The 144,179-nt window shown below is 50.1% G+C and overlaps 1 long non-coding RNA gene across 1 annotated transcript; it reads right to left on the reverse strand.

Annotated features, from left to right (window-relative positions):
* Positions 1–5,928: 5,928 nt before the first annotated feature.
* Positions 5,929–10,344, reverse strand: LOC139358967 (uncharacterized). The gene is made up of 3 exons (XR_011614466.1): positions 10,068–10,344; positions 7,689–7,776; positions 5,929–6,062 (listed from the first exon to the last, which is right to left on the reverse strand). It is a non-coding gene; the product is annotated as an uncharacterized lncRNA (long non-coding RNA).
* Between the last annotated feature and the right edge of the window lie 133,835 nt (positions 10,345–144,179).

Genomic DNA, 144,179 nt, shown 5'->3' on the forward strand with positions numbered 1-144,179 from the left:
CTGGCTGCAAGGAGATGTGCACACACTCAGCATCTGCCCTGCAGCCTGCAGCAACCACAGACTGGAACCCACACAGTGCATGCTGCTACCCTGTGTATCTCCATCAGACCTCACTTCAGAAACTTCAAGTCAAAAATGAAACTATTGAGCACCTCCTGTCTGCCAGAGTTGGGACCTGGAATATCATGGGTCAGAGTCACAGGATCCCTACACCCTCAGAGCACATGGCCCAGCAGGAAGGCCTCCAGGGCTGTTGGGGCTGTGGGGCACAGCGGGGTGCCTAATCCTGCTGCCGGGGATGTCAGGGAGGAGACTGGAAAGCTCTTGAAACTTGGAAAAACATTTGCTGTTTTCATCTATAGAATATCTGCCCCTGGTATCAGAAGAGCCATTACTATTTGTTCTAGGGGCAAGTAAATGTGTCATTTTTCTGTTTCTTGATTTTTTTTTTATTTTCTAAAATATTTTAGCTTTATTACATGAATTAACTCCACTTTAGCTTCTTCTACACCCACGTTCACTTTATTACCATCTTGGGAACACTCAAAAGTGATAATGGACGCTGGGGCATTGAGACCAGTATCTGGGAAGTAAAATTAAAATGTAAGCATCTGATTCTGGGAAGTAAACGGAGATGATAATTCCATACTCTGTTAATTACCAAGTATTTGACCTTGAGCAAATGATCTTATGCTTACAGGCTGAAGTCTAGGAAAGAGCTTCCAAGCAGAGGTGGCTGGATACCAGGATTCAATGAAACCATTGAATATCCATATCCAACCATTGAATATCCATATCCAGCCATTGAATATCCATATCCAACCATTGAATATCCATATCCAGCCATTGAACATATCCAGCAGTTGCATATCCATATCCAGCAGTTGAATATCCATATCTAACTGTTGAATATCCATATCCAGTTGTTGAATATCCATATCCAGCCATTGAATATCCATATCCAGCCATTGAATATCCATATCCAACCACCAATTATGTATGTTCTGGGAACATCCACAGCAGCAGTGATAGTTGTTGAATTCTTGCCAGGCGTCATTCGTGAGAATTTCATGTTGACTTTGCAATAAGGCTGTGGGGTGGGTACTAATGTCTCCTTTATGCAGATGAGATCATTGACTCATACATTAATTAAGCAACTGGACCAAAATCAGGAGGCAGATTTGAGACCCAGCCCCACCCAGTTCTGTCTGACCCTACAATCTGGGCTTCCTCACACCACAAGATATTCCAATGCAAGGAGCAAGATGACTAGCCTATAAGGGTTTCGCCTAAATGGCTAAGTCACTGTGTGTGTTTGCTAGGACTGTCATAAGAAAACACCAGAGACTGGGTGACTTAGCAACAGGACTTTATTGTCTCACAGTTCTGGAGGCTGGACATCCAAGGTCAGGGTACTAGCAGGGTTAGTTTCCCAAGGCCTCTCTCCTTGCCTTGTAGATGGCTGCCCTGTCACTGTGTCTTCACCAGCTATTTTTCTGTACACATTCACCCCCCAGTGTCTCTCCCCATTTAAATAAAGATCCCAGTCATATTAGCTAGGGTTCTACCTTTATAGCCTCATTTTAACTTAATTACTCCTTTAAAAACCTTATCTCCAAATAGAGCCACATTCTGCTGTAGTGGGAATGGGGATTTCAACATATGACTTTTGAGGACCACCATTCAGCCCCTAATAGTCACCACCTTAGTGGGTAGAATGTTGGCCTCCAAAAAGACATGTCCATAAAATTATATCTGGAAACTGTGAATGTGACCTTGTTTGAAAAAGGGGTCTTTGAAGATGTAATAAGGTTAAGGATCTCAAGATGAGATCATCCTGGATTAGTCACGTGGGCCCTAAATCCAATGACAAGTGTCTTTATGAGACACAAAAAGGAGAAAAACAGAAAGGAGAGGAGAAGACTCGGAAAGAAGATGACTATGTGAAGATGGAGGCCAAGGCTGGGGAGATGCGGCTGTGAGCCAAGGACTGCAGGAGCTACCAGGAGCTGGAAGAGGCAGGAAGGACCCTTCCCTGGAGCCTCCGGAGGGAGCATGGCCAGGCCGATACCTTGACTTCACACTTCTGGCCTCCCAGACTGAGAGATAATAGATGTCTGTTATTCATAGCCACTCCATTTTTTGGCCGTTTATCACAGAAGCCACAAAACATGAAAAAGCCACCTTACCATGACTCACAAATGTCACATTCTGCAAGGAATCAGACTTGGGATGAGAGGCAGCACCCATTTAAGAAAGCTGATGTTGGAAAGCATGCCCATCTCAAGGAAGGCACAGCCCCTCCATGGGTCTAATGCTGTCTTGAGCATGACCCTCTTTTTAAACAGACCCAGCCCCCGCCTTGACCTTCACCTTCCAGCAAACGAAGGCAGGTGTTCTCTGGACACGTCTCTGAGAGTCAACCCCCATCTCCTTACCCGCAGATATCCATGCATCTGAGCTCTCACTTCCCTTGCAGGTAATTTTTCTGTCCCTTCCTTGATGGGGTTCATCTCTTGTTTTCCTAGAGATAAAATAGCTTGAGTTTCCTCTTCAGGATTTTGTATTCAGCTATTAAATAATTTTGCAGAAACCTTCTGCCACGCTGCCATGGAGTGACCAAGGTTGGGTTTAATACGATGGAACACTGTCTTTGAGCAGAGAGATTGGATTTGGCATCATTGCTGTGTCTGCCAGAGATTTTGAAAACAGATTTCTCTTTGGATCAAAGACCAAGTAGATGGTGGGTCATAAGAATTAAGTAGAAATGAGTGGCCAGTCCCCACGTAGAACTCTTCAAAGGGAAACTGCATCTAGTTCACCTGAGGCTAAAGGCACTTAGCTGGTGGGCTGCTAAAACCTGAGAACGGGGCTGCCTCTGGTACTAACAAAGTTTATACATTTAAATTGCTGTAAACCAAAGCCAGGTAAATACTGTGGAAACAACCTCTATTTTAGTGACCTTCACTGTAAATCCTTTTGCAAAGCAGATAATGACCTCTCTAATACAGTAGCCCCCATTTGTCTGCAGAAAACAAATTCCAAGACCCCCAGTAGATGCCTGAGACCACAGATGGTAAGGAACCCTATAGACACTATATTTTTTTTCTTGTATATACACACCTATGATATAGTTTAATTTATCTTATTGTACTGTTCTCGCCTATTTTGGGGCCGAAGTTAAGCACGGGTAACTGAAACTGCAGAAAGTGAAACCACAGATAAAAAGGGAGCAGAGGCCGGGCACAGTGGCTCACATCCATAATTCCAGCACTTCGGGAAGCCAAGGCGGGTGGATCACCTGAGGTCAGGAGTTCGATACCAGCGTGACCAACATGGCAAAATCCTGTCTCTACTAAAAATACAAAAATTAGCCAGGTGTGGTGGCACACGCCTGTAATCCCAGCTACTCAGGAGGCTGAGACAGGAGAATCGCTTGAACCCAGGAGGCAGAGGATGCAGTGAACTGAGATGGAGCCACTGCACTCCAGCCTGGTCAACAGAGCAAGACTCCATCTCAGAAAAAAAAAAAAAAAAAAGGGAGCAATATATCTCTACTTGCAAGATTAGGCTTTCATACTTGGGCTTGGATTTAAATGTGGAAGAAGGCTCTGAATGAGGTCTGCAGGGCAGGCAGTGTATGCTGAGGAACTGCCATCCTTCGCTGCGCTGCTCATTTGCGCTGCTCAGAATAACTGGGTATTCTCCCAGTAATACCGCCAGGAGAATCCTCAGTCAAAATCACAGCCTTTTTCTCCTCTCACCTTTACATTACAGAAAGTCTCTGCTTTCTCCATGTTCAACCCAGTTGCAGCTGAGCATCCATTTGGATTGAAAGTCAGCCTGGGTAATTATCCTCTAAACAGAATCTCGGGGTCACCTGGGGCCTGCCCACCCTCCCCTCTTCTTCCCAGGAAGGCTGCTCACCCTGGAAGATGGCCTCCCCGACACCACCTTCTGGCTTCGTTCCAGTGACTTCGGGCCCCACAGATGAAGCCCCTCCAGATCCTGGTTGCTTGGACTCTTCCGCCCCTCTCCTCCTCCACAATTGCCTTCGCTCCATCCAACCACAGGTGTACTTCTCCAGGTGCAAACATCAATTACAGCCGGACCTCCCCAGCACAACCTCCTGTCTCTCCAGCTTAGTCCCCAGCTGAGCCCTGCACCACCTCAGTTCTCACACCTGTCTCACCAATGCACACCTGGACTGAGGGGCCACCTGCCCACCTGCTCCTCACTAACTGGTCCCTTTCTGGCTTGAAATCCACCAAACTTCCTCCCAGTTGCTAGAAGCAAGTCACTGAGATGCAGGGGACCCTCAACTGATCAACCCTTTCTCCCTCTGTCCAACACACCTGGCCAAAGCCCAGTTCCAAGGGAGCCTGCCCTGGCTTATTGCTGCAAAACCCAAACTCGTTGCTCTCTCCTGTGCACACTTGCTCACTTCTAGAATATTCTTTCACCCCTTTTCCCTTTAGCTAATCTTCGTGTTCAAATTTTGGCTTAAGTATCACATTCTCAAAAACACCTTCAGTGATCACCCCCACACAAGTATGCATACACTAATGCATGCATACACACATACACACACACATGCATGTACATGTCCACTCATAGGCACACACATGCACGTATTCACATATATGTTATATATACAGACACACAGTCACACATACATGTGCATACAGGCATGCACACATATCTGGGGAAACCAGCCCTCCATGTCACACCTTCAGGGTGCTATTGTCTGTTTACTGTGGGGTTACCTGATTTCTTGCCCATGAACCTATAAAGTCCCTGGGAGAGCCTCCTTCTGCCCTGTCCCAGCTCTAGGCAGTGTGTGCTCAGCTCGTGTTCGGGAGGTGCACAAGCGGACCCCTGTGTGACAGCACTATCTTGGAAGTAGATGTTCCAGCCCCAGTCAAGCCATCAGATGATAACAGCCCCAGTAAACACATGAGTGCAACTCCCTGAGAGATTCCAGGTGAGAACTGCTCAGCCAAGCTCTTCCAGAATTTCTGGCTAGCAGAAGCCATGGAAAAGCAAATAATTATTGTTAGTTTAAGCTGACAGTTGTTGGTTGACTTGTTATATTTGATAACTGGAAGAGCATCTGTGGTTTCTCAACAAAGAAGGTACCTTAGAAGGAGCAAGTGGAAAATGGGAAGGAAACATCTGGAGAGGGAATAAGCATTATCCCAACATCCTCTGTGTTTTAGTTCCTCTGAATCTTGTGGGACTACCATTCAGGCTATTGAGAGCCAAAAGTGACCATCAAGACATTCTTACCACCACTGTCCTAAGTGCACTCCTCTAATCCGAACTTATGTCTTTTGATAGCCCCCTAAAGCTGCTGGTAGACAGTCTGGATTTTGTCTCCCGAAAGCCCTGCAATGTCTCAGAAGAGTATTGAATTAAATCCATGCAAAACCCACCCAAAGCTGAAAATGCAACTCATAGATGATTTCCCATCTGTAGTGGGCAGCTTCTGAGATGGCTCTCAGGAATCCATGGAATTCATTCTCCCACCTTTATGAGTTGGGCTGAAGCTATTAGCTGGATTCTACCCAGTAAAATACGCCAAAAGTGATAGGATATCACTTATGATATTAGGCTGCAAAAGGACTGCAGCTTCCATCTTGGGACTGTCTGTTGCTCTCATCTGCTTGCTCTGAGCTGCTGTGATCTGAGCCACTCTATGGAGAGGCCCATGTGGCAAGAAATGAGGGAGATTTAGCAAACAATTGATGAAGAATTGAGGTTCACAGTTCAGCTGCCCATGAAGAGCTCAATCCTGCCAGCAGCTACCTGTGAGTCTGACAGCACATTGTTTCCCATTCAAGCTTTCGGATGAAACAGCAGCCACAATAGGAGGCTTAGTTGCGACTTCATCAGGGATCACAAGCTGGAGGATTTAGCCAAGTGCACAGGAATTTCTGACTCACAGAGACTGAGATAACAAGGGCTTATTGTTTAAGCTGCTAAAGTGTGAGACAACGTGTTATTAGGCTTCGGAGAGCTAATATCTTCTTTATGTCATCCAATACAGCCCATCAGTGGTTCTGCAATGAAATGAAAGGTAATATGAAAATATTTTAAGAGTAAAATGGGAAACAGGGAATCGTAGTAATGCCCCATAATAAAAGGCCAAAAACATAGCAAGGCACTAACTACATAGGAATATTAACCCTCCACTATTACCAGCATCCTAGGGGGAGAATTAAATCCTGAAGATTAAATCTCCTTGCAAGTAAAAGTTCAAAGACATTAGCGCCCAAAGGGATCCGAGTCCCTTTGCTCATGTTAATAAACGATCAAAAATTCATCATCTCCAATGCCTTTTTCTGTTCATTCTTAACCAGATTGCTCCTTGAGGCCAGGTCAGAAGTGGGCTCTGTCCACCACTGGCTCAGTCCTGAGGCCACTTCTCATGCAGAAGTGGCACTGGCTCAGTACAGTGACTCCAAAGCTTAATGTTAAAGACTCCTGGGTGTTATGGGGCAGAGAGTAGAACACGACCCTGGCCTAAAACTCCTTGGGCTTGGAAAACAAGCCAAGCTCTGCTCCTTGAAGCAATGATCCCAGGCACAATGACCTTTCCAGAGCCCAAGACTTAGTGTTTCCAAAGTCTCTGGACTTGGAAGATCTGAGAAAAGGAAAACTTTTGGGCTTTGGGTAAACTCCTCTGGGCTTGGCTTTCAGGCTCTTTCAGTCAGTCAATGCCTGTGGCTCACGTGATGACCTGAGGTCACACACTTAGAGGAAGAAATCCCTGAGCAAGACGTCCATTCTGAGCACACCGTCTCTAACGCAAGGACACACGCCAGCCTGCAAAGCTCCTAAGCACCGCATCCTCTCTGCGCAGTCGGGCACTGAGCAGAATCTTTGCCACAGCATAGCAGCCATTCCCCCCCATCTCTCTGGCTATTTCCATCACCCCTTGCTGTGGACTTTCTAAGGCCAAAGGACCTGCCTTCCAAGGGCGCCTCGTCCTCACTCTATATTAAGCGAACTGGAGAACACGCTCTGGGCTTGGGGGAGTAGCCTGTGGATCTCCTCGAATCCAGGATAAGAATCTGCATGACCCCTGGCTCTGTGTGAAAAATGGAGCCTGGAGGGTCTGGCCCAGCGCCGTCCACCAGGCCTGCACCAAAATCACACCTGGATTCTCTGCGGGTTCTCACACACACCCCAAACCCAGCTGCTCGGCCCCTGAAAGGGACAAATGCCGTTGTTCTGCCTACTCGGGCTGAATAATCCTGAAAAAGTTCTTTCTCTACAATTAGATCCTTGCCCCACCTGCCTACCCAGGCTTCTGAAGCCCACCAGCACACGGCTGGGACCCCCCTCTGGCCCCATGAGCACCTGAGCCATGGCCACTACCTGTGAGGCTCTCCCTCCCCCACAGCCGGGCCCAGGGCTCTCTGCCAGGACCCTGTCTTCCTAAAAGTGAAACCTTGCATTCTATAGGCAGATGCCCACCTATGAGCCAGGCCAGCTCGGCCACTGTGACCTGATAAGGTAAAAACCCGAATGCTCAGGTCCTGGCCAACCAGGCATCACAAGACCCCTCCCTCCTGCCTTCCCCGTGCCAGAAGCCGTAGTAGTCAATGCTGTGTTATTTTTCTAGACATAATTTCCTAGGAATTAAATTCCAGGGCACTGGATTTTGGGGTGTCTGGGCTCACATCTGCAGATTTTCAGGTCTCCTGTCCCTTCGAAATGTAGCACATGGCCTGGCGGATGGAGAAGACACGTCCTCTGCTGCTGGTGCATCTGAGGGATGGGAAGAGAGGAGATGGCTGAGGGCAAGGGGGCACCTTCCTCACCTGGAGTCCGGATGGAGTGGACCAGCCTGGCCAGCAGCAGACGCTCTGCAGCAGGACACACAGGCAGAGCCGTCCCCCAGAGGAGCAGTGCCAGGCAAGCCCTGAGCTCAGCTCACCCGAGGAGGAGGGAAGCAGCGGAACTGCCAGGCGCCCTCCTCCGGAGTCCCCAGTTTCCCTGCACCTGCCTGCCCTGCAGGGAGACGCCATGGAGGGCGGGGCCCAGCTGCCCCACACTAAGGGGAACTGGAGTGGGAGGCGGCGTTCCCAGATCACAGCAAGGCGGGAAGGAAGATGCAAACCCCACTATGTGACCATCCAGGGACTCGCTACCGCTAATGACGTGTGTGCCTGAGCCTCTGAAATCTAACTTCCCTCCTCTCTTACACACACCACACACCATACATACCACACACTTCACACCACACATACACACCACACACACCACACACAAGCCACACACCACAAACACCACATGCACACATCACACATCACACACACAAACACAGACACCACACACCACACACACAACACATACAAACACACACACCACACACCACATGCATACACCACACACACCACATACACACCACACACAACCGCACACCACACACAACACACATATCACGCATCACACACACCACACACCACATATATACCACACACAACCACACACCACACACAGACACACACCATGCACCACATACACACCACACACGCACCATACACCACACACACAATATGCACCCCCCCACACACAATCACCACACACATCATACACCCCCACAAACACCATACACATACACACACCACACATGCCACACACACCATACACTATTCACCACACACCACACAAGATACCACATACACCACACACACACCACACATACCACATACATGCAAACACACACCACACACAAGCCACACACCACACACCACAAACACCACACATACACATCACACACCACACACAAACACACACACACCACACACACAACACATACAAACACACAAACCATACACACCACCCACCACACACAACACACATCACACACACCAAACACACCACATATATACCACACACAACCACACACAAACACACACTGCACACCACATACACACCACATACCACACACACACACCATACACCACACACACAGACCATACACCACACACACACCATGCACCACACACACACACACCATACACCACACACACGGACCATACACACACACACAACATGCACCATACACACACCACACATCATACACTCCCCACACACACACCATACACACACACACACCATACACACACACACTACACATGCCACACACACCATCCATCCACACACACTATTCACCACACACCACACATGCACACCAGACACACAGACACACACACCACACATCACATATACACCACACACACAAACACACCACACACAATACACCCCCCCACATACCACGCAGACACACACACATACACACCACCACCACACATGTGACATACACACACCACTCACTCCACCATACACACACACACACCACCACCTACAACCACTTTTATTGAGGTTAAAGAGTCCAGCATTTCCCACGGAGGAAGCACATCCTTTCCCCTCCACAGTCACACATTCTGCACGCGTGTTCCATGCTGCCATGTGGACGTCTGAGTGGAGGGACAGAGGCTCTTCCCGGCGGCGCTGCCACTCCAGCAGGAGAGGCTGACCCTGACCCTGAAACCCTCCCAGGCGCCTGGTACAAGCAGAGGCTGGGGTTGTCCTCATTGCTGTACCAAGGGTGCCAGGGAGGGAGGGTGGGCCGGCCTGTGCAACCTCGGAGCCAGGGACAGAGTCTGGTCCTTCCCTGTGACTCCTGTCTCCTTAACCATAGCCCAGTGTCCACCCACAGAGGGCCGAACAGCCACAGGGCCTCCAGGCCTGGCCGGAGCTTGGCGAACTCTACTACATCTGGAGAAGGGGCTGCGGCTTGCGGTGGCCTGGACTTAGCCCCTACCGGGCCGGGCGCCATGGACCCTGTCTGCCCCCCAACGCTGCCCTGAACCCACCACCTCCCACCTCCAATGACTCCTCCCCACACAGCTCACCCCGATCCGCCTCCCTGCAGCCTTGCTCTGCTTCCCCTTTTAGCCTCTCCCCCACCTCCAGCCATCCTTGCCACGCCCAGCCTCCCATGGGTGACAGGTGACGTGCGTGATGGATGGGAAGCAGTGCACACGCCACACCTTAGCTCTGCAGAGGATCCGGCTCCATCGCTTCCAGCGCCTCCACCTGCTCCTGCTGAAATCGCGGCTCCGGGCCTTTCCCATCTCTGTAGGGTAGACAAACCTGGGGCTGCTCTGCAAGGGCCCAGGAGCTCCGGCACAGAGCCTCGGGTGTGCTGCAAGGACAACAGCGTGAGAGGCTGCAGCAGACGGGACAGGTAGCACTGGGCACCTCCTTCCTGACACCACAGCTCCCTGGTCAAGGTTTGGCAGGGCGCTGATTCCCCCGTGCACTCCTGGATGCTCACACCCCTCTGGGAGGAGAGTGGAGGCTCCCAGGCCTCCCGGGTGGCCCTTCATGGGAGGGGCAGCAGGAAGCGTTCGTTGCATCAGAATCTCCAAGGGACCAGGGCTTGATGTTCCCAGAGGCAGGCACAGTGGAGGCTGAACAGAAGCCGGGTCTCGGCCTGGAAGAGACCGAGACAGCCAGGGGTGTCAGGAGATAAGAGTACAGTGGCGGTGGCAGCGCCCAGGGTCCAGGGGCAGGCACGGAAACGGGGTGCCACCACGAGCCGGCTCCTCCTCAACCCCGGGTCTCTCCCAGGATGCTGTCCCTCCCCATCTCCCATGTCTTTTCCATGGCTGGACCAAGCCCTTCACCCTTTCACGTTCACTTGGGGCCACCTCTCCCAGGGACCCTGGCCCGTCAGATGGTCCCATCTTTGCTGGGTGCCCGGGGATCGTGCTATCTCTGCACCGGTACCCGTGAACCCTTGGCTTGTCTGTCCCTCCCTCTGACACACGACCCCCAGGGGCCGGGACAGCAGACAGTCAGAGCTTGTTCTGTGCCTGTGGGTGGAATAAATCAACCCAGGTGTGGGTGACGCGTTCCTGGTGCCGCCTTAGGAGGCCGCGACTGGCTCCTCACAGGAAGGCACAGGCACAGGAGAAGCCAGTACAGGCCCCACCTCCCGGGGGCACGGGCTCCTTTCTCCCACCTGTGGGCTGACGCCGCCCGCCCGGCCTGTGGTCTCATCCGTGGCCTCCTGGGGAAATGGCAGCCCCTCTTAGAGCGGCAAAGGGATTAAATGTGTCTCCATCGGTCAGAGAAGGCAACTGAGTCTCAGGGGAGACCTCCTTCAAGGTTATCCACGATGTGGCCGAGTGGGTAAAAACTGCGCCCACCTACCCAGCGCTCTGCCCTCGCCTCCCGGGCCGGCACCAGCCCTTGCCAGTCCAGCTCTGAGCAGGCCCAGGGCTGAGCCGGGCTGGGATGGAATCCAAGGTCCCATCCTGCATGTGTCTCCTCGGCAGGGGGGGCTGTGTCCCCGGGACCCCGACCTCAGGCTCTGTTCTCTCCCTAGAAGTCACCTTCACCAAAGATGTCCCCAAAAGGTCATGGTTGCCCTTGGTAACTGATCACGCATGTGTCACCCATTCGTGTATTTAACCCTTTGCTGGAGGTTGCCAGATTTTCAGTGGTTGTGCCTTCTGGGGCCACAGTTCCTGACTGTTTGCTCATCATGGAGATGGAAGGCCGCTGAGCCCTCCCCGCAGGATGCAGGGATGTGGAGGCCCCCACCCTCGCCACCCTGTGCCTCTGTCAGCTGAAGGAAAGAGGAGACACAGTGTGGCTTTCTGTCCCTCGAGGGGAACAACCGAGGCTGCCTCCCAGGGTGGGGTGCTGGGCTGTGAGGGTCTCCCGGCTGCGCTGGTGTCCTTTTGGAGGGTCGTTCAGGGAGACTGAACATGTGGTTGGGAGTCCTAGCTCCAGGTCTCAGCTCCGCAGTGGAGCGCGGGCCTAGAGCAGGCCTTCCCTTTCTCCCCTGCAGCTGGAGGTTCCTGTAGGATCAGGGCGGCTGCCCACTCCTTCTCACCCTTGTGAGTCCCCTGCCCCTGCGCTGAGCTGCAGTGCCCAGGCAAAGGGCCTGCAGGTGTGTGGCTCCGAGGCAGGGACTGTGCAAGTGTCAGGACAGGCGCGTCCCTCCAGAAGCCTGCAGGCTGAGAGGAACCACATGGGCACTTAGCAGGAGGCTAACAGATGCCTGCGCCCCCAGATCTGGGCCCTCCATGCAGGAGGCCCCAGAACAGAATCAACCCCTCCACTCCCAGCTTCTGACACCTTGACATGTGTCTCCCTGGCAGGGTGCACACCTCAGCTGGGCCCTGTGGCAGGTGAACCCCTGGAGAGAAAGAAATGGGACTCATTCAACACAGACCCAGCCTTAGACCCAGGAAGCCTGTAGCGGTTGGGGAGGTACAAAAGCAGCCCCATAGGTCCCTGTGTCCCCACTGTGGGGTGGAGACGCGGCCAGTGGTGACTGGTTCCAAGGCTGGCCTGAAGGTCAACTGGGTAAGGCCTGATCCATACTTCCAAGTACCTGCTGGGGCAGCCAGAGCAAATTCCGTGGACCAGCTGGCTTCAGGAGCGGAAGTCACCATCTCATTGTCCTGGAGGCCAGAGGCTCAAGAGCCAGGTGCCTGCTGGGGCGGCTCCTCCTGGGCCTCTCTCCTTGGCCTGCAGACGCCACCTTCTCCCTGTCCTCACAGGCCCTTCTTCTTGGGTATCTGTGTCCTCTTCTTCTCTCCTTACAAGGACCTTTCCATATGGGATCAGGGCCCCTGTAATGGCCTCATGGAACCTTAATCATCTGTTTGAAGATTCTGTCTCCAATGACAGTCCCATGCTGAGGTCCTGAGGGTTAGGGCTTCAACATGTGAATGTGGAGGGCACAACTCACCTGTGACAGGTGGGAAGGGCAGCCTCCGAGGACTGAGGACATCTAAGAGGAAATGCCCAGGACAGCTGTCCTGTCCTCACTAGAGCTGAGAACAGCAGGTGAGGGGCTACAGGGCCCACCAGGGGTCTCCTGTGTGCATCCCCCCCAGGGAGGGCCGATGGTGAGGCAGCTCTTTACCGGTCCCCGGGCACATCCACCGTGGGGCAAGGTCAATCCCTGAATGGATTTCTTTTCTACAAGCCAACTCTTCACAAAGCTGGATTAAAAATTAGATCACCCGCCTAAGCCCAGAGCATTCAAAAACACCTCTCTGACCTGCTTGACTGTGGATGGGCAGGAAGGTGGCACCGTGGATGGGCAGGAAGGTGGCACCGTGGATGGGCAGGAAGGTAGCACCGTGGATGGGCAGGAAGGTAGCACCGTGGATGGGCAGGAAGGTAGCACCGTGGATGGGCAGGAAGGTGGCACCGTGGATGGGCAGGAAGGTGGCACCGTGGATGGGCAGGAAGGTGGCACCGTGGATGGGCAGGAAGGTGGCACCGTGGATGGGCAGGAAGGTGGCACCGTGGATGGGCAGGAAGGTGGCACTGTGGATGGGCAGGAAGGTGGCACTGTGGATGGGCAGGAAGGCGGCATTTTTGGATTTGGTTTTGTTTGTTCCTATTGACTCTGAGTTGTTGGTTGGGTGGGGGTGGGATGAGGGCTCAGGACCAGGAATGGCTTGGAGGAAAATCGGTTCCTTCCGTGGGGGCAGGGGGCTCCATGGGCCAAGGCTGTGGAGGCAGGGAGACCATTCACAGCAGGGCCCAGGGCAGCAGGCTCCAGCCTCTCAGAGTCTCAAAGTCTGTCAGTGGAACAGGATATCAGCTGGGTGGAAGGAGGGCCTGGATATCATCAGCTCTGGATAAAGATTCCTCCTCCTTCTCACTTTTCCCCAGCAGGAAAAGTGCTCGCTCTACCCACATGGTGACCCATCCCCAGGGCCTCTCTGCATGGCTGATAGGGGCTTCCACGGTCTCCACGGTCTCTCCGCGTGGCTGACGGGCTTCCACACAGCGTGGTCTCCACGGTCTCTCTGCGTGGCTGACGGGCTTCCACACAGCGTGGCAGTTCTGAGCCCGGCTTCTTCCACAGAAGCTGTTTCTCCAGGGTGAGTCCCAAGGGACACCCTGGAAAAGGCAATGCCAGGACCTTGAAGCCCCAGGGTGACACGTCTACCTCATCCTATTGGTAAAACAAGACTGAGGCTAGCAGGGTCCACAGGGAGCGGGGAAATTGGCTTCACCCCTCCCAAGGGAAACACCGGTGCCTCGGGCTCGGGGTGGGTGGGAGGAATCGATGGTGGTCCTCTTACAGGCGGTCCCTCCACGAGCTGCTTCCACCTTCTGTGTGGTCAGTGCGTATTAATTAGCATTAAATGTCACGGCAACTGAGCATGAAGTTACCTTTATCTCTCTTATGACAGAGGAGGAAATGGAGCTCACAGAAGCTTGGCATCCAGCCCAAGACCACTCACCTGTTAATAACCTCCCCATGACAGGAGCCCTCACCAGTCCGACCCCAAACTCCAGCTCGAGATCACTCACCTGTCAATAACCTGTCAATAACCTTGCCACGACAGGAGCCCTCACCAGTCCGACCCCAAAACTCCAGCCCGAGACCTCCCACCTGTCAATAACCTCGCCATGACAGGAGCCCTCACCAGTCCGACCCCAAACCCAAGCGTCTGTACAATCATATTTCCATTGAGGATACAGCAGTTGATCTGTTTTGAAGATTTTGACCCCTGGCATGGATTTCTGAGATAGGGTCTGAGAATCAGGTTGGAAGTCTCTGAATGAGCCTGCCATTTTGTAAAATGATGGGAAATTTCCAGTAGACATTCCTTCTGTGTATGTTGAGCTTGTGGATGGAACTGGGTGGCAGGCTGTGGTTGTAAGGACATGTGACCAGATTGGCTGAGGGTAGGAGGGTACAGTATTGATTGCAATTGTGAACATGTAGAATTTTCTGGGCGAAAGCGACTTGGAAGATGGTCTAATCCAACATCATCATCTTACAAGTGAGGAATGTGAAGTCTGAGTTTCCCAAACCCATCTGAAATGAGAACACACACAGACACACACACAGACACACACAGAGACATGCACGCACACGCACACACACACAGACCACGGACACACAAGATGCACACAGACATACACACATGCACACACACAGATACACAGATGCAATATAGACAGACACACACAGACACAGACACACACACAGACATGCACAGACACACACAGATACACATAGACATGTAAAAACACAAAGACATACATGCTCACACAGACATGACATACACACAGACACATACAGATGCACACAGACACAGACATGCAAAAACGCACAAACACACACAGACATAGACAGACACATGCACACACACAGACACATGGACACAGACACGAAAACACACAGACTCACAAAGACACACATGGACAGACATACATAGAGACATACAGACACACATTGACATACACAGACACACATATACACAGACACACACACAAAAAAGACACACCCACATACACAGATACACATGGACAGACACACACATGCATATAAAGACATAGACACACATGCACACATTATCCAGACACACATAGCCACATAGACACACAGACACACACATGCATACATGCAGACTCACAAGAGACACACACACATAGCCACACAGACACACACATGCATACGTGCAGACACACAGACACACATAGCCGCATAGACACACAGACACACACATACAGACAGACAGACACACACACAGGCACACATAGCCACATAGACACACAGACACACACATGCATACATACAGACACACACAGATACAAACACATACATACATAGCCCCTAGACATACACACATAGCCACACAGACGCACACATGCATACATGCAGACACACACACAAACACACATAGCTCCTAGACATACACACACAGCCACACAGACACACAGACGCACACATGCATACCTGCAGACACACACAGACACACACAGACACACACAGACACATACACACAGACACACACAGACACACACAGACACATACACACAGACACACACACAGACACACATAACCCCTAGACACGCACTCATATACACATATGCATACATACATACAGACAGACACACACACACACAGCTCTTGGGGCTGCTGTGTGTTGCCTCCTTCATTTCTGCAGGTCACACTGGACCTACCTGAGGGACCTCTGGGTCCCTGTCACCGGCCCTGCCACCACCCTTCCCTCAAGCCCACCCCAGGTCCCGTCCTCGATTCACCCAACTTCAGCCTCCAGCCTCCTCAGATAGTCACCGGAAGTGGCAGAGCCGCCCAAACGCCGTGTTTTGGAGCCCTCTGTTCTCTGAGCACTTTTCTCCCCCATGGAAGAAGCAGACAGAGCTGCTCTCGCTTATTTTTTGGTGCTGAGATAATGAAATGCAGGGGCCCACAGCACTGGACAAAGCGGAGGAGGATGTCCCGGCCCTGCTCAGAGCAGCCTTTCCTTCTCACGTGTGAGCCTGGGCAAATCCATCCGGGTTCCTGTGTACACATGTGCACATGCAGACACACACATAGACACACACGACACACACAGACACACACCAACACTCAGACACATACACAGATACACACACTGACACACAGGCACACACACAGACACATATGCACACACTGACACACAGGCACACAGACACACACACAGACACACACACTGACACACAGTCTCAGGGATGCTGAGCCAGGTGCTGGGTTTGCTCACAGACTTCCTTCCACCATGGCTTCTGACACACGGAGGTGGCCATGAGGATGGGGGAGGCTGTGGGGACAGAAGCACAGCCAGCCTGGCCCAGGCAGCCCAGACCTCACAGGGCTCTGGTGCTTTATTCCCAGGTGGGCGGCTCCAGCCCCTCCACCCTCTCGGGTCGGCAGGCTCTGTCCCACTGGGCACTGCCTTGACCTCCCTGGCACCCAGGCAGCCCCTAGGCAGGCCTGGCTAGGCACTGGTATGGGGCTTAGTTGTACCAGGAGGTGGGAAGAAGGGTCCTGCCCCCATCACTCTGCATGTGGGCTCTGTCCTCTGCAAAAAAACCCTCGGGTCTGCAATGGTGTCGGCGTCTGTCAGAGAAAGCAGAACCTGCCTCCTCCCAGACTCCAGTGGCCAGTGGCTGAGCTGGGCCATCAGGGGAGGGATGGTGAGGGTTCAAATGCCAGAGCACAGCTGGCCACGGCATCCCATCCACTCACAACGTCTCCGCAGCCCCTGATGATGGCCGTGCTGGGGGTGCAGCCCCCAGAAGCACTGGAAGCTCACGTAGACTGCTCCCCCAAGCACGGGGGTTGGGGAGGCCGCCCCGCTGAGCAGGGCCTGGCCTCTGCACCAGTGCAGCCCCACCTCCCTCCCAGCCCCAGTCCAGGCCGCTGGGGTGCAGAGAAGGGGAGCTGCAACTGGAGGTGAGAAGGGGGCACGTGAGACGCAGGCTCAGAAGGAAGCCTCCTAGGAGCCTCTCCATTCTCTTCACAAGTGGAGCCTCGGGGCAGCTCTATGTTTCTGCTGCAATTATCTCAGGAGATGATGGCTGTGGGCTGTGTTTGTGGGTGTGTGCATTTGTGCACCTGTGTGTGCGTGAAGAGGGAGAGAGACGGAGGGGAGGGAGATGGAGATCTGGAGAGAAGGGATGGGAGAGAGAGATTAGAAGGGGAAGGAGGAGGAGAGAGGGAGGAAAGCAGAGAGGGACAGGGAGAGGCGGGAGGGAGAGGGCCATTACAGAAAGAGGGAGAGGGAGGGAGAAGAGAGGGAGAGAGGAGGTGTGAGAAACAGCAGGAGAGAGAGGGATTCCAAGAAGAAGGAGGAACCTCCCTGCAGCTTTCTCCCACTGTCTCTCAGAGACATCCCTGGGGCCGCCTCTGCAGAGGGGGTTGCTGCGAGCTGCTGGAGGGAGTGAGGGTGATGGAGAGGTTGGACAGGAGGGGCTGAGAATCAGAATGTTCCAGAACAAGAGGCCCAGAAATGTACCTAGAATAGGGCCCAGAGCTCGGTGGGCCCTCTGTGAGGATCCGTTGACCATCAGTGGGCGAATGAATGAAGGCTGGAGGCTGGATGAGTGAATGAGTTTGGTAGGAGAGCGGGGATGATGCTAGCTATAGAAACCTTGGTGAAAATTCACTCCTGGCAACGGGGTGCGGACATAGTGTTGACCACTCCTAGTGCCCGTGGGTATCAGTGGACAAGTGCGTTTGCAGGGCCAGGTCCCTGCATTCTCTGTGGGGCTCTTACCAGGAGTGGGTGGCAGGCTAGCAAAGAAAGTGTCCCCCAGTGCCCCAAAATGAGGGCTCCACCTGCACTCCAGCAACCCAAACCCGGGGAAAACACCACCAGGATCCCTCAACAGCAAGGGAGGCTCAGTTAGACAGGCCCAAGCCTCCAGGAAGCTGGGCCCTGCCCCTGAGCCGGGGGTCTTCAGGCCCCTGCTGGAGCCACTTCCTCTTAGGAAAACTACAAGCCTGTCCCCAGTAAATTCTAAAGCATGGTTGTTCCCGTGGCGTTACTCTCCCACTTCTCTACCTCTAAACTGTACAATTCCTAATTCTATTCAAAACAGCGGACATTTCTCTGTTTTCTAGGGCACCAGGATGTGATGCGAGTGTTGAGGGCAGACGTGGGATCCGGGAGGCCCAGCTGGGAACCCACGCTGTGCAATGAGCTGCCCTGAGTCCTTGGACAAGGTGGAAAATTACTCCAGCCTCAGTTTTTCGTAAAGACAGATCAGTTACACCCCTCCACGGGTTCTTTGTGATGTCAGTGACACGATGGGAGGTGCACCTGCCTCTAACGGCGCCCACCATTAAGTCAGATCTCAGTAACCATCTTCGTGGCAGGGGCTATCACACTGGACCCTCGCAGTAGCCAACGAGAGACACCATTGAGGGACTCATTTTCCCACTTGGTGAAATACATTTTTGCTGCGTGGAAGCAGGAGGAGGGCCTTCCTCGGATAGGTGGAGGGGTCCTAGGTCCTATGAGATGGAAACCTCAGGACTCAGGAGAGGTTCACCTTTGGAGTGAGTCCCCCTAAGGGTGAGGTTGCCCCCAGGGAGCACCGTGGGAAGAGTCAGGGACCCCTGGTGCTCCTGGATGCTGGGCTTCACCTGGAGGCTTGGAGGTGAGCCCCATGGGGTATCCTGATCGTTGGCCAGCCTCATGATAGCTGCCTTCTTCTCATGACATGTGGTGTCCTCACAGCCAGCCTTGGGATCTGCATTGAGTTCAGCAAGCGGAGGTGACTTCCCCAGGGCCACACAGCCATGGAGGGCTGCGGCTCGGACGCTGACTTCTGCAGCTCCCCCTCACGTCCATGAGGTTTCTGCTCCAAAATGCCATTGCTAACAAAAAATGTCCCAAACACAACCCATTTACTGACCACAGGTCACTCCTCCTTCATTATTAAAGAGCATTGAAGGAGTTCCTGAAGAAGATGTCCTGTTGGCTGGACCCTGTCGTGCTGGCTATATGTAAACTGGCTGAACTACCTAGTTCTTAAAATGTCACACGTGAGTCCTTCCTTCCAAGGTCAGAGGCTCCCATCCTTCAGGGGTTCCGGGCTCGTGGTGGACTCAGCAGGATCACAAACACTAGCATGGCCAGACCAGTCTGGGGAAGCTGCAAGGGCCTGGGGGTTTGCAGTCTTGCACATCACAGTATCAGACTTGGGGAGCCTGGTGATTTGAGCCTGTTTGAGAAATGTGACTTGTCCCCAGGAGCAGTGGGAGCCCCTTCCCTCCCAGATGAAGGGGGAGCGGCGGGCACATGGATGACCCTGCCCCAAATCGCTCCCCCAGCCTTCCCAAATGAAGCCCCAGCCACTGTGGCTGCTGCTTCGAGAATGAACAGGAGTCTGGGGAGAAGCAGAAGGGGTGCAGGTGAGGCAGGAGCTGATTGAGGATCCCTTCTGCAGGGCAGGACATGGGGCCTGGGTCCCAGCCGTCTGGACGGGGCAGTGGAGGCAGGTGGAGCCGAGGGCTTGGAAGCCTGGGATATGCAGACTCAGCCGCTCGGCACCTGGTCTTTGCCCCTTCCCTCCCTGACGCCTTCAGAAACCGCCCATGACTTTCTCTTTTCCAGACACCAAATTGTACATTTTGTTTTGCAGGCTCCTGTCAGCTGCTCGGCTTCCTCCCCTCAGGGCAGTGCTATTTAACACTCTCTCTTCTAATCTCGCCTTCCTGCCTCCTCCGTCTGCAGCCTCCCCTGCACTGCGCACCCGCTCGCTCTCCCCTTCCCCCAAGAGAACACATTCTGGCAGAGAGAAGTTCAAATGAGAAGTTAAAACGCTTTGAGGCAGCAGGCAAAGTGTCAGCAGAGCCAGTGGAAACCACAGCCTTGGGAGCAATACGTGGACCCTGCTTAGGGACAAAGCAGGACAGACAGAAGGAGCAGGATGGACAGGAGGAGCAGGTCAGACAGGGGGAGCAGGACAGACAGAAGGAGCAGGATGGACAGGAGGAGCAGGTCAGACAGGGGGAGCAGGACAGACAGAAGGAGCAGGACAGACAAGGGAAGCAAGACAGAGAGGAGGAGCAGGGCAGACAGACAGGAGGAGCAACCTTCTGGGACCCAAACAAACAGTCATGCCCAAATAACCCCAGGGCTTCTGACAGGGACAGCGGAATGCACAGGACAGCTTCCTCTCCAGGCAGACCCATGTCCACGAACCCTGCAATCCCAGGCCAGAAGACAATCTTGAAACATGCTGTGACCCATTCTTCCCTGGCGGAATCCCTCACGGAACGGACTGAAGTGAGCCCGGCAGGAAAGCGAAGCCAAGGTTGCCTTGCTTTGCAGCCATGAGATCTCAGCCCCCTCTCGTCCAGTCTCTTTGTCTGAAATGTGCAGGCAGCTGAGGCACCCCCGGAGGGTTCAGTGAGGATGAGGAGGGAAGGAGGCGGCCGTGGGACTCTGGGCACGCATCTGGCACAGAGCAGAGCCGTCTGAAATGCCAGCTGTCCCTCTTCTTGCTGGCGCCGTCCTCTTCTTCCGACTGTCATCGCTGCTCATCCCTTCCACAGTGGTTCTACCTGATGGTTCACCTGTGGCAGCCGTGCCACGTTAGGACCTGGGTTGGTTTCCATCTTCCTGAAGCTCACGGCCCACTTGGGGAGTTGAGATCACAGACAATAATTTGTTCAGCTTCCCTGTGGCCGCCTTCTTGGGGCTTGACTTTAGATTCCAGGAATCTCTCTCAGAACAAGCCCTGGCCTGCCTAACCCACTTGCTGTCCACCTGTCCCTAAGCAACACCTCCATCCTGCCACCCAAGATACAGCATTGTCCTCCAGCGTAACGATGTCACCCCCTCACTGAGTGCCCTGATGGAATGTAAAATATGCCACCCATCCTGCATACGGAAGGGGAGGTGCCCTCTTCATGGCATCCCCATGTGGGCTGTTTTCTCCTGTCCACCCAAGACGGAGTGCCCCAAAGGGGCTGGGGCCAAATCTGGGTCATGGCTACATCCAAGCACAGTGGGACCGACCCTCTGGTGTGCCCCATGACCCCCTTCAAGGAAGGACGTGTCGCCAGCTCCCCTGTGTGCTGCCCACACACGGCCTTCAGCAGCCACCGTTTGGGTCCCACCAGGCAGTCACTGGGCCTGCACCCAGCGCAGCTCCCCCTTGTCTCCCTTCTACCCATTGGGTCACGTGGACACTGCACAGGCATCCCAGATGCTGACCTCCACCTCACAGCCAGCTTTTTGGGGAACTCGACCTGCAACAAGGAATGAGTGAATGAATGAGTGAATGAATGATGCTGGCAGGGTAAGGATTATCACGTTTTTTTTTTCTTGAGATGGAGTTTTGCTCTTGTTGCCCAGGCTGGAGTGCCACATGGATGACCTTGTGGTCCTGGCTCACTGCAATCTCCACCTCCTGGGTTCAAGCAATTCTTCTGCCTCAGCCCCACAAGTAGCTGGGATTACAGGCATATACCACCACGCCCAGCTGATTTTGTCTTTTTAGTAGAGATGGGGTTTCTCCATATTGGTCAGGCTGGTCTCGAACTCCCGACCTCAGTTGATCCCGCCTCTGCCTCCCAAAGTGCTGGGATTACAGACGTGAGCCACCGCGCTCGGCCGATTATCACTTTTTTTAGTGAGGAAAATGAGTCTCAGAAAGGATAACTAATTTGGTCAAGACATCACCTTAATGATTACAGGAAGCAATGAGAAGCTGTCCTCCTAATTGCAGGCTGATACCGAAGGACACAGTGAAAAATTGACTGAGATGGGAACGGCTGGAGGACGGTGCTGGGGAAGCCGCTGCGGGCTGCCCGCTGGCCCCTGCAGTGCAGCCGAAAGCCAGGTCTTCCCCACTGGTTTTTCATGGATTTGGCCAGACCCACCGAGGAGTTGGGGTCGATTGCGTTTTTTAATCCCTCGCGCACAGCCTGAGAGCTGCCTCTATAAAGCCCGAGTAGGAATCGGTATTTTCTCCCCAGAAATAAGTCTTTTCTTTCCTGGAGCCATTTTACCAAAACCGTCAGGGTTGACAACAAGCTGGATGTGTTCATGAGCATTCCTGAGTCTCAGGCTTCTTCCCAACGGTGACAGCCCCTCCCACAAGTGCCGAAATCTTGCCTTGGGAGTTTTTTTGCCTCGGTGTTTGTGGCCAGCCCTCACCCCCACTGCCTGGCTTCCTCTTCCTGTAATTGAATGCACAGTTCATTAAGATCTTTGGTGGTGGCGGAAATGTTACAGGGGAAGAAAAAGCTGTTGACAATTTTATTTTTAAAAATAGCTAAGAATAGGGTAAACCTTGTAAAAATAGCAAAGCCTGCAAACAGAACTGTGCTCAAGGCCAAGTTCTCCTCCCGAAAATCGGAGCGTGGCATTTAATAAGAACAGGGAGCGAGGCTCAGGCTCAGCTTCCCATGCACAGGCGTGGAGGGCTCAGGAACAAGATCAAAAAAACAGCACGTGAGGCCGGGTGTGGTGGCTCACCCCTGTAATCCCAGCACTTTGGGAGGCCGAGGCAGGTGGATCACCTGAGGTGGAGAATTCGAGACTACCCTGGCCAACATGGTGAAACCCCATCTCTACTAAAAATACAAAAATTAGCCAGGTGTGGTGGCACACACCTATAATGCCAGCTATTTGGGAGGCTGAGATGGGAGAATTGCTTGAGCCTGGGAGGTGGAGGCTGCAGTGAGCCGAGATCACACCACTGCACTCCATCCTGGGCGACAGAGGAAGACTCTGTCGAGAAAAAAAAAAAGCACGTGAGACCTGCGTAGCTACTGGCTGTGAATGTTTGTGCAATGTCCAGGGCACCCTTCCCCTCTCACCACAGAACACAGAAAGACTTATGGGATGTATTTGGATTAGATCCACACGTCACTTGATGAAATACAGGAAATCTCTTAGGTCATGTTGCATGTCATCCCAGAACTTAGAAGAACAAAGGTAGTATGCAAAAGTGCCTATGACTTTGAAACTGTTGCATTAAAAAATTTTTTCGGCCAGTCGTGGTGGTTCACGCCTGTAATCCCAGCACTTTGGGAGGCTGAGGCGGGCAGATCACCTGAGGTCAGGAGTTCGAGACCAGCCTGACCAATATGATGAAACTCTGTCTCTACTAAAAATACAAAAATTAGCCAGGCGTGGTGGTGTGCACCTGTAATCTCAGCTACTGGGGAGGCTGAGACGGGAGAATTGCTTGAACCCCGGAGGCAGAGGTTGCAGTGAGCTGAGATCGTGCCACTGCACTCCAGCCTGGGCAACAAGAATGAAACTCTGTCTCAAAAAAAAAATTTCTTCTTTTGATATAGAGATTGGATCTCACTATGTTACCCAGGCTGGTCTCAAACTCCTGATCTTCCTGCTTCAGTCTCCTAAATTCCCATGTTTAGTTTGAAGGAACTTGGGTATTTCTGTGAAAAAGAAGACTTTGGGAACTTTGGGAAGTCTGTTGTCCTTCTCGTCACCCTCTGAGCCCTGACCACCAGAAGGAATGGAAACTTGAGGGCCAAAGATCTTTTTTCTTTTCTTTTTTTTCTTTCTTTTTTTTTTTAGATGGAGTCTCACTCTGTCGCCAGGCTGGAGTGCAGTGGTGTGATCTTGGCTCACTGCAACCTCTGCCTTCTGGGTTCAAGTGATTCTCCTGCCTCAGCCTCCCAAGTAGCTGGGATTACAGGCACCCGCCACCACACGCGGCTAATTTTTGTATTTTTAGTAGAGTCGGGGTTTTATCATGTTAGCCAGGATGGCCTCAATTTCCTGACCTCATGATCTGCCTGCCTCGGCCTCCCAAAGTGCTGGGATTACAGGCATAAGCCACCATGCCCAGCCGAGGGCTGAAGGTTCCCTGAGACAAGAGAGATCGACAGACAGAGAGCAGAGGCCTGGCACCAGAAGTCTCCAGGGCCAACCTGGGGGGTCTGTAGAAAACCTGCTGAGGCAAGGGATCACACTGACCCCGGGGATCCCAGGACCACTCTTGCTGGGAGCCCCTGTGTCTCCTTGTGTCCTGGGCATCCTGGAATTCAGGAGTTTCACATGGCTGGGGGCTCCACGACTAAGGAACTGAGGACTGAGTGTGTCAGTCCAATCACCCCGTGACCCTGCAAAGCAGCCAGCAGCCCCCAAGGCTGCTCACTGCAGCCTTCACCTCCCAGGTTCAAGCAATTCTCCCGTCTCAGCCTCCCGAATAGGTGGCAGTAGGAAGTTATGAACAAGCTGTGTGTTTCTTGGAGAATCAGAAAGGCTGGACAAGGTTGTGCCACATTTGCAGAAGGTGAGGTTGAAGGGTGTCTCAGCTGTGTGCTCACATCCTGAAATCTTAGATAAATTGTTCTCAAAGATCTGCCAAAGGGAGGTTCCCATGGTGCCTGACTTCCCCTGGCTGGCCACAAACACTGCCCAGAATGCAGGTGGCATTTATGAAGGATCCGTTCAGCTCTGCTGGCCCCGTGAGCCCCCCAGGTCCCCAAGGCAGGATGCGCCCTCTGTGTCTTTAGCGAACACAGTCTCCAGGAGACAGACTGAGTGCAAAACAACTACAGGAAAGTGCAAATGCTCCGGGTGCTGTGGGTGAGCACACCTGTAGCATTCTTTCCCTAAGCACCTAATGAGCCCCTACTGTATACCAGGGTCTGTGCCGGGTTCTGAGGTCCAGAGAGAAACCTGCAGGGATGAGGAGGAGAAGGGGTGCATGGTCAGCTGATGGCAATGCAGTGGATGCAGGGCTGCACCCCAGCAGGCCCGTGTTCTGTGAAGTCATGGGGAGATGCTGGCTGGGAGGCTCTGCACGGAGGAGCAGACACTCCTGTGATCGCAGGGCTCACATCTGAGCAGAACTTGAAGCCCCATGTTACAAATCAGTGCAGCAAGTCCCAGAGACAGGAGACAGCTTTGCTCCAGGCCCTGCCGGCATCCCTAGCATCCAGCCCTGATGGATCCTTTACGGCAGACGATGAATTAGAAGCGGAGCACAGACTCTGGAACCAGCCCAGCTCTGAGACGTTTCTCTGCAATGGCAGAAGTAATTGATCAGATGTGGGTCTTCCAGATCATGCTTCTGATGAAGAAGAATAAAAACCAAGGCATTAATTAAACCAGATTCCAGGAAGCAACAAGCATCTTCACACTTCTCGCTCTCTGTCCTTCCAAGGCTGGGCCCCGGCTGTCCCTCCTGTCAACCTCTCCTCCCTAAGCTTTTCTGCAGGACTGGCCTGAGCATTCTCTGCTCAGAACCACAGTCCGGGCTTCTGTGCAGTAGGCCCCGTGGGGCCCCAGCATCTCCCCTTGTGGCTCCTTCACACCCCTGGGCCTGCTGGGCTGAGTCCCTGCAACCAGCACCTGTGTCTTGCTGTGGGGAGGGTGCCTTCAGACCACAGAGTCCATTTCTCACATCTTGCAGGCCAGAAGTGCCAGGAACAAGCCAACCCTGCCCCCCAGAGCCAGGGGCTGACGGGGAAAGGGGGCGTGAAGACCCTGGCTCCTGGCCTTGGTAGAGACAATTTCAGGCCTGCGTCTTACTCCATTTTTCAGAGTTCCCTGAGTCTAGCAGTTTTCTGTGGAGGCTGAACTGACATCCCCCTCCTCCTTGCCAGCTGCCCCTTCCCTGCCAAGCTCCCCCACGCCCTCTCTGCCATATGCCACTCGGAGCTCCCGGGCCTTAGCCCTGTCACTCAGGGCCTGCTCCTGGAAAACTGCCCACATGAGACTCGAGACCCAAAGTTCTTTTCAGGGCATGGCTGTGTCTTCCTGTTTCCCTGCAGGTATGTGGCGTGCAAACACAGGCTCCTTCGGATCCATCACGGCGAGATGCTCAGGACCACGCCTCCCTGCCCACAGCAGGTTTTCTCCACGCCTGGCTAGAGCTTGGCACTCCAGAAAGCACCTGCATTCAGGCTGTTTCTTGTGTTAATTGCGGGACCCTGGGCAAGAGGCTTAACTCCTGAAGGCCAAGCCCTTCGTCTTTCTGATGGGAAGAGCCCCACCAGCCTGCCTGGGGGTTGTCAGGACGGAGTGACATGATATGTGTGAAGCTTGCCGGCCATGAAAGAGTCACCATAAATAACACTTATTACCTTCCTCGATTCATTCTTGTCCTGGTCTACGGGGAATTAGGTTTCCTCAAAGCAATTAATATAGCCCTGCGTGAATGCAACATTCTCCGTTGTAAAGCTCCTGCGTTACTCACTGTTAATAATTTCAGCTGAACCTTGAACAACACGGATTTGAACTGTGTGGGCCCATGTATACCTGGACTTTTATTCCACCTCGGCCTGAGTCAGTAAGACCACACCCTCCTCCTCCTCCTCCTCCTCCTCCTCCTCAGCCCGCTCAACACGAAGACGATGAGGATGGAGGCCTTTACAATGATGCACTTCCACTTAACGAAGAGTAAACACATTTTCTCTTTCTTAGGATTTTCTTAATAGCATGTTCTCTCCTCTAGCTTACCTTGTTGTGAAAATACAGCATATAACACACACCACATCCTAAATACGTGTTCATCGGCTATGTTATCGGTAAGGCTTCCAGGCAACAGTGGGTTATGAGTAGTCAAGTTTTTGAGGAGTCAGAAGTTAACACGGACTTTTGCTGGCACGCACGAGGGTTGGCCCCCGTAACCCTGTGTTGCTCAAGGGTCAGCTGTTTGTGTGAACACTGGTGAAGCATCATCGTGTACAGACTGTTTCAGACACGGCACAAATCCAAGGCTTTGAAGTAGCCACTCAGTTATCCTCGTTTTATAAATGAATAGACCGAGGCTGGTACAGCCATTACGGGGAACACTAGAGCACTTTCTCAGAAAATTAAACGTGGAAGTACCCAGGACCCAGGAATCCCTTTTCTGGGTATATATTCGAAGGAAAAGAAACCAGCACCTTACAGAAACACCTCAGCGCCCAGGTTCATTGCAGCAACGAGAGACGGAGACAATCGAAACACCGTCTGCGGACGGCTGCGTAAAGAAAACGTGCTATAGACACGGAGGGAAGGGTTCTCAGCCTTTGAAAAGGAGGCACCGACATTTGCAATAACATGGGTGAACCTGGAGCACAACGTGTTAAATGAAGTAAGCCACACACACTCTCACATACTTACACTCTCACACTCAAACACACAGTCACACACTCACACACGCTTACACACACTCTCTCACACACACTCACATATTTACACTCTCACACTCACACAAACACACAGTCACACACACACGCTTACACACACACACACACTCAGATAGCCACACAGTCACACACACGCTCACAGACTTTCACACACACAGACTCACACTCACACAGTCACATGCACACATACACTCACACTCCTATACACACTCACACACAGGCTTTCACACTCACATTCACACACTCACATACACACACATCTCACATGCACAAACACACCTACACTCACATGCTCAAACACATACACACCCACACTCCCTCACACTCACACATTCACACACACACATGCTCACAGACTTTCACACACAGAGACTCACACACACTCACAGTCACACACACATACACTCACACTCCTATACACACTCACACACAGGCTTTCACACTCACATTCACACACTCACATACACACACATCTCACATGCACATACACTCACATGCTCACACAAACACACACCCACACTCCCTCACACACACTCTCACACACACACTCAGTCACACAGTCACACACACACTCACAGAGGCTTCCACACACACAGACTCACACACAGACTCACACACACACTCACAGTCACACACACATACACTCTATACACACGTTCTCACACACATTCACAATCACACTCACACACAGGCTTTCACATACACTCACATTCACACACACACATACACATACAAACACATAGTCACATACAGAAACACACACTCACATGCTCACACAAACATACACACCCACACTCCCTTACACACACACACTCTCATAGTCATACACACACAGCCTTTCACATACACTCACACACACTCACACTCATACACACAGTCACATATACTCACGCATATTCACACACACACATAGACTCACATGCTCACAAAACACACACTCCCACACACACCCTCACACTCACACAGACTTTCACATACACTCATACACACACTTTTGCACTCACACACTGATATGGTTTGGCTTTGTGTCCCCACGCAAATCTCATCTTTAATTGCAATCCCCACGTGCCAAGAGGGGGCCCTGGTGGGAGGTGATTGGATCATGGAGGCAGACGTCCCCCTTGGCACTGTGTGACAATAGCAAGTGAGTTCTCACGAGATCTGATGGTTTGTAAGTGTAGCATTTCCCCTGTGCGCTCTCTCTCCTGCTGCCTTGTGAAGAAGATCTTTGCTTTCCCGTTGCCTTCCGCCATGATTGTAAGTTTCCTGAGGCCTCCCCAGCCATGCAGAACTGTGAGTCAATTAAACCTCCTTTCTTTATCAATTACCCAGTCTCAGGTAGTGTCTTTACAGCAGTATAGTATACACAGTGTAGTGACAGCAAACTAATACAGACACACACACACACACACGCATGTGTACTCAAACACTGCATACTGTCTCTTATAGAAAGACTCTTTCTTTAAAGTTGAATCCCTAAAAGTAGGGAAAGAACATAATTCATTGCAGGCAGGATGGGGGTATTGGGAAGCGTGGGTCAAAGGTAACAAGGTTGCCCTGATTTGGGACAAGGAGATCTGGAGCCCTAATGTACAGCATGAAGACTGTGGTTAATAATATTGCATTGCATACTGGACATTTTCTAAGACAGAAGACTTTAGATGCTTTTACTACAAACAAGAGGAGCAGTGTACAATGACAGATATACTAAACTGTGACCTGTAATAATCACTCCACTCTCTACATATCCTAACAGTATATTGGGTACCTTAAATCTATGGAACCAACACATGAGGTGGCTGAGGCACAGAGGCTGGATAACTTGCCCCAGGTCACACAGCTAAATGGCAAGCCCAGGACTTGTGCTCAGACATTTTGCCTCTAGGGGCCCAGCTTTCAGTCCCCCTCCTACACCCTCTCAGAGCCTGAGGGACCTGACCACCTGTTTAATAAAGACATGAGAAACTAATAACCAGGATGAATAACTTAATCGCAGGCTGAGTTAATTCCTCTATTTGTTAAGAACACATCTCAAGCAGAATATTTTTAGGCAGTCTGGCATTACAACGTGCTAACACTGAAAATGTATTAAACTCAGCCCTACTTACCGAAAATATCCCCTGTGTCCATATTGCCTCTTTCACTTACGGGAGGGAGCTGTCAGGAACAACAGGACTCGGAGTGGTTCTTAGCAGCGGGAGCTGAGCAGGGAGACACTCCTTGGTTGAGTCTCCAGGTAAGGGGTCAGGGGTCATCTTGGCCAGCTTGTGCCTGTCATAGGTTGATGCAATTTTCTGAGCTCTGGCTTTGAGAAATAATCCTAATCCTTTAAGTACCTAGGAGGGCACTCAGGTTTTAAAAAAAAATAGGATCAACAGAGACAGAAGAAAGGATGAAAGAAAATAACAGATTCCCAATTTTTTTTTTTTTTTTGGAACAAAATGAGAAAGTGGCACATGGAAAAACTTGCAAAAGAATCGAAACTAACTTTGCTTGGTCTGTTCCATTTGCTTTCTGTACTGAAAATACAAATTTCAGTAATAATAATAATAATAAATAACAAACTTAGAGTTCAAGGTCCAGGAAGAGAGAAGAGTTCAAGGAAGGAAGGAACTGAACACCTGTCCAACACCCACATCTGCCCTTGCTTAGCACCTGCTGCGTGCCCCACTGTGTCTGCTGTCACTCTGACCTTCCCCTTCATCGTGTCTCTAGGAGGTGAGAGAGAGCTGGTACTGCACTTCACAGAGAAGGAACGTGCAAGTCAGGGAGACGGAATAACTCCCCGAGGTCACACCTCCCAGTCCACGCCATGCTGGAATCCAGTCACATGCAATTCTAAGTCGGGGTCTCTCCTACTCCAGGCCACCTTCTGGGATTCATTCAATAGGACTGAGGACCAGGGAGATAATACCCAGGCTTCTGAGGGGGTCAGGCTCAGCCAGGCAGAGGACACTGTGAGGCTAGCACTCTATCAGCACAGGTCCAGGTCCTAGGTAGCTTTGAAGCATCTCCAGGGAATATGGAACCCTGAGGGAAGTGGGCAGAGGAGGGGCTGATCAGGTTTGTGTATGAGGGTGACTCTGTCCACAGTGGGGGTGTGGGGGATCAGCAAGTAAGAGGGAGGAACTCCAGGCTACAGACCAAGTTAGAACACGGGAGCGTTGTGTGCTGGAGAGAGACTGGGGCAGGCCCCTCCTAGAGGTGGGGTCACAAAGGCCATGCCACCTCTGGACTCCACCCAGGAGAGCCCCCGTGTCTGCCCTGAGGGAGGCGAGGGTCTTCCCTAGGATGAGGGGTCTCTGGACCCTTTGACTTCCTCTCTTTTCAAGCACAGCACGATCATGATTGAAGAGCTTCTCCTGATCTACTGCCAACAGGGAGGAAAGGCTCCTCCTTCATCGTGGAGACAGGGCTCTGGGAGCAGGCCAGCCAGGGAACGTCTCTGTAACTGGCTGTGTCTGCCAGGGGCTCTGGGGAGCAGGCTGGCCAAGGAACACGGCTGTTAATGTGCGTGCCTGTCTGTCAAGCTCAGCTGGCAACCTGCTGGGCCAGGGAGCCCTCTCCATGAGATGAATGCAGAGATGGCGTCTGGACCTTGGGGGAGCTCTGAGGTCACCTATGCACTCTTTGCTTGACACACAAAAGGAACTGAGGCATCAAACGCCGCTCTTGGTTCTCCTGGAAGCCAAACTCCTCCACAAGCATGAATGCAGGACTGCACAGTGGTGCAGGGTCACCCCTTCCCTGGCTGATGGCCAATGGGTCACCATGTGAGGGGCGAGGCCACCCAGCCCCACCAGCCCACCAGCTGACCTCAGACGAAGGAGCAGGTCCAGTCAACTCCAGCCAAGCAGGGCCCTGAGCAGCCCAACAGCCAGCCGACCCGTGGTATTGAAACAGCAGGAAACACTTGTGGGTTTAAAGCACTGACACCAACAGCAGGTGCAGTCAATCAATCAACAGCCATTCATTTGCACCAGTGATGCCCTGAGCACGAGGCCACACCTGGGACTGCAGAGAATGCCAGGACATGGAACAGAAGCCCCTGCCCACCTGCCATGCACGGCCACCACCATCTCCCTGTCACCAGGTAATCCACGCCACTTCCTTCCTCGGGACCTTGGCAGTGGCTGTGCCCGCTCCCTGGGATGCCCGTACCTGCATCCTTTGTCTGAATAACTCCTGTTTATCCTCTAGTCTCAGCCTAAAGGTCTCCTCCTCCTCCCCAGCCACTGTGACTCCAGCTGGCTCGAGGTTCTCACCCTGTGCCATCCTTCCTTGCATGGTACCACCCATGTCCAGCTTTGAACATCCAACCTAAGGCTCTGCGCTTATGGTTTCTCAGGGCTGGGCAGCCCTGGCTGCTGGCTGAGGCACCTCGGTTCTCCATGTGCCTCCCGTCCCCAGAGGCTAGAGGCATTTCCTGCCATGGTGTTCTGAGGTCTGGAGCCACAGAGAGCCACGGCAAGGCGTCTCCAGGCCCAGCCTCGGGACTCACACCATCACTTCTCCCACACTCTGTGGTCGGAGGTCACAGGCAGCCCAGAGTCGGGTAAGAAGTGGACCCTTTGTGTTGAGGGTAGTGACAAAGAAGCTGTGGCCGTGTTCATTTTTCCTAGCATTGATCCTGGCTGTAAGGCATTCCATTTTGCAGCTTTTTTGCGTGTTGTTTGCGTCCAACACTGACGTTCCAGCACCGGAAAGGCGGGACTCTGATCCTGTTCATCCCATTCCCCCAGCAGTGCCTGGCACAGAATGGACTTTAGATGGGTGATTGTCAGATGAATGAATGAATGAATGAATGGCTAGAAGACAAGGTCCAGCCCTGCGCTTGAGGAGCTGCTGCCTCCCCAGCAGGATTCTGCTCCGTACCACGCCACCTGAGCCCTGCCTGGATGCATGCCTGTGCCCACAAAACCTGCAGCATTGCACTTGCTCCCAAGGGGCACCCCAGCCCCTTCTCAGGGAGCAGCTGTCAGCGCAGTCCCCTGGCAGATTTGCCTCCAAGAGCCACGGTCCTGCTGAGCTTGGGTACCTGTTCATGTCCCAAATGGACACCCTTGACGGTCTGGAGAGTGGGTGCAGGCTGGTGTGATGGGGAAAGAACAAGGAAGTCAGAATGTGGTAAACCCAGGTGGTAATTCATTGGACAGAGAGAGAGAAAAAAAGAACAAGAAGCAGGAAGAAGAGGAAGAGGAGTAAAGAATGGGAGATAGAGGAAGAAAGGAAGGGAGGGAGGGGAGGAAGCCTGAGTGCTCAGGGTTTGGTGGGTGAGGAGCTGAGGGAAAGCCTAGCACAAGAGGGCACGAGCACAGCCAGACCACCCTCCTCTTCCAATCGTGGCCACAGGAAGGGCTGGGGGCCAGCCGGGCCAGCTCTCTAAGTGACACATGTCACAAGCTGAGGCTTCTCCAGGCAGGGGGGCCTCCTGGAGCCACAGTATCCAGACACCAGGGGCCTCTGGACAGAAATGTGTCACTGGGACGTTTCTGTGCTGTGACTCAACCATCCCTGTCCTGGAATCTCAATTCAAGTCACTCCAATGAGTGCGCAAACGGAACTCTGGGTCCTGCAGGGTTAAGTACATTATTCACAGTCACAGAACTCAGGAATCCACATTGCTGCCTGGCAAGGAGATGGTTATGCCAACGTTCCATATTCCATAAACCCTGGGGCCGTGAACCACTGCTATTTCAGAGCATGTGGAAAATTCTCCCGTGAGATAAATGCAGTTAACTGCATTTCTGTTTTTTTTAATTTGTATGGGCTTACATTGGAATATTTTGCAAAGCAATGCACAGCAGTACATGTACGAGTCTGTCTATGTAGCTTTATACGTACAGCTATTTTGGGGTCAATGCCGCTTTGAGAAGACCAGCCTATCTGTGGGTCTAATGAGCCTGTGAAATCCACACAGGGCCCTGATGCAGGACATGAGGGTTCACTTCCCCCAGGGCAGGCCCTGTCAGAGCTCTGGCCCCTGTCCCATCATATGTGTCAGCTCTTCCACACTTACTGGTGTTCTCCTTTCTGCATTTGTTGAATATTAGTCAATGTTTATTCAATTTATGCTACATTTTTCATTCCCAAGGGCTCTATCGACAATGGGAAGAAGGTCTAAAGAAAACATACTTCTTCAGTATCTCATGAGCTTGATGCTCATCAATGACCTGGTCAGGACTGGGTTAGGCTGAGGGAGGCAGGAGAGCAGGTAGGGAGTGTGCTGTGCATACAGGGGCTTGTCACTCTTGCATATGAGGAAGAGTGTAGGGAAGGTCCACAGAGCAAGGGACCTAGGTTCATATCTCACTGTTGCACCATGAATGACCTCCATTTTCAAGTGGGCTCCAGGGTCCAAAATAGTTGCATGTGCTCCAGCCATCACATTTGTGCTCCCACCAGCCAGGAGACCAAGGGGAGATCAGGTACACTTCCCTGTGAGAAGTTGCATGCACAACCTCATGCATTTCTTTAGCCAAAACATTGCCAGACAGATCATATCTAGCTGTAAAAAAAGGTTGAGAAAATATTTAATTTGGGCAGCTTTGTGCCCAGTTAAAACTCGGGGATACAGGTGTTGGAGGCAGTCAGCAGTCTCTTTCACAATCATAATATGCAACGAGGCCACAAATCCAGTCAACTTTGAAGGCACTAAGTTAAGTATGTGGTTCTTTTGTGAATATATTATTTAAGATAGATTTTATTTCTTACAGCAATTGTAGGTTCACAGAAAAATTGAGCAGAAGGTTAGACAGTTCCCTTACCCTCCTCTAGCCCTCTCCCTGACAAACCCAGCTTTCCTGTTATTGCCACCTTGCAATATGGTGCATTTGTTGTTATTGATGAACTATGATTGATCCATTATTATTAACCAAAGTCCATAGTTCACCTGAGGGTTCACTCTTTCTGCTGTGTGTTCTACGGGTTTTGCCAAATGCATAATGATGTGGATCTGCCATTACCGTACTGTACAGAAGAGTTCCACTGCCCTAAAACCCCCGTGCAGCCATATTCATCCCTCCCTCCCTCGTGCCAAACCCCTGGCAACCACTGGTCTTTCCCCCTCTCCATCATTCTGCCTTTTCCATAAAGTCCTTTGAATGTAATAATACGGTCTGTAACCTTTTCCGATTGACTTCTTTCACTTAGTGATATGCATTTAAGGTTCCTCCTGGCTGTTTCATGACCTCACAGCTCCTTTCTTTTTAGTGCTGGGTAATATTCCATTGTGGAGGTGTCCCAGTTTACTCATCCATTCACCTACTGAGGGGCATCCCGGTTGCTTCCGCATTTCCGCGATTGTGCACAAAGCTGCGATCGACACGCATGTGCAGGATTTTGTGTGGACAGAAGTTTTCAACTCATTTGGGTAAACACCAAGGAGCGTAATTGCTGAACCATATGGTAAGTGTATGTTTAGTTTTATAAGAAATCACCAAACTGTCTTCCAAAGCAGCTCTACCATTTTGGGTTCCCTCCAGCAACGCATGGGAGTTTCTGGTGTCCTGAACCCTCGCCAGCATTTCGTGGAGTCAGTGTTCCGGGTTTTGGCCATTCTGATAGGTGTACAGGGTGTCTCGTGTTTTAGTTTACAACTCCCTGGAGCTGTATACTTACCTGTGTCTGTCTTCTTTTATGAAGCATCCATTCAAGTATTTTGCCTGCTTTTTTAAAAATGTTACGTTAAGTTCCGGGATACATGCGCAGAACGTGCAGGTTTGTTACATAGGTACACATGTGCCATGGAGGTTTGCTACACCTTTCAACCCCTCGCCTAGGTTTTAAGCCCTGTATGCATTAGGTATTTGTCCTAATGCTCTCTCTCCCCTTTCTCCCTACCCCCCGACAGGCCCCGGTGTGTGATGTTCCCCTCCCTGTGTCCGTGTGTTCTCAATGTTCAAGTCCCATTTATGAATGAGAACATGTGGTGTTTGGTTTTCTGTTCCTGTGGTAGTTTGCTGAGAATGATGGTTTCCAGCTTCATCCACTTTTTCACTGGGTTGCTTTCCGTAGTTGAGTTGTAAGGGTTCTTTGTATATTTGGGATACAAGTCCTTTATCAGACATGTGTTTTGCAAACATTTCTCCCAGTCAGTGGCCTGTCTTTTTGTTCTCTTAACAGTGTCTTTCACAGAGCAGCAATTTTTAATTTTAATGAAGCCCAACTTACCTTTTTATCCCCCGCTTCATGAACCGTGCTTTCGGCATTGTGTCTAAAACCTCCTTGCTGAATCCAAGGTCACCTACGTTTTCTCCCACGTTATCTTCTAAAAGTTTTACCATTTTGCATGTTACATCTAGGTCTATGATCCATTTGGCGTTAATTTTTGTGAAAGGTGTAAGGTCAGTGTCTACATTTATATATTTTTTTGCATGTGGATGCCCTTGTGAATATTTTTGCAATCATTAAATGTTAATTACAAGGACGACAGAGGCTGGAAAATATCAGGATGTAATGTTAAGCAGAAGGCAGTAGGCAGAGCGCCATCTCTGCCACAGTTTCAGGTGAAGGGGTTTCGTCTGGGTCGGTAAAAGGAGCAACGGAGTGGAAGGAGAGAAGGGAGGCGGCTCCATGGGGGGCGGAGCATGAGGGTCTGCAGTCACCTGCAGAGCCCGGGACCCACACTTGCACCATGGGAGGGGCTGAGGGAGCCGCACCCAGGCAGCAGCTGGACTGAGGAGATGCCGGCTAAGTAGCTGATGGATGAGGAAGGCCTGGGATCCCACAGATGCCTCTGCTCAGGGGAGGGTATTAGGCCGTTCTTATGCTGCTATAAAGAAATACCTGAGGCTGGGTCATTGACGAAGAAAAGAGCTTTAATTTGGCTCACAGTGCTGCAAGCTGTGGCATGGCACCGACATCTGCTCAGGTCCTGGTGAGGCCTCAGGGAGCCTCCAGTCACGACAGAAGGTGACGAGGGAGCAGGGCATCTTCTGCCCCCAGAATGGGAGCAAGACAGAGCGGGAGGAGGTGCCGCGCTCTTCAACCGCCAGATCTCTTGTGAACTCAGAGTGAGAGCTCACTCATCGCCAAGGGGATGGTCAAACCATGGAGGGGGAATCCGGGCCGGTGATCCAGTCACCTCCCACCAGGCCCCGCCTCCAACACAGGAGTCACATTTCAGCCTGAGACTTAGAGGGACAAACATCCAACTTATGTCAGGGAAAGCACTCCTCGTGTGGGCAGAACCAGCAGAACCAAAGAAACAGCTGAAAACGAAGGTACTTACAGGAGGCTGGGCCAGGGGACACAGACTCTCTCCCTAACCGAGCTCTAGCCAGGCTGCGCTGAGCCTGCTGTTTACCGGGGCTCACCCTGGGCTCCTGCCTTTGTGCTTGCAGAGTTCAAAGTCAGCAAGAACCCTAAGTCAGTTTAGCCAGAAGCCCCCAGTTTCAATGTCTGAGCACCCTCAATGCCTGACCGAATTCCTCATCCCCCACCTTCCCCTGGGTGATGTCGGTCACCCTGGCCTGCCTCTAGCCAGAATCCTGCCAGGTCAGCTTAGCCAGCGTGACCCACCCTCTTAGCCATCTTCCATCCACCAATCCCACCTGGATCCTTGCCTCTGAATCCCCACATTTCCTTGTGTTTGAAATGGAGCCCAATCTTTCTCCCCTGTTGCAAAACTTCACTGGAGGGGTCCCCATGAGTAGAGTCTGCTTTACGGTCTGGAACAAGCATCAGAAGGATTTTATTCTTAACATGGGAAGTGGATCAGAGGGCAGAAACCCCATGGCTCTTCTCCTCAGCCGGCAGCCCACAGTCCCGCTCTCAGTTCCAGAGGCACAGGCTCCCTGCATGGGAGCAGCAGGGGCTCCAGAGTGGGCAGGGGACCCTTGGGCAGGAGGTGCACGGAGGGCATGGGTTGGCCACCCAGGGTCTGGCAATGGCCACCTGCTCCCTGCACACGATGCTGGGAGCTGCCGCACAGCCTCACAGGGCATCCTCATGCTCATCACCCTATAAACGATGCCATGAGGATCTGAACCGGGGCCGGAACTGACATCTCTGGACCTCCAAGCTCAGGTGTATCTCAAATTGTACAAAGCCAGGATGGCTGAGGCCCTGGAACCCTAAGGCCCAACACTATTTATCCAGCCCAAGCTGTGGCCCCAAACTCCTACTTGAAAACCCTGGCCCTGCTGAATGTGGGTCAGACCATGTTGGGCAGTAGGACTTTGTTTCTGAGGACCCAGCTGTCCAGAGTGGCCCAGACCCAAAGCCAAAAGGATGCCTCTCCCACCTCACTCTTGGGCCCTGCCTCCTCCCCAACTCTGAAGTGTGTCGCCAGCTGAGGTCCCACATTTCTGGACAGTCCTTTGATCCCCTTTTCCTTCCACCACGAAGCAGCCTTTGTCCCGGGGTCCCAGGACAAAGCTTCGCAGCAGCCTGGATGGTGTTCTGACTGCAATCCTTCCCCAAGGGAGCTCCTAGTCAAGGGGCCTCCTGCATGAAACCCCCAAAGCCAGTAAGAAATGGAAGCTTCCTGAACATTGCTAACCTCCTGAGTATCCAGCATCCATGAAACCCAAACGAACTTGTTAAAAATAAAAAGGTGGTGATGATCATTTGCCATGGGTTTAATCCAATTTGAGGATTTACTTAAAATAAAACCTTGCGGAATGAAAACAGAAGTCAGTAGCATGCCTCCAGGGCTAGTGGGGGAGCACATTTGCCCAGCACCTGAGTCCTTGCCAGGTGCCAGACCCCGTTCCTGACAGCTGTGCTGGGCATGCACACACAGTCCACGGAGGGCAGAGACCCGGGCTGCCCTTATCGCATATGAGATGCTATGTGGGACTGGAAATGCCCCCCGCGCTCCTGTGCGGAATGCTTGCCCTGGGTTACATGAAACTACTAAGAGGGTCTTGATCTGGGTGTCATTAGAGGAACCCGGCCCACCTTGTCTGGAACACAGAGGGGATGCATGGTTTTGGGGAAAATCCAGAGGTGGCAACTGCATGCTCTCAGCAGAGAGCATGAGTCACCATGAGAAGGGGCCAGGGAACTTGGCTCCCAGACACACACCAAGGGCTTTAATGTGGACAGCGGCAAGGTGCTGTCCCTGACCCTCCACCCGTCGCCCACTCAACCTGGCTTCCAGGGCTGCACTGGCCCTGAGTCGTCACCAAGGCCCACCTCCCGCCTGGTCCGGGACTCCCTTGGAGATGAGGGCAGACAAGTGGATGGCACCCACTGCTCCAAGGCTCCGGGGCCTCGTGAAGCAGCCGTTCCTTTTGAATGGCTCCAGCAGCTGCAGTGTTCCTCCCTGTATTCCTCAGAACCTGTTGTCCTGAAGCTCCGTCTGTTACCACTGTGTCTGTTCCCTTCAGTCAGTCACACAGAACAAATCTATTCCCTTGTCCTCGGAAAAGGGGTCAGGTCCTTGGATGTTTGAAAATAGCTTCCGTGTCCTCTCCGACCCCTCCCCCGCCACTGCCGCAACCTAAGGAGAGGAGCCGCCACTTACAAGGCACCTACTGTTTGTCGAGGGTTTTATTTAGGTCAGGACGCGGTTATTCCCATTTAGAGATGAAGAAACTGGGGTTCGGCGAGGTTAACTGCTTGCCCGGGGTCACACAGGGAACAGGAGACGCTGGATGTAAACTCAGCCCCGTCTGGCTCTGAAGGCTGCTTTCTCCCCGGCCCTGCAGAGCGCCAGCCTCTCTTCTGTAAGCTGAATGCCCCCAGCCCACACCCCAGAGAGAAAAGGCCTCCAATGCCTCCCCTGCCATCAGCCCTTCTCTGCAAAAGAGCACCCTGAATGCCCACTCCAGCCACAGAGGTGCCCCTCCCACCCTCCGGCAGATGAGCTCCTCTCTCCTTCCTTTTCTGTATCGATTGGATGTGTATTCAGGTCAGGCAGCAGAATGCGTGGCCAGCAGTGTCCTGAAGAGACAAAGCTATCTGGGACCCCAGGGTAGGCCGTTGGGACTGGGCAGTGACTCACGACTGCCATTAAGAAACCAAGCTCTTTTTGTCTCTGTCCTACCATCTACAGCAGGTGTGCCTCTTGCCTTGAGTTTGCAAGATGGCTGATCCTCTTCCAGGCATGACATCCTTCAGGAAGAAGGGGAATGACACAGGCTTCCTCTGAAGGCTGCTCTGTCTTCTGACTCCACAAGGGAAGCACTGCCCAGCACATCTCCTCCTGCGTCTCAGCCAGAACTAGGCCATGTGCCCTCCAAAGACCAATCTCTCTCCAGGAACAATGAAACGCATGTAGCTGTCTTTGATCCACATTCCTCCTCCCCTGGTGGGGGTGGGCCATGTCCCACCTGGATCCCACATCCCTAACTGCAACTGAAAGACGAGAACTCCATCAGCTGGGGGCGAGGGTAGGGTGTTGTGTGCAATAGGCTGACTACTAAGGAGGTCATGGAGGGTGGCAGCTTCACCCTCCAAAGTTTAATCACCCTGAAGTGCAAATACCTGAAAATATTTTTTGGAAGTATTTTATTCTAAGAGGGATCAGAAATTTTAGCAAGAAAGATTAATGATACAATATTGGAATTCCAGGCACTATCTGCCAGTAGGTCACAGTGATAGATAAGGAGGCAGGTGGGGAGAGGTTAACAAAAGGGAGTCCAACAAATACGGAGGGATGCACGGATGAATGGAGGGAAGGGAGGATGCGTGGTGATGGGTGGATGAGTGTGTAGAGGGGAGGATGGTGGATGGATGCATGGATGGGTGGATGGATGCATGGATTGATGGATGATGGATGGATAGATGGCTGGATGGATGAATGGAGGAATGGATGGATGAATGGAAGGATGGATGGATGATGAATGAATGGATACATGGATAATGAATGATGGATGGATGGACAGATGATGGATGGATGGATGGATGATGAATGAACGAATAGATAGATGATGGATGATGGATAGATGATGGATGGATGAATGGGTGAATGGATGATAGATGGATGAATGATAATGGATGGAGGAATGATGGATATATGATGATGGATGGATGGATGGATTATGAATGAATGGATAGATGGATAATGAATGATGGATGGATAGATATAATGGATGGATGGATGGATGGATAATGAATGGATAGATAGATGATGGATGATGGATAGATGATGGATGGATGAATGGGTGAGTGGATGATAGATGGATGAATGATAATGGATGGAGGAATTATGGATGTATGATGATGGATGGATGGATGGATGATGAATAAATGGATAGATGGATAATGAATGATGGATGGATAGATGATGGATGGATGGATGAATGGACAAATGGATGGATGACAAATGAATAGATAGATGGATGATGGATGATGGATGGATGAATGAGTGAATGGATGATAGATGGACGAATGATAATGAATGGAGGAGTGACAGATGTATCATGATGGATGGATGGATGGATGATGAATGAATGGATAGATGGATAATGAATGATGGATGGATGGATGGATGAATGATGAATGAATGGATAAGTGGATGATGGATGAATGAGTGAATGGATGATAGATGGACGAATGATAATGGATGGAGGAATGATGGATGATTGATGATGGATGGATGGATGGATGATGAATGAATGAATGGATAGATGGATGATGGATGGATGAATGGGTGAGTGGATGACAGATGGACGAAAGATAATGAATGGAGGAGTGACAGATGTATCATGATGGATGGATGGATGGATGATGAATGAATGGATAAGTGGATGATGGATGAATGAGTGAATGGATGATAGATGGACGAATGATAGTGGATGGAGGAATGATGGATGATTGATGATGGATGGATGGATGGATGATGAATGAATGGATAGATGGATGATGGATGGATGAATGGGTGAGTGGATGATAGATGGATGAATGGTAACAGATGGAGAAGTGACGGGTGTATGATAGTGGAGGTATGTAGGAATGGATGACTGTATGCAGGAAGGCAAACTGTTTCAGCAGACTCATTTGGAAGATGCTTTATGGTTTTTGAAGTCCTACAAAATTGGCCTTGATAACCACCCAACCAGAGTGCTTGCTGTCTTTTAAACTCTCCTGGGCCTATCTGAACTGTAAGCGAGGCACAGCTCCAAGAGGGGAACAAAAGCTGGTAAGCACTGATCTCCACTGTCATGCGGAACCAGGTGGGTGGACAGCAGTGCTCTCTGGAGTGGCCTTTTCTTCCCGCTGCACTTGCCTTTGACTGGACAGATGAGGTGTTTTCACTTATAACAGGGTTTAGTCAACACCCTCATGCCATCCTTCTTGGCAAGCACCTGACAATATGGCTCAAAGAGAACCCCTAGAGAAGCAGGTCACGTCTGAAGGATGGCACCATGTGTGTTCTGGGAAAAAGCCACACCTGCCTGGGGGTGGGGGGCCCCAGCCTGAAGATAACCTCTTTGGGCACCCTGTGCTCCCCAGGGCAGGAGTGTCTCCACCCTAGCTTAGCATCCTTTGCTTGCATCAAAGAATCTGGCATGGATGTGGGGGATCTCCGCTCACCACAGCTGCAGGCATTTGGAAAGGTCAAGGAACAGAACGATGAGGAATGGTGAGCACAGGTGGGCTTCAAGGCCAGCACAAAGAGGTTCCAAGTTTCTTGCAGCTCTCATGCAGAGGGAACAGGCCCATTTCCTTAAAATGGGGCCAATGTGCCCATCACAAACCCCACAAAGCCAGGAGCTGTGTGAGGAGGGTGGCAGCTGGGCTGAGCCAGGCCCACCTGCCCCAGGTCGGGGGATTCAATGGGGTCAGCACAGGGGGCTCCCAGCTCTCTGTGCGCTCACAGGGAAATGAGAGCCCAGAACTCTGCTCGTTAGGAATAGGTCTATTTATGGGCCATTTGTGCTGCTGCGGCTTTCCTCTCTAATTCTCCCTCAGATCTGAGCAACGTTTCTTTGGAAAATTCCAGTGCAGCTCAGCTGTACTGAGAACAGGGGAAGGATCAGAGGCACACGTTGTAACGGTACCTGGTACTCAGAGCGCTGTGTTCTGGGGAGAGGAGGTGGGAAAGGGGGCTTCCCTTGAACAAAGTGAAACCTGATCTCCCCGGGGAAGGCAGGAGTGGGCTCTTCATTAGCCCCTTTTTCTGGGGCTCTTTAAGCTTAAACTTCATAGAGCTCAGTGGACAGTTTGCAAATGTGGCTTTGTGTTTAGCACGGGAGGCTGCATCCTAGAGGCTGATAGGAGCCACCCTAGGCCACCTCTGGTCAGAGTGCAGCCAGGTCCCCACCTTGTGTCACCTGAACAGGCTTCCTAGCCTCTGTGAGCCGCTGTCCCTGTTTGTGAAAGGAACATGCAGAGGCCGACTCTGCAGAGAGCTGGAGGGGACCAGATACCACACGGAAGGCCAGCGCCACGTGGGCGCCCACTGATGGGTGACCAGGATGTTGTCCTAATGCAAAGTAAGGAACCAGAGGCTTTGAGATGTGACACACTTTGCCCTGACTCATGTATGCACACTTGCATGCACACACACCACACACACACCTGCAACTGCTCACACACAGAGCTGGTTAGTGACAGAGCTGGAACTCACCGTCTTCTCCACCCTACCACCCCATCCCAGATTGAAGTTGTCATGAACACTCAGGATGGAAAATCCCAGAATATCAACAAAATAAGAAGAGTATAGCCTCCAACTCCAGTTCCAAGGGCAGAGCAGAAGGGAAGGCTCTGGAATCCCTGTAGGTCCAAGAAGGGGATTTGCCTCCCCAGTGCAGGGTCAGTGAGATGAGCAGGGCCACCCGTGTCCCAGCCGAGGGAAGTATGAGAGAGCGCTGAGTGAAAACAGACCATTCCATCACAGGACTGGATGTGAGAAAATTCAACATTTCTGATAAAAGACAGACCAAAACATCTCAGCTCAGGATGAAGTGAGAGAAGCTACTTGTTGACGCCTTGTGTAATAATGAACCTGGCCAGTCTCTGTCCACCACACCTCTCGCCCATTCCTGCCAGGTAACCTCTACATTCTTAACATTTCTTAATGGATAGAAGTGTCTCTGTTACTCATAGTGGGTCCTTGGACAACAGCTGAGTCCATGCCAACAACTTACGGGGACCCTAGAAAAGCTGTGCCCAGGAGATGACCCCGATGGGGCTGGTCCTACCAGGAAGAGCACTCATGCAATAGCACAGGTGTGGGTGGGGGGGGCGGGGATTGCTCTGAGCCGTGGGATATCAGCTGGTCTCTCACCTCCAGGAAGGCGATGGGGCTGGAGGTTGAGTTCCACTTCCGGGCTGTGGATTCAGTCAGTCACGCCTGTGCAATGGAACCCCAATGAAAACTCTGGACACCGAAGATCTGGAGATCATCTCTGGTGGGCAGTTCCCTGTGGGTGGTCGCACACCCATGTGCTGGGAGGGAAACAAGCCCCTGGGGCTGATGGAAGCCTCCCAGGCCTTGTTGTAGATAGCTCTCTCTGTAGCAGGCTATTATTTGTATCCTTTGGCTCTAATAAAAGTCATTGTAAATATAGTCATTGTAAAACTTTCCTGAGTTTTGTGAATTGTTTTAGTGATTTATTGAAACTGAAGAAGTTCCTGGGGACCCTTGACTTTGTAGCCGGCTGGTCAGAAGTGACAGTGGCCTGGTGACCCTGAATTTGCAGCTGGGGTCTCCTTGAGGAGGACAGTCCCCTTACCCCGTGGAGTATGGCTGACTCAAGGTAGTTTGTGTTCAAAGTCATTGCACAAATAAACAACACAAAACAATGTTGGAATGTTAAGATTAAAGTATCACCCAAGAGCTATTGGACAAAAGCAAACTAAAAACAGACTTGACAACTTTAATTTCTAACACTGTGTATCTCAATATAAATGGAATTAAATGGAATAAAATGCCAGTGTATGTTGTTAATATCTTAATTCTACAAAGAAGATAAAGTATAATCCTGCATGGGCTGACCAAGGTAACATGAAAATACAAGTCCACAATGCCTGGAAATATCTGAAGAAAATGAAAGAAACAAAATAGATGCTTAATCAATGATTTTTGGGTTTCCTGGGTAACCCACAATCTTATGGGTATAGAAATAAGAGCAGTGACAAAACTTAAAATAATTGAAAAGATTCAATTACTAAATAAAATAATACTGGAAAGAAACTCTTTATCATTTCCAATAATTCAAAGAAATCTGTCTTCATCTATGCTACACAAATCTCAACAAATTTTCAAAAGCAAAACTGCACAGGACACATTCTCTCACTGAAACCTGGATTTATAATAGGAGCAAACAGATATACACACACATATACACACAGTCTGTGTATCAAGGGATGGGGTACAGGGGCTGCACTGAACCTACAGGGACCAATTCTTTGTCTCTCCATGAGGAAAAAAAAGAAGAAAGAAAGAGAAGGAGGGAGGAAAAGACAAAAGAAGGAAGTCGGGCAGGAAGGAAGGAAGGAAGGAAGGAAGGAAGGAAGGAAGGAAGGAAGGAAGGAAGGAAGGAAGGAAGGGAGGGAGGGAGGAAGGGAAGGAGGGAGGAAAGGAAGGAAAGAAGGGAGGGAGGGAGAGAAAGGAAGGGAGGAACAGAGGGAGGGAGAGAGAGGAAGGGAAGAAGGAAGGAAGGAAGGAAGGAAGGAAGGAAGGAAGGAAGGAAGGAAGGAAGGAAGAAAGGAAGGAAGGAAGGAGGGAAGGAAGGAGGGAAGGAAGGAAGGGAGGGAGGGAGGAAAGGAGGGAGGGAGGGAAGGAAGGAAAGAAAGGGAAGGACGGAGGGAGTGAGAGAGAGAGGAAGGAAGGGAGGGAGGGAGGAAGGAAGGAAGGAAAGGAGGGAGGGAAGGAAGGAAAGAAGGGAAAGAGGGAGGGAAAGGAAGGGAGGGACAGAGGGAGTGAGAGAGAGAGGAAGGAAGGAAGGAAGGCAGGGAGGGAGGGAGGGAGGGAGGAAGGAAGGAAGAAAGGAAGGAAGGAAGGAAGGAAGGAAGGAAGGAAGGAAGGAAGGAAGGAAGGAAGGAAGGAAGGAAGTGAGTCCTTCTATACCTGGCATTAGCACAAACATGAATCAAGGGTTACTCAGGGGCTAGTGACTGCCCTGCCCACTCCCATCTGGACCTCACTGCTGGCCGCTCCTCCTCCACACCCCTGCCCCATCCACCCCAGAGCACTTGCTGCTCCCTGTATGCCTGTGTGCTCCCTTCACCTCTGGGCATGGCCAGCACCTTCTGCGGGGCACGCCCTGACCATGTGTCTCTGCAGAATCCTATGTCACTCAGAAGGCACATGAGACTCCGCCTCCCTGGGGCCCTTCCTCCAGCCCCCAGTGTTGAGCAGCGACCCCTGGTCGCCCATTGCTGTCCTGGCACCCGGACTGATGCCTTTTCTGCATCTCCCTGGGCTGCACTAGCACTAGCACTCCTTGCATGCACCCCTGTCCTGCCTACAGATAGAAAGATCCCCAGGGCAGGAGCCAGCCTTCATCATACCATCAACCCACCAGGAACAAGGCCCCTGTGCATGGGGCGCTTGCAGACAGTATTTTAAATACTTTCATATTCACACACATAAGCCCATTAATTAGAAACATAAAACATAAAGGAATCAAAATGTCAATCAAGGATCTGTTTCTTAGGACATTAAAAAGTACGCCAGGCATTAAAAAGTACATTAAAAAGTACGTACATAAAAAGAGCGTACATTAAAAAGTACGCTCACACCTATAACCCCAACACTTTGGGAGGCCGAGGCAGGTGGATCACCTGAGGTCAGGTGTTCGAGGCCAGCCTGGCCAACGTGGTAAAACTCCGTCTTTACCGAAAGTACAAAAATTATTTAGGCATGGTGGCACACACCTATAATCCCAGATACTCAGGAGGCTGAGGCAGGAGGATTGCTTGAACGCAGGAGGTGGAGGTTACAGTGAGCCAAGATCACATCACTGCATTCCAGCCTGGGAGACAAGAGTGAGGCCCTGTCTCAAAAAAAAAACAAAAAACAAAAAACAGTAACTACACAAAGCAAACAAAACCCAAACCCCTGTCCTGCCTAAGATAAAAAGAAAAAAAGCACAAGTAAAACCAGAGTCAGGTCTAAGAAGGCGGGGATGACAACCGACACAAACATTTTGAAATATGAGAGAGAGATTGTGGACAGTGCAATGCCAATCAACCTGAAATGTCCGTGAACCTGAGATTCACCTGTGGCCGTAGGGTTGCCAACATGGACTCTAGACGAAGAAAACCGGCAGAGTCCGGCAATCATTGAAGATGTTGAGTCGCCGAAGGAGATGCTTCCAAAAAGCCCTTTGATCAGATGGCTTTAGGATTCTTGCAAACATAAAAGGGGTGGCACAGCCCGAGAATTCCTGTGGGTTACAAACTTCTCTAGAACGTAGCGGGGCAAGAGTCAGCTAGTCATCATATTTTTTAATCCCTGCACAACCTTGGCCAAGGAGCCCAGCAGGGAGAGTAAGAAGAAGGCCGGGCCCAGTGGCTCACGCCTGTAATCCCAGCACTTTGGGAGGCCCAGGCAGGTGGATGATGAGGTCGGATCGAGACCATCATGGCCAACACGGTGAAACCCCATCTCTACTAAACATACAAAAAATTAGCCGGGCGTGGTGGCGGCGCCTGTGGTCCCAGCTACTTGGGAGGCTGAGGCAGGAGAATGGCGGGAACCCGGGAGGCGGAGCTTGCAGTGAGCCGAGATCCGGCCGCTGCACTCCAGCCTGGGCGACAGAGCGAAAAAAAAAAAAAGAATTAAAGGCCTAACACTCATCAACAATGCACCACACACAGGTGAGCGTTTAGCCAGGCCTCAGACGAGGAAGTCAGCAATGGCAGGAGTCAGGCGGGGCACCTTCCTCCCTCACAGGACTGGAGTCAGGACAGAGGTTCCCTGAGCACTGGGATATGTCCATCCTGGCATGTGGCATCAGTTAGGGTTTTTCTCTTTAATTTTTTTTTTTTTTTAATCAAAAGGCCATTTCCTCCGCCATTTCCGATGTAGCCTGCGTACACCCTCAGTCAGCCGGACTTGCCCCACCCCAGATGTGTTGGGAGCTTCTCAGACAGCACTTCCTGCAGCTGCCCTTGGCTCCAGGTGGGACGTCTGGTAGGATCTACAGAATCTGGGAACGTGGGCTCGGGATAGAACTGGGGAAACTGGTGGAGGTCTCTTGCTCTATCATCCCTTCTCCTGGAGTCATATGATGTTAGATTTTGGAAAGGGGTAGATTTGAGTTTCACTTTAGACTTTCAACATTACAAAAGGAGAAAAAAATGTTCCCAACCCCCCCCCCCCCACAAAGAAAGGAGAGAGAGAAAGAAAGAAAATGTCAAATTTGCACATGTGCTGCATTCTAAATTATCCAAGCACTTGCTCTCATTAGTATTCCAAGCTAGGCAAGACCAGAAAGTCAAAATCTCCATTTAAATGAAGATTTCCCCAGTCCCCGGCTGGGGCTTCCGTCTGCACCAGGGGGTTCCTGGTGCCTCCAGGGACTTAGAATTCAAGGCCCCAGGTGACCCTGGCTGGGCCCGTCTCCCTCTGCCTCTTGGGAAGACAGGGGTGGAAGCCTCAGGGTGGGCTTGCTCTCTTTCGCGAGCTTAGATGCTCCGGTGACAGGGGCACCAGATTGTTCTGGCCACGTGGCTGAGATCATGCCTGCGCGTTGGTAACTGTGGAATTGATTTTGAACGCAGAGAATCTGGCATTCATTGTGGATTAGTTGATTGATTGCCATTCGTGCTCAGAAAAGGTTCTCTCTTTCTAAGGACTCCGGGGCCTGTGTGTTTACTCTCCCTCTCTATAGGAACCCGGACTACGGGGAGTCCCTGAGACACACCCATCCTCCCCAGAGCTGTTGCCCTGGAGCTTCTGCAGACTTTGCTGATTTTACGTTGTATTTAAGGCCATGGTGGGTGGTGCTGGGGTTTGGTCTACAGCGGCTCACAGACTGCCCAGGCATAGAGGCCGATGCAGAAGTGTGGTCAGAAGCAGCCCAAAGGAATAACTGGTTTGGTAAACATTTGAGCCCAAAGGAATAACTGGTTTGGTAAACATTTGAGCCACCCCATCTGGCCCCGGGAGGCTCGAGCTCCAGCCCCGCCCATGGAGCCACCACCTCTGCACAGCGTGGAATCCCTCCAGGAGCCACTCAAGACCTCCTCCCGGAAGAGCCTCCATATCCAGACAACGTTCTCCCCTTGCAGGGAACTCGGCAGGGAGGTGCCTGTGGGGTACCAGCTAAACGAAGGTCATCTGTTTCTGTTGTCATCTTCCTCCCCTCCGTGAGTGACAGATAAATGACAAGAGTGGCAATGACAATAGCTGCCCCCCACTGCAGGCTTCCCGTGCGGAGGCCCTGCCTGTGTGATCTCCAGTCTTTCTAGCTTCTCAGCACGTGGGCTTCAGGACCCCCATTTTCCAAGCAGAAAAGCAAAACAGCCCTGGCCTTCAGCGCAGCTGAATGAGGAACTTGTCCAAGGTCACGCAATCCAGCCCAGAAGGTGTCAGGGATCAGACCACAAATCCCTGGAATTTCTGTTGCCTCCCACAACTTCCAAAGCCAGTCTTAGATATTTTCTGGAACAGGGAAAACGGTAATAAATCTCTGCAGTGTAGCCTTTCGCACTCATGTGGGTCTTGCCCCGGCTGAGCTGCGGTTTGCTGACTGATGGCCCCACGTGGGGGGACCATGCCCTGTGCTGAGCGTCTGCCCGTCACTTCATCCTCAGGCAGGGATGAGAAAGAAAACTGCTGCCTTAGGGATGCGGAAACTGACTTGCAGCAAGATTCAGTATCTTCTCCAGATGTCACACCCAATCCTTCCTGAGCCAGCCTCCAGTCTGCCCAAGGTCTTGGCCTCTACCTGGGCTCCCAGGAGCTGTGTGTCTACACTAGAACCACGCAAGCTATATGGGGTGTCAGGTCTTAGAGCCTGAGCAGGAGCCTGGGGTTCCATCTCCTCCACGGGACGTCTCCCCTTTTAGCTACACTGAGCAATATCAGATACAGGAAGATATTAGATGTTGGGTGTACTTTTTTCTTTTCTTTTGTTAATTGGCAAGGCTCACACATCTTTCTACTACCCGACTTACCTTTCCTATATCTCTCCCCAAACTCTGTCTCATTTTACCTGCACCAGCCCTTGTCCTTTTGCCCAGGGCCCACCTCACATGTCATCACCTCTCACTCACTCATTCATCTGCTCATTCATTCCTTCAGCCAGCATGTGTGGACCACCGCCGAGCACCAGGCTGTAAGCTCCTGATGAAGGACACTGAGATCAAACTGAACATCAACTGCAGGGCTGCAGCGGCCCAGGCTTGAAGGCGTCCCTGCCTGGGCATGCACAATGCACTTGGGATCTAAACTCAGCTTTCTTTGGAAAAGCTGGGAGCAAAGACAGCAAGTTCACAATATTCTGACTGGCTGCTGCCTCTTTTTCCATCAGCCACTGTTATTTCCCCTGCAGGACCCTGGGCCTCAAGCCCACCTGGCCACACAAGGACCCCCGCTTCTCTTTCCGGAGAGACTGAGGGTGGGCCCAGACCAAAGCTTTTCTATGCATTATTGGAGGAGCTTTAGGCATCATCGTAAATGCTTGCTGGCCACTACGCCCACATCCGTGAACACATCACTGCTAATCATTTGTTTCCACAAGATAAGAGAGTCAATCTTTAAGTTTCTTTCCAAGGCTGGAAGCAGGGCTATTTGTGATATAAATAGGAAGTTCTGTGCCTGCAGCAGGACCAAGTTTGAACTGCTCTGATAGGAAACAAACATTCATTTGGTTAAATATGTTTTCCAGGCCCCTGGCACCTCCACCTGAAGAAATGGCTTAAGAGACAAGACGCTCTTTAGCTCATCTAGAAATTCTCCAAAATATGGCCATTTACTAACAAATGTAGGATTTGGGGTGCTACAGGGCCTACAAGGGAGGGTCTCACCTAAGATGCCAGCCTTATATTTCACTGATGCAACCCTTGGCTCATTATATTTGGAGGGCTTTCGATGCATGAGAGGCCCCCCACCTGGCCCCTCTGTTTTGCACCCATCCAGGCTGCTGTTGGCCATCCCGAAGTCCCAGAACGCGGGATCAGCCTCCCGGGTCCCAGGAGCTAAGTGGTGTTGAAGAGCCGCTCTCTAAAGCACTCACTGGAAATAGGAACTGGAAATGACTTGGGGTCCCTTGTGAGGGCCTCCGCATTCCAGCATTTAGCATAAAGACAGTGGCAGCAGCACAGCACACTGCACTGAGGATGTCGTGGGGCAGCTTGGCTCTCTTGCCACTTACCTGGAAAGGCCTCCTGTCCACTGTGGCTTTGGCCCTCTATGTACCTCTTAGATTCTATAGGAAGACCTCCACTGGCCTTCCAGCCCTGGAGGGCTCTGACTGCATGGAATACCAAATGGAGACAAATCTGGGAGGAAGGAAAATAAGGCTGGAATCCCACAGACTCAGAGAAGAAGGGGCCCAAGTCCCCGGGAAGTACCACGGATCCAGGACACTCTGTAAACCCGGTGTTCACCACTCCTGGCCTGCGTGTCCCATGGGCTCTGTGGCGTGATGGGAGAGGCACAGCCCACCCTTGGAGATGGAAACATTTCTCCTGCTGACGAGGAGTCTGAGAACCGGGCCGCATCTGTAATTGTAAGGGAAGGGACCTCACCACGAACTGCTGCCCCCAGGAAGAACAGAAGTGTCAGATTCTGGATAGGCATATTGTTTTTTATTTCTACACATTAATTTTAATTGTTTTGAAATAATACACTTCAGTGCCAAATGCTTTAAAAGTACTTATCAGAACTGATGTAACTGTGAATTTGGCATTGTGTGCGTCCGACCCACTGAACAAAAGCGTCTCTCTATTTAAACATGGTTGGCATCCAGAAAGGAAGGTGTAAGAGGAGCCCTCACTCTCTCAAAGGCAGTGCCCCCTACTGAGGTGCTCTTGAGGGGCTTCCAAGGAGAGGGGAAGGGGCTTCCAGGCCTGGATGTCCCAAGCAGTAGAAGACAGCAAGAAGGAGGGCGGACTTTGGGAATGGAAAATGGGGTTCTTCTGATGCAGTCCTGTCTGCTGTAGGGCATCTCAGCTTCTGGAAGAATCCAGTGCCAAGGCCGTAGGGGGAGTTTTGGGTTCAGAGAGGGGCCAAGCAGCCTTTGAGGGGCCACAGACTCAGGACACCACAAGCCACATTGCAGTATGTTTTATTTATGTATTTATTTATTTACTTATTTATTTATGAGCTGAGGGATGGTGTCTTGGGTGTAACTCCTGAGGCCGGGACAGCAGGGGGATGCACCTGCTCACCAATTGCTCTCTCTCAGACAGCTCCTTCTGGGAACCCAGCCGCGGGACTGGGAAGAGCTCAGGCCACAGGAAGGGGACCCGGAAGTGCTCTGGTCTGCAGTCACAGCTGGCTCTGGACTTCTTGGCCCCCAGCATCCCCTCCACCCGTCACATCCTCCCAGCAGAGGTCCCGACATCAGGAAGCAGAGGCCATGATGACCTGCCGACCTGCAGAATCCAGATGCTAATAACAGACAGCAGTGCCTGTTTCACCCCAGCATATTCGCATTGGCTTGTCACATCGAGGTAGGTAACAGGCACGCCACCCACAGATCTTCCAGGTCTCCTCTCCTGCCTCCCTTCTTCTCTGCCTTGCTCCTGGGGCTCTGGCGGGAGTCAGGAGCAGGTCAGTTACATGACGCTGAGGAGGCTCCCTCCACGCTCCCCAGCATCCAGCGTTCCTGCTGGGGCCTCCCGGGTGCGCATTTGTGATCCCCCACCTGATCTCCTTCTTCCAGCCTTCCTCCTTCCAATCCCCTTCCCCACTTCAATGATCAAAGTGATATCACTGCTATCACCGTCACTTTTCTAACACTTCACAATGAAAGAAGTACTTTCAAATGTAATAATTCATTAAATAAAGCAAACTTTAGGATAGAGATTCTTGTTCAATTTTTATAGAAACACCATGGCTCAAAAAGGCAACAAGACTTGATGGAAGTCACTTAGTATTCAAAAGATATATCACAAATCTGGCCCCTGGCTCTGGGCTATTTTCTCCACACCATTGCCCAGTGCTCACTGTGTTTATTCCAGATGCTTTACCATGGCACTCAGGCACCCACAAAGCCTACCACAGAGTCGGGCCCAAATAAACCTGCATCTCTGTTTCTCTTATAGATCAGGTTCCTTCTGGGAATCAGCAAGGCCACAAACAGAAAGAGAACATGAGAACCAGGGCTGTGTTTTGCCTATGGGAAAAGCATACCATATATTCTTCTTATTTCCTCTTTTGCTTTGGTGACCAGGGAGCTCAGCACAGCCCCCAATACAGCTCCATTTTAATAACCATGCAGGACTCCAGGCTTTGCTGCCTGACCTTCACTTTCCCTGTACTTTGATTGTTTATTCTCTCGATATTATATTTCCCTATCCCAGCATCGTATTTATGTGGCACATACCTTATGGATTTTTGCTTATTCTGTCTACTGATAAATTCCCAGAGCCTAGGACTATGCCAGATGCAGAGTAGGTAGCTAGTGAATGAATGCATGAATGAACACGGGAATTGTTCTTCTTGGTATTGTAAGCACCTATAAAAGCCACATCAAAATAGCTAATTTATTAAATGCATTGCTACATAGTGGAATTTAGTCATTTCAAAATGGGAAAACCTGACTCTGAATGAAGCTATTTTGGCTTCCACTTGGCCAGAATCAGGAATGTAGTTGCGTCCAGGCCCAGTGGGACCTCCTTCCTGGCCTTTTGCCCCAAACCTGGCAGCAGCAGGTCTCATGCTTAGAGCGGCCACTGGTCCCTCCCTCCAGCGCTAGCCTTGGTTTTAGCTCCTGGAAAGGGCTAGAGGGGTTGGGGGAGAGTGAAAGAAAACAAAACTGCCTTGAGGCCCTGTCCAAATAAATTTTAAAATCTGAAGTTCTGATATGCCTGAAAAGGGAAAACAACGCGATCGTTTGCAAAAGTTAGGAAGGTCTACTTTAAAACACGGGATATCATTACTAGGATTAATAATATAACTCAGAATAACATCACTATCCTGAAGAAGTAACTGTCTTATACACCAAGAAGGACTAGCCGCACAAATCTCCATGCATAACAGCAACAAAACAAATCAAATATGTAGTCAACAACTAACAAGAAATATTCAGGACAGATACCGAAGAAGAGACGTGAAGAAAGATTTGAATAAATGGAAAGAAATATCGTGTTCCCAGAGGGGAGAGCTCAACTTTTTAAAGATGTCAAACCTTACTACATGAATTGATAAAAAATTAGAATTCCAATGAAAATCTCAGTAGAACTTTACAAAATGGATCTTTGATTTGAAATATTTTTCTTGAAAAATAAAATGATAGATAACCAAGAAACGTTGTCTCATCAAATAGTTTTACATTAATAAAATAGTACGCTACTTAGAGAGAGAGATTGAAAGAGATCGATGGAATCATAGACCACATAGTCTAGAAACAGGCCCAAGAATCATCTGGAATAATTTGACATGATAAAAATGGTATTTTGTTATCAGTTGGTGACAAATGGATTATTCTCTAAACTGTATTGAGACCACTAAAGAAGTATTTATAAAATGATGTTAGTTACCGATCTCTATAGCAAAATAAATTCCAGATAGATTTAAAATGTACAGTTTATACAAAACATAAAATATTGGAAGCTCAAAAAGTTATCATTTTAAATGACCTCAGGATGGAAAAGCAGTTTACTAGGCAAAGACCAAAGGCAGAAGTCACAAGGAGAAAATACGGATGAATTTGACGATTCATGTTTTATTAAAATATGTTCCTCAAACTCAGAAGGAAAAATGATAAAGCCACTCCATCTGGAGAAAAATGGGTAAAAAATGCCAATAAGCCAATATCAAAATAAAAATATAAGCATGCAAAAATGTTCATCCTCGTTAGCACTCAAAGAAATGCAAATTACAAAGCCCTGGGAGCCTCTTGTCAGCAAGGGGGAGGAGGGAGCCTCGCACGCGCGATTCCCGGGCTGCAGCACGGCTGGACCAGAGGCTGTGATGTTCTGGCCCCAGGAGGGGCTCATGGGTGTTTGTGGGAGCTAAGAACATAAAGTACACTGATTTCTTTATTACGGCTACAAGATATTTAAGAATGTTAGCACAGGTCTTTGAATACCTTTTGTTCCTAAGAGAAGTTACTATTTATTCCTAATTACATGGAGAGGGAAGTCTTTGAAAAGGAACCTCTACTTTACTTTTCACATGGGCATCCTTGCATTATGATGCTGTCTGATTGTATGTTATAGAATTATATGTATCAGATATTAAGGGAAAATTAAATATAATGTTTACTGGCAGGAAAGACAATCATGAAAGTTCCTACAGCTTGACGCACAGATAAGGACTGTGCTGGCATTGCCAGCCTGAGCGGCCCCTGTCTCCCCTGGGGAGGGCAGGTGCACCATGTGGCCATGGGCAAGCCGCTCAGGACATGGGGTGGCAGTGCTCTCAGGCTTTGCTGACGGCCATCCCTGGACACATTGGTCACGCCGAACTTCCCCATGTGGGAATCAGGCTAAGGGCAGCTGCCCCCACTCAGTGACACCTTCGCAAGCACACAGCACCACCAAGGACACGTTTTGTCAAAACAAAATGGGAACTTGGATCTGATGAGTGTTTTGGAGCCACCTTCCAGCTCACAGAAAATATCCAGGATAGAGGAACACATTAAATGACACTCAAAAAAAGCTAATAGACAAGTGCAGCATGTGGAAAACCCTACAGGAAAAATGTCCAAGTTTCATCAATAAGACAGTGTCTAAAACAAAGGGGAGGCCCTGGTGTCGGGGTGAGTGGGGCGTGTTGGACCTCAGTGAGGACAGTGGGGAGGCCATGGGGGGTCCTCCCGGGACCAGCTGCCTCAGTATGCCTATTGCCCTCAGTTATCAGCTGACGCAGCCTGTGGGGAACCTGTCTTCGGTGTGAATGCAGGGATGAACTTCAGAGCAGGAACATGGCCCTTGACCATGCGGCCCCCAGTAGCCGGGGACCGAAGGACACTGGCTCACAGGCTCCACAGAATGTGGCTGACAGTCCTTGAATCTGGTGATGGGAAATACAGGTTAAGTATCCTTTTTCTGAAATGCTTGGGACCAGAAGGGTTTCAGAGTTCTATTTTTTCTTTTTCTTTCTTTCTTTCTTTATTTTTTTTTTTTGGATTTTGGAATATTTGCATATGCATAACGAGATATCTTTGGGATGGGATCCAGGTCTAAACACAAAACTCACTTATGTTTCATATACACCTTACTCACATAGCCTGAAGTTAATTTCATGTAATATTTTTAACAATTTTGTGCATGAAACCAAGTTTTGACTGCCTTTGACTGCAACCCATCACACGAGGTGAAATTCCACTTGTGGCGTCATGCCGGCACTCAAAACATTTTGAATTCTGGAGCATTTTGGAGTTTGGATGTTCAGACGAGAGAAATCCACCCCGTACCAGAGCAGTTTGCTCTGCTTTTCTGAATGTTTGAAAGCTTTCAGAGCAACCTGTTAATGTGCGTGTGCTCTGCTTCAGGAATTCCGCCTCCTTATGCACAGGAGGAAATCAGACCCTTGAAAAAGGTGGAAATACACCCTTCACCCCAGAATTGGCCAAAGAACAAACTCTAGAGCCTGCCGTCCTGGGTTTGCACCCTGGCTCTGCTCCTGACGAGGCGTGTGACCTTGGGCAAGAGGCGTGTGACCTTGGGCAAGTTACTTCACCATCTTGAGCTTCAGTTCCCCCATCTGCTAAGTGGGGGTGATTGCTCATGTTACAGATAATGAAAAGTCAATCAGGGGCCGGCACGATGGCTCACACCTGTAATCCCAGCACTTTGAGAGTCAATGAGCATCAGGTGCTCAGCACAGGCGCTGGCCCTCAGGAAGGGCTAGGAATGGGCAGAGGTGCAGCTGGGCAGATCCTGCTGTCTCCCACTGGAGCACCAGGCATTCACTTGTGAAGGTAACACAGGAGGCGCCACTGCCCTGGGACGATGTTCCAGGGATATTACAAAGTTTAAGGAGACGTCTCCTAACAGAACCACTTTTCTTTAAAATCTGGGCAGGCAGGAGGCCGGGTGCAGTGTCTCATGCCTGTTGTCCCAGCACTTTGGAAGGCCAAGGTGGGCAGATTGCTTGAGTCCTGAAGTTCAAGACCAGCCTGGGCGACATAGCAAGACTTCATCTCTACAAAAATAAGAAATAACAAATATGGTATTGCATACCTGAGACTGGTTAATTTATAGAGGAAAGAGATTTAACGGACTCCAAGTTCTACATGGCGGGGGAGGCTGCCAATCATTCAAGGTGAGATTTGGGTGGGGACACAGAACCAAAACCGTGTCAGGTATGCACCATTATCTCTCTGATGGGGCGAGGGTTTTCTTTCTGTGTCCCTGCATTTCCTCACTTGTCTACCATTAGCGTCTTTTTCTCCTGCATCTAAGAAGGATCTAGGTGCCCATGAGGGTTGAGGTCTGAAGCCCTTCAATGGCCAACAGACCAGAGATCCTGCAGGTGCAGCCACGAAGAGCCTGGGCAGCGACCCTCAGTGCTGGAGGAAGCATGCAGATAAATGGCTCCCGCTGGCCTGAGTCCAGGGTGCCAACAGTAATGCTGGCGTCTTGCCCAGGGCTGGCGACCCTCCATACCCCCACCATGGGGCACCATCGTCAAGAGCACACTATCGAGGCACTTACTGCTGCTGGGGCCTCACTCGGTCCGCACCAGTCCTGAGAACACGGTCAGCGGAGGCCCCTGCGTCCTCTTCCATACGTGAGCAAAGAGGTTTCAGAGACCAGCAGTGGGGACTTCAGAGTAAGTGGCAGAGTGGAAAGATGGGCAGAGCCAACCTGCCCCCTCCCCGCAAACTGGGCAGTCCCAGAGCCCCAGAGCTGGAGCAGGAACTTGGGGCCAGTCAGGGGCTGCGTAACAGGAAGGGGCCCAGGCACGCCCTGGGGGCAGAGATCTCATGCAGGTGAACCCCTAGGGCGAACCAGATGGCCCAGCAGGGTTTGAACTCATGGGACACACCAGAAACCCACAGGACAGTGGTAGAGCCAAGGGGTGGCCATGAAGCTGTGCTGAGGGGGTGCTTTTCAGCTGGTTTTTGGAGCAGGAGGTACCAGACAGAGGGTGGGTGGGAGCAAAGCTAGAGTGGCATAGTAGGACCTGGCTTGGTGAACTTGATCAGAAAGGCTAGAGATCTGCTTCTGACCCTGTGGTCCTGTCCACATGGCAGACTAAAAGGGGAAGGGGAGCCCTGTCCTGTAAGCCGCTGGCTGGCCCGGAAGCTTCCAGGCCCTGGGAAGGCCTTGACAGGCCCACCCCCTCCCAGTGGATGAGAGGAGGAGACATGAGACAGCAGCCAGGGTATGCGAGGATACCCACACGCCATGGGAAAGGGGGACCCAGAGTGTGGGAGGCACAGGGCAGGCCCTGGAGTCTGCCTAGGCACCACCAGGAGAAACTGAGCCCCCAGCTCTGGGTCGGGCCTGGGCAGGGGCTGGAGCCACTCTTCCCTTTGCAGCCTCTGCTCTGCAGAAGCAGGTGTGGGCTGACTCCTGGGGGCCTTGTGCTGCCAGTGGGGAGGTCCTCAGGGACACGCGCCTTGGTGTGCGGGGAAACAGAACGGGACTGTCTCTGTGACATCTCAGGTGCATTGCCACGTTGGGATAATGCCCACCTGGGAGGAAAGCTGGAGGCAGCCCTGCCCCCGGGCTTACAGGCCTGCAGGAGCTGGCAGGGGAGGTCCCAGATGCCCAGGGGTATGGGAGCCTCACCTGCTCTCTGCAGGGCACAGGCTCAGATATGAAGAGAGTCGGAGTGCACACACATGTGCATGGGCTCAAGCTTGAAGGAACAGGCAAAGTAAAGGGAGTTCACTGGAAGCTTAAAAAAGAATGAATCAAGGAAATCAAGTCTCATTTCTAATCCCCGCACAACTAATAATCAGGGAAATATCACATTTCTGTTGTTGTAGAAACAGTCATTTAACAAAATATTTCATGAGTATGAAAATCACTTGCTGTGCGTCTCAGGAATCTAATCACTGTGATTAGGCCTAATGAGCATGAGTCACCTGCGCAGAAATAAATGGGTGGCCGATTTCCGGTGAGAAGTGCCTTTGGAACCAAGTCCCTACCTCAGGCTTAGTGCCCCCGTGTTCCTCGTGCAATGCAGATGGACGGACAGGTGAAATGCAGATGGACGGACAGGTGAAATGCAGATGGAGAAATGCAACTCTTTTCAAAAATGGCGTGGCCAAGAATGGAAGCAGGCTGTCTCTGACAGGCCTTGGTGACGCAAGTCTCACTGTGTAGGGGCCAGAGTTCCCTGAAGACTCTTTCGGTTTCACAAGAAAGCCTCAGAAAAGCAGCCTGATCAGGCCATCACATGTCAAAGAGAAACAATAGCTACAGATGGCAGCAACTGCCTGAGACAATCGACCCAGCAGACAACAGACCCAGGGTACAACAGACCCAGGGTACAACCAACCCAGGAGACAATCGACCCAGGGTACCACAGACCCAGGATGCAATAGACTTGGGGTAGAACAGACCCAGGACACAAGAGACCCAGGAGACAACCAACCCAGGAGAGAAATGACCCAGGGTACCACAGACCCAGGAGACAACAGACCCGAGGTACAGACCCAGTGTACGATAGAACCAGGACGCAATAGACCCAAGGTACAACAGACCCAGGAGACAACTGACCCAGGATACAACACACCCAGGGTACAACCAACCCAGGAGACAATCGACCCAGGGTACCAGAGACCCAGGAGACAACAGACTTGGGGTACAGACCCAGTGTACAGCAGAACCAGGACGTGATAGACCCAAGGTACAACAGACCCAGGAGACAACTGACCCAGGGTACAACACACCCAGGGTACAACCAACCCAGGAGACAAACGATCCAGGGTACCACAGACCCAGGAGACAACAGACCCGAGGTACAGACCCAGTGTACAGCAGAACCAGGATGCAATAGACCCAAGGTACAACAGACCCAGGAGACGACCAACCCAGGATGCAATTGATCCAGGTGCCCTTAGATTTTCCAGGACCCAAAAATACAACCATGTAACATCAAACTGTTCTCCAGCCTCAGAGAAACAAGGCAGCAACCACAAGTCCAAAAATAGACCAAAGAGCTAAAGCCATTGAATGTCAGGAATAAGAGCTTCGGGGTCCGTTTTGGGTTCAAATCCTGAAGAACGTTGCGAGGTGGACAAACAAGTTATTCATAATGTTGCCTGATCTTCAACATGTGAAAGATGGAGTGAGTCGCAGCCACTGCACCAGCCTCTGATATGAGTTATTATCAGTAAAGCCACCATCGAGCCCCTGTGTGGAACGGACAAACCCCACCAGCATTCCAGGACTCTGGTTTGGAATGGTGCTGAGGCAGATGGGATGGGAAAGACGTGAAGAGCAGGGGAGCAATTTCAGCCACCTGTAGGCGCTCCACATCCCTCAACTTGCCCGTAAGGGACCGCAGGAATGATTCGTAGCTGCTGGCGCTGGCAGCCCTTGCAGTCCAACAATGGAGAAGCTGGCACGCTTGGCTGGAAAGTCAGTGGACGCCCTTCTCAGTGCCTCTTGAATGTGTTTGAAATAGGGAAGAAATAAATAGCTGTCATGTTAGATCCACTCCCATCACAGTGGAAACGATCCATTTCTTACCAGAGAAACCTAATTAGGGGGCTGATAGGCTGCACATTCTGGGCGGGTGAACATTTGCTGTAATTCTTTCCAGGAGAAGGGACAGATGCCAGTGCAGCTTTTATTAAGAGACGAAAATACCAGCATCTTCAAGGAGTCGAGACCCCTCCTGCCTGTGCAGGTGTAGTCACCAAACCCAACCCAGGTCCTATTTATGTCACCTGGGAATGTTGTGTGGCTTTCCTTGTAGGCTCAGGACTCAGGAGCAGACGTGAGCACTCACTATACAACAGTGGAAGTAGCCATCAGCCCCTCACCTTCGGGACACCATTTGATCATTGATCATTTCCTTTATTTACGAATGTTTTTGTTAATTGAAAGACTATGACTGAGCATCTACCAGGGCTCATCTCAGGATCTGAGGAATACTTAACCCTAAACTGAGCACTGCTCGGGACCTGCCTAACAAATCTTAAAAGCAAAGACCAAAAGGAATCAATAGTTTCCAACTAACTTAATTGAACCTCAAGCAAATTTAAGAATATTTATAGAAACACAAATATATCCAGAACCTTAGAAGACTAATTTCAAGCTGGATGTAGTGGCTCATGCCTGTAATCCAGGCTACATACAGTCTATGTATAACACACTTTATGACATTCTGGAAAAGGCAAAGCTATGGAGGCAGTGAGAATACTTTTTAACTGCCGAGGTTAGTGGGGATGGAGGGATGAATAGGTGGAGCACTGGGGATTTGAGGGGCAATGAAAATACTCTATATGATACTATAATGGTGGGTGCATATCCCTGTGTATTTGTCAAAACCCATATAACCGCACTACATAAAGAGTGAAACCTGAACTATGGGTTCTAGGTAATCATGATGTATCAATGTAGCTTCATCAGTGGTAACACAGTGGAATGGATGTACCATTCCAGTGGAGGATGTTGACATTGGGGGAGGCTGTGCATGTGTGGGGGCAGGGGATATATGGCAAATCTGTTCTTTCATCTTGATTTTGCTGTGAACCTAAAACCGCTCTGAAAAAGTAAAGTCTTTTTTTAAAAGTCAACCTAGAATTCTATAGTCAACAAAAGAATCTTTCAAAAATAAAAGCAAAGTACTTTTACCAGCACTCGAAAGCTGAAAGCACTCATTACAAGCAGACCTGCAGTGGAAAAGTGTTCAAGGAATTCCTTTAAGAACAAGGAAAATGCTGCGAGATGTAAAAAATAAATCTACACAAAGAAGAACAAGCAGAAATGGTAACTGCATAAGTAAGTATTTTTAAATTCATTCTTATTGTTTAGCTGTGTTTAAAGATAATTACTTAAACAAAAGCATATAACACAGGGGTCATAGCATGTGTAAGCAAAATGTATGACAACCATAGCATAAAGGCAGGTAGTAGAGAAATTCAAGTATACTGTTATAAGGTTTTATACTATACATGATATAGCATATCATTTGAAAATAGACTGTGGCAAGTTATTGATATGTACTATAAACCCTGAAGCAACCACTAACATAGCAATAAAAGAGTTATATATAATAAGTCAACAAAGGAGATAGTCACCAATATCCACAAATTATCTTTAAAAGGTAGGAGAAAATTAAAAATGGAAAAAGAAAAAAATGCCAAAATTAAAAACAGCAAAAGCATAGACTTGATCTAATAATATAATCACAATAAATGTAAATGGTCTAAACACTCTCATTAAAAAATACAGATTGCCAGATCTACATAAAAATGACTCAAATATACGTGGATGGCAAGGAACATACTGTAAATATGGAGACAAAAAAATAAAGCAAAAGAAAGAAAACAAGCTATGCCATTTACTTTAATCAGCTTTGGCTGCCACAGCAAAATATTCTAGACTGAGTGGCTCAAACAACAGAGATGTGTTTTCTGACAGTTCTGGAAGTTAGAAGTCCCAGATTAAGGTCCCGGACAATTTGATTCCTAGTTAGGGTTCTCTTGCAAATTATCTCTTTCTTCTGAATCCTCACATGGCCTTTCCTCTGCATATGTGTGGAGAGAGAGCATTCTGATATCTCTTACTCTTTACAAGGATACCAGCCTTATCAGATTAAGACTCCCACCCTTATTACCTCACTTAACCTTCATTACATCCTTGTAGATCTTATTTCCAAATGCAGTCACATTGTGGGTTAGAGCTTCAACCTATAAATTTGAGGGTGGAAAAAGATATAATTAAGGCCATAAAACTACCTAACATTGGACATAAGAAAGCTATAGTGGCTATATTAATACTACACAATGTACATTTTAAAGCAAAGAAAACTACAGGAATAAATAAGGCCATGCCATGAAGATAAAGCAGTCAATCAAGAGAACATAGCAATTCTAACATTTATGCACCTACCAAGGAGGTGAAAGATCTCTACAAGGAGAACTACAGAACTGTTGAAGGAAGTCAGAGTCAGATTTCCACAAATCTAAGGAAAAACATTCCATGCTTACAAATTGGAAGAATCAATATTATTTAAATGGCCATACTGCCCAAAGCAATTTACAGGGTCAATGCTATTATTTTCAAACTATTAACATCATTTTTTCACAGGATTATTTAAAAAATGCTAAAATTTGTATGGAACCAAAAAAGAGCCTGAATAGCCAAAGCAATCCTAAACAAAAAGAACAAAGTTTGAAGCATCACACTACCTGACTTCAAACTATACTATAAGGATACAGCAACCCAAACAGCATGGCATTGGTACAAAAACAGACACATAGACCAACTGAAAAAAAATGTAGAACTCAGAAATTAAGCCACACACGTATAATCATCTGATCTTTAACAAAGCTGACAAAAACAAGGAGAAGGGAAAGAAATCCCTGTTCGATAAATGGTGCTGGGATAACTGGTTGGCCATATACAGAAGAATGAAAGTGAGCCCCTACCTTTCACCATATGCAAATATTAACTCAAAATGGATTAAGATTTAAATATAAGAGCTTCAAACTATAGAAAATCCTAGAAAACTTAGAAAATAACTTTCTTGACATCAGCCTTAGCAAAGAATTTTTGCCTAACTCCCCAAAAGCAATTGCAACAAAAACAAAAATTAAGAAGTGGGACCTAATTAAATGAAAGGGCTTCTGCACAGCAAAGAAACTATTAACAGAGTAAATGGACAACCTACAGAATGGAAAAAATTGTTTGCAAACTGTGCATCCAACAAAAGTCTAATATACAGAATCTATAAGGAACTTAAACAAGTCAATACACAAAAAACACATAACCCTGTTAAAAATGGGCAAAGGACTTGAACAGGCACTTCTTAAAAGAAGATACACAAGCAGCCAACAAACATGAAAAAAATGTTTATCATAACAAATCATCAGAGAAATGCAAATCAAAATTATAATGAGATACCATCTCTCACCAGTCAGAATGGCTATTATTAAAAAGTCAAATAATAACAGATACTAATGAAGCTGCAGAGAAAAGGGAACTCTTATACATTGTTGGTGGGAAAGTAAATTAGTTCAGCCACTGTAGAAAGCAGTTTGGAGATACCTCAAAGAAATCTCAAAGTACTTAAAACAGAGCTACCATTCAACCCAGCAATCTCATTACTGTGTATGTACCCAAAAGAAAATAAAATCATTTTACCAAAAAGATGCATGTAGTCATAGGTTCATTACAGCACTATTCACAATAGCAAAGACTTGAAATCAACCTAGATGCTCATCAACAGTGGATTGGATAAAGAAAATGTGGTACATATACACCATGGAATACTACACAGTCATAAAAAAGAACAAAATCATGTCTTTGTAGTAACATGGATGAAGCTGGAGGCTGTAATCTTAAGAGAATTAAGATTCTCTTAGGGAGAATCTTAAGAGAATTAAGATTCTCTTAGGGAGAATCTTAAGAGAATTAAGATTCTCTTAGGGAGAATCTTAAGAGAATTAAGATTCTCTTAGGGAGAATCTTAAGGAACAGGAACAGAAAACCATAGCTGGGTGTGGTGGGCTCATGCCTGTAATCCCAGCACTTTGGGAAGCTGAGGTGGGTGGATCACCTGAGGTCAGGAGTTCGAGACCAGCCTGACCAACATGGTGAAACCTTGTCTCTACTAAAAATACCGAAATTAGCTGGGCATGGTGGTGCACACCTGTAATCCCAGCTACTTGGGAGGCTGAGGCAGGAGAATCACTTGAACCTGTAAGGCAGAGTTTGCAGTGAGCCAAGATTGCACCATTGCACACCACCCTGGGTGACAGAACCAGACTCTGTCTCAAAAAAAAAAAGGAAAGAAAGAAGAAAACCAAACACTGCTTGTCCTCACTTATACTCACTTATAAGTAGGAGCTAAACACTGAGTACACATGGACATAAGTGGGCAAAATAGACATCACAGACTACTAGTGGGGAAGGGAGGGAGGGGGACATGGGTTGAAAACCACCTATTGGGCTCTATGCTTACCACCTGGGTGAATGGATCTGTACCCCCAAACCTCACTACAATATACCCATGTAACAAACCTGAACGTGTACCTCCGTATCTAGAATATCTAAAGTTGAAATTATACAAAATAGATATATAATAAAATAAGCAAATTGGAAAGCGAAAGAAGAAAGATCAAAAATACAAGAAGCAAAGGCTCAAAAAACCAAAAGGAAAAATAGAAAAACAGACAGTTACAGTTGGAGATTTCAATACCATTCTCTCCATAACTGACAGAACAAATAGACAAAAAATCAGTAAGGATGTAGACGTGAACACCACCACGAGAGCAACTTGACCTGGTGGATGCTTGCAGTACCTTCTATCCAACAACAACAGAACACACGTTTCTCTCACAAGCGTTTATAAGGATAGACCATATTCTGGGCCATAAAATAGGTCTTGATAAATTGAAAAGCATTCAACTCATACAAAGTTTGTCCTGTCACCATAATAAAACTAAATTAGAAATCTACAGCCAAAAGATATCTGGAAAATTCAAACATTTGGAAACTGAGTAACACATTCCTAAATAGCCTTTAGGTCAAGAAGGAATCAAAGTGGGGAATAAGAAAGTATTTTGAATTGAATAAAAATGAAAACCCAACATACAAACATCTGTTGGGTGCCTTTAAAGCAGTCCTTGGAAAGGCATATAAAATACTAAATGCCTATATTAGAGAAGAAGAAAGGTTTGACATGAACGACCTTAGCTTCCACCTTAAGAAACTGGGAGGAGACGGGCATGGTGACTCACACCTGTAATCCTAGCACTTTGGGAGGCCGAGGTGGGTGGACCCCTTGAAGTCAAGAGTTCAAGACCAGCCTGTCCAATATGGTGAAACCCCATCTTTACTAAAAATAAAAATAAAAATAAATTAGCCCAGCAGGGGTGGTGCACGCCTGTAATCCCAGCTAGTCAGGAGGCTGAAGCAGAAGAATGGCTTGAACCCAGGAGGCAGAGGTTGCAGTGAGCCAAGATCATGTCACTGCACTCCAGCCTGGGTGACAGAGCGAGACCTGTCTCAAAAAAAAAAAAAAAAAAAAAGCAAGGAGGGGGGAAATTAAACCCAACATACGCAGAAGGAAGTAAATAACGAGTATCACAGCCTACATCATAGAAATAGGACACAGGAAAAGTATAACAATTAGTGACACTAAAAGATAGTCTTTGAGAAGATGAATAACATCAGTAGACCTCTAGGGAGATTGATCAGGAAAAACATAGCAGCGATGCCATCAAGGAAGAAAGGCGACATCACTAGAGACTCTACAGGAAGACGCATTATCCTGGGTGGCACACCGTGCTAATCCCACGCATCTACGCAGTAAAGGACAAACTGACTCCCTTGCCCAGAGGAACACGGTGTCCCAGTGGAAGCTGTGGCAGAGAGTCACAGTGCTCCTACCTGGGTCCTCTTCCTGGGCACAGAGGAAAACCAGTCTTCCTTGTAGTCAGACGTGGGTCATACACTGAGTTCTGGTCCAGGGAATGCAGATAGAAGGGATGTAAAGCACCTCAAGCCCTGATCCTTATAAGCATCCTGCACAATTCCACAGTGCCCTCTTCCCTGCCTTACCGTTAGAAACACGGGATGGAAGGAAGTGTTATGGACTGAATGTTTGTGCCTCACAAAAGTCCTGGGTTGAAACTCTAACTCCCAATGTGTCTGTATTTGAAGACGGGGCATCTGAGAAGTAACTAAGGCTCCATGAGGTCGTAAGGCTAGGGCCCCGATCTTATGGATCCTTGTAAGGAGACACCACAGGGAGCCAGTGCCCATGTCCCCTCTCTCCTCACCATGGAAGGAGGCAGAGAGAAGGCGGCATCTGCCAACCAGGAAGAGGACCCTCCCCAGGAGTTGGACTGACCAGCACCCGGATCCTGAACTTTCCAGCGCTCAGAACGGTGAGAAAATGCATTTCTGTTCTTTAAGCCACCCTGCCTATGGTATCTTGCTATGACAGCCGGGTCTGACCACTGTGGAAAGTGTTAACGATGATTCAGAGAGGAGTGCCTGTGGGGGCACCCAACTGGAAATGGACTTTAACCTGCATCAGACAGAACTGCACTGGCCTGTGGAATGAGGAGAAATCAGCCTGTTTCGGTCAAGCTCCAGAGATGTGGGGATTGTTGTTTTGGCAGCGAGAGGCATTTCCATGACTGATGGAGAAATTGGTACTTACCTTGGGTGTTTCCGTTAAATAAAGGGGGAGGCGAGATCAGTTTCAAGGTCAGGCCGCTGTCTGGGAGGAACGTGATGTACGAGTCCATTTTCACACTGCTGGTAAAGACATACCTGCGACTGGGTAATTTATAAAGAGAAAGAGGTTTAATGGACCCACAGTTCCATGTGACTGGGGAGGCCTCACAATTATGGCAGAAGGTGAGAGGCACGTCTTCCATGGGGGCAGGTGAGAGAGAATGAGAGCTAAGGGAAAGGGGAAACCCCTGATAAAATCATCAGATCTCGTAAGACGTACTACCACGAGAACAGCATGGGCAAACAGCCCCCATGATTCAATGATCTCCCATCAGGTCCCTCCACAACACATAGGAATCATGCCAGCTACAATTCAAGATGAGATTTGGGTGGGGACACAGCCAAACCCTATATCTGATTATCAGAAACTAAAAATATGTTAACGTGAACCAAGCAGAGGACACACATCTTGGAACTTTCACCTTCTCTCCACGTTCAGTCAGTTCACGTGCCCACCGAGTCCGTATTTCCAGAGAAGGAGGTCAGAAAATCATGTGAATGGTGAATGCTGACAATTTGGCAGTATGTGGCAAGAGGCTGCAAGACAGAGGCGACCTCAGGAAAGCAATCAATGAGAAGAGAGAGATCCCTGAAGTTCTGGGATTCGCAGAGTTTGAAAGCTGGACTGCCCACATCTAGAGGTAGAATTTTCAAAACCTGAGCTACAAATATCAAGCGAAAGTCGTTTTTTCTCTACAGTGTAATTAAGTCAGTCAGGGAGAGGTGAGAGTAAGTGGCATCCAGAAACAAGTATACGAGTGAGATAAAATGACTCAGGCTGAAGATAAGATGAAGGTCGAGGCTTTCTCCCTTGTCGTCCCAAATACACCGTGAGCTTCACCACAGAGTGGAGATGGATGGAGTCTGGAAGACCCGGGAGCTGCCTGGAGGAGACCCAAGGAGTCTCCATGCTCACAGCAGGCGAATCTCCTTATTCCTCAGGAGAGAAAGAAACTGTTACTGTGCTAAGCTGCTGGGGTTTGGGAATTGTTTGTTAAAGCAACCAGCAAGTGTTACTCTAGAGAAGATGGAAGCAGAGGAGGGTGAGAGGCAGAAATGGGGGCCAGGAGTAGGCGCAGGATCCATGCAACAGCGCAGGGGATCAGGCTTGGGTGGCTGAAAAAGACTCCCTGGTGAAGAGGAGATGAGGTATAAAGGAACGTCCAGGGACCACGTGCTGCATATCAGGAACCGTGTCCCTGGCAACAGTGGATCAACACGCTGCAGGCAAGGACCTGGGGGTGGACACGGAGCCGGCTGTGATGGGTTCTAAGTGCAGGCTTGCTGGTTGGGACTGAGTAATATAATACAGCTCATTGCCTTTCCATTGTACCAAGATAGAAATGATGAGCTGGGTCCACCTTCTGTCGTCACTCGAGCAGGTATAATCTGAAACAATACATAGAATTTTTAATATCATAGATTTTATTTTAGAATACATTTTTGGAAACATCGAAAAGATAGCACAGAATGTTTCTGTACTCCCTGCAGCCGAAAGCCCCTACTGTGAGCCAGATGAGTCCTGAGGGCTCTGGGCAGCTGAGAAGGTGGACAGTGCGGTGCTGTTTACAAGAGAGCTAGAGAACAATTGCAGAGATTACCCACGTTTAGAGTCAGGAGGAGAGGAGGGGAGGGACCAAGGAGACAAGCAGAGAGGGACTCTTAAAGCAGAGCCCACAATCAGAGGTCAGAAAGCTGGAAACACTCGGGCATAAGAAATAAAGAGCCAAGGATGAATTTTAGTAGCATTCAGGTTTGTAAATGTGGGCAGGAGGAACTAGCATCAGAGGAGGAAGCAGGTACAGACACCTGTTGGGCCAGGTTAAGGGGGTGACCAGGAAAAGAGGGGAGAAGGGACATTCCGAGGGCGGTTTTCGACCTAGAATTCATTCATCTTCTCGTTCATTCATTCACTTGGTGTTTATGGGAAGCGCGGCTGTTTCACACACATTCCGGGGTCACCATGTTTCTTTCACTCAACAAATATGGGGGGCTTTGCATGTCAGAATGAAGAATCTTTGATCTTCGTTTAATTGATAATGGGTCAAATTAAGGTTTCCAGGTAAAGGAGTGATAGAGCAAAATAAATCGCCCGGAAAGCAAGCTCCTGGCAACAAGGAACAATCACACAGCCGCCGTTCCTATGGTGTCTGCGCATCACGCCTGGCCTCGCCGTTAGGGAGGGTTTAATAAGGGCTCGATGGATCCGTGGATTATCCAAGTCTTGGCATGAAAGGGTAGATGCAGGTTGGGAGTGTGGGAAGCGTGGACCAGATAAGAGGAGCCCCTCAGGATGCTGTGAGGTAACCCAGGAGTGCAGAAGATCGGCCTGGAGCAGGTGCCATGAGGATGCAGGAGAGGGGACCGCAGCCCAGGCTGCTTCTGTGCAGGACTCTCGGATGTTTCAAGGATGTGCTCCCCAGAGACACTGAGGGGTGGAGGAGGGATGACAGGAAGAGGAGGAAGCCAAAAAAGGGTGCAATTTGAGGAGAAATTTCACAGAATGCAGGTTCAGCCCAAGCCTTCGAGGGATTTCTGGACCACGCCTCAGAGATGTCCTGACTCAGCTGAGGAGCTGGGAGTTCCTACCCCACCCCAGCTAAGCACACCCGGGAGAGGGGCAGGATGCCAACTCCCAGACATCTCCAGCCCTTTGCCTGGGCAGCCGATGCAGTGCCAGGGGCCAGGGCAGTTCCCCAGAGAAGGGCTGAGGGTCCACCACAGCGACGGGGAGGAAAGAGCACCCGTGTTGGAGCAGAAAGGGGCTGGACGGGATCCAGGCAGAACCTGATAGTGTCGGCAACAATACGCATGCGCCGGACTGATGGGCCGCGAAGGAGAGGCGTGGAAGGCAGAGCCAGGCTCTGGAGCCTGGAGGCTGGGAAATGATATTAATGAGCAGCGGAAGATGTGGCTGGAGAAAGAGGACATTCAGGGCAAGATAACAAGTCCGACTTGGGAGAAAACCACCCACCTCTGTCCTATAAATTAGGCATAAACGAGGTATTTATGGAATGCCTACTGGCTCCTGGCACCCAGAAAAGTGATTTTTTTTTTTTTTTTGAGACGGAGTCTCACTCTGTTGCTCAAGCTAGAGTGCAGTGGCACGATCTCGGTTCACTGCAACCGCCACCTCCCAGGTTCAAGTGATTCTCCTGCCTCAGCCTCCCAAGTAGCTGGAATTACAGGTGCATGCCACAATGCCTGGCTAATTTATTTATTTCTTTTTATTTTATTTTTGTATTGTTACTAGAGACATGCTTTGGCCATGTTGGCCACGCTGGTCTCGAACTCCTGATCTCAGGTGATCTGCCTGCCTTGGCCTCCCAAAGTGCTGGGATTACAGGCGTGACCCACCGTGCCTGGCCCGGAAAAGCGATTTCTATCACAACCCCATTTACTGTTCATGTCAATCCTGTTAGGGGAGGATGAAAAAATGGGACTTGAGTTTACATATTTTACCTAAGTTCAGAAAAGGCAGCAAACAATGAGGCTGAGATTCTAACCCAGGCCCAAGTAATTCCAAAGCAGGAGCTCTTAAACACGATGCAGTGTGAGTATTTATAGATTTTAAAATCAGTCAGCCCATCTGGCTTCCCCTTTCTGGGCCCATGGTCTTCTGCGGCTTCCTCTCTGGGTGCTCACTTCTTCCTGGCATGGAAGGAGGCTTGGTCTTGACGTGGGGATTGGGCATGATGGACTCCTTTTTGTCGAAAAGCCCAGTGCTGCACTTGCTCCGGCACCAGACACCGGCCACCCTTTGGCTAGTTTACGAACTGTTTTACTGTGATCAATTCCATGGCCAAGTGTCCAAAGCCAGAAAGGTTTTTGTATCATAGTTTTGAAATATAAAATCAAAGAATGGCTGGAACATAATCATCAGAGTCCATGGCTAGCCCGCTCTCTCTTTCTCAGAGTAAGGGTTTCCGCTGGGCTCTGTCCTGGGGCAATGGGAAGCTCATCACGGGGCCTCTTGCTCCTATAGCATCCTGATTTTGTGTTGCTTTTATTCTGATTTTTTATTTTCCCCAAAAAAGTGAGTATCCCCTCTTCAGATAGAATTTCAATAGAGGGATACAGAGGAGGTATTGGAGGAAGCTGGGCAATTCTCTTCTCTGTGATCTACCTCCCTGTTTAGCACAAATAATTTTAGCTTGCTGTGAAAACTTGGTCTTCTAACTCAATAAAGAACCTGTTTTCCATATTTAAAGTATTTTTATTTTCAGGCTTCAGGAAAAAAAGCTTTCTCTTGGCTATTTGGTATTTTTCCCACATTTCTGCTTCCACAGGGGCCAGCGTCAGCCGAAGCCGGCCTCAGCGTGGCAGCATCCCACAGAGGTGTGCACAGTCACACCTGATGCTTTCATGCCCACTGCAGTGTCAGAACACATACTCCTCATCCCAGAGTACTGCCGGGCCACCAGATTCCCCATGCCCCAGCCGGCCAGGCTCTCCTAACCTCCTCCAGGCTGCCTTAGTGGAGTCCACTCCTGGCTATGGGCCTGGCATCTGACTCCTGGTGCCAGGCTCTGTGCCCCTGGGGCTCTTTGATTGCAGGCAACAGGGTGTGGCTATGTAGCATCGGCAGGAGGCACCCCAGACAGCTCGGACAGGAGGGCTGTCCGGAGAGCCAGGTGTGGAGAGAGGCAGGGGCCAGGCAGCTCAGGAGTCCGGGAAGCAGAAAGTGCCTGATGAGAAGCCTCAGCAGCCCCCACACAGGGAGAAAAAAGTGACAGCCACCACTTTGCATCGTCACACTTCTACACCCAGGATGAAAAGGCCTGAGGCAGTGGCTGCATTTGGAGAGGGCGAAGCATGATGATACATGCTCCAGAGAAGACAGGGGAAAGAGGAACCGATGTTACCAGGAGGAGAGGGGTCACACACTGTGTGACTGAAGAGCCACCGCTGTCACCACAGAGCCAGGCTAGGTCCATCTGCCGTGGCTGTGCCCATGTGTGAGCCCATGCCCAGTGGTGGATTCAATCCTGCTGCCCAAGTATATCAGCTCTTCTCTCTCTGCTTGCCTTTCCCAGCCCCTGTGCACACACACTCACACACACACGTGCGCACACACATGCATACACACGCAGTGCGTGCACACATGCACACACATGCACACACGTGCACACACATGCACACACATATGCACACACACGTGCATGCATACATGCATACACACGCAGTTCGCGCACACACGTGCACACACACACACAGTCCTTGTCCCCCCACACATAGTTTTCTCCAACTGCAATTACTGCGTGTATGCAATTTTACACCATAAACATTTTATGTGGTTATGTACTTTGCTTCCTAATTACGATTTTGAATGCCTCATAATATTCCTTCAAATGATGAACCGTACTTCACTAGATCAGCTCTCTGCAGAGAAGTATTTGGTCCAGGTTTTCACCGTGTGGAGAACTCTGCGTTGAAAACGCCGCTTTCTAAGGCCTTGTCCTTCACAGATGAGCTCCTTGGGGCCAATTCCTCCGGCCGGGATTACTTGGTGGATGGTAGAGCCATGTTTATGCTCTTTGATGATACTCGTAAATATTAAATCCAATAGCCATGGTGTGCCAGGGACTTTTCCAGCACTGGTTCTTCCCAGGGAATGTCAGCTCCTCAGGGCAGGGCTGGGTGTTCTGCTCCTGGCTGTGTCCCCAACCCCTAGAACAGAACGACTCTTAGGGGGCACCGGAAAGGTTTGTTGAATGAATACCGTAATGAATAGCAGCCTGCCGTTTCCAGCTGAGGACTCAGGCTCAGAAAGGCCTGAGGGGTCGTCTGACATCACGTGACTGTAAGTGCTGCAGCCAAGCCTGGCCCCCAAACATCTGTCTTCCCTCTGGGTGCACGTCGCCCTGCTTTCTGAAGACATGGGGGGTTAGGTCAGCTCACAGCCTCCCGTACAGCCTGACTGTAAGGAGCCTCCTCTATACTCCCGACACCTGTGATGAATGCCCATGCCCAGGCAGACCAGTACTTGGGGGACATTTGGGGAAGGAGGGAGGCCCAGGCAAACGTGTGGGGACCTGAGCTCATCCATCACCGGGAAAGTCAAGGGCACGAGGAAGCCCCAGTTCCCACTGGCTGGGTCCTGCGGGCTGCAGCTCCATCCCAAGGGACCTGGAACAGGGAGAAACAGTTCAGGGTGCATTCCAGAAGGATCCACAGGGCTCAGCATACAGTACTGGGAGTGGGGAGCAGCCAGGTGTATGGACACCTCCCCTTCTCCACCGTACTCTGGCTGCTGGACGTACAGAATCCGGAAGATGCAGCCCCTGGGATGTAGTTACACCAGCCTTCCCTGGCCAGACCCCTGGCTTCCAACCTGCCCCGGTCACGGCCGTGTTCACCCTTACAGGAGACAGCAGCCAACCCCAGAGCCCTTGGTAAGCCCCAGTCGTGGCCATTTTCACCCTTACAGGAGACAGCGGCCAACCCCAGAGACCTGGGTAAAGCAAAACAAGCCAATGAAACAGACATCTGAGTTTTCAGGACATCCATGTGTCATCAGCGTGTTCTCCCCCAACTCTCAAAGGAAGTGCCGACCACAGCTAATGAGGCCAATGACTGTAATCGGAAGGTGGAGTCATGCACAAACAGAGAGGAGCAGAGGCCACCACTGCAGGGCCCGAGGGGCAGCTCCCAGGCCCAGGCAGAGCTGGCAGGGAACGAGGCCCCAGCACCATCACAGTATTCAGGGGAGATTGTGCAATGGAACTTGGACTCTGACCGAGAACGGGGCAGGGAATCCACATCTCGTCCTGGGGGGCACCATTTTCAGCTGGGATTTGGGGCAGAGGCCACTTTGCCTCCTGAGCCTGAGGGGAAAGGAGCCTCCAGGGCTACTCCTGTCCCAGATGAGAAAGCAGCAGGGAGGGGAAGGGCCCCATGCACTGGTGTGGGTGGGAGCCCAGGGCAGGTGGCAAGTCTCCTCCTTCCTTTCAGCAAATTTGCCCAGCAGCAAGTAAGACATCCACCACCAGGGTGGGAGTGGGGCTCCAAGAGCCGGAAGAACCGGCCTGAAGTCACACCATAGGAAAAGGCCCTGGTCTCAGATGGAGCTTCTGCTCCTGAGGTCCCCTGCCCGCCGGGTGACACTTGCTGCAACCCGGGAAGCGTATCTTCCATGACTCTGTGCTGAGCACGGCCACGGTGCAGGGCCTGGGTTGGGCCTGTCTGCCACACCTGCTAACACCTCAGCCCTGCGCTGGAGCCAAGGTCCTCAGGGAGGGAGGGGAAGCCCAAGACACCCCAAGCGTGTCGCTCCATACTCAGGTCTCAGAGGCCCTCACTTTCTCAGAGACAGGAACTGGGACCCGGAGAAGTCCCAGTGCCACTCTGAGTGATGTGGCCGTGCAGAACTGGGGGGAGAGCCCCACCAGCCATTTCCTGGGCTCCTGTCCGCACCCGTCAGAGCACAGCCCCTGTTGGGATAGGAATCTCTGGGGAAAAAGCGTGAGGCCTTGGACAAATGCTCCAGAAGGCACCCCCAAAATTGTGCGAAGCCGAGCCATATCCCCGATCCTGCTGTCACGGGCAACGCCTCCCTCCTTCCTTAAATTGGCCACCTCCCCGGCAGCTGTACAACTTCTTTGTTCTCCAGTGGGAGAGCACAAGTGCATGCTCAGACATGCACGCGTGTACAGGAACACACACCTGCACCCTCGCAGCACACACACATGCACACTCATACGCACACACATGTGCACATACACTCACACGTGCACACCCACATATGCACCCACAGCTCTGCTCCTGAGCCTCCTGCCTTTCCATGTCACCAGCTCACCTTCCCCTCGGACTGAGTTCCATCACACCCACCACTCCTTGCATGCATGGAAGTCTGAGCTCCAACCCAGAGCCTCCTACTTTCTGCCTCCTTCTTTCTGCATTAGTGGTAGGTCTTGAACAGCCATGTGAAAGCCCACTGCAGAGGCACAACCTAGTGGTCCCTTGACTTTCTTGCCTGCAGTGACCTCCTCTGCTCTACCCTTGACTGCCATGCTCAAGGTCACAGCTTAGCTTTGCCATCCATCCCCTCAGCTCCACCCCATCAATCTCCCCTATAAAAAGTGCCCCACATTGCCAATGGCCTTGCTCACTGGTTGCCAGGAAAATTCCTCGTGGGTTTCCTGGAGAGCCATGGAGCAGATGGTTAACATAGGAAACCCTCTAGCTTCCCCTGGCTGCTCTCACCCTCTCAGTAGCTGAGACTCATGCTCTGAAGGTTAGTTCCATTCTGGACTCCCCCTAACCGCCTTCACTCCTCTGTCTTTCTTCAAGACAAAGACCCATCCTTGGGTTTTCCAGTCATCCTATTGGAGCCAGGAAGCCTGACTGAGAACATCACACAAGCACACAATCAGTTCTCATCCTGGCAACGTGTCCACCGCCCTGGGCCACACCCCCACCCCATCCACTCTGGCCTCTTCTGAACCTCCCGCCCACTCCTCAGCCTTGGAGTTCAGCACCTCAGCTCACCCATACGCCCAGCAGGGGCCTCGCCTCTCCTTCACAAAACAAAGAGAAGCTTCCAGACATGGCTGCTTCTGCGTGCTGGTGTTCCAGACACCGGGCTGCTATTCATACCTGCACAATTTGTTCCTCAGAGCTGTTATTCCATCTCCTAGATGCATGCCTGAATCTGACTTCCTTCAAAGCATCTTTTCAGCCATGTGCGGTGGCTCACGCCTGTAATCCCAGCACTTTGGGAGGCCAAGGTCGGTGGATCACGAGGTCAGGGGATCGAGACCATCCTGGCTAACATGGTGAAAACCCATCTCTACTAAAAATACAAAAAGATTAGCCGGATGTGGTGGTACGCACCTGTAGCCCAGCTATTCGGGAGGCTGAGACAGGAGAATCGCTTGAACCCAGGAGGCGGAGGTTGCAGTGAGCCTAGATCGTGCCACTGCACTCCAGCCTGGGCGATAAAGCAAAACTCTGTCTCAAAACAAAAACAACAACAAAAAAAAACTTTTCTTCACGTTGTATTTTGGAAATGTTCATGTGTGTACAAAAGGAGAGAGAATAGTAACATGAGCCCTCACTAACCACCACCCAGATTTGTTTTGTTTTGTTTTGTTTTGTTTTGTTTTTTGTCTCAGTCTCCCAAGTAGCTGGGATTACAGGCACCTGTCACCACGCCTGGCTAATTTTTGTATTTTTAATAGACGGGGTTTCTCCATATTGGTCAGGCTGGTCTCAAACTTCTGACCTCACGTGATCCGCCTGCCTCAGCCTCCCAAAGTGCTGCGATTACAGGCATGAGCCATCACGCCTGGCCACCATCACCCATATTTAACGGTTTTAAACACATGATCGATATTGTTTCAGCTACAGCCACACTCACTAATACTCCAAAATGGATTATTTAAAAATAAATCCTAGACACAAAGTGATTTTATCCAGAAGTACTTTGGTGTGTATACCTCTAGAAAAGAAGGACTTTTTTTAGCCCAGCATCTGTGCCATCTGTCCCGAACACCTTGATCATTTCTGAAAATCATCTACAGTCCTCTCCATATTTGATAGTTCTACCCTCTCTCACACTCGTTATTTTACAGACAGTTGGTTCACCAAACCCAAACGAGGTCCACACATTTGGTTTCTATGCCTCTTAAGTTCTTTCCATCTGCAGAGGACATCTTCTGTGTGTGTGTATGTTTTTGTTTGTTTCTTAGTTTTTGTTGAAGAAAGTTCATTTGTCCTATAGACATTCCCACACACTCAAGATTCTGCCAAATTTTATCGCTGTGGTGTTTCTAACATGTTCCTCTGTCCCTGTATTTTCTTTTTTTGTGTGTTTTGTTTTGAGATGGAGTCTCACTCTGTTGCCCAGGCTGAAGTGCAGTAGCACGATCTCAGCTCACAACAACCTCTGCCTCACAGGTTCAAGTGATTCTCCTTCCTCAGCCTCGCTAGTAGCTAGGATTACAGGCATGAGCCACTACACCCAGCTTTTAGTAGAGACAGGGTTTCACCTTGTTGGTCAGGCTGGTCTCGAACTCCTGACCTCAGGTGATCCACCCACCTCAGTCTCCCAAAGTCCTGGGATTACAGGTGTGAGCCACCTCACTTATGTTTTCTTTAAATTAGTAGTTGGATCATGCTCGGACTCTGATTTAAATTTTGGCAAGAAGGCCTCACCAAAGAACCGTTCGTGTCCTTTTGACTGCGTCCCATTCATCAGGAAGGGTATCAGAAATTAACGAGCCGTTGGCCTGATGTGCCCAGCACACAGTTCCCTCAGCCTCTCACTGGGTCATTTTAGCAGCTGTTGTTGAAAATTGTGTAGATGTGTCATTTCATTAAAGAGAGTGGGTATGTGTGAGAGAGACAGAGAGAGGAGGGAGGAAGAGACTGGCTGGGCTCTGTCTTCCCAGCAGGGTCATGGTCTCATTTTTTGGGATGTCATCCTCCTTTGCCCACAGTGTCCAGAGCCCAATAGTGGCTCCATGAACATGCCCTGAAGAAGGAACAAAGGCATCCGATAAAGGCTCAAGGAAAACCAAACACACAATGAACCCTCTCTAGGTCACAAATAGTCACTTAAAATGCCATCTGCAGTGTTTGGCCGTTTATTTACAAGCATTCAAATTCTGCCCCTTTGACAACATCCACAGGAAGCACATTTCATCTTTGTCCAGTGAGGAGAAACAGCGGTGAATATCCTCAAGAATCCAGTGTGAGGAGTCAAAACTGGGGGCAGGGAAGGGTGGCATTCACTGCTTCTGTGTCCTGAGAAAGCACAATTCCACCATTCAAGAGGGGCTTGGGCCTGCGGCCTCTGTGGGCACCTCTTTGAAACCTCATGTGGAGATACCGTTGAGAGACCCTAGCAGGAATTGATATCGGAAATAATTTGCATGGAATTCCCTTGGGATCAGAAAATAACCTCCAAGCCGGGCGTGGTGGCTCACGCCTGTAATCCCAGCACTTTGGGAGGCTGAGGTGGGTGGATCACTTGAGGTCAGGAGTTTGAGACCAGCCTGGCCAACATGGTGAAACCCCATCTCTACTAAAAATACAAATTAGCTGGGCGTGGTGGTGCATGCCTGTAATTCCAGCTACTCAGGAGGCTGAGGCAGGAGAATCACTTGAACCCGGGAGGTGGAGGTTGCGGTGAGGCAAGATTGCACCACTGCACTCCAGCCTGGGTGACAGAGTGAGAGCCAGTATTTTTTTTTATTCTTTTTTTTTTTTGAGATAGGTTCTTGCTCTGTCGCCCAGGCTGGAAGGAAGTGGCACCATCTAGTCTCACTGCAAGCTCTGCCTCCAGAGTTCATGCCATTCTCCTGCCTCAGCCTCCCGAGTAGCTGGGACTACAGGCACCCGTCACCATGCCCAGCTAATTTTTTGTATTTTTAGTAGAGATGGGGTTTCACTGTGTTAGCCAGGATGGTCTCGATCTCCTGACCTCGTAATCCGCCTGCCTCAGCCTCCCAAAGTGCTGGGATTACAGGCGGGAGCCACTGCGCCCAACCAAGACCCAGTATTTTAAAAGAAGGGAAGGGAAGGGAAGAAGGGAAGGGAAGGGAAGGGAAGGGAAGGGAAGGGAAGGGAAGGGAAGGGAAGGGAAGGGAAGGGAAGGGAAGGGAAGGGAAGGGAAGGGAAGGGAGGGGAGGGGAGGGGAGGGGAGGGGAGGGGAGAGGAGGGGAGGGGAGGCTCCAGATTCACTGCCCCCTGGGCTTGGTGGTAGAAAGCGGTCGAGGCCCCATGCCTGGATGGCCTGAGGAAACTCAGCCCAAGTCCTTGGGTTGGGGAACACTTTTCCCTGTGCCCCATCACTGTGGAGTTCAGACTCCAATTCCACTCACCAGCTCTGCCCGTGCGACCTCTGTGGCATCTAATTTAACATTTTTAGAAATCCTTAAGACTATTTCTCCTTCTAATAAATGTGTCTCCTAGCTTGAAATATATACAGTCCAGGGTTATTGGTTTTTTTTTTTTTTTTAGCATCTCACAATTAGCAATTCTTAATGAAATTAGTTTCTTAAATTATGTCAGCAACGCCAATTCTGATACAAAGTGCAAATGTTACTTTGGTTCACATTCATTGGCCTTACCCCCTCCAAATATAAACAAATCAATAAATAAACCCACAGAATTCAATTTTTTCTGGCAAGTTTATCTCACTATAACATCCCATTGAAATGATGGGGAAATGGAACAGTTTATCCCAATGAGGTGAATATTATGGTAGGACAGAAATTGACTTTAGAGAGATCCGTAGAGGACGAAATAGATCTCCAAGTCTCAGCGTCCTCAGGCCTCAGTGTCTGTGCTCGACCGCGTTTCCATTCTTGTCATTTCCAGGACAAGCCGGGCACATGCTCTGGGGAAGCTGGTTACCCTAATGACTATTGCCATTTCAGCTCCGGAAACCTGCTCGCTTCGCCCTCCAGGGGAAAGTCGTGTTCTACAAAAACCAAGCCACCGGCTCCAGCAAGGGAAAATGGAGAAGGAGGAGCACCTCCCGCACGTCCGCCTGTGTTTCTATCACACTCCGCATACCCTCGAGACAAGGAGGGTGTCTGAACGCCGACCTGGGCTTGGTCCTCTGGGAGGGCCACGTTCACAGACTGTGTTCCAGAGCCGGTGCACCGAGGGCAGAGACACGGGGTAGGGCCCTGGGGTGGGTCTGCAGCCCACGCAGCCTGACATGGGCATAAACCAGTCTTTGGAGGGGGTCCTCCCTCTGTCCTGCCCTGGCACTGACCCTATGCAGCAGCCTTCCGCTGTGAGCTGTGACCAAGGCCACTCGTTGTCCAGGCCTGGGCACTGATGTCCGGAAGGCAGCCTTCTGCTGTGAGCCGTGACCATGGCCACTCGCGGTCCAGACCTGGGCACTGATGTCTGGAACATCTGAGGACAGGGAGCTTCTTTTCCTCACTGACCCCACGTGGGCCATGTGCTCAGCCCTGAACACACTGGAGGGGCCGAGGGGCACGTGCACCCCTGGACAGGTGTCATCATCGGCTCCGGCTGCCACAACTAAGTATCACAGACTGGGTGGCTTAAGTAGCAGAACTTTAATTTTCCACTGTTCTGGAGGCCAGAAGTCTGAGATCAACATGTGGCCAGAATTTGTTCCTCCTAAGGCCTCTCTCTTAGGTCTGCAGACACCATCTTCTCCCTGTGTCCTCCTTGCCACCCTTCTGTGTGTGCCTGCGTCCTCATCTCCTCTTCTGTTGAGGACACCAGTGGGATTGGATCAGGGCCCACTCGTATGACCTCATTTTCCTTAATCACCTCTTTAAAGACCCTCTCTCCAAACATTCGCATCCTGGGATACTGGAGGTTAGGGCTTCCACACAGGATTGCAGGGGACAGGATACAGACTGTGACACCAGGCAGCCAACGTGTGTCCCTGGAGGGCCTGGGTGGGGGGGAATCTGCACCCAGATGCACACCCCATGGAGCAGGGGCACTTCCGCACCAGAAACTTGGCACAGGTCCAGTGGCTGGGGCTGGTGTCCTGGGTGGTAAGGGCATTTACCAAGACAGTCCCAAGTAAAGAAACGCAGATCGATTCGAGGAAAAGTGTGTTGCAAGGGTACAATGGACAGTGCAGCAGAGAAGGGGGCATCTGCAAAGAGGCAGGGGCTGTGGGGTTTGACAGAGTCGTGCTGGAGGGGCTACCTACGGAGGAAGGTCCTTGTGGCAGTGAGTTGTTTGCAGTTAATGTGCCTCAGAACAATCACTGCCCCCCCAGCTGGAGGCCCCTCCTCATTGTTGCTGACTTACCAGGACTCCACAAAATATTCGAGTGTTTTTACCAGAATAAGGGTGACTGGACTGCAGGCAGGAGAGATGACAAGGAGGACCTGGGCTTGCTATGTCTAGGTTCCCAGAACTGAGAGAAGCAGACAGAGGACAACACAGACCCCTGCGTGAAGGGAGGTGGAGGGTGCTCCTCCCCCAGCCAGGCAGAGAGCCAATGGCCCCAAAACCACATGTAGCTCCACGGGTCCCCATCAGCCACAAACAGGCAACTCCAGATGGGATCAGATCGGGACTGAGCCGGTGCCTCTTGGGAAAGCGGAGCGTCAGGAAGGACTGAGCCCAGCCTTCACCAAAATGGTGTCCTGATAGCCCTGTGGAAATAGAGCATCCGTGCATGAGACGTGAGCTTTGGGGTAGCAAGGCCCAGGTGGGTTCCCTGCTCACCACGTAACAGCTCTGTGAGTGCGGGAAGGGGCTCACCTCCCAGGCTTGGAAAGTTGTGCTGCTTGTTATGAGTATTATATATTGTAGCTAAATTTCCAGTTCCAGCAATAGGGCAAAATAAATAAACTAAAACAATTCTTCTTATAACATAATTCACCTAGAAAAGCAAGATAAAGCATAATAAACACATGCTTTTAATTGAATGGCTCAGCTCAAAAAGGAAAAAGGCAATGAAGGGAAAGATGCAGGAGTGAGACGAAGGGAGAGGAGAGGGTGGGAAAGGTGAGTGCGTCCTCTCGGCGTGGGCACCCTTAGCTACTGTGCAGGGCACTGGGGCCTCTGGTGAACCCAGGAGGGCTCTGCCTTCATGTTGGCCAGCAGAGGAGCCCCTGTGAGATATGAGTGCTGAAGTAACAGAGAGACAGATCTCCCTGACCCAGGCCCTCCAGGGACACACATTGCCTGCCTGGTGTCACAAGCTGTGTCCTACCCTACCCCTGCAATCCCACGTCGAATCCCTAACCAACTTTCCTGGCTCACTTCACCATTTCAGAAAGTTGAATTTCTATCCTGAACCACTTCCCCCATGACACTGCGGACACTCCTGAGCCTGGGCTGGACATGCTCGTGTGCTATGACGGGAGCAAAAACTGATGCAACAGACTGAAGAGCAGTTTAGGAGCCTCAGAAAAAGATGCTGAGGCCCCGGGAAGCAGTTTCTTGGAAACAACCTAAACCCCCAGCAACAGGTGTTTGCAGAATGCGTGTTATATTTGCATGAAGTAATACCATCAATGTTTAAAATGAATTAACTACATCTACATGAGTATCTATGTACAAGCATAAAACCCAACACGTGTTGAGCAAAAATGGGCAAATTGCAAAAGGGAAGATGACATAATTCCATTTACGGTAAACCGTAAAACAATGAAAATCAATACTACATATTGTTTATTATATACACATACATTATAGAAATATAAAGTGTGAATATGTAACACAGAAGTGAATTTTAAGAGGGAGGAAAAGGAGTTATATCCGATAAACAAAAAAAGATGGTGTTTAACTAAATTGTAATTTATTTTTTATTTTTAAAAATGCTTTGAAAGAAATAGGAAAGTGTCCCTAGCAGACCTGGATGCCTGTTGTTATATTATCTTCCCACACTTGGAATATGCTACTAAACATTAACATCACACGAGCCATTCACAGCATAATCACAAATGCCAAGTGCCTGGCCCAGAAAAAGCACTGGACAAGAGTTACTTCTCATCTCTGTCATTTGATGAGCTAATCAATCACCAACTCAGCCAAATATCATGTTGCAATTTCCTCTGCTTTTAATTTTGCTCTTGTCATGAAGGAATTTCACATTGTTAATCTTATTTATCAATTTTAAGAGGTGTGAAAGGATCCCTGTCATTTGACCCCAAACAAGGAATTTTGAGATGGCATCCTAAGAAATCATTCAACGGAAGAGAAAAATTATACTCACAGCGATGTTCACTGTTGCGTTGTGTGTAATAGAAAATAATTTCTCAGGGGAACACAGCTCTGTTGTTACATTTTATAATTTTATTTAAAAAACAAGCAGTAAGGAAATTAGTAGGTGAACAAGAACAGTAAAATATCCAACTCTGAAAAATCTGCATCCAGGTGACCAGGTCAGGCCAAAAGCCTGGGAATGGAAACTGGCGAAAAGGATTTGCCACAGGGTAGACTTATGAGTGTGCAATTAACGTTCCTTTTTCAAAATTGTCATACAATACTTTTTGCCTATATAATAATTTTAAAATGACGTAACAAAAGGTTTTTATCAGTTAAAAATTGTTGCTGTTAAAATATGCCAACCCTTTACAAAACTATTTTAATACACTTTTTTTAAAATTTCCAATTTACAAACATGTTGCAAAGATCATTACAGAGCATTTCCATATACCCCACACATAGTTTCCTCTGTTATTAATCTTATAGTCACATGATGTAGTTGTCACAAGAATTAATGCAATAATTACTAACCAGTTATGAGCCAATATTGTCATTCAATGACCCAATCGTGATACAATATTTTTTTTGTTGTTGTTTGTTTGTTTTGTTTTGTTTGTTTTGTTTTGTTTTGAGACTGTGTCTCATTCTGTTGCCCGGGCTGGAGTGCAGTGGTATGATCTTGGCTCACTGCAACCTCTGCCCACTGAGTTCAAGTGATTCTCCTGCCTCAGCCTCCTGCGTAGCTGGGATTACAGGTGTATGCCACCTAACCTGGCTAATTTTTTGTATTTTTAGTAGAGATGAGGTTTCACCATGTTGGCCAGGCTGGTATCGAATTCCTGACCTCAGGTGATCCACCCACCTCGGCCTCCCAAAGTACTGGGATTACAGGTGAGCCACCTCTCCCAGCCGATACCATATGATTAACTAAAGTTCCTACTATATTCAGATTTCCTTATTATTTTTTTTTTTTACCTAATGCTCATTTTCTATTCCAGGACACCATCCGTAGTACCTCATTACATGTACTCATCATATCTCCTTGAGCACATCTTGTCTCTGACAGTTTCTCAGATTTTCTTTCTTTTTTGACAAACTTGACAGTTGGGAGACGTACTGATCAGGTGTTTCGTAGAATGTCTTCCACTGGGGTTTGTCTGATGTTTTTCTCGTGGTTTGACGGGGGTGATGGGTTTGGAGAGGAGGACCACAGAAGTGACATTCTTCTTGTTACCTCAGATCCGGCACATTGACATCAGTAGGCGCTATCATCATTGGTGAGGAGCTGGAAGATCATCTGGCTGGAAGAGTGTCTGTCAGGTGTCTCCACTATACAACTATTCCTTTTCCCTCCTGTCCACAGCGGACTCTTTGGCAGGAAGTCCCTATGGGAAGCCCACACTTGGGTTGAGGCGCTTTCTCTACATCTTTTTGAGAGTGGAGTTTCTACGTAAATTATGTGGAGTCATTCTGCATGAGAGATTGGTCTCTTTCACCTTACTTGTCTATTAGTTTGCCTGTGTATGTATTTGTTTAATCATGTATTTCTGCCTGTATAGACTCATGGATATTTGTTTTACACTTGGACGTCATAGAACACTCCTTTGTTTCTTTTGTTGTTCTTGTTACTCTGACTTTGGCCATTGGGAGCTCTTTCAGTTGGTTCTTGTTTCTCTTTAACATAGTCCCATCCTTGTTGGTTTGCTATGAGCGCTTCCTTACTTTATGGCACTACAAACTGCTCCTGGCTTATCTTGTATATTTCCTGCCCCAGCCTTGGAGTCAGACATTTCTCCTGGTTCTGTTTATTAGAGAAAGGCATGAGAAACCAAATTTCAGGAATCGGGTGCAGTCATTGCTGTGAGGGTACCATTGCTTCAAGGCCTTCTCATCTGAGGAGCAAAGGGATGTGCATGTGTGTTCTGACCCGAGTATGTGCATGAGTCCATAAATATTCTCTGTGTAACCATCTGTGTCTATACCGAGCTAAATGTGGATTCTTACTGATGCCACCAACTCTCATCCATTGCCATGTGGATCACTAGAGCCTCTTCTCCCTGCTTCTCTGTACACCCCCACTCCAACATTGTAAACCTTAGCACCCATTTTCTGCCACTGTTTACTTGGTTTCTCAGTTTTCGTGCACCTGTAGAGTGGTATTAGAATTGCTAACCCATACCCTTGTGGGAAGTAACTTTATCGGTCAGAGTGCAGCACTTATGTACAGTGTCTTTTACCCTTAGTCTACAGACTCCATCCATTTCCAAAGTTACTTACGTAGCTCCTTCTCTATCCATTCCCGAAGTCACTTACGTAGCTCCGTCTCTATCCATTTCCAGTTGCTTAAGACAGCTCCTTCTTTCAGTAAGCTGCTTTCGCACACTGGTAATACAGTTGAATTCTTGTTGCTGTGTTCATTCCATCCTCACACCCCTTCACACTTAAAGTTATTTTTAAAAACAGGCTGGGCACAGTGGCTCATGCCTGTAATTCCAGCACTTTGGGAGGCCAAGGTGGGTGGATAATCGGAGGTCAGGAGTTTGAGACCAGCCTGGCCGACATGGTGAAACCCCATCTCTACTAAAATACAAAAATTAGCCTTGCGTGGTGGTGCATGCCTATGATCCCAGCTACTTGGGAGGCTGAGACATGAGAATCACTTGCACCAGGAGGTGGAGCTTGCAGTGAGCCAAGATTGCACTACTGCACTGCAGTCTGGGTGACAGAGTGAGATTCTCTCTCTCTCTCTCAAAAAAAAAAATAATAATAATAATAATAATTTTTATTCATTAATATTCATTTCTTGTTCTGTGAAGACATGTAGGTTTTGATAAAAGCATGGTGTCATGTATTTGCTATTGCAATATCATGCAGAACAGTTCACCATCCTAAAGATGTACAATACTTCACCTCTTCAGTACTTCCTCCACAGAACCTCTGACAACTCCTGATCTCTTCACCATCTGTCTAGTTGTGTCTTTTCCATTAGTCATATAATTGAAATCACGTAGTCTGTTACCACTTCAGACTGACTTCTTCAACTGAGCAATATGCATTTAAGTTTCTTTCGTGTGTTTTTTGTGGCTTGATGGCTCATTTATTTTTATTGCTGAATACTATCTCATTGTACAATGTAACAGGATTTGTTATCTATTCACCTACCAAAGGATATCTTGGTCGCTCTCAGCTTTTGACAATTATGGAGAAAGTTGCTATAAACATTAATGTGAAGTTTTTTGTTTTTTGTTTTTTTGCATGTGAACATATGTCTTGAAATCAGTTAGGTAATATCTAAGAGGATGATTGCTAGATTGTATGTTAAGACCATATTTAACTTTGTAAGAAGTAGCCAACTTGTCTTTTAAAATGACTGGATCATTTTGCATTCCTTCCAACAAAACCTGAATGTTTCTCTTTCTCCACATCCTCACTAATATTTGGTATTATCAGTGTTTCGGATTTTAGCCATTCTATTAGGTGTGTGTGGCATCTTACTATTGCTTTAATCTTTAATTATTTAATAAAAAATGTTGGTGAGCATCTTTTTATATGATTATTTGCCATCTGTATATGTTCTTTAATGACATAGCTATTCAGGACTTTTGCCCATTTTTTAAATTGGAAACTTAGTTGGCATTTTACAATTTGTATTTTCTCATTGTTGAGTTTTACAAGTTACTTGTATAATTTAGATACAATCTATTTATCAGATATATGATTTGCAAATGTTTTCTTCTATTTAGTAATTTCTCTTTTCATTCTTTTACAGAGCAAAAGTATTTAATTTTAATGATCCAACTTAACAATTTTTTTTTCATAAACGATGCTTTTGGTGTTTTATCTAAAAATGTATCACCAAAGTTAAGGTCAAATATATTTTCACCTATGTTTTCTTCTAAAAATTTTATAATTTGCATTTTACATTTTTGTTTATTATCCATTTGAGTCAAATTTTGTGTAAGATTTGAAATTTGTACCTGGGTTCTTTTTTTCCCCATTAAATTGCCTTCAATGCCTTTGTCAAAAATCAGTTGACTGTATTTATATGGGTCTATGCATGGACTCTATATTCTGTCCACTGATCTATATTTTTCAAATCTGCTTTATTTCTGTAGCTTTATAATAATTCTTGAAATTGGGTAATGTGATTCTGCCAACTTTTTTTTTTTCTTCAATATGATTTCGACTATTTTATGTTCAAGTGTTTAATTTCTCAATGCTTTTTTGGTATGTTGATATGATCATATGGTTTTATTTTATCTGTCTGTTAATATTAAAAGTTCCATTAAGCATTCCCTTTAAAAACTGGCAGAAGACAAGGGTGCCCTCTCTCACCACTCCTATTCAACACAGTATTGAAAGTCCTGGCCAGGGCACACAGGCAAGAGAAATAAAGCATATTCAAATAGAAAGAGAGGAAGTCAAACTGTCTCTGTTTGCAGATGACGTGATCCTATGTCTAGAAAACCTCGTACTCTCAGCCCAAAAGCTTCTTAAGCTGATAAACAACTTCAGCAAAGCCTCAGGATACAAATTCAATGTTCAAAAACCACCAGCACTCCTATACACCACAACAGTCAAGCCAAGAACATACTCCCATTCATAATTGCCACAAAAGAATAAAATACCCAAAAATACAGCTAACTAAGGAAATGAAAGACCTCTACAAGAACTACAAACCACTGCTCAATTAAATCACAGATGACACAAACAAATGGAAAATCATTCCAAGCTCATGGATTGGAAGAATCACTATCATTAAAATGGCCATACTGCCTAAAGCAATTTATAGATTCAATGCTATTCCTATTAAACTACCACTGATATTCTTCACAGAACTAGAAAAAATTATTTTAAAATTCATGTAGAACTAAGAAAGAGGCTGAATAGCCAAGGCAATCCTAAGCAAAAAGAACAAAACTGGAGGCATCAGACTACCCAACTTCAAACTATACTACAAGCCTACTATAACTAAAACAGCATGGTACTGGTACAAAAACAGACACATAGACCAATGGAAAAGAATAGAGAACCCAGAAATAATACCACACACCTACAACTATCTGATCTTCAACAAACCTGACAAAAACAAGCAATGGGGAAAGGATTTCCTATTCAACAAATGCTGCTGGGGTAACTGGTGAGCCATATGCAGAAGATTAAAAATGGACCCCTTCCTTACACCATATAAAAATTAACCCATGATGGATTAAAGACTAAAATGTAAAACCCCAAACTATAAAAGCCTTGGAAGACAACCTAGGCAATACCATTTAGAACATAGGCATGGACAAAGATTTCATGGTGAAGACACCAATAACAATCACAACAAAAGCAAAAATTGACAAATGGAATCTAATTAAATAACAGAGCTTCTGCACAGCAAAATAAACCACCATTAAACAGACAGCCTACAGAATGGGATAAAAATGTTGCAAACTGTGCATCTGAGAAAATTCTACTATCCAACATCTATAAGGAACCTAAACAAATTTACAAGAAGAAAAAGACAAAGTACCCCATTAAAAAGTGAACAAAGAACATGAACAGACACTACTCAAAAAAAGACATATTAATATATGCAGCCAATAATCACATGAAAAAAAGCTCAAATCACCTATCGTTAGAGAAATGCAAATCAAAACCACAATGAGATAGCATCTCACACCAGTCATAATGGCTGTTAATAAAAAGTCATAAAACAACATACACTGGTGAGGTTGTGGAGAAAAAGGAACGCTTTTACAGTGGTCATGGGAATTTAAATTAGTTCACCCATTGTGAAAGACAGTGTGGCAATTCCTCAGAGTCCTAAAGATGGAAATACCATTCAACCCAACAATCTCATGACTGGATATATACCCAAAGGAATATAAATCATTCTATTATAAAGACACATGCACGAATATATTCATTGCAGCACTATTCACAATAGCAAACACATGCAATCAACCTAAATGCCCATCAATGATAGATGGGTTAAATAAAATGTGATATATATTCACCATGGAATACTATGCAGCCGTAAAAAAGAATGAGATCATTTTATTTGCAGGGACATGGATGCAACTGGAGGTCATTATTCTTAGCAAACTAATGCAGGAACGGAAAATCAAATACCACGTGTTCTTACTTATAAGTGAGAGCTCAATGATGAGAACTCATGGACACAAAGAGGGGAACAACAGACACTGGGGACTATAGGAGGATGGAGGTTGGGAGGAGAGAAAGGATCAGGAAAAATAACTGATGGATATTAGGCTTAGTACCTGGGTGATAAAATAATCTGTACAACAAACCCCCATGACACAAGTTTACCTACGTAACAAACCTGCACATGTAGCCCTGAACTTAAAATAAAAGTTAAAATAAATAAATAAATAAGAATTCCCTGGTTTGATTTATGAGTGTTAACTAGTCTTGCGTTCCTGAAACAAATACTACTTGGTCATGAGGCTTTATGTTTTCTTATATATTACTGGATTTGGTTCGCTAATGTTAAAATATTTAGATACATGTTCATGACAAATATCGGTCTGTATTTTTCTGGAAAGAAAGCTCAGGTGAGCACATCTGAGCTGTGTCTCTCTGATGTCTCCAGCTCTCCAGATTTTGCCCTGTGACCTCCATTTTCTGATGAGTCGTGAAAAGTTGTTGATTTTAGATTGTTCAGGTTTTCTCGTAAGGAGGAATGACAAGTCTTGTAGGCTAAGGACTCACTTGTCACCCCAACATGTAAAAGCAGGGAGGAAGGAAATTATTCCAAGTGGACAGGGTCACAGTCAGGAACATCTCGTTTGTGCTGTGAGATGCTAGAAATGGATACAAAGGACCTGTTACAGAGCGAGGGGTTTTGCAAAGGGGAAGGCAAGTCAAGTGGGTGCTTCGGTCTTTCTTCATTTCACAAATGTCTTAGGCACCTTCCACACTGGCATCGTGCTGGTGGCTCAGCAGTGCTTCTCAGAAGCCTAATTAGTCTGCGGTGGTTGTTTGGATGAATCTTTTGATTCAACAGTCCCTTTAGGGAAGTGGTTTTTGTTTTTGTTTTAGATAGTGTTTCACTCTTGTTGCCCAGGCTGGAGTGCAATGGTGCGATCTCGGATCACTGCAACCTCCACCTCCCGGGTTCAAGTGGTTCTCCTGCCTCAGTCTCCCGAGTAGCTAGGACTACAGGCACCCGCCACCACTCACGGCTAAATTTTTTAAATTATTTTTTATTTTTGATAGAGATGGTGTTTCACCATCTTGGCCAGGCTGCTCTCGAACTCCTGACCTCAGGTGATCCACCCACCTTGGCATCCCAAAGTGCTGGCATTACAGGTGTGAACCACCAAGCCTGGCTGTTGTTTTGTTTTGCTTTGTTTTTAACTTTACAAGCGATTCATTCTGTGTGAGTATTTTTAAAATTAATTTCTGGTTTAATGCATTAGAATGACTGTTATTTTTGTGGCCTAACATATAATCTCTATTTTGCATATGTTTCACAGCAGCTTGAAAGGATAAAACAATAATTCGTGCAATACAATATTTGATAGAGGTGCTCTAATGTAACATTTTTAGTCAAACTATTCAAATTCATTAGGTCCTTAATGTATACATTGTCTATTTGATCAAAGCCTGGGAGACACATAATCTCCTATAAATGGATTTCTGCCCACTTATATCTACATTTCTAAAAGTATTTTTAGTATATTTAGATGTTGGCATTTAGCACAAAATATTCAAGACCGATACAGCCTTGTTGAACAATATCCTTTCTTTCCAAAAAACAATGTCTCTCTTTTTTCGTTAAATGATGGTTGCTTTGCATTTGGCCTTTGTTGTAAATGACTATTTCAAGCCTTCCTTTCTTTTCCTTTGCTTTTCTCCACAAGCTTATCCTGGAGTTTCCTCCTGAACCTCCAGCTGTTGTGTGGTGGATGCATTTTGTGGTCCCTCAAACCGGGGCTTCCATTCTGGCCGAGCCACTTCAGAGACTCATGTTTGGAGGAACATCGCTTCACTCTCCAAGCTTGTTTCTTTACTTATAAGATGGGGGCAACAATAGCTATACATAAGATGGAATTAAATGAGCGAATGAATTTAGGGTCCATCTGTGAACAGTTACTGACTGAGTGATTCAGTAGTGAACAGCACACACACACACAGTTTTCCAGGAATTGGAAACCCTGCAAGCCGGCTGAAAGACAAGGTGCCATGGATACAAACTAAGGGGTCTCAGGAGAGCTTCCAAGAGAGAAGTCCAATCAAACAGGCTTTGAGGAAATGTACCATGCTTCACACGGTAAATCGTGATCCATACATGGTAACTTTTTCTTAATCGAAATTAACATTAAATTGCCATTTTGTTTTATGTATTCTTCTTAGAAATGGGCCTAACGGTTTACCCTAATATGCTGGTCTTTGTCACAGAATAGGAGAGTTTAACTTACTAATATTTATTGTCACAAAGTAATATTTTTGTCTTTCTTCTGTCATCAAAAGACAAAGGGCATATTAAGAAAAACATGAGCAACAACTATGGCAAAGTCTTAATACCCTCCATGTTTCAGGAGCATTTACCCACCACCAGGAGACTAGTGGTATGAACGGGTAAGTCACAGACGTTCTAAACATGTGAAAAACACTCAGCCTCGCAGGGATTTTAAAATGCAAATAGGAGCAATATGAAACTTTTTTCACCTTTCAAATTGGCAATTTAGCAAGATAATATGTGATGTTGGGAAGAGTGAAGTGAAATGGCTATATTTTTCCTTGCTGGTGGAAATAGAAACTTGAATTGCCTCTCAAAAGGAATGTGGTAATCGAAGAGATGCGAGTTAAGAATTTACACTCTTTAATGCCACCATCATGCTTCCAAAAACCATCCTCAGAGTAGCTCAGAGATGCAGGCAGAGCCGTTCACACAAGGCTGTTCACTGCAGCTTTCACAGATGAGCTCTCAGCCACCTGGAGGAATCTGTCTGGGAGAAACAGCCCAGCACAGCACAGCCTTCCAGGGGGATATGTAGCTAAATATTAGGGACCTCCTTCTTCCTGCCAGACACCAGTTTATAAAAAGTGTATATAGATTTGCAAGTAAAAGATTCAGAATTCTGATGGAATGTGCTCAGGAGATTGTAGATTCCTGCTTTCTACTCAAGAATGCATCCAGTAATGATCAGATACGAATCATCCCCACTGTTTCCTGAACCAGCGAACACTTACAGAGGCCCACACAGAATTGAGGGCTTCCCAGTCCCCTCCCCATCTTGGGAGAGGAGGAGTTTCTTTCTCTAAGGCCAAGAGCTGTGGGCCATGATCTTGGCTCCTGCCCCGGGTGAAATCTTCATCCTTCCTGAAAATGATCATTGATTTCTCCTTTAGGACAATCAGAGGCAGTCTCAGTCCTGCCCTCATGTGAGGCCAGCAACTTCAGAACATCCCTGCTACCCACCACTGGCCCAGAGTAGGACACTCCTCCTTTGTGGGCAGGGGTCCCAGTCCCAGCCCATTCCATTGGGCAGGACACTGATTTCTGCCCGGAGGCCCCCAACATGTTCTCTGCCCGGTGGCCCCCAACATGTTCTCTGCCCACAGCCTTTTCCTTCACTTCCATGAGGTCCCTGGAGGCACAGGACAGACCTGCAAGCAGGAAGAGCAGTGGGGCAGGCCAGAGGCTGGCACCCAGGACCCAGCACCCAGCCCAGGTGAGGCTCTTCCACCCCCAGTGGGGCAGGCCACAGGCTGGCACCCAGCACCCAGCACCCAGCCCAGGCGAGGCTCCTCCACCCTGGTCGCAGTCCTGGCCAAGGCTTTGTGTGTCTGAGGATTCTAAATTCAAACCTCAGCTTCCAGGCGGTTATGGTGGCACATCCGTCAAGGCTGGAGATCAGAACACAACGCGCCTAGTAGATTCTTAGCTCAGATGTTCAGACATACACATGTGGGCCTCTTTTTCTTCTTTTTGTCTTTTTTCATCAGGTCCCAAAAATGTCACAGCCAGACCTGCAAGAGCGGCCCCCTAATGTGAGACATGGCATCCAAGCGTTCTTTATGACATCGTCTAAGATCAAAACATGTAAAAATTAAAGGTCTGCTCCTATGTCTTTTTATAAATACTTTCCAAGTTATCTAAAAGAATTTATTGTTTTTCATGCTCTATATTTCAGCAGGCAAGTTCTATTTAAATGAAGAAAGAAAGCACATTCCAGATCCTTTTGTTCATCCGGAGACTTCAGGTAAAAACTGAAGCATTTAAATTATGCATCCTGGCGGCCTTCTCTCACCGTCAGCATGTGAGTTGAGATTTTTTTTGAGAAGTGACACATGAAATTCAAAATCTATCTCAAGTCACAGCACGATGGTTTACCAGGTGAGTGGAGAGGAAGACCTCGCTCCCTTCTACCATGGGGTCTGCCTGAGGAGGGCACCGGCCGGTCCTCCAGCGGTCAGGTCCCACAGGCTGGGAGCCTTCATGTCATCCCGAGGCCAGATGCCCAGACACGTGGAGGAATTGCGTGGACAAGGAAGGCCGGTGCTGATGGGCCTTGAATGCCAGGCTAAGCCGTTTGAATTCAATTTTGTGTCTAATTAGTTGGTTTGCTGTCTCTCAGGAAACTGCAATGACTTTCACAAAATGCAGTTTGATATACAAATTCATTTTGTTATACAAATAAATATATTTGTTATACAAATAAATATAAATATATATCTGTTGCATTTTTAAAATATTGTTCTTATGTCCCTTAAACCGAAAGTGTAGGTTGGGACTCAAGCCAGGGAACCTTCGCACCTCACCTGGGTTTTTCTCTTCCCACTCTTGTGTTCTCAGGGCAGCAATTACACAACTATTTGATGAACTGATTAGGTGCGAATTCCAAGCTGATAGCTCTTCATCACTTAGCATTACAAAACTGTATCAAAGCCCCATGTATAAACGTGTTTTTGCACTTTTCTTCATCTTTTTTCATACTTTCTTGCCCCAAGAAAAACTTTTTATCACCTCCCTAAGGAATGTAATAGCTGTGAATTACAAACCCAACAGCTAGCATACCTGTCTTAACATTTACTAAGGTGCCGGAGTTGATTTTTTTCCTTCTGTAAATTCTACGTCAAATGCTTAAAAAGTCTCAAGCACCAGAGTCAGTACGGAGGCTTCCAGTGAGGAGCTTTGCCTTGGGAGCAGCCAGGATATAGAGACTTCCATTTTCAAACTGGGTTCATTTTGTGTGTCCACGGAGGTGTGCCCCCAAACCCCGAAAACCCACAAATGCAACGATGAAGCTGCGCTCTCTTCCACCCTCCAGAAACACCATTTGACTTACAACTTTGTGTCACCACTACTTGTAGAACTGAGCAAACGGGAAACACAGCCTTATCTTCACATACGCTCACACAGGCTGTAGCGAGCACACCGTACAGAAATCTGGGATTTTATCAGGGAAAGCTGGAGACAGGGCAGTTGCTTTGTTTTCTCATCACAGACACCTCTGGATTCACAGCTCATGTCGACTTAAATTCCAGCCTCATGAAGGTGTGGACATCCGAGCGTGGCACCCATCCTCTCATTCATCAGACAAACCTCCAGCCAGCACCTCTGACAGGCTTTCAGCAGCATCTCAGAATAAATGTTGAAAACCACAACTTCCTAACAAGTAGCAAGCAGGTTGGGCTCACTGCATTAATCTATTAGCAATTAGATGATTGCCATCTGCAGTCTGTGCTGTTGTCTGGAGTTGAATAAAGTCAAGGCACATGTGTCGACGTGGTCATTGAAAACCTGCTGTTTTCAATGGGCTCCTTGAAGCCCAGCCTGAGAACTGCTGTTCTTTCCTGTTTCCTGTCTGCAGATACCAGTTAGCTAATGTAAGCTAACCAACGGGTACGCTAATGTAACCAACGGGTAAGCTAATGTAACCAACGGGTAAGCTAATGTAACCAACGGGTACGCTAATGTAACCAACGGGTAAGCTAATGTAACCAACGGGTACGCTAATGTAACCAACGGGTAAGCTAATGTAACCAACGGGTAAGCTAATGAGCACGTCACCAGCCTTGGGACACTCAGCAGGATGATGGCAGAGATGAACTCCTTGAACTAGGACCAAGCAAAGGGCAGCTCCCTTCCCGACGGCTGGGCCAGAGGCAGCTGTTGTGACTCTGGGGAAAAGTTTGAACCACACCCCTGAAGAGCCCTCCACTCAGGACTGGGAAGGGCAAGCACGAGGGGCTGAAGGGGACTCCCTGTGGCCATGGCAGTGCCCTTGGGCAGCTGAGGCCCACAGCCTCCCTGGCTTCATCGCCTGTAGCCCCTCCTGTGGCTTCTAGTGGAATCTGCAGGGGAGGGGCGCTGAGGGAGGGTGGCCCACTCCATCAAGTTAATACACACCGCAGCCGGCAAAGGGCCACATCCATCATGCAGGCACAGACACAGAGCAGAGCCCCAGGAATCAATAATCAACGAGGCCGCAGAGGCTCACTGGGGGCCGGCTCTGGCCACAGACCATCATGCGCCATCCCATTTAATTCTCAGCAGCCAGGGAAGGGCCCTTGTGACCCTGCCTTTGATGGTCAGCCACTCCAGGGGTGGGAGGTGGGAGACTGAGCATCTGCCCAAAGCAGCTTAGCTCACCCCAGCGGCTGGAGATGGGCCTGGCCTCGTGAGGCTGAGGCCTATTCCCCGTATTCTGCTTCCTGCCTCCCCCAAAGAAGGCATCTCTGCAGGAGGCTTGCAGCCCACCTTCGAGGGCAGAGCCCGGAAGCCCATCCTCCGGGGGACTGGAGCAGGACTCATTCCGGGCACCCATCCTCCTGGGCTTCTTTCCATTGTGCCATGTTCCCAACTCACTGAGGCCGGTGGTTCCTATCTCTGAGTTTCTCAGTGACCATGTGCAAATATTGGCCATGGTGACCGGGCTTACAAAGCCAACGTGTTTAACCTGGGCTGGCAAATCCGGCGGGGGAGAGGTACAAGTGTTGTTCAGTAAAGAAGGCCAAATAAGGATGGGGGAATTTGAGCTGATTTCCAATTGTAAATAGGCATCAAATCTAGGGGCCACACAAGGGAGAGGAGCTCCAAGACTGAGGTGGTTCTAGGGTGTGGGATCTGTGGCCAGTGATGTGTTACAGAGCAAACTGGGCCAACACGTTAAGTCCCCAACATGCCCCTGGGACACTAGGTTGGGTGTATTCATAGGTGCTATTTTTTAAACATTAGTACATGATGAGTTGAACAGAGTTAAAGTGACTTTTTAGATTGCAGAATGTCTTGGAGCTCTTGCAATACTAATGTGCACAGTCATCTCTAAGAAAGGGGCATTGCATGCTCTGATTCACAAACTTATTAGGCCAGACACCCTGCTTTCTGGTGTCTCCTGTGGGATGTTTCTGGAAGATATCGAATGAGGTCTTCTCTCTCCATTGTGAAGCGACGTGGTGTCAGGGGAGACTCCTCGTTGGACAGTCCCGAGTCAAATCCTTTATCCTCACACAACTGACGATACGATCATGAACTCTGGATCACCAGGTCCTCCTCGGGGGAAAAACCATAGTATCTGTTTGGCAAGGTTGAGGTCAGACTTGAGGATGTGCACACAGCACGTGGTGGGTCCTCCAGGGACAGCACCGTCCTCCTGGGCTCACTGAGCAAGAGATGAAATGGTACAATTATCCTTTGGAAGGCAGGGTCCCTCTCCATCCCTATATTCTGGCTAAACACTTTTAACTCAATGCCTACTTCTGCTGTTTTTATTTTAAAAGGATTGGGAGCCAGGGGAGAAGTAAATTTACCCAGCAGATACTAGGAGTCCATTAGATGAAATGTTGATTGTTTGATAAACTCCTTGAATGAAGGTGAGGGCTGCCCTCTGCACTCACCAGCAAGCTCCCTGGGGACCAGGTAACCCCTGCACCAGGTCCCGAGGAATCTGGGCTCCAGACCTTGGTGCTGGGGGAACGGCCTCGCCAGCAGGTATCAACACGGAGGAGCAGAGATATTTCCATGGCGCTTCAGAAGATTCTTTTTTTTTTTTTTTTTTTTTTTTTCAGGAAATAAATCTTCAGAAGCGAGAATTATAATTGAGCCGAGTTCAGGATAGCCAAGTGTAATTTTAGCAACAAAAGTAGAGGGTTCCAGAAAAAGCATCTCAGGAACAGTCAAATTAAGCTGCAGGGAGATAATTGGATGGAAGGTTTGGTTAGGCAGCGCTTTGAGTGTTGAAAGGAAAAAAGAATCTTTGGGCAGGAGGAAGTGATGTCTTCTATTGTAAGGATGGGAAGGGATACAGAAGAGGCGCATACTGAAAGTTTGAGGCCTGGAGAACTTTTATTCGAAGTTGTAACAGTCTCAGCTGAAAATTATCCATGAAAATGTGATGCACTTAAACCTGCCTAGTGACAGGGTCTGTACCTTCAAAGTTCTCATTTTGACATAACTATTCCTGCTCCCAGCTCAGACCCCAGAACTTGCCTAAGGGACAGGACCCCCTCCTTCCCTGCTGAGCAAACTCCCTCCTCCCAACAGCCGTGCTCCAGGGCCCCGCCATTTGTCCTCAGTCACCTGGATGGCCATAGGGAGGCCTTGAACTGACCAGAATGACTCCATCTCTTCACCTCATCCCGTCATACCCAACAGAGTGCCTGACCTGCAGCAAACGTTCAAGAACCTTTAATAAATAAGGGGCATCATTCTCATCATCATAATATAATAAATAATAATTTTGTATTATCAGGTTTTTGTCCAAGGAATTCAAAGAGACATTTTATTTCTCTTTACCTAGTTCTGCTGTTCTTATTTTAAGGTGGGTGGGGTTGGAGAAAGAAGAAAATATACGTACATAAACTGTAAGTCCATTCGGTAAAATACCTACTATTTAATAAACTCCTTGGAAGCCAGCTCGCATTCTGAACCCAAGGGTTTTGGTGTTCTATCTAGAGTGATGTCAACTAAACAAATGCTTGATCCATGGTGCATTCGCTTCCTAGGGCTGCCATTAAAACTTACCACAACCTGGGTAGTTCCAGAAGCCAGAAGTCCAAAATCCAGGTGTCAGCACGTTGGTTCCATCCAGAGGCTCTCAGAGGCTGTGTTCCAGGCCTCTCTCCCAGCTTTTAGTGGTGGCCGGCACTCCATGGCACCCCTTGGCTTGTAGATGGAGAACTCTGGTCTCCCTTGCCATATCTGTGTGACCTCCTCTTCTTTCTGTGTCTTCTCCCTTCTCTTCTTCTGTCTCTCAAAAGGACACTTGTCACTGGATTCAGGGCCTGCTTGGATAATCCAGGATGACCTCAACTCAAGATCTTTAACTTCTTAGCATCAGCATGGACCCCTTTCCAAATAAGGCCATATTCACAGGAGCAGCAGGTGGACAGATTTTGGGGGTCCACCATTCAATTCAAACCCATGGCTGAATTATTCACCAGTTAAACCATGATTCAACAAGACGATAAGAAGGAGGGTCCAGGTGAGCCTCATGTCACAGCTCCACACTCATTGTTGAGATGACAGCCCTCGGGGACTGGAAAGTCTGCATTATGGCATTTTACAGAGACACAGGATTTCATTATTTCGAGCTCCCTGGAGTAGATCCAACAAGGCCCAGAGACCGCTCCTCCTGACATGTGACCTGTCGTGGTTCATGGTGTCTTTCCGTGCTGAGAGGGGGTGTCACTGCAGCTGCAGAGGAAACTCTTGTGCGTGGACCCCAGGGACATGCCACAGGATGTTATCTGCTCTGTGATTGCCCCAGTGAAGCATCACTGTTGAAAAGTTTTCAGACCTGAATGCGAAGCAAGGATTCACTTTTCTTACTCGACTGGTGTGTTTTTCCTAGCGGAGAGGAAAGACACGTTGCTGGCTGAATTTGCTTTTTCCAGTAAGAAGCTCAGTGCTGGCTGGGCGTGTTGGCTCATGCCTGTAATCCCAGCACTTTGGGAGGCCGAGGCAGGTGGATCACCTGAGGTCAGGAGTTCAAGACCAGCCTGGATAACCAGGTGTCAGCACATTGGTTCCATCCAGTCTCTACTAAAAATACAAAATACAAAAATTCAAAAATTAGCAGAGTGTGGTGGCACATGCCTGTAGTCCCAACTACTCGGGAGGCTGAGGCAGGAGAAACACTTGAACCCAGAGGCGGAGGTTTCAGTGAGCCAAGATCGCGCCACCACACTCCAGCCTGGGTGACAGAGCGAGACTCCATCTCAAAAGAAAAAAAAAAAAAAAAAAAAAAAGCAGCTTAATGCTGCATATGGGGCTCCCATTAAATGCTGATCCAGGATCCAAGGCCTAAATATTTTATTTCCCATCTTCCCATGGTCTGACCTCTAATTCTGACATTTTTCCAGATCCTAACAAATGATTACTTTGTTATACTTTTTCTTCTAAATGATTCAGATATTTTTGTGGAATGAATGAAAGTTTGGCTGGATGGACCAATGCATGATTATGTGGATAGATGGATGGGTGAAGGGGTAGGTAGATGGAAGGTGGATAGATGGTTGAGTGGCTCATGGTGGGGTAGATGGGTGGATGATGGATGTATAGATAGAAGGGTTGATATGGGTGAATGGATTAGTGGATGAGTGGGTAGGTGGGTGAATGAGTGGATAGGTAAATGGATGTAGAGATGGATAGATGGATGGGTGCATTAGTGGATGGGTGAATGGATTTGTGGGTGAGTGGGTAGGTGGATGAATGGGTGGATGGGTAAACGGATGTAAAGATGGATAGATGGATGGGTTGGTTAGTGGATGGGTGAATGGATTGGTGGGTGAGTGGGTAGGTGGGTAAGTGAGTGGATGGGTAAATGGATGTAGAGATGGATACGTGGATGGGTGGGTTAGTGGACGGGTGAATGGATTGGTGAATGAGCGGGTAGGTGGGTGAAGGAGTGGATGGGCAAATGGATGTAGAGATGGAGAGATGGATGAGTGGGTCAGTAGATGAGTAAATGAGTGGAAGGAGGGGTGGGCGATGGAGGGGGTAAAGGGGGTAGTAAGGTAGATGGCTGGATATTTGGATGTTTGGATGTTTGGATGGTTGGATGGATGGCTAGTTTCCAGGAAGAGGATACTTCAAAACCATATGGACATCTGATTCCATTTCAACGAGTATAAATATTCAAAATAGAATTATAACTGTTGGTCAAGATTTATCAAACTTTTCAACTTACCATAATTCTTTGATTTATTTTACACAGTTCAAACAGGTAATTTTATTTTCATTTTTGTTTTACTGACATTAATTTTGTGGCAATCAATTACTTTGGTTTGAATTTTAAAAGCATTCAACAACAATCAATGTGGTCATACACATTTTCACCAATTATACCAATGATAAACACTGTACATTTTCTTTTTAGGTGCATTCTTTCTACACAGTTTAAAATGTCCAAGTTAAATTTTGCATATTTAAAGTTTTCAAAAATGATAAGAATACATGTTACTGTGTGAAGTTTTATTGCCTGACAGATTTATTTTGTGTTACTTCTACCAGCAATATCATCATAAAATAAATGAAATATGCCTCTCTTATTTCTTTTATTTCTTCCTTTCTTCCTTTCTTTCTTTCTCTTTCTTTCTTTCTTTCTTGTTTTTGTTTGTTTGTTTGTTTGTTTGTTGTGACAGAATCTCACTCTGTTACCCAGGCTAGAGTGCAGTGGCTCAATCTTGGCTCACTGCAAACTCTGTCTCCCGGGCTCAAACGATTCTCCTGCCTCAGCCTCCCAAGTAGCTGGGATTACAGGTGTGCACCACCACGCCTGACTAATTTTTGTAGTTTTGGTAGAGACAGGGTTTCACCATGTTGGACAGGCTGGTCTTGAACTCCTGACCTCAAATGATCCATCCGCCTTGGCCTCCCAAAATGTTGGGATTATAAGCATGAGCCACCGTGCCCAGCATGTCTCTTATTTCAAAAGAAAGTTGTGAGAAATTTATCTCTAATTTCCAGAGTTACTCTTTGGTTCAGGATCTATTTACTTTCCTGCCAGTGTTTGGGGGTTTTTTTCTTACTTGTTTGTTTGTTGTTGTGTCTGAGGGAGTTTTGGAAGACCAAGAAGGGAACAGAGGAGTTGAACAGTGGTGTTGGCACAGCAGGGTCAGGCTGGCTGGGGCAAGGGTTCCTCTGGACTGACTCCCCTGGGGCTCATCTGTGCAAAGCCCCAGGGCTGATTGTGAAGGGAGGAGTGAGGTGCTTGTTCCTTAGAGGGACAGACAGCAAATGTGGTCAGCCTAGGGGACAACAAGGTCTTTGTCACCACTACTCAGCTCTACCTTTGTAGCTCCAAAGCAGCTATAGATAGATGGGGAGGGGCTGTGTGTCAATAAAACTTTATTTATAAAATCAGGCAGAGGGCCAGACTTGGCCCACAAGTCATGCTCTGCAGACCCCTGCTCTAGAGGGTCCTCGAGGGTCACCAGTGGAACTTGTGAAATGAGGCCACATGTCCCAGTCACTTTCTGAAGAGGAAAGAAAGGGTCGACAGAATACATGCATGCATCCACACATGTAGTGGCATGTCTGTCTTCAGGGACCAAGAGACAGAAGCGAGGACCGCCAGGAAGGCCAGCATGCTCCTGCAACCTCACTGTCTTCTGCCCCTTGCTTCTTGCAGCCTTCATGATTATTAATGCCACGTGGACAGCCCTCACAGCAGAGATGCCGCCTGGGGCTGCAGCCAGGGACGGCAGAGTGCCTGGGCACTTCAGTTGGAGTGGATAATGGAGCAAGTGAAAAGAATGAAAATTTATCTTCCTCTTATTTTTCAGTCCTGTCCGGGATTAAAAAGCACTCCGGTGTGGAGCCTCTGATTCATGGCTTGGCTATTCTTTGGTGGAGTTCCCTAAATATTTTGTAGCCAGCTTTGACTTGGAAATGCAGCCTTTGAAATATCTTTACTTGACCGAGAGGCCCCCAAGTGACATTAAAATAATGATTATCACATATTTTGCATTTCTTTGAAAAGCGTATTGGAATAATACCACGCGCATCGGTCTCACCAATGAAAGTGATTTAGGAGCGAGGCTCTGATTTGGAATGGATGGCGGTGGGGCCTCCCTCCACCTCCCATAAAAGGCCTGAGAAGAAGGAGGACTTCATCTTTACCACAGGGCTCTTCTGTCTGGAGGGAGCCTTATTTCTCCTTTATGCACTTTCAGGAACTCTGCTGTTTGCTGAATTTATGAAGTAGGGAGAAGAGACCTCTGTGCGCCTGGAGCCATGTGACCGCTGGAGCTTCCCTCTGCTGCAGGACCAGGGCGCTTGACACTGACATCCTCCATTGCCAAGAGTGTCTCCAGACGGGACGTGAAGGCGGGCGATGGCTGGGGTCTTCCCGCACAATTGCAGTCCTCCACCCACTCACAGACGCTTGACGCTTTCTTGACCACCTGGATACGGCAGTGACACTTCCAGGCAGGCGCTGTCGGAGCAAATAAGCAGGTCCAAATCCCCGCCCAGAGCTGCTGCCCATGCTGGGGGAGACACTCAGAACACAGACAGGCAGATAACCTGCGCCGAGGGACTGGAGGACAACCTGCGCCGAGGGACTGGAGGACAACCTGCGCCGAGGGACTGGAGGACAACCTGCGCCGAGGGACTGGAGGACAACCTGCGCCGAGGGACTGGAGGACAACCTGCGCCGAGGGACTGGAGGACAACCTGCGCCGAGGGACTGGAGGACAACCTGCGCCTAGGGACTGGAGGACGGGAAGGGCTTGCTGGAGAAGGTGTACAGCAAGACGGGGCGGGACCCCGGGGCAGGAATGCAGTTGTCAGCAGGACAGCCAAAGCATCCCTAGAAGGTGGCACTTGGACCAAACCAGAAGGGAGTGAGGGGTACAGGCAGGCTGGCCACAGAGGCGAGAGAGCAAGCACCAGGGTCCTGAGGCAGGATGGGGGGTGGTGGGTGCCCTGGAGTGGTAAGGATGAGGACAGAGAAGTGGCAGGCCCGTGAGCATTGCTGAGACCCCACAGGTCCTCAGGGAGAAGCAGGGGCCAGGGAAGGGCTTGGGTCTGACGAGCACAAGACCCAGCTCTCTTGGTTCCCTAGAGAAGCCGGAGAGAAGAAGAGAATCCCAAGCAGCCCCCGTTTCACCCACACGCCCACCCCCTCCAGCTGACTGCCCCTGTCAGACTGAACTTCTTCCAGCTTCCTGACTGTTCTCTCCACCAGGGCCCATGGGCTTCCCTCCTTTCACCCAGCGACTAGCTCTTCCACAGACTAGAGGAGTCTCAAAAGGGTGAGCTTGCTGGGCATGGACACCCACAGGCTGCACGCAGCGGGGACGGGAGATCAGCCCTTCCGGGCGCCCAGGCCTCCCTATGTGCACTCTGCCAGGCCCAGCTGCTCCTCCAGGATCGAGGAGGGCAAGATCCACTCTCATGGGCTGAGGACCAAGTGGGTCCCCAGGGGGCTCTCAGGGTCACTGAGGCTTGCTCAGATCCCGTCACCATATCCCCAACACCCCAAACGTGTGCCTCGGGCCAGAGACCCACTTGGACCAGCCCAGCAGGAGAGCAGAGGACATATGGCTGACGGCCTGGTTCTGGTCCAGTGGCGGGCAGCCTGGAGTGCCCGCTGAGGAGGCAGAGATGGCCCCGCGGGTCCCGGGGAGACAGTGCCACGCCGAGGGTCCCGGGGAGACAGTGCCACGCCGAGGGTCCCGGGGAGACACTGCCACGCCGAGAGGGACCCAGACGGGAGGGAGACACTGGGTGTGTTTTCTTCCGCATAGGCCCCGGGCCATCAGGGGTTCAGAGAGGTCAGCTCCTGGGCAGGCTCCTGGGAAGTGCCCAGGAGGGCTGAGGATGGCCCTGATCTGAGTGTCCCCTTGGCTCACCAGGTGGCCCAAGAAGCCCTGTAGACGCTCATCCTTGGAAGCCTAACTCTAGGCTTTGTCCACCCCGAGTCGATGTCTCTGATGACCAGCAGAGTAGCCGGAATGGATTCAGAATGGCTGTTCAGGGAGCGTGTTGGCGTGCGAGTGCCACCTCCAAGTGGGTGGAAACCTGTTCATCATTGTGTCGCAAGCTCGACCTGCAGTGGCTGGAGCAGGGAGCAGCAGCCAGAGGCCTTGGTCCATTGCAGGCGCACAGGAAGGACCATCCCTATTTCTCTGAGATTCCCAAGTCCTTCCAGCTGCACTTCGGCTGGGTCAGAGCCACCCTTCAGATGAGTCCTCAGTGGCAGTTCACCCCCAGGAAACGTGACCTTGAGTCATGAGGATGGCGTTGGACCTGTGACCAAGCCCAGGCTGTAACAGAGAAAGCTCAGCAGAGCCTTGGACCCTGTAATGGAGAAGGCAGAGCATAGACAGGATGCCTGGCATGCTCTGTCCCCAGGAACACAGGAAGGGGGACACCTGGCTCCTCATCAGGGACCTCCAGGAAGATGGCATATTGGACCCATTCTGGCTGCTCTGCTGGTCAGCAGAGACGTCAGCTCAGGGGTGGATCGATTCCGCCTTCCTTACACACTTCCTGTCCCCAAGGGCTGCCCTCTGCTGTGTATCCCACTGCATGGCAGTGAGCACACCTGGGCAGGGCACACCTGAGCAAGCACACCTGGGCAGGGCCTCCCTGGCCTTCTGGTGGCCCACCTGTTCCATGTACACCCGCTGCACAGGGTCTGGCTGAGTGCTGCTGCCTGCCCCTGGGGTGGGTCTGCTAGCGGTTGTAGACACAGGGGATCTGCTCTGCAGATCGAACAATCATTCCTTCCCTGCAGTCCTCCTCAAGAACAAGAGTTGGGGGCAAGCAGGGACTCCCCCTCTGAAGCCTCAGAACTCAGCTGCTTTCATCAAACCAACTCTTGCTGCAGGCCCAGCATGAGGCCATCTGTCCATGGTGGGTCCTCTGGCTTCCAGTTCTTGGCAGGCATGCTGTCCAGCCAGAACCCCCTTCAGAAACAGGTCAGTGTGCCTGAAACCCCTCCCGTGGTGGAGGGAGATGGAGGGACTTCAGTCCCAGTCTCACATCATCCCACTGCCTACCCTGAGGCATCATGGGCAGCCACCAGCATCTCTGCATGTGGCCTGGGACCCTGTGGCCATCTCCAAAGGGTGGGGGTCACAGTGTCGTGTGCATGCCTGCACCTCAATGCTGAGCACTTTTTGGAACTCTCATAACCCTGGATGGATTGCACGTGTGACCTTCCAGGCAGTGTCCCAAAGCTCTGTGTGTGCTGAGTCCCTTAACCTTACTACAGCCCAGTAACGGAGGGACCGTGTGACACCAGCTGCAAAGCAGAGCACTGAGGCACAGGGGAGTGAAGTCCCCGGCCTGACGATGAAGAGGACGAGCAAGGATGTGAGCAGAGGCTGCTGAGGTCTGGTGCGCTTGGCCACAAGCCATGCTGGAAAAGCACTTGTGCTAGATGAGTGGATGCGAGCGGCCCGCAGGGGGAGGGTGCCCACGGGTTTAGGCTCGCCTGGTGAGGAGGCCACTCTGCTCCCTGCGGGTGGGCGGGAGGAGGATTTTAGATGCTCTATCCCTGCCGTGGTAAAACACCCCTGCCTGTCCTGCCTCTCCCCGCCAGGCCCTGCAGTGACTGCTCTCTATGCCTGAGACCTGCAGAGAGCGGGTCAATAGCGCTGGGAACAAAGGCCCCTATTGATGGGCAGAATGGATTTCTGTCAATCTCCAACCAAAACAATGGCTTTGCCAGTGGGGTTTCCATGGGCAGGAGCTGTTCTCTACAGAGAGCGTGAAGGGTTTGCAAATGCCAGACCTGAGGACCTGGAGCCCGAGAGTCACAGGAAAAGCCAGGATTGTGGGGTGTCACCTTCTAAGCCAGTGGCTCTCAGAGAGGGTCCTTGGACCAGCTGTCAGCATGACCCAGGAACCTTCTAGAAATGCACATTCTCCTATACCCGGCCTGGGGCCCACCCCAACTCCCCATTCCTGAGAGGAGATCAGGGCAAATGAAGAAAGCAGAGGATGCTGAGGCCCCAAAAGTCCACCCCGAGATGCCCCTCGTGGTCTGGAGAGAGTCTGTTTCTAGACCATTCGGCATATTTGGAGGCTCAGAGAGGGGAGGACGTGTTGGTCTTGTTAAACACGGGATGGTGATCCACACCCCACGTCACAGCCTGGAGGAAGTGAGGCCGAAATCAGTGTGTCCTGGGACCGACGGCTCCCAGCACCCTGGACCTAGCGAGCCTCAAGAACACAGAGGGCCTGCAGCCCTCAGTCTGCACACACGGGCCGGGTGTGCCCCTCACCACCTCCAGGGGACCAGCACGTGCACTGGCACTGTCTGGGAACTCCGGGTGTGGAATGCGGGTGCCCTGTAGGGTGTTGAATCCCAGGCAGACTTTCCGGCTGCATTGCTGGGAAGAGGCACCAGGAAGGCACACGTGGCCTCGGCCAGGCTGCCCTGTGAAGCAGGATGAGTGGCCTGGGGCATGGTGTGTGGCCTGTTGACCTGCCCTGTGTGGACAGAGGCACTGGGCAGCCAGGCCTGCGGGGCCCTGTGTTCCCTGTGCCCCTGTGCCTCTCGCCTATGATTCCGCCAGCCTGCCACGCCCCCTTCCTTCTCACCCACACCTCCACCCCTTCCCTGTTCCAGAGGGAAGTAGGGCTTTGGAAGGAGCTGCTGAGGAGATGAGACGCTGCAGCTACCTGGCCCCCCTCAGCATATTCCCCAGAAAGGAGCATTGGTTGAATGGGAGAAAGGCAAATAAGAGGAACAGGCCCAAATCCGTCATGCGGGGTAATGAGTTGGATTTATAGAAAAGGAAACAATATGATTCCACGTAATGGCTGTTGACAGAGATTTGGGCTGTTTGTTTTAGGATATTAAACTGACAAACAGCAAGGGTTGCTGGGCTCCTGTCTCCAATGCGCAGGTGCCTGTCAAAAGGTGTGCGTTTCTGGGCACCAATCAGGGGCGTGGAGATTTCCAGATAAGGAGAACGTGCAGAAGGGCCTAGGAGGGCCCTCTGTGACAGAGACCGGCATTTCCAACACCTACAGAGAAGCCCCGCGCCACAGATGAGCTAATTCGTGAAGGAAGTGGGGTGGAAAATCTGCCTCCGTTGTTCCCAGAGAGAACAGGCCGCATTTTTAAAAATTTAATTAAGGCCTTAGATCAGGTTTGCGTAATTAAATTGCTGCTGTGAGTAAGCAGTGTGATAGATGAGATCCCCTCGGTGACACTCAGTCGGTGTGAGGTGAAAAAGGGCCCTCTGGCAGCTTCCTGGGTGATCCTGATGCTTTAAATTCCACGCCAGCATCTCAGATGTGAAAAATGCTCTCATTCCATGCATTGTTTTGTTTTGTTTTGTTTTTTAATCTTTGAAGAATGTTCTCTTCATGAGTGCAAGGAAAGAGGAATAAAACATCGATAATTTCCATGATCTCAGGACGTGTCTACACAGCCATCTAGCTGTGGATCCCGGCTGTCTACACAGCCATCTAGCTGTGGATCCCGGCTGTCTACACAGCCATCTAGCTGCGCATCCTGGCTGTCTACACTGTGATGCAGGGGCACTTGTCATTTCAGAAGGTTGCTAATGAAAAGTCACAAATTTCCCAGAGACCCCACAAAGGCTAGAAAAATGGGCCGTTTGCATGAGAAATCCTCCGCCAGCGATACTAACTTAGCAGGAGAGATTCCCTACGGTGGGAAGTGATTGTTTGGATGGTAATTTGCTTAGGGAAATTAAAAGGAGGAAGAGACCCTCAAGCTGGAGTCAGTTTTGAATGAAAACCAGGAGGACTGCATCTGGTTCTTTAAGGTAGGCATGAGAGTTCTTGGGAGAAACAGGAGGGAGGCAAGAGGGCTGGAAAGAGGGAAGGACGGAGGACGAGAGAGAGCGGCAGGTGGCAAAGACCTTGCAACCCAAAGGAGCAGAGAACCTGAGAGCCTCAGGTGCAGAGGAACCTCTGCTGGGGTCTGAGCCCTCATCTCTGGGGCCCTTGGGCCATGTGACTTTGGGAAGTCGATGGACACATTTCTGGGGAACAGGCGGAGAACAGGAGAAGCCAGTATGAGCCACCTGAGAACTGGTGGGCAGAGAGATGCCTTCCTGAGGCACAGAACTAGGAGAGTCTGGCTGGCAAGGGCCGGCCAGGGAACTGCCCAAGTCCCCCTCCTCGAGGGCTTCCGCTGCTCTTCCAGGCCGGGCCTGGCACTCGATAGTTGTATACCAAGAGACCCCCAAGGTAAACTGAGGCCTCACTGAGCAGGAAGGACTTTCCTGTTAGGGCCATTCAAACGGGGTCAGCTTTAGAATGCGTGGAAAGGCTCAGGCACAAACGCTGTGTGGGCGCCGTCTGTTAGCAGTGCTGACGGGAGACCCATAACAGAGGAAAACCAAAGGAAAGGATGATTGATGCCATTCTCTGAACCCCAAGAAGATGGGGAGCAGTCTCTGAGTGAGAACAGTGTCCTCCACCTCTCATGGCCCTAACAAACACCTGTGGAAAGGAGCCGCGTTACCTCTTAGAGACCCTCTCACCTGAAACGCCTAGGCCAGGCTGCCAGCTCCAAGGCATCTCAGGGACACTGGGACGCTCAATGTGTGGCTTGTCCAAGTAGCAGCGGGCTATGATCCTCCTGTCTGTGGGCAAATGGGCCGTTCAAGAGTTTCGGGGAAATTTGCTATTTAGATGGATTAAACACTCACTCTGGAATAATACTTACATCAGAAAATCTCAGGCCAGGCGCAGTGGCTCACTTTGGGAGGCCGAGGCAGGCAGATCACCTGAGGTCGGGGGTTCAAGACATGCCTGGCCAACGTGGAGAAACCCCATCGCTACTAAAAATACAAAATTAGCCGGGCGTGGTGGCACATGCCTGTAATCCCAGCTACTCGGGAGGCTGAGGCAGGAGAATCGCTTGAACCCGGGAGGCGGAGGTTGCAGTGAGCTGAGACCGCGCCATTGCACTCCAGCCTGGGCAACAAGAGTGAAACTCTGTTTCAGAAAAAAAAAAATAATAATAATAGAAAAGAAAAAAAGAAAATTTTTACCTACAAAGCACAAGCTGGCATTTTCCACTTCTCAATGCACCCCCAGACGCCCACCTTCCCATCTTCCCTGCTGGGCATCCCTGCCCTCCTCCCTCTCTTATTCAGGCCCTCCCCTGCCCCGTGCGCACATAACCTCTCGAGAGCTCCTAGAATCACGCGTTTGAATTTTTTGGCAGAGGATTCAAGTGCGCGGCTCCACACTTTGGCCACAAATGTCTACCCACCAAACGAACTGGTTGGTGGGACACATGGATCTGTTTGACTAGATATGGCCCCAACATCCTCAGAAACCAGAGACCAGAGCCACCTTCTGAACTGTCACAGTGAAAAAGCAGTTTGAGGGAATCCACAGCTCGGGCAGGAAACTGGTGGAGAATGAACCTGAGCGAAGGGTTTCTTCCCGGAGGGTGGGAAGGCGGCCAGGGTCCGCTGAGGCTGGAAGCGCCCTCCCCATTTCCCAGCACGCCCAGTTTCAGGGTGATTTATGGTTGTGTTATTCATAAATCTGTTCGAAGATGTAAACAGGGAGATTGTGCCTCCGTAAGATATTAATAACTTAATGAGTCTGTGCTATTTGTTTATGTAATGGATAATAGGGTCTCTGCAGGGGCCAGATATAATATTACAATCTGGTAATTCAATGACTGCTATTCAACACATACACAAATAGTGTAAGTTTGGATCCCTAATGGCATCATTACCCAGCACAGGTCTCCTCAGTGGCTGTCAGGAAACGCTTCCTCTGACAACTTCCCTGGTGAAGCGGCAACTCCCAGGGCCAGGCCAGGCCACAGGGAGCAGAGCTGGCCTTGGGCCTCCCTGCCCATCCTCCCAGGACCTCTCTCAGCCAGGACTCTTGGGCGCCCACCAGCCCTCAGTGCCACCCCAACCCTGCTGTGCTCAGCCGCCATGGGCCCTGCCGGGATCCCCACCCCACCACTCTCATCTGATCATTTCTCCCCTGCCGCCAGGCACAGGTGGACCAGCACCTGGCCCACCACCTCTTTCTCCAAACCCCACTCATCCTCAGGCATTCCTGCCTGCTCCCTGGGTCCCACCCTTTGGCTCCACCTCCAACTGTCCCCTAGCATTCGGGCATTGGAGTGAGGAGCTCCAGTACCTGCCACTGTGACCTGGCTTGGAGGGAGGGTCATTGAACAGGTGGTTGAGTTAAGATGAGTCATTAGGGAGGGTCCGGATCAAATAGGGAGGTGTCCTATAAGAAGAGGTGATTTTGACCCAGATAAGAGGGGAGCGGGAGGGGACGTGAATACTCAGGGAGAAGGCAGCCACCTACACACCAGGGGAGAGGCCTGGGGCATGTTCTCCCTCAGAAGGAGCCAACCCCGCCCACACCTTGATCTAGAACTCTGGCCTCCAGATCCACGAGGCAGTCCCTTGCCGCTGTTTAAGCTCCCTGTGCGTGCATGGTACACGGCCCTTGGCCCCCTGGTCCCCAGTGGCTCACTCTTGGCTCCCTGAGCCCCTCACCAGGGGGGTTAACGGGAGGCTGCACTCATTCTCTGTGCAGCCCCAACCATGGAGACCAGGCTGGTGTTGGAACCGGGTACGGGGCCTCCCTTGGCACTGAGACCCTGGGCCTCGATGCACCCAGCCTGGCGCTATAGGACTCGGGGCTCTCCTTGGGGTCTGGCCATTGCATAAACCAAACCGGGCGGGGTGGGTGGGGAACCAGGTGGCTGTGGTCCTGGCCCCTCCCAGGAGGAGAGACAGATGGGCTGGAGGCTCTGATGTGAGGGGTGGGAGATGGTAAGGATCCCATCAGAGCGCTCTGCAGGCTGTCATGAGAATTAAGCAGCTTCAAGCCCAAGAAGTTCTGTGCCCGTGTGCGGGATGAGTGGGGTAGAGGGTGCCTGTCCTGCAGGGGATCAGGCAGGTTAAGTTAAAAGACTCTGAGCCTTTTCCCTTTCCCGAGGGCAGAGGGGGTGGTCAGCAGTCTGTCCCCAGCCTTCTGCCCACCCTCCAGCCCTCACCACACCCCTTTCCGCCCTCTCTGCCACTGAGGGGCCACAGCTCAGCTGTGCTCTGGACCCCGTCCCCACCAGCCTCAAGGGCTTCTCTCTGTATCCAGAAAGAAGGATGACGGCTTCCTTCAATTACATTCATCTGAAGTTAAGAAAAGAAAAATAAAGGAAGAAAAATACCCAGTCACCATTACTCAGAATGACAAGGCTGCTTTTGATCAAGCTCTGAAAACGCGAGATCCTTTATTGAGAGATTCTTTCACTGCTCAGCTGCAGCGCACAGCCTGGGAGGGGCCTTGTCACTGGGGGCTGGTGACAGCCTCCTTGAGGTGGCGTCCGCCTCCCTGGCGCGGTGTGCCCTCCTGCCAGGGCACGGAGGGTTTCTCATCTTGGCACTTCTGACTTTTGGGGCTGGACCATCTGCCATTTTGGGCGTCCTGATGCTCAGATCATCCCTGCCTCCACCTACCGGATGCCAGTCACCCAGCAGCACAGCTGCCCCAAGTCCTAACACCAAAAATGTCCCCAAACCCTGGCAGGTGTCGTTTGGAGCAACATCACCCCGCTAAGGCATCCTTCCCATCCTGGGCCCCGCCCTGTCTTCCAGCCTCATATCTCTCCATGACTCCCTCCTCTGGGCTGGGTCTGACCCCTGCACATACACCCCTCTTTTCTTCTCCAGGCTCAGTTTCCCCATCTGTAAAATGAGGGTGACACTGGCCATCTTGCAGGACTAAGGTGGAGGTGGACTGAGGGTCTGACCGCCCCATCTGGACTGTAAGGAAAGGGTGCCTTGTAGGACTCTGCCCTTCTCATTACGAGACTTTGCACAGTGGTCCTACTGGGTGCCAGATACACGGAGAGGATGGAACGCCTCCGTCCTCAGGAATCTGAAGGCCCTGAAGCAGCATCACTTACATGGTGATGAGTGTCGTGATTGTCTCCTGATGGGCTGGGAAGGACCCAATGGCAGGAAAAGGAAGACTGGCCACTGGGGAGAACTCTGGCTACAGCAGGACGGCCTGGGCTGAGCCGAGGTTGGCTGCTGTGTCTCTGGGGATCTCCTGTTCTTCGGTGAGGTTAGGCAGTCATGGGATGGGACCAGGACTTCTGTGAGTCCCCCGTGCCCATGGCTTCTCCAGCGCCGCCGTCTGAGGACCGTCCTCCTGAGCCGATCTCCTTCTGCCTCTTTCCAGGGCTCCTCCTGGCTGCCCGCCTGCCTGGTAACTTCGGGGTTCATTTTCTTTGAAGATGGCTGTTGAGTTGTCTCTCCTGTTTATTTGTGAGCTGCAGTGTGAAACAGCTACTAATTCAGATTTTTACTGTGGATAAACAAATACAGAAAATTAACAGATGTGTTTTGCAGATGCACTCGGCAAAAATAACATCCGTCGTGGTGGCAGGCATGGAGGACGGAGCCATGAGGGGGCCCTGAGCGCCCGAACCGAACATCCACAGTGGGAAACGGGCTCACCTGAGATGCCAGAGAGGGTGGCAGAGTGTGACGTGGCCAGGTTAGCCTCCTGGACCAGGAGGCAGAGCTGGAGAGGGACACAGGGCAGGAACACATGGAGCCAGAAGGGCGGGGAGCCGGAGCCCCGGGTTGGACCAGGTGGCCATGAGTTCATCCGGAATCCAGCGTGGCAGAGACCCCAGGCTGGAGGCAGGGGGAGACTCTGCAGAGGAAGTTGGACCAGAACGTGTGGATTTCAAAGTACATCGGGAGGCCAAGGGCCTGCAGAGGTTTGGACCCCAGGAATGGAATGGGGACCAGACCTCTAAAGGCAGGACAGAGGCCTCGGGGATGCCCCAGCCACGACAAGCCAGGACGGAGCCCTCGGAGACACCCCAGCCACAACAGGTCTGTATCTGCATCCCAATTCAAGATGCAGAGAAACCTCCGAGCTTCTCGTGCCTCAGGAAAGGGGGTGAGCAGGGCAGGTCCCTGGAAAGGACTGTGGAGGAGATCGCGGCAGGTGCACCCCACAGCCCTGGTGCCTTTATCAACTCCTCCTCGTATGCTGGAGCTGGTGTGAGGGTGTGAGTCTATTTCTGATTCTTGAAGTTTAAAGGGCTCTGCCCAGAGCCTCTTCCCTGGGAGGCCCTGAGCAGCAGTGGCCTTATTCTGCTCTCTTCCCCCAGCTCTGGCCAGCACCGGGTAGGAGAGGGGCCCTGTGCTGGGCTCTTCTGACAGCCAGCCACAGGATGTTGGAGGGGCCAGGGCCCAGGCTTGAACAGAGTACAAACCCACGTGCTACAGGCAACCCCACAGATCCACAGGGTTCTTACAGCAAGGGCAGAGCCAGGCCATGCTGCAGACACAAGCCCGGCTATATTCATAAGTTAGGGTTCTTCTGCTCATTTATTTGGTTGTTTGCATATGGACTTTTCATTTCGCTTGTATTTATTTATTTATTTATTTATTTATTTATTTATTTATTTATTTTTGAGACTGAGTCTCGCTCTGTCATCCGGGCTGGAGTGTAGTGGTGCAATCTTGACTTACTACAACTTCCACTGCCCAGGTTCAAGTAACTCTCCTGCCTTAGCCTCTTGAGAAGCTGGGATTACAGGCACCTGCCACCACACCTGATTAATTTTTGTATTTTTAGTAGAGACAGGGTTTCACCATGTTGGCCAGGCTGGTTTCAAACTCCTGACCTCAGGTGATCCACCCATCTTGGCCTCCCAAAGCCCTGGGATTACGGGCATGAGCCATTGCTGTATTCTTACTCTATTTATAAACATTTGCCGTAGTCTCCTAATTGTAACAAGTAAGCATGTGGGACTTTTATCTTTCTCTCTTGCTGAAATTTTTTTAAAAAAGGCTTTTACCATTAGTTTCCCTTCTCTGGGTCATGGTTTCCATAAACATCAGGTCTCTGTCTTTCCCCCAAAATATCTGAACCCCTTTACTCCCCCACACAATGTATAACACACACACACAACTATGTACATGCACACTCACAAACATACACATACATGTACTCACACACATTCCCTTACGTGTGTGCATTTGCACAGGCATAAACACACATACAACACACACTGGCACCCATGCACGCAGACATACTGTCACTTGCCCGTGCACGCAGGCATACGGTCACACACCCGTGCACACTCACACGCACACACTGGTTTATCCCCTGGAGCCTAGAAGCACTGAAGAAGCCATCAATGAGTGAACGGAGGGCCCTCTTCCTCTTCCTCTTCCCTTCCTCTTCCTCTTCCTCCAAATGCAGGTCTGGGCTTGGGGAGGAAACATTCTCCACAAATTGTATTTCTCTCATGTGAAAGGAGACATAGCCTCCTGGGGATACTTTAATTTGCCTTTTCTTTCAGAAGGGACTGTCATGCAGAGGGAGCTTTCTTCTAATCTAATTTTACCCCCAAATAAAATAAGACTCAAAGCATATGAGAACTAGGGAGAAAATGGCTTGGTTCAAGCCTGATATACAGTGTCTATGGAAAGGGAGGGGCGGAGGGGACAGCAGGGATGGGGGATCACGCGCCTCGAGGCCTCTGTGCTGGCGGCCCTGACTCTTCCTGCCCATGCAGCCAGGAATGGGAGAGTGGCCAGGAGTGGGCAGCCACGTCCCTGTTCAGGGAGGCGTCCCTTGCTGCGCAGTTCCTCAAAGCCTGCCCCGGCTCCGATGCAGAGTCCATTTATCACAAACACAGGAGTGAATTCCGGCTGCGGCAGTCATCGCCCCTGGCTCTCCTTCTGGGTCTTGAGCTGCTGTGCCAAGACCTTGCCTGGGACAGTCAGAACCCTGGGCAGGTGATGCCTGCACCTTCTTTGGGCAAAGCTACATCCAGCTCTTACCCAACCCGGGCAAAAGCAGTCGGCTGGAGCCTGGGGTTCTGGTGGGCATCACAGGGGATGGCTTCGCCAGGGTCCGCACCAGCCGGGTGGACAGACCCATGGTGGTGACAGACCCCGTGTCGTGTGGCTGGGATGTGAGGGGTGTGTGCTGCACAATTGTGATTGTGGGGAGCGTGCACAGCTCTGGATCCTCCTATTTTCCTTAACATCATCCTCTGAACATTTGCAGTTAGAAATTCTTCAAAAGGCCGGGCGCGGTGGCTCAAACCTGTAATCCCAGCACTTTGGGAGGCCGAGACGGGCGGATCACGAGGTCAGGAGATCGAGACCATCCTGGTTAACACGGTGAAACCCCGTCTCTACTAAAAATACAAAAAACTAGCCGGGCGAGGTGGCGGGTGTCTGTAGTCCCAGCTACTTGGGAGGCTGAGGCAGGAGAATGGCGTAAACCCGGGAGGCGGAGCTTGCAGTGAGCTGAGATCTGGCCACTGCACTTCAGCCTGGGCGACAGAGCGAGACTCCGTCTCAAAAAAAAAAAAAAAGAAATTCTTCAAAAACACCATGCTGGTAGCTGCTTAAGGCTGTATAGAGTACAGGTGATTCTGATTAGTGCCTCTTCATTCATCTGATGAAAATTCACTGTTTTCTTCCATGGATGTACGAGGTGGCAACAGTGAGGGGAAGGTAGATAGAAGAGAAGCCCACCCTCTTTTCCGGAACATCAATCCCAGAGGGAGGAGATGGAGAAGCAAGTGGACAAATAAGTGCACAAGGTCCTCCTTTGTCTGTGACCTGTTATGAAAAGATAACACAGAATAATGAGGCAGAGATAAACTAGAGGACTTTAGGCCAACAGCCATTATCTCCTGCTAAGTATTGATGGGTTAATACTTTGTAAAACGTCTCTGAGTGCATCTCAGATTATGTCCTCAACATAAATTCCTAGATGCGATACTACTGGCATAGAAGTATGAGTATTTTATGGGTTGTTTGTTTGTTTGTTTGTTTGTTTTGAGATGGAGTCTTGCTCTGTCACCCAGGCTGTAGTGTAGTGGTGCGATCTCAGCTCACTGCAACCTCCACCTCCTGGGTTCAAGCAATTCTCGTGCCTCAGGCTCCCGAATAGCTGGGATTACAAGCGCCCGCCACCACACCCAGCTAATTTTTTGTATTTTTAGCAGAGACGGTGTTTCACCGTGTTGACCAGGCTGGTCTTGAACTCCTGACCTCAGGTGATCCGTCCACCTCGGCCTCCCAAGGTGCTGGAATTACAGGCATGAACTACCATGCCCGGCCATGTGGTTCTTAACAGACATGGTTCAGGCGACTCTCACACCTGTCCATCCTCTGGTGATCACTTCCGGGAAGACACCAGCTCGTCTGAGCACCTACTTTCCTGTTTGACACTGTCCTGTGGACTCCCCTGCACTTTGTTTTACACACATGGACCCAAACCTCCCACCGCAGTCTCTGCAACAGGAATGTGACTCCACCCTCTCTGGGGACCCTCTGTCCTCCACGGGGTCAGGCAAGCTGGAAACACGGTCAGATGTTTCTAAGCCCACATTATCATTGTTCAAATCTCCATCCGCTGGTAACACATAAAGGAGGCAGGCACCAACTCTCCACCAAGCTTGATTCTTAATAAAACAAAACCCACCTGGTCCGGGGGAGTCGTGATGGCAGGTGAGCCACTGTGTCCCTCACCTGTGCCATGGCAGGCATAGCTAATCAGTAAGAGCACCCCAGTCCACCGTCCTGAACAATAGTAACGTTGGAAATGAGGAACCCATGCGAGAAACCTCATCAAGTAATGGGATGAAAGCAAGAAACCACATTTCTGAAATAACCAGCCTGGCAATGCCCAGCATGGGGAAGATACGCTATGGTGGAAACCACATAATGGCACGCCCTGGCAGGCAGGACACCAGGACAACCACTGGGGAAATTGTTTCAGTGGACAGACCAGCAACAACCAAGCAATTCCAGATCCAAGAACCCCAGGCCAGGCCATGGAAGAAGACAGGAGGAATGCCTGAGGCCCCACTGTCCATGACAGCAAGGGTGTCAGCAACAACGCAACGCCCATTAACTGTCACCGGGACAAGGTGGCGGTCACGCCTGCATGGCTGCATTCTGCACTGGGGCGAGGGGCACGCCATGCCACACACAACCAGGATCACAGACAAGCAGGAAACATCACAGAGAGAGGAGAAGACCTCAAGTCACAGAAGAATAGAGTCAAGGCGGTCCCACCTGAATAAAGTTTTATAGCATGAATGTGTATTGTTTATAGATAAAAATCAACATGGCGAGACTAAAGACAAACAAAGGAATGGCAAGGATTCCATTGCCAGGATGGGGGCTGCCTTTGGCGGGGATGGGAACAGAGGGGGCGGCACTCAGGATCGTAGAGATGACGCCAAGTGCTTGTCCTCAGACTGTGTGGAGGGTTGGGTGTACTCACAGCACCCTGACTCCGACAGCCTACATCTGAGTCGACACATGCTCTTTTTTATCTATGAAATGTTTATTAAAAGCAATAAAAAATAAAAATAAGGGGGAAAAGAAGCTCTATCTGGGAAGAGCTGCATCATTCTCAGAGGAGGGCATGGAAAATTGTTCCTTGGCTTTGAGAAAGAAGAGACGGGAGACGATGAACAGAAGGACATAGCCCGGGCATGGTGGCTCATGCCTGTAATCCCAGCACTGTGGGAGGCTGAGGCGGGCAGATCACCTGAGGTCAGGAGCTCGAGACCAGCCTGGCCAACATGGCAAAACCCCATAACTACTAAAAATACAAAAATTAGCTGAGCATGGTGCCACATACCTGTAATCCCAGCTACTCAGGAGGCTGAGGCAGGAGAATCACTTGATCCTGGGAGGCAGAGGTTGCAGTGAGCCAAGATTGTGCCATTGCACACCAGCCTGGGTGGCAGAGCAAGGCTCTGTCTCAGATAAAGAAAGAAAGAAAGAAAGAAAGAAAGAAAGAAAGAAAGAAAGAAAGAAAGAAAGAAAGAAAGAAAGAAAGAAAGAAAGAAAGAAAGAGAGAGAGAGAGGGAGAGGGAGGGAGGGAGGAAAAGAGAGAGAAAGAGAGAGAAAGAGAGAAAGAAAGAAGAAAGAAAGAAAAACAAGAAGAAAGAAAGAGAAAGAAAGAAAGAAAGAGAGAGAGAGAGAAAGAAAGAAAGAAAAAGAAAGAAAGAAAGAAAGAAAGAAAAAGAAAGAAAGAAAGAAAGAAAGAAAGAAAGAAAGAAAGAAAGAAAGAAAGAAAGAAAGAAAGAAAGAAAGAAAGAGAAAGAGAAAGAAAGCGGAACATGAAAGATAAAGTTGGGGTGTGGGAGAGAGGAGATGGGGGAAGAGAGAATGTTGGAGGCCGAGTCACAAGGTGGGGGGAAGGCATCTGAGTGCTGGAAACAGCTGAGGGAGCTTTAGAAGCAGGACTGTCTCATGGCGTCAGCTACCTGCGATGCGAGGATGTGAAGTCTTCCTTTCCTCAAAGCCTCTGTCAAGCTCACCATCCTCCTTAGCTCCTGTGTGGGTGCTTCTGTGGACAGTATAGGGGGCCGACTCCCCACCTAGGTCCACCTGTGCTGGACAGAGTTGGCTTACACTGACTGCAAAGCCGTGCTGACACCAGAAATTACCGGGACAAGAGGCTCCAGGACACGGGAATTCCTACAGGCATGAGACCAGGGTTTATGAAACACACACATTTCTCAATTAAAGTCTGGGTGATAGAATAAGATGCCCACACTGGACAGGAAATGGAGGAGACTGTAAAAGCGCTCGCCTCTGTGGCGCCCCTAAGGGTCCGGCAGTCCACATCTTGATTTTTGGTAGGAAAATCCGTTTCAGCCGCGGAGGCCCCGGCGGACGAACAGTCAGTTGTCAGCCTTGGCCGCCTCCTCTGAGGTCACATCATCGCAGAGGCGAAGCGGGTGGAGGGTCCGTGTTTTGCTTCTCCTCCTAGGCTGGACGGAGCCCCGGGTCCCAGTTCTACTTGTGAACATACCGAGCTGGTGCTGAAATCACACGTAATCCCTCTGAAATCTGAGGAGCAGAAGTGAACGTTCTGCTCCTCAAAGCAATGCTTTGATTTTGAAGACCTCCCTATTCCCCTTCTCCCCACCCCGGCCCCCAGCCCATCACCAGCCGCCTCCTGGGTGCCTGCAGGTTGAGACCCTCCACACCTGACCCCTCTCCCCTCCACCCTCGGGCTGTAGCTGACCTGGTCTTCTAGAAATCCAGGCTCCTCGGACAGCCCAGGCGATTCCCACGTGACAGCTGGGATCACCCTGCACACGGATGAGCTGTGTGGTCCCAGGGAAGTTACTTGGCCAGCCCCTCTGACCAAAATGTTCCCGTGGAGACTGGGGGCTGCGGTGGGGGTCTTCCCACCACAGGAAGCCCTGGGTGCAGGTTCTCCATGGCCCGGCCCACCCTAGGCTCACAATTTCTAGTTGCTGAGAGACTTGCATGAATAAAAGAAAAAACAGCAAAACGACATCTTTTTTTTTTTTTTCAAGATGGAGTTTTGCTCCTTTTGCCCAGGCTGGAGTGCAATGGCCCGATCTCGGCTCACTGTGCGATTCCGCCTCCCGGGTTCAAGCGATTCTCCTGCCCCAGCCTCTTGAGTAGCTGGGATTACAGACATGTGCCACCATGCCCAGCTAATTTTTTGTGTTTTTAGTAAAGACTGGATTTCACAATGTTGGCCAGGCTGGTGTCAAACTCCTGACCTCAAGCGATCCACCCGCCTCAGCCTCCCAAAGTGCTGGGATTACAGGAGTGAGTCACCGCACCTGGCCGCAAAATGACTTCTTATGCAAAGCTGAGACGCTGTCACTTACGGGTCTTGATTATTCATAGAACTAGAAAGTTCCATCTCATACATTCTTGTGGAGAGCATCCCTCCCAACTCCTCCTCTCCTCTCCATGCCAGGTCTGGCAACAAGAGCTTGGGGTCCCTGCTGGCTTCTTGCTGCCATGGCCCCAGCAACAGAATGGTCCTCTGCAGGGAGAGGCAGCCATTCAGGGCTGTGGGTGTCAAGGGGACACCTGCACCCACGAGAGGTACGGGGCCCCCTGCAGCAGGTCTCCCTCTATCTGCATCTGCCTGAAGGTGTGTTGAGGGTCTGGCTCTGCAGGTGAGTTGTTGCACCATGGACTGGGCCAAAAGGAGACCCCGCAGGTGCAGCCAGGCACAGAGGCCCCAACCCCAGGCTTCTGCCTCTCTGTCCCCCACCCCTGCCTGCTCACTTCAGCCATGAGCCTTGTCTGTGGGCCCAAGCCCCCTGCTGTGGGATGATGGCTCCACACCTGACCTGCAGCTGCCTCCTGGCTTTGAGAGCCTCCTGGTGTCTGCACAGACCTGTCCTGCTCATGGAGGCCTTCGGGACAGGACTATGTGCTCCAGAAGTTGGAAGGACAGCAGAGGACAAGCCAGGAGATGTCCTGGGCCCCGGGTGCTTCACATTCTGGGAAACTCCATGATAATATGCAAGACCATTGTTACTAGATTCGTATGTTTGGATTGTGTCAATGCCGTATCAATACTGAGACCTCGGGAGAAAGATGGCAGGGAAGGAGAGCTAGGAGTCTGAGTCCTGAGTCCTCATCCTGAGCCCTGAGCCCTGAACCCTAATCCTGTGCCCTGTGCCCTGAGTCCTCATCCTGAGCCTTGAGCCTAATCCTGTGCCCTGTGCCCTGAGCCCTCATCCTGAGCCCTGCGCCCTAATCCTGTGCCCTGTGCCGTGAGCCCTAATCCTGAGCCTTGAGCCCTGAGCCCTGAGCCCCAGCCCTGAGCCCTGAGCCCTAAGCCCTAAGCCCTAACCCTGAGCCATGAGCCCTGAACCCTAACCCTGAGTGCTGAGCCCTGAGCCCAAACCCTGAGCCCTGAACTGTGCACCATGAGTCTGAAGCTCCAGTTTTTTTGTGCCTGGCCCACATAGACTTGGCTGGCAAGGCCCTGGAAGGGAAATTAACTAGTTTTTACTTGTATATAATCCTTAATAGTTACATTTTCTCTCTGTTCTTAATTATCGTAACAACCCCATGGTCAGATGCAATGATCACCCCGTCTTACAGGTATGTAGGGGAGGATGGACTCAGCGTGGCCCCAGGACCTGCTCTGGGCTCTGGCCTAAAAGGGGTGAGGTTCAGGCTCCCATCCTTTCTCTGTCCTACTGCTGTGCCTTGAGCTGAGCCCAGCAGGACAGCTGCAGCAGGAGCTCCCAGGGATGACACCGTGTCCTGTTTTCAAGTCAGTCTCCAACGGGCAGGGTGGCTGTGAGCTCCCAAGATGGCTCCAGGCCGGGCTGAGGATGAGGGGAGGGGCATCGCCACTGGTGCCCACTGTACCTGGAGCCTGGGGTGGGGCTCGGCTTAGAGTGATGAGTCCTGAGTGAATGGGTGAGCAAACAGGCTCAACACACATTACAAAACTTAACTGACTGTGTCTGTATCCAACCCAACCCATAGCACCCTTTTTTTTTTTTTTTTTGAGATGGAGTTTCATTCTTGTTTCTCAGGCTGGAGTGCAATGGCACAATCTTGGCTCACTGCAGCTTCCACCTCCTGGGTTCAATCAATTCTCCTGCACCAGCCTCCTAAGTAGCTGGGATTACAAGCCCCTGCTACCATGCCCGGCTAATTTTTGTATTTTTAGTAGCGACAGGGTTTCGCCATGTTGGTCCAGCTGGTCTCAAACTCCTGACTTCAGGTGCTTTGTCCGCCTTGGCCTCCCAAAGTGCTGGGATTACAGGCATGAGTCACTGCACCCAGCCTACATCTCGATGGAGGAACTGTTAGATTTCTGTTTCCTCAGTACCTAGAGAAACACCCTATGGGACATTAATGAAGTAGCCAAGTGATGCTTGGAGGGAGGAAAAGTAAAATAGAAGGGAAGGGAAGGGAAGGGAAGGGAAGGGAAGGGAAGGGAAGGGAAGGGAAGGGAAGGGAAGGGAGGCACGGAGGGAGGGAGGGAAGGAAGGAAGGAAGGAAGGAAGGAAGGAAGGAAGGAAGGAAGGAAGGAAGGAAGGAAGGAAGGAAGGAAGGAAGGAGGGAGGGAGGGAGGGAGGGAGGGAGGGAGGGAGGGAGGGAGGGAGGGAGGAAGGAAGGAAGGAAGGAAGGAAGGAAGGAAGGAAGGAAGGAAGGAAAAAGGAGGGAGGGAAAGAAGGGAAAGGAGGGAAAGGAGGGAAGGGAGGGAAGGAAGGTGGCGTGGGGGTTCTGTCCCTGTCCTCAAGGGGCTCCTTGTCTGGTCAAGTGGGAGGATGTCCCTGGCTCTCTTCACCCTGCCTTTTTCCCTCCCTCTGGGGACTCTGGAGGCCTCTGCATGGACCTGACCCCAGCAGCCCCTCTGGTGTAGGGAGCAGTGGCTGTTGGTAGCACAGGCCTTATTTAAACTTTTTCCATGTAAATAACCAATAGTCATAAAAAGGAAAATTGCATTTGCTTTGAGTGGGCAGAAGATACATTTAAGTCAAAATGAGGAATATTCTCCAAGCGTGGCTTCAGCTCATGAATAACAACACTATATTCCTTTTTTTTTTTTTTTCCAGGCTTTCTGCTCGACAGAGCTATTTGTCCTTGCATACCAGTGCAACAAATTATATTATTTAATGAAAAATGCGCCAGCCCCAGCTTCTGAGGCAAAGTCTCCCTGTGTCAGCGACATTATCATTAATGCATCGGAACCCACGGATCAACCCAGCCTCTGCTGATGGCCGTGCCGAGAGGGACAGCTCATGGAGCCCAGCGCCCAGCAGATGCCTCCCAGATGCTCGTGTGCTCACCGATGCAGACCTGGGGCTGCTTAAGGGAAACTCCTTGTGGCAGAAGCCGCCCCAGGGCCCCAGGTGACCAGCCTGGCATTGTTCTGGTAACAGCAGAAGTGAGGCTTTGATCAAAGCTTCTCTGGGATTCCCAGGCGCCCTTCGTTTCGGGGGTCTGCAGAGTGGGGCTCTCCCACTTCTTCCCGCAGTTGTTGGCTCACTCACGCAGGCAACCCCATGTCCTCGGCCAGCTCACGGCTGCAGCACTCACATGCGCTTACCGATCTTCCTGCTGGAGGACACACCTGGGAGGGCAGAGCCGGGTCTTGTTCAGCTGCAAAACGCAAAGACGCGGGCCCACTCCATGCAGGACACTGAGTGCCTGCCGTGCACCCTGAACTGGCCTGGAGGAGGCACTCGGGGCACAGCCAGGCCAGGAGCCACTGGTCTGACTGCCCACCTGCCCAGGGAGTCAGTCCTGCCGCAGCTGGGAGGTCAGACAGCAGCACCTCGTCTGGAGGAGCTGATGGATTAGCATCTCCAGGCAATTCCAGCCCTGTGGTCAGTGCCGTGAGAGGCCACATTCGGGCCACGTTTCCTGAGCACCTGCTCTGTGCTGGAGTGGGGTAAGAGGTAGGAGGGAGGAGGCACAAGACACAGGCAGATGGTGGCCACCCATGGAGGCTCTGCTACCCCCGGCAGCCCCAAGCCGTCCTTCCTGGGACCCTCCAGACCTGACTGAAATGCAACTGCCTCTTCCAGGGAGCCCTCCAGGACTCCCACTGGCAGCGACGTTTTCTCTACCTTCTGCTGCTCCGCAAGCGGAAACCTCCTCTGCGAGGGGCAAGTCTATGGCACATTTTAACTCCTAGTTACTTGGCAGAGTTTTACTCCCGTGAAATAGATGTGAAAACTGAGACCCGGCAAATTCAAGCCCTCCTTGAGGACGACCGCTTGCACACGGCAGAACTGGGGCACATCTTCTGTCTCTGGGCAAGCTGGTGTGAGAGGTCGGTTCACAAAACTTCTCTTTTCACACCTGCATGGCTCAGGGCTGGGGGTGGGGGGGTGCCCAAGATTCGGGACTTCCAGTTTTATAGCCAGGAAAGTCCTTGGAAAACCCGGATGCATTGATTTTCTCTCTTTCCTCGTTCAGAATGACTTGAGGTATGAAGAATCCAGGAGGATGGAAGTTAAATTAAAATACACACAAATAAACAAGCAAGCTACCATCAAAAGGCATGCTCGCTGCTGCTGGAGCGAGGTCCACAGGCATGCCTAGCTCTGCAGCCCCGCTGGTCCCCCAGGGCTGAGCACGAAGAAGGCTCCTCACTCACACCAGCCCAGCAGTGCCGGTGAGGAGGGGCTGGTCAGGAGGAGTCCTCACCTGCAGGCACCAGCTCCCAATGGTGTGAGTCACACTTGCCCAGCTTCCCCTCTGCCTAGGAAGGCACCCCACTGTAGCCCTGGCAAAAAGCTAGTGTGAGGGTTCAAGAGTGGCATTGTATGTGGCCCTTCATGGAAACCAAAGTGTGGGGAGAATGTTTCTTCCCAACCTCCCCTGACTTTGTGCTACCTTTTTCTTTTCTGGTTTTTTGTTTGTTTGTTTGTTTGTTTTTGAGATGGTGTCTTGCTCTGTCACCCAGGCTGGAGTGCAGTGGAGCGATCTCGGCTCACTGCAAGCTCCGCCTCCCAGGTTCACGCCATTCTCCTGGCTCAGCCTCCTGAGTAGCTGGGACTACAGGCGCCCACCATCGTGCCCGGCTATTTTTTAATTTTTTTTAGTAGAGACGGGATTTCACCGTGTTAGCCAGGATGGTCTCGATCTCCTGACCTCGTGATCCGCCCACCTCGGCCTCCCAAAGTCCTGGGATTACAGGCATGAGCCACCGCACCCAGCCTTCGTACGGGACATTGGCCAACAATAGTTTTAGAAGATGCAAGTGCTGCCTGTCTCCCGACTTTGATGCCTCGTGGAACACTGCAGCCTGGATAGCTCCTGTTTGAAAATAGGCAGATCTGGAGTCCTTCACTCCTTCCTGCCAAGTGTGCCCAGATCAGAGCATGCTGACTGGCGGCCAGCGGTAGGCTCTGGCTGCAGAAGTGACAGGTAGGGAGGTGAGGCCCGCCGGGAGGCTCTGCTTCTCCCAGACCCCCCGCCCCTTCCAGGGATGGAGACCTTCTGTGCCTCTGACAGCCCAATTCTGACTCCTAAAAATTTACACCGTTCATCATAAATTTCCACAACTAATGCTTTTCCCTTAAATAAGCGTTGAAATTTATGGGTGATTATGGAAATCTCTCATCACATGTGAGTCAGAGCCACGAAAACGGTGAAGCAGGAATTCTAATTTTTAATGAAAGAGCTGACCCAGGCTGAGTCATTAAAGATCAGACGCTGCCGTGTCTGTTTGTCTCGGGGTGCACCCGTTCCTTCTTACCCTGGTGAGGAGTGGTCTCGATTCTGTGATTCTGCCGGCAACTGTGAGCTCTGTGCTTCTCTGTGGAGCCCACTGCTGAGCCAGCTAAGGCACCAGGAGGCGCAGAACCAGGGGCCCTGGGTCACTGTCTCAGTATCTCATGCTGTCCTACCCTATGGAGGGGCTGTAGGAGACCTTGACACACATAGGCCTGTCCCTGGAGCACAGTAGATCTTCAACCCCCTTAGCTGAGCAACGTGCCTGCGCTGCAAGCCCAGAGCACTGCCCACAACACAGAGACAAGGAGAGCCATTCTATGCTCCCAGTCGTTCCTTCCTCAGCTCAGCCCTCTCTACCCTGTTCCCGCCAGCCATCGAGACAGTGAGGTCTCCATAGCCAGAGATCTCTGCCAAGCCCCCCACAGCAGAGCTTCCATACCAGACACACAGTGGGTGCAACACACACATCGGGAAACGACATGAGGGCAGGACTTTCTCAGCCTTGGCTGGAACCCGGGTGCCACACTCACTGTTCCAAGAATCCACTTAACCTCTCTACACCTGTATTTCCTCACCGAGAGATTGAGGTCACGAGGCCAACACAGGGTCGTTTCTGGGATTTAATGAAACAATATGGATCAAGGCCCAGCCCACCATCAGTGCTGTCATGAGTGGCTTTCCCCTGCGTGTTCTGTGCTCCTGAACATCTGCTAGCCTTGCTTTCCGATGTGAGCAGGGAGTTTCTCTACCTGAATAATCCAACCGCTGGACCACTGCACACTGACGCTGAGAAAGTCAGCGTGTTCCATAACCTCAGTACCACTGAACAGGAACTTAGACAGATACAGGGTACTCAGGAAGTGCTGCATGACCATGTAAAGAAATGGATGGGGACAAATCCACAGATTCCATGAATAATATGGAGCTGAATTAAGTATACAGCAAAGCCCTCATTTTACAGGGTATTGAAAGCAAATATCTACAGAGATTGGATCACTCACCCAATATGGCCGAAAGAGACTGGCAGAGCCAGTGCTGGGCTGACCAGGGGAAGTCCCACAGGACTCCCAACATCTGAGACAGCCGAAATTATACAGGAAATGCACTTTTAAAGATAATCAAATCAGGGACACTTCAGTGAAGATTCAGCTCAGGCGGCAGGCTTCTTTTCTAACCCCAAACTCCATGGTCAGCAAGTAAACACCGCGTTTATTGGCATCCTCCATTCCCAGCTTTTCTACAGACACCATACAGCCAAGACAACTGTGTTTTGCCCTACAACCTGCCTACAGCCTGCCTTCCCATGATGTTCTCTCTGCAGCCTGCCTACAGCCTGCCTTCCCATGATGTTCTCTCTGCAGCCTGATGACAGCCTTCCTTCCCATGATGTTCTCTCTGCAGCCTGCCTACAGCCTGCCTTCCCATGATGTTCTCTCTGCAGCCTGATGACAGCCTTCCTTCCCATGATGTTCTGCTTTACAGCCTGACAGCAACCTCCCTTCCCATGATGTGCTGCCCAATAGCCAACAAGCCTATCTTCCCATGATGCTCTGCTCTACAATCTGACAACAGCCCTTTCTCATGATGCTCTGCTCTACAGTCTGACAACAGTCTTTCTTCCCATGACGTTCTGCCCTACAGACTAACAAGAGCCTTCCTTCCAATGATGCTCTGCCCAAGAGCTAACAACAGCCTTCTTTCTCATGATGCTCTGCCCAACAGCTGACAACAGCCTCCCTTCCCATGATGCTCTGCTCAACAGCCAACAACAGTCTGCTTCCCGTGATGCTCTTCCCTAGAACCAGTAACAGCCTACCTTCCCATGATGCTCTGCACTAGAACAAACAAGATTTTGCCCTCCCATGATACTCTTCTTTAGAACCAACAACAGTCTGCCCTGCCATGATGCTCTTCCTTAGAACCAACAGCAATCTCCCCTCCCATGATGAAGGAAGCATCCCATGATGCTCCGCTCTACAATCTGACAACAGCCCCCTTTGCTTTGCTTTATAGCCTGACAACAGTCTTCTTCCCATGATAATCTGCCCCACAACCTGACAAGAGCCTCCCTTCCCATGATGCCCTGCCCAACAGCTGACAACAGTCTGCCTTCCCATGATGCTCTTCCCCAGAACCAACAACAGTCTGCCCTCCCATGATGCTCTGCCCCACAGCCAACAACAGCCTTCCTTCCCATGATGCTCTGCCCTACAACCGACAGAAGCCTTCCTTCCCATGATGCTCTGCCCTACAGCCGACAGCTACACCTCCCTTGGCACCAGGATTTACCCCCAGTCTGACAGCAGCCTTCCTTCCCAGCATGCCTTGCCCTGGCCTGGGCAGCGTTGTCCGAACCCACATGAGGGTGGTGTCAGTGCTGCCCACGTCCCAGCTGTGAGGTCAACCAGCCACAGAAGCAGCAGCTGTGGGGACAAGCTTCTTTGCGCAGCTCTGCCATTCACCAGCTGTGTCCTTCAGAAAGCCCTGGAGCTCTCTGGGCCTCAGGTGGCCTTTCGGAGTGTAGACAAGGCCAACAGCTCTGACCTCAGATGGCCATGGCAGGCAGGGTCCGTCAGTGACTAAGGATACTTGCAGCAGAGACATGGCGGGGGCACAAACCATCTTGGGACCCTGGGAAAGAAGAGAGGGTGGGCGGATTCCACAGTCTTATGGGGTCACAATGCACAGGGCTTGCTGGGTGACTGGGTGCAGAGGGTGACAGAGGAAACAGTGAAGGAGTCCTGGGTCCTGAAGTGGCAACTGTGGGGGTCGCTGTGTTCCATCCTGTGCTGCAGACCCAGGGCCGGGCCACAGAGCTCAGGAGAGGGGTGGGAAGAGGGTGCGGGGAGGAAGACGGGCCAGGTGCTCTGCCCACACACTGAGTCTGAGAAGCCGTCCAGGAGCAGAGGGCTGGAAGGTGCTGGGACCTGGGGGGCTCGTGGCTCAGGAGGGGCTGAGCATCCTCAGCAGAGGGAAGCCCCGGGATGGGCAGGCCGAGGAGGAGACAGGCCTGGAAAGAGCCCTCTGCCCTACTTTGACCGTGTGGCCGGGGAAAGGACCCCAGCGTTGCAGCTGCCCCCACTAGAGCTGCAGAAACTGCTTCGGAGGCCTTCTCATGGCAGAGAGGGAAGGCAGGGAGGAGCATGGGAAGAGCAGAGAGCAGGCCTGGCTTCAGAGGCCGGGCCCAGGCTCTGCTCTGTGGGTTGCTAACTCCGCCCCCAAGAAAGCCATCCTGGTCCTCCAGCCCTGGGGACAGAGACACTCACACGGGTGGCTGTGCTGCCATCGCATCTGGGTGTCTTCACACATGAACATGACCGTGGAACTCTCTCCCCAGAGGCTTTCTTTCATTTCAAAAGCTCCTCTCACTTGAGTGCTGGTCCTGGGCTGGGTGCCGGTGCCAAGCCACGCGTGTGTTTTCTTAATGCATGCACACAAGCTCTGAGGAAAGTCTCATTGTTCCTGTCCCACGTCACAGATGAGTAGACTGGGCTGGGGAGCTCAGGTGGGAAGTGGAGAAGCTAGGGTTCAGGCTCAGGTACCCTCACTCTCCCAGTGGGCCACTCTGCCTCTTCCCGGGGCCTACTCGCCCGTGGGTGTTTAGGGGGTGCCTGTGATGTGCGGTGCCTGGAACCTGGAGCTGGGGAAGCAGAGAAGAAGTCAGATCCTTCTCAGACAGGAAAGAGACAGGACTCCGCAGGGTGGAGAGGATTTTCTGGAGGACGAGGGAGGACTCCTTTCTTCCTGGGGCTGGAGGCAGATGGGGACCCGGAAGCCTGAAATTCAAGACCGAGAAGATGCTCCCCAGTGGGGGAACTTGCCTGGGTCAGCGGCTTTCCAGGACCAGAAGTCAGTGACTGCAAAGGAGGAAGCAAGAAATGCTGGGTGCTCTCGGGGAATCACATTCACTGCCTTCCCTGTGACCTCCAAAGCAACACCCTCCCTCTGGGTGGATGGCGCTGCCCTGAGACTCATGGGAGGGGAGAGGGCTGGGTGGGGTGATTCTTCCTAGCAGGTGGCCTGGGGAGGGTGGCGAGGCTGACCAGTGCCCCTGCCTGCTGCTGCCTGTGACGATTTGCTCAACATTGTGTGATGAAATTTCATTATCCACCACACTTATTTTTGTCTTCTCTATCTATTCTGGGAAGCGGATTCTTAGATCACCAATTAGAAATGTCACTTGAGCTTTTGAGAAAGGGGGGGGTAATTTGCAAAGTCTATAATTGAGAATAGTAATCAAATTCGTTGACAACTTCAATGATACTAAAATGGTAATTAATTGTACATTTTTGACGGAATATATAATATTTATCTATTTTTGAACTTTTTACTGATTAGCAACAAGCTCTGGTATATTGGTTCTTTTTAAATCTGATTTCTATAGTTAGCATCATCTTTTTGTTTTCTTTTATTTTTTTCCACTGAAAGTTTCCTATGAAAGAGAGAATCCACTTAAGAATAAACTTCAGGGCTGGGCACGGTGGCTCATGCGTGTAATCCCAGCACCTTGAGAGGCTGAGGCGTGTGGATCACCTGAGGTCAGGAGTTCGAGACCAGCCTGGCCAACATGGTGAAACCCCATCTCTACTAAATGCAAAGAAAATCATCTGAGCATGGTGGCACACGCCTGTAATCCCAGCTACTTGGGAGGCTGAGGCAGGAGAATCACTTGAACCTGAGAGACAGAGGTTGCAGTGAGCCGAGATCGTGCCACTGCACTCCAGCCTGGGCAACAAGAGTGAAATTCCGTCTCAAAAAAGCAAAAACAGAAACAAAAGAATAAACTTCCGGTTCAACTCATCCCTTAGTGCCTGCTTAGCGGGAACAGTGAAAACAGGGTCTCCTGGGCCTCGGGTGGGCAGGAAGCAGGTGTGGGAGGGGAGAGAGAAGGGCCAAAGGCCCTGTGCAGTGAGACACACCAGGCACAGCCCTGCAGGAAGCTGAGTAAGGTACGGGGCACTCATGGGAGCATTGACCATCCAGGCTTGCTGGTGAGCACCTGGTGTTAGCACCAGAAGGCCTGGACCCTGGACCTGTGTTCAACCTGCTCGGGCTGCTCCATGCATGTAATTTACTTAACGCAGGCCACTTCCAGAATGACAAAACCACATCTGAGATGGACTATGAGTTGGCTCGGGCGGTAATGACAAAATACCACAGCCTGGGAGGTTTGGCAATAGGAATTTGTTCTCTCCCAGTCCTGGAGGCTGGAAGCCCAAGATGAAGGTGTCACAGGACTCCTCCCCAGGCCCCGTGCCTGGGCTTTGCAGACGGCGTGTCCTCCCTGTGTCCTCACATGGCCATCCCTCTGTGGGTGTCCCTTCCCTCATTTCCTCTTCTTATGAGGCCCCCAGTCTTGTGGGATTAGGGCCCACCCCAAAGATTCCACTTTAACTGAATTGTCTCTGGAAAGGCCCCGTCTCCACATGAGGTCACAGGCTGAGGTCCTGAGGGTTGGGACTTACATGTGAAATTTGGGAGAGGAAGGTCGGCTGGAACAGATGACAGGCGGATGAGCAAACTCTTCCCCCAGGATGGCGGTGGGTGTCCACAGGAGGCTGCTGAGAGACTGTTCCTGATGAAGGCCAGGTCCCCGTGGGGCATCCCAAAGGGACTGAGGCCATGGAAGACACACGCCAGGGTGCAGCTCTGGGCATGGCTGCTGGGTCTTCCTTAGCTTCCTTTATCACAGGAACAATGCTGCGAAGGATAGGAGGAAAGAGGAGGATGCCACCAGTCACCTTTGCTTGTCGGGATGCCAACAACGGCCAGGACCGAGTGGAGGAAGTGGTGGCATCGGAAGCCGAGGCTGTTCTGGGATTTGCCACTGAGGTCACACGGAAGTGGTCCTGCGGGCCCCTGCCTGTCACCCCTCCTCACAGATGGGAGCTGGGGGTGCTGCTAGTGAGCGGTAGATGCAGCAGTTAAGTCCAGCCCCCTACAGTTAATGGTTCTGCTTGGGGAAATGGACAAGATTGGGCCCACAGCACATGATTCTGATGTGGCTTCGGTGACTACGAATGAGGTGCCAATAGGGTCAGCAGTGAGCCTGCCTCCCGGTCTCCTTTATCCAGGTGCCTGGCTTCCAGCACCCACCCGAGCACCATGGGGACTGAGGCACCAGGAGCTGCAGTCTCTGCCCCCTCCCAGGGCACCGTCTATGCTAAATCTTGTCTTCAGCATTGTAAGTTGAGAATGTGCTCTCAATCTGCATTTTAATTATATCTTCAGATCTCGTCTTTTGCTTCCCAACAAGTCAATGGCACAAATTTTCTCTTTCTACCACGCAGTCCTCAATCTGTTGTCTTCATCAGCCCATAGATTACCCACAGCAGTTGAACTCTTCCTGCAAAGACATTGACAGAGGAATTGAAACAGAACAGTGAACAAAGTTTAAGAAATTTGGAATAACAGACTTTCTGCTGGAAAAAAATAAAATCTATTTGCACTTATCGAGATACGCCGTTGCCTCAAGTAATGAGAACAACCTGTTCACTGCACCAAGAGCTGCCTTTTGGGGGCTTGGAGAATCCTCTCCATTCTGAGGGAAGATTCCAACAGTTACCCAAACCCCAGGACACTGAGACTCATTTCAGACCTCACCCTCTCCTGGGGCTGATGAGCCCCAGAGGAAGCATGGGAGATGGCGTGTGTAGCCCCCAGACTGCACCTGAGTCCTGCGGTGAGGGCCTGTGCATTGGGAGAGGGCAGAGCGGGGACTGAGGAGAGATGGGCTTCCTGGGAGCCCAAGAAGCACAGAGTCCAGAGCAGGCTGGCTTTCCAGGCGCCAAAGTCAGTGAATGCAAAGGAGGAAGCAAGAAGGGCTGGGTGTTCTCGGGGAACCACATTCGCTGCTCTCCCTGTGACCTCCAAAGCAGGACCCTCCCACAGGGTGGGTGGTGCTGCCATGAGACTCATGGGAGGGGAAGGGGCTGGGTGAGGCAACTCTTCCTAGCCGGTGGCCGGAGGAGGGTAGCGAGGCCAAAGCATCAAGTGCAATGAGGACAGAAGCTTAGGTGCCTCCTCCCTGTGTTTGCAAAGCACACAGCTGAGACCAGACTAGGCACCCTGAGATTGCAGGGCCACAGCTCTGGCAGTCCCCAGAGGCGGGCTGTGTAGTGCGGTTCTCAGCATTTAAAACACAGCATGCTGTGGCTGGCTCTGTGGAGGGTGAGACACCCCATGAGTTCTCCCGGAAACAGCTAGATAAGATGTGAGAGAACAGGGACTCTGAGAGCAGATGGGGCAAAGTCCAGGGACATTTGGATCCTTCCTGGTAATGTGGCCCATCCTCATAAGCCAGAGGGAGGTGGCGAGCTGTGCCTGCCAGCAACCAGCACACGTTCCTTCTCCTGCAGCCTCAAGAGCATCTCGCTGGCCTCTGATGAGCTCCCTGGTGCCTCCCACCCCTAGGACCTGCACCCCTTTATCATGTGAAATCGGGGCACCAGCAATATTTGTCACTACTGACAAAACGCAAGATGGGCCAGGCAGAAGGGGTGATGGATCCAGGCCAGGAAGTCAGGGCCTCATCCTGTAGCCGACAGGAGTCCCTGCTAAGCCCCTGCCTCCCCATGTCTCCCACGCAGAAAATGAGGGAGCCGGTCCCTTGGCTCTGAGCAGGGTGGGCCATCCAACAGCCATTCCTGCACCGCTACGTCCCTAATCACCGCAGTCAGACCTCACGCCCCCGCCACCACGCAACACGTCCCAAATCCAATTGATAAGATGTAAAACATCGCCTCCCCCACCTTCTGTGCATAGCGGGTCAAAAGTAGGTGACGTTCATTGCATTACTTGGCATAAACATGATTTTAATAATTACCATGGGCCAGAACCCGCGCCTGCTCTTGAATAATGAGCACTGAATTCTATTATAGTTCAGGATTAAATATCTTCCAGCTCAGTTCCTGCAGCAGGCTGGCGAGGCGATGTCCGTGGCCCAGAGCATGCCTCCATGGTGTATACGGCCCAAGATGAAAAATCCCTGCTGCTATTCTGAGCCCCTAATAACATATCATTTTGCAGCCATATGCAGCCGCATCTGAATTTTTCTGTATTTTGTATTTTGTAATCAAGAGGACTTGCTGGAATTTGTTATAATTTTAGGTGGTTTTCTTGTTCACTGAAGATAATAATTATTCTCTACCTGAGGACACATATTAGTCTTATGACAACATCTTCACATTGGAAATGGTTTATTTATAGTTCTTATCTGCACCATCAATATCAGGCAGCTTTAATATCTGCACATCTTGCTGAGCTGTGCCCAGCATCCCAGTCCCAGAGCAGGACAGGAGCTTGGCGACCACTCCCAGAGCCCGTCTCCCAGAACCTCTTCCTCTTGCGAAAGAGGACTGTGAGTCCCTGGGAGGTTAATTGGCTCGCCCAAGGTTACCTGAATAATTTAAGGCCCTTTGGTAACACACATTAACTCTGCATTTCAAACACCTCCCCCTGCAAGTGTATTTCACTGGTCAGTTTGCTTCACTAACCCATATGTGAGAGAGACAGAGGAAGAGAAGTGCAGGTGGTAAGTCACAGGTGACCAGACACTTGTGTTAGGAAAATCCAGAGTTCCCCACGCCCCACGGAAGCAGCCAACAGAGAATCGCCTCCGTGGTGTGGGTTTAGAAAGCTGAGTTTAGAGATTTCTCCTGAGAAATTGTGTGGAAGGATAGTTACTTGAGATGTTCATGAAGTGAGAAATGCATGGACACACACACACACACACACGCACACATGAGAGAAGGGGGAACTCCCTCCCATCCGACGTTGCCTCATGATGTTGATGCTACAGTCATAAAACCTTATTTTGCAGATTACAAAACAATTTCAATAGAATATCTCATTTGATCCCTCCAAAACAAAACCATATGTGGTAGAGAGACAGGTAGCATGATTACCATTTTTCAAGAAAACAAAAGAGAGATGGAGATCCTGGGAGTTGAGAACTCACTCCCCACACTGGCTGGGGCCTGTGGGATGTGGGCACATCTCCTGGTCTTGGCTCCATTGTTCTTCCCTTGGTGCCTTGCCCTCTACCCCAGGAGGGTTTGCAGGGTCATCCCTGTCCAGGTGTCTAAAATCCCACCATCCGGAAGCAACCTGTATCTTGTCATTTATTCGGATGTTATCAATTCTATATATAAGTCTTTTTTTTTTTTTTTTTGAGATGGAGTCTCACTCTGTCACCCAGGGTGAAGTGCAGTGGCGCAATCTCGGCTCACTGCAAGCTCCACCTCCCAGATTCAAGCGATTCTCCTGCCTCAGCCTCCCAAGAAGCTGGTATTACAGATGCGCCCCACCACGCCTGACTAATTGTTTGTATTTTCAGCAGAGACGGAGTTTCACCATGTTGACCAGGCTGCTCTCGAACTGCTAAGTGATCTGCCCATCTCCGCCTCCCAAAGTGCTGGGATTACAGGCGTGAGCCACCGCGCCCAGTCCGTCTGCACATAAGTCTTATGCTTTGCTGATTAAATGTACCCTTAGGTATTTTAGAAAGTTAATTCGTTACGATGAATAGATTTTCTGTCCATCTCCACTTGAAATTGGATAGTTCTGAAAGAATTGTTATTATTCTGTTGTGAATTGACCTGCTGCCCCAGCGACGTCACCACAGTCACGGGACCTTCAGCCTTTTGGTTTTCTGGAGATACAACCGTATCCTGGAACAGTGAGTGAGTCTTTTCAATGTTAATTATGTATCTATTAACATTCCAACCAGATTCCTCGTGGATATTGTGGCAGACTGGACAAAGCATCTTCAATTGCACATAGAAGATAGAATGTCCAGGAATTGCTATTTGTTTAATTAAGTATAAATAGCTCCTTCCATCAAGACAATATAGACCAAAACAGATCAACGGAGCATAACAAAATACCCAAACTTGTCTCTGCCATGGCCACTTTTATGTGTCAACTTGGCTGGGCCGGAGTAGCCAGTTACTCAGCCCAACGCACACCTGCGTGTCGCTGTGGAGGTATTTTGTAGATGTGGCTCACACCTGCTACCGATGGGCTTTAGGTAAAGGAGAAGACCCTCAATCATGTGGGTGGAACTCAGTCAATCAGCCAAAGGCCTTCAAAGGAAAAACTGAGATTTTCTGGAGAAGAAATTCTGCCTCCAAACAGCAGTGCTGACTCTCCCTGAGTCTCCAGCCCGCCAGCCTGTCCTATGTATTTTAGACTTACTAAACCCTGTGATCGCATGAGCCAATGCCTTAAAATAAACCTCTCTTTCCACACCTCAAATTTTCTGCATTGGTTCTCTAATCGGATTAGATTTCAAAGCCCTAATGACTCCATTCCAGGGGTGAAGCGTCTGTAACACGATGTGGCGATGGAGACACAGACAATCCCACAACCGCATGCTCCTCACCAAACGCCCAGAAGAGCTAAGGTTCTGGGTGGCCACTTATTTGGTGCCTCAGAACATTTTTGTCAAACTAAAGAGCATAAGGAGATTGGTTCTCCTAGTTGTGCTCAGCAAAGTAGGAAAAAAAAGAGATGAGCTCAGGGATTAGAATTCCCAGCACAAGCACCCCATAAGTGACCTAAAACTGTCTGGGTCTACCCCGAAGGAAGCCTTTCTCTCCTGTTGCTGCAGAGCTGAGATTTCTGAAAACCAAATCTAGAGTCTCATCCTACAAGTGGCTGAATTGCAATCAAAAGTGAATCCCACCTTTTTAGGGAGGGTTTTGGTAGGTGGACAGACCTGAATGCCCTCAGGACCCCCCACCCTCTTTGTTTCCAGGCCTGTAACTAGTCCCAGAAGAAGCTGAGAGGTCAGGGACTCATGCATGGGTGTGACCTCCTGTGAGAAGGTGCGTTACATTTTTTTCTTTTTTTCTTTTTTTTTGAGACAGAGTCTTGCTCTGTAGCCCAGGCTGGAGTGCAGTGGCGAAATCTCTGCCCCCCGGGTTCAAGTGATTCTCGTGCCTCAGCTTCCCAAGTAGCTGGGACTACAGGTGCATGTCACCACACTCAGGTAATTGTTTGTATTTTTAGTAGAGACGGGGTTTCACCATGTTGGCCAGGCTGGTCTCTAAATCCTGACCTCAGGTGATCCTCCCGCCTCAGCCTCCCAAAGTGCTGGGATTACAGGAATGAGCCACTGTGTCTGGCTGCACTACAATTTTAAAAACCCACATTTTTCCAATTTATAGGGACAGGAATCTCAGCACTATATGTGGAAATGAACATTGAATATGTTGGATAATGGTGGAAGGAAAATACATTCAGGCTGAATTTGTTGATACAGGCTCTGTAAGCAGAAATTCTCAATTCAGTGCTGTAGCTCAGAGGTGGAGGGGAGGGGGTGGAGGGAAGGGGATGGAGGGGAGGGGGTGAAGGGGAGGGTCTCTGACCATGTGTCAGGCTGGTTGCCTGAAGCCTGAACCACAGCATGTGAGCCGGAAATGCTGGGCTGGAATTCGTTTACTGTAGAAGAAGGGATTCGAAGGTCTGGAGATGCTGGAGCATGAGAGTGGATATGTCAGTAAGATCCGCTCTCACCCTGGGAGGGCTCAGAGGCCATGCCTTTGCCTGTGGCCATGATAAATGAACACATGCAGGATCCCAGCTTTGCTGAAGTGCCCGGTCATTGTTCTCTTCTATAGGTCAGATATTATGGTGGGAAGCGCTGCCAGGGAACTGAGATCCAAAAATGCAGTGGGGGTCATTGACCCCTGGTGTGGCAGGGCCAGGGGCCAACATTTCATAGCCAGGGAACAAGGGGCCTGGTTGTAGTGATGGACGGCAGAGTCACTGCACCAATTAGAATAGTCTGACCTACAGAGACCCATTGTATTGGCTGGTGGACTACCGTGTCCATAAAACAGAAGTAGATGGGCAGGCCAGGCATGGCTCACACCTGTAATCCCAGCACTTTGGGAGGCTGAGGTGGGCAGATCACCTGAGGTCAGGAGGTCAAGACCAGCCCGGCCAACATGACAAAACCCCATCTCTACTAAAAATACAATAATTAGCTGGGCGTGTGGCGGGCCCCTGTAATTCTAATTACTTGGGAGGCTGAGGCAGGAGAATCGCTTGAACCCAGGAGCAGAGGTGGCAGTGAGCCGAGATTGCACAATTGCACTTCAGTCTGGGCAACAAGAGTGAAATTACATCTTTAAATAAATAAATAAAAACATACATAAGAATTAGATGGACAGTCTACTAAGTTTTTACTTGACCTGTATAAGTGGAAACGTTCCATCAAGTGAACAAAAATGTAACTTGAATCACTCAGCCACAGCCCCGCCATCAATTTCCAGTCTTGAGCCAGTTTACAAACACAAAATCCCTTGAATAAAGGGGAGGCCTGTTCCACTTTAGGAAGGACCCAGCTACGCTGCCAAAAATTTAGTCAATTTTTCTCCCATCCTTCCCCAGAGGATCTGTGGCCTTTTATTGGGGTAGATGTACATTGGAGAAAAGAAACTAATCAGAGCTTTGCGGGACTGCTGGACACTAGCTCCGAACTGACATTAATTCCGGGGACCTCAGAGGTCACTGTCACCCTCCAGTCTGAGTCGGGGCTTAGGGAAGTCAGGTGGTCAATGGAGTTTTTGCTCATGTTCATCTCACGGTGGGTCCAGTGGGTCCCTGAACCCATCCTATGGTTATTTTCCTAGTTGCAGGTGCATCGTTGGAATAGACGCCCTCAACATCTGCAGGTTCTCCATGCGGGTTCCCTGACCTGCATTGTGAGGAATGCTACTGTGGGAAAGGCCGCAATGGAAGCCACAATAACAGCCTCTACCCAGGACAATAGTAAACCAAAAGCAATACTGCAACCTTGGAAGCACTGCAGACATTGGTGCCACCATCAAGGACTTGCAGGATGCAGGGGTGAGTCCCACTGCGTCTTCATTGCATTTTATTTGGCCTGTACAAAGGACAGCTGGATCCTGAAGAATAACACTGAATTCTCAAGTCACTTAACCAAGTGGGGACTCCACCTGTGGCTGTGTCCTAGATGTGGTTTTACTGCTTGAGCTAATGGACACACCCTCCGGTCCCTGGTATGCACACCCAACTTTGTGGCTTGGTGGCTCAGATAACACCAGGTCATGATGAGCAGCTCTGGTCACGTGGTGAAGGGTTCCATTTGTGCTAAGGCCCAGCAGTAAGCCAAGAGCTGTTTCTCAAAAGGACAGCAGTGACAGGGGATGGTGGGGCTTTGCTCCCGTATCCTAAAAGATCCTGCACTGTGATTTACCTCTGGGGCCTGCCAAAGGCTCCACACACAATCCCTGTCCGCCACTGACACCTCCAGCAACACTGGATCTGGTGGGTCTTTTTTTTTTTTTTGAGACGGAGTCTTGCTCTGTCCCCCAGGCTGGAGTGCAGTGGCGCGATCTCGGCTCACTGCAAGCTCTGCCTCCCGGGTTCACGCCATTCTCCTGCCTCAGCCTCCTGAGTAGCTGGGACTACAGGCGCCCGCCACCAAGCCCGGTTAATTTTTTTGTATTTTTAGTAGACACGGGGTTTCACTGTGTTCGCCAGGATGGTCTCGATCTCCTGACCTTGTGATCCACCCGCCTCGGCCTCCCAAAGTGCTGGGATTACAGGCGTGAGCCACTGAGCCTGGCCTCTGCTAGGTCTTATGGCCCAAGTGGGCCCAATGTGGCAGAGGGCCTGATGTGTAAATGTCTTACCAGTAAGTCACGAGGAATTGCTACTCCTTGCTCACTAGGTCTAATCAGCACAAAGTCATCCATGGAATGAACTAGTGTGAGCTCTTGTAAAAGTGAAAGGTGATTGACATGCTAAGAACTCAATTCTGACATGAGCTGGAGAGTTGATGGACTACTGGGGTAGGACGGTGAGGGTGCCTGGCTGGCCTTGCCAGCTGAAAGCGAACTGCCTTATAATGGGGATGGAGAAGAAGACATTTGCCAGATCAATGTCTGCATACCAGGGCTCATGAACAAAGAGCCCATGGTGCCGGGGATGGAGGCTGTGCGTTGGCTCAGAAACATAGACTCCCACTCATCAAGCCCCAGTGGCTATGGCCACCACAGACTGTCCAACCTGCCAGCAGCAGAGACCAGCACGGGGCCCCAGTGTGGCACCATTCCCTGGGGTGATCAGCCAGCTACCTGGGGGCAGGTTGATTACGTTGGACGGCTTCCACCCTGGACGGGGCAGCATTTTGTCCTTGCTGGAACAGGCACTCTGGGCGTGAGTTTGTCTTCCCTGTGTTGAATCCTGCTGCAAAAACAACCATCCCTGGGCTCACAGCTGCCTCGTCCACCATTGTGGTGTCCACACGGCATTGCCGCTCACCAAGGAACTCACGTGACACAAATGAAGTGCGGCAATTGGCTCATGCTCATGGAATTCCCTGGTTGTATCCTGCTTTCTGTAACCCTGAAGCAGCAGAGACCAGTGCAGAGCCCGATGTGGCACCATTCCTGGGGTGATCAGCCAGCTGCACCACCACCTCGGTGCCGGCATCAGCTGCTTTTGACCACTGAGAAAACCAAGACCCGGAGGGGCTGGGACACACCCTGTTTCTTGTAGGTGGGAAGAGGTAGTGCCAGGAAGGGAACCGGGGACTGGCATCCCCCAGCCTCAGTGCTCCTTCTCAAGTGGAGAGAAGCACCCTGCAGAGCTGGCAGAGCGTCGCCACCACCTGCGGGCCAGGTCGCCTTTCCCAAGGGCCAAGAGCATGTCCTGGCTCCATCCCAGAACCAGACCTGAGCCATCCTAAGAAAGCCCTGCCCCGAGCGACACCTGCTGTGGGAAGGGCCCTGCAGCAGCAAGGAGGATGTGAGGCAGATTTGGGGTGGGGGAGGACTGCGGGAGGCCAGGTGGGGGAGGGGTGTCACCTTCCCCAGGGACCCAGGGAGCGCAGTGCCCAAGACACACACAGGCACCGCCTCTGAAAGCAAGTGATAGTATGGAATGAGACCACCACTTCTCCTCCTGTCCTTCCCAATTTCTCCCCCACCTCCCCTTTTCCCTAGTTTATAAGACAGGAGAAAATGGAGAAAACAAAACGTTAGAAAGAAACAGAAGATTAAATAGCTAGAGGACCTTGGCACCACCACCCGGCCCTGGTGGTTAAAATAATAATAATATTAACCCCTGACCAAAACTACTTGTGTTATCTGTGAATTCCAGACATTGTATGAAAAAAACTGTAAAACTTTTTGTTCTGTTAGCTGATGCGTGTAGCCCCCAGTCACATTCCCCACGCTTGCTCGATCTGTCACAACCCTTTCACGTGGACCCCTTAAAGTTGTAAGCCCTTAAAAGGGCCAATAATTTCTTTTTCAAGGAGTTTGGCTTTTAAGATGCAAGTCTGCCGACACTCCTGGCCGAATAAGCTTCTTACTTCTTTAATCCGGTGTCTGAGGAGTTTTGTCTGCTGCTCGTCCTGCTACAATAGAATGACGGAATGGCCTTTTGAAGACTAGGTCACAGCAACAGCTTGGTGGACGCCCATCTTGCACAGAGCTCACCAACTCCCCATTGCAGCCCCAGGCACTCCCGAAGCCTCTGCTCTTGCTTCCTGAGCCCTGGTCACTTGGGATAAACCTGGAAGGTTCTTCAAGGGCAGTTACAAGATGGAGAAGAAAGCCCAACCCAGAGGAGAGAAGGTGGAGCATCCCCTCCCCACCGAGGCCACCCTGCAGCCCCCCACAGAGGAGTACAGTGAGAAGGTCACTTTGAAGAGAGTCTGGAAGGAAGCCCTCAGGCTGCACAGGTTTTTGTTTGTTTATTTGTTTTTTGAGACAGAGTCTCGCTTTGTCACGCAGGCTGGAGTGCAATAGTGTGATCCCAGCTCATTGCAACCTCTACCTCCCTGGTTTAAGTGATTCTCCTGCCTCAGCCTCCAGAGTAGCAGGGATTACAGGCACCCACCACCATGCCCAGCTAATTTTTGTATTTTTAGTAGAGATGGGGTTTCACCACGTTGACTAGGCTGGTCTCAAACTCCCAACCTCAGGTGATCTGCCCCCTCAGCCTCCCAAAGTGCTGGGATTACAGGCATGAGCCGCTGTGCCCAACGTAGGCTTTTGACATCTGGAAACAACGAGAAGAGCTTTGAGATGTGTTCAGGACCCTCCACGGGACAGGGAAGGATGCAGGCAGAGCCCAGCATCAGCTCATTTACTCTCAGCCTTGAGAACAAATGGACCTGCTCTGCCGCCTCCACCAAGGCTGGCTTCTCCGCTCCTGGAATAAACTCGCTGGTCCATGATGGATTATCCATCTAAATATACTACAGGATTTGATTTCTTATTTAAATTTTATTGAAGATTTTTGAATCCGAATTTAGAAATGAAATTAACATGTAATTTTTTCTTCCTTTACTATCATGATCAATCTTTGGTGTTAAGCTTTTCATCTTTTTGTGTGATCTAGAATAGTTTAAATATCACAGGAATTAAAGAATAACCAGAATACAGTTCAGAAATCATTAACTCAAGGAGTCATTTTTATTAGATAATTTTTAAAATCGTCCCAAGCTCCACTGTGACCAGAGTCTTCCAGGTAAAAATAACAGAACTTAGGGAACAAAATCAAGGTCAGAAGTGGTTGCATCAAGAAGGGCTGGGAGAGAGGGTTGAGTAGACGCTAGGATGGGGAATTTTCACTTCTCATTTTATAGACATATCTATGTCATTTTGTTAAAATTATTACAGATGTGAGACAAGACTACAAAGGAGACTAATAAACACCCTCTTGCCCACCACCAAGGTTTAGCAAATCAAAAAATGATTTACTTAAAAAATTCTCATAACAACTTTTTGTTGCGCCATGGAGAACACATCTGAAAGGCCCGCCTGAGTGTTCACACACAGAGCACGTCAGATCACAAGGCAGGACCTGATCATCCCCCAAGGCGCTCTGCCTTGCCCAAAGGGAGGCTCCAATCTTCCCTGTCATGGCAGGGATGCCTCCATGTGAATGGAACCAGAGTCTCTTTTTGCTGATGGGATGTTTGTGGGATTCCTCCAGAAATGACCCTGTGCATGACCTTGTGGACCCTCCACTCCCGTTGTATGTGATTGCATCGTGTGTTGCATCTGGCGTATGCACCCATTCCCTGGATGAGCAGGCAGCAGGCTCCAACCGGGCACTACCAAGAGAATTGCTTCCAGACTATTCCAGGCAGGAAGTAGCTCTTGGTAAACACACAGACCCATTTTATTGGGTTTATACCCAGGAAGGGAACCACATGGGCATGGAATGTGCTTGGTTTTGGTTGCAGGAGGTGCTGCCCAGGGGCTTCCCAAAGGGACGGTAGCAGACACTGCACTGCAGCAGGGAAGAGGTGGATCCCAGCACTTCTGGAGGCCGAGGCAGGTAGATCACCTGAGGTCGTGAGTTTGAGACCAGTCTGGCCAACAGGGTGAAACCCCGTCTCTACAAAGAATACAAAATTAGCCAGGTGTGACGGCGTAATGCCTGTGATCCCAGCTACTTAGGAGGCTGAGACAGGAGAATAGCTTGAACTTGGGAGGCGGAGGCTGCAGTGAGCCGAGATCACGCCGTTGCACTCCAGCCTGGGTGAGACAGAGCAAGACTTCGTCTCAAAAAAAAAAAAGGTGGAGCTGCTGAGCCCCTCCCCCCAGGCACCTCCCAGGCTTCTGAATACACAGCGGCAGCTCAGGGAAGAGGCACAGAGTGTGAGGGCCCTCAGACGTGCCTTTTTGTGAGGAGTTTGGTCAAACATGTGGCCCCACTTTCTGTTGCATTGTCTTTCTTTTTTTTTAAGAGATGGAATCACTGTCTGTTACCCAGGCTGGAGTACAGTGGTGCAATCTCGGCTCACTGCAGGCTCCGCCTCTTATCCTCCATGTGAACCAAGCACATTCCGTGCCCATGTGGTTCCCTTTCTGAGTATAAACCCAGTAGAATGGGTTTGTGTGTTTACCAAGAGCCACTGCCTGGAATATTCCAGAAGCACTTGTCTTGGTAGTGCCCAGTTGGAGCCTGTAGCCTGCTCATCCACAGAATGGGTGCGTACACCAGACACTACACCGGGTTCAAGCGATTCTCCCGCCTCAGCCTCCCGAGTTGCCGGAGTTACAGGCGCTGGCCACTGTGTTGCCTTGTCTTTCTTCCTTACCCATCTGAAGTTCATTACACACGTTGGCTACGAATCCTGTGTTGCAAGCGTGACTTGTCAGTATCCCCGCCCACCGACACCTGTCCTCTCCCTCTCTTAATGGCGTCTTCTAATAAATGGAGCATCCTCATTTTAATATAACTCAATGCATCCACTTCCCCAGGCCTTGTTTACGAAACCTGCCCCCACTAAGATCACGAAGATGCTCTCCTTTGCTTTCTTCTAAAAGCGTTCTGGTTTTCACATTTAGCCCTATAATCCAGCTGGAATTGATTTTTATGTAAGGTAAAAGGCAGGGATCAGGCTATGTCTTTTCCCACACAGATATTCAGCAGATCCCTCCCCACTTATTGAAGAGCCCCCCCCTTTTCCTCCTGGACTGTAATCCTGGCTTTCTTTCAAATAATTTTTTTTAAATGAAACTCAAGCTTATACACAAGTTTTGCCATTAATGTCCTCATTCTATTCTGGGATCTCATCCAGAGCCCTACATCAAATTTACTTGTCACAACTCTCTGGTTCCTCTGGTCTGCAACAGTTTCTACACGTCTCCTTGTTTTTCATGACCTTGACGGTCCCAAGGAGAACGGGCTACGCATCCTGTGAACTGTCCCAGAGCCTGAGTTTGCCTGTTGTTTCTTGGAAATCACATCACAGAAGGGAAATGCCTGTCTCAGCACACTGCCCCGGAGATGTAGGATTTCCACCTGCCGTCACTGGGGTACCGACCTTCATCATGTGGTTAAGGTGGCATCTGCCAGGATTCTCCACTGAGAAGTTCCTGTGGTTCCTTGTTGAGCCTATTCTTTGGAAACCAGTCATTGAGTCTGACCCTGCCACCCTGGAGAAGAGAGGAGCTTATTAATCTCTGCCTCCTGGATAACAAGGAGTAGCTACATAGAATCAGGATTCTATAACAAAGTTTAGTGTCTCCTCCTCCATTTGTTTACTTATTCGGCCATTTATTTATATTCATGTGGACTTATGCATATTAATTTTCTACACTGGCAAGTCTTTTCAAACATTCAGTATTAAAGGTAGGGTTGTTGCTTGCTTCTGATTGATATGGAGCAAAAGGGACCAGACTCGGCCTCTCACCAGAAGCAATAAAGCCAGAGAAAATACATGAAAAAATCATTTTCCAAACACTGGACATCGGGCAGGGAAGGACGGCAGAGCCTGAGAGGAGGGAAACCAGTGCAACGATCTCTGTGATTGCTTTAGCCGCTGCCAAGAGTTTCCAGCCACAGTACCCGGAGGGGGATCCCCGTGGGGCCTGGCGGACCCCTGCGTTGCATGGACGGAGCTTAGAGTCCACAGAGGCCAGGGCAGCTGGAATGAGCTGGCCAGCGTGGACAGAGTTCCTGAAAGAGGAAGGCAGCACGGGGAGTGGGCCCTAGAGCTCTCCAGGCCCCCACACCCCAGTGTTCGCTGAATATGGATCAGTACCTGTATGTGAGGAAGCTTCATCTATGTACTGCTCTGGCTACAAAGTCAGAGGAAGAACCACCCGAAAGAATGGCAGGAAACAATGCCCCAAGCTCGCCGGGATGGGAACATCGCCCGTTCTCACCAGGC

This window comes from Macaca nemestrina, chromosome 15 (genome assembly GCF_043159975.1).
Source record: "Macaca nemestrina isolate mMacNem1 chromosome 15, mMacNem.hap1, whole genome shotgun sequence".
NCBI classification, from domain to species: Eukaryota; Metazoa; Chordata; class Mammalia; order Primates; family Cercopithecidae; genus Macaca; species Macaca nemestrina.